The sequence below is a fragment of the Zosterops lateralis genome (assembly GCF_965231275.1).
Source record: "Zosterops lateralis genome assembly, chromosome: 2".
Lineage (NCBI taxonomy): Eukaryota > Metazoa > Chordata > Aves > Passeriformes > Zosteropidae > Zosterops > Zosterops lateralis.
The window spans coordinates 58,179,199-58,323,377 of record NC_139763.1 but is presented as its reverse complement, the minus strand read 5'-3'; the positions used below and the strand labels follow the sequence as shown (position 1 = coordinate 58,323,377).

General features: G+C 36.0%; 1 protein-coding gene across 2 annotated transcripts; it reads left to right on the top strand.

Annotated features, from left to right (window-relative positions):
- The first annotated feature begins 56,571 nt into the window (after positions 1–56,571).
- Positions 56,572–140,479, top strand: PCDH17 (protocadherin 17). Of its 2 annotated transcripts, XM_083855558.1 has the most exons (5): positions 56,572–59,758; positions 83,600–83,658; positions 83,827–83,999; positions 130,579–130,653; positions 138,598–140,479. In XM_083855558.1, the coding sequence occupies exons 1-5, from the start codon at positions 57,131–57,133 to the stop codon at positions 139,278–139,280; spliced, it is 3,618 nt and encodes a 1,205-aa protein (XP_083711684.1). In that variant the 5' UTR covers positions 56,572–57,130; the 3' UTR covers positions 139,281–140,479. The 2 variants fall into 2 exon arrangements, with proteins under 2 accessions (XP_083711684.1, XP_083711685.1); XM_083855559.1 differs by lacking the exon at positions 130,579–130,653.
- The last annotated feature ends 3,700 nt before the right edge of the window (positions 140,480–144,179 follow it).

Genomic DNA, 144,179 nt, shown 5'->3' with positions numbered 1-144,179 from the left:
CAGATCCAACAAAATATTTATGCTTTCAACTTCTAACTGCTAACATTAGATGGTAATAGCTTTCACAGCAGGTAAGCTCATAAATCATTTGTTGTATCTAAGCCTAAGGCTGTTGCATGCTAATCCAATGATTTTAAAAGTAAGGTTTACTGAACGTATTTACAAATTTTAAAAATATAGTTAAAAGTATCAAAATAATACACGCTGAAGGAATTATGCTTGTTCCTGCTTGAGAAGTGATAGCTTTGGGGAGAGCCAACAGCAGTCCTCCCTTTCATATAAAGAAGGTAATGAAGAGGATAGAGCCAGGCTCTTCAGAGCTATATGGGAGAGGAGGACAAGAGCGAATAGGTATAATTTGGAACAAGAGAGGTTCAGGCTGCAAGTCAGGAAAAGCTTTTTCATGATGAGACAGTCAAGTGGGGACACATTGTCCAAAGAAATCATGTTCCATTCTTGGAGATCTTCAAGGCTCAGCCACACAAAGTTTTGAGTAACCTCGTCTGATCTCAGAGCTGATCCTGCTACAAGCACAAGGTTGAAATAAATGGCATCTTGAGGCCCCTTCCAAATTCAATCACATGATCTCATGAAAACATTCTCACTACTTCAGTGTGCAATTGCTGCCTCATTTTATCTAGGAAATATGCTAATGCTATCTTTCATATTTCATGAAGGCATGTAGCTATGCATGTTTGCCCCAACTAAGGTGTCTCATTTATTCATTTTTAGGTAGAGTGAAGTAGAGTGAAGAAGAGTGAAGCTCCAGATTGAAATATGTTCCACATTCATGTGAAGGAACACAAGATTGCAGGAAAAAATTGGCTTATATTGCTGATAATATCAATGTTAGTGTCTAAGTAATCTCCCTCTGAATATGGAGGGAAGCTCCTAAACCATTGAAAAGGAAAGACCCCTAAATGGGCTCAGGTTAGTAAGCAGGAGTTTTCTGGAATATTTTCCTACACATGGCCATTTAAAATACACCTAACCTGCACATTAGAAGAGCCAATTTAATTTCTGCAAGTTGACAACTTGGATTTTATGTGGTATAAATTTCAAAAAATGTAGAAAGAGTAACAATTTCAAACAATGGTTTTGTCATGTCACTATGGCCAATAGCTGGTGCCATGAATAAAACATAGGTATTTTATGACTATAATAACTGAAAAGTGGACATAAATATTCTGAATCAGCTATAAACCTACCAAGATGATTTTCTGATATTGATATTTTTTTCTCCTGTATTGATGCATTTATAAGCTAAGTCAGTCAGTAAGTACTCTCAGAATGTGCAACAGCTCTTTAGGAGCCATTAAAGCAGATTGAACTAATGACCCATGGATAATCAAAGTGTCTCATTCACTTAATGATGGATCCTTCATTCTAGTTCCTTTGAACATATTGCATTTGATTTTCCTTTTACTAACAAAAGGTGGACATTAATTATCTGAAATACTATAAAACCCCAACTGAAGACCTTTATTATAAAAATACTCTTTTTATTTTGTTTTGACAGTCTTAGAAGATTTTCTTAAAGTAAGAACCATTTTTTTTCCTAATTTGTTTTAAGAACCTGCTTCTTAGTTAATATAGTTCAGTAATAAATACCTGAGTTACAAATTTTATCATATTTTAGTTTACTGTCACCATCATTATTGAAATAGCAACCTCATGTCTGCATTCAAGGCAAAACAGATCCTAGTCGAGGAAGATGTAAGAAAAATAGAGGTGTTTCCTTCAAATCTTGACTTTCAAAAACATTGTTCACTAGCAAAAATATTTGAGAATGGTTGCTGAATAGGATGTTCAGAGGTATTGGTGGAACACCTGATGATAATCAAACAGACATCCGCTCTTCTTCAATGCACTTTGTAAAGCTAATCAACAGCAACTCATCTTCCTGATCAGTCTCATACCAAAGAAAACACAAAAACTCAAGCTCACATAAAATAAAACAAAACAAAAGGAAAAAACAAAACAATACAAAACAAACAAACAATTAAAAAAAAACCCAACATGCACACAAAAAAGCCCAAACAAGCAAAAAAAACCCCACTGCCATAGATCTGAAGAAAAAAAAATACCAAAGGTGGAATGAAATTAAGTTAACAGATGGACAATGAAATATTTGTGACTAATCTTGGATTACACAGAATATTTGTTGCAGAATCAAGGAATCTAAATTTCAAATCCATTGTGTTGCCCAAGCAACCAGCTCTCTGTGGCTAAACAATTGAAACTTACATATCTATGACTCTGTGAAAAGTGTTAAGTGATAGCATCACAATTTTTATCTTAGCTTGGGTTTTTTCCCATTGCTTCCCAGTACAAGGCTGTTAAAAGGAAAAATTAGCATGCAACTAAAGCATTTTAGAAAAATTACGGAGACTGAATATTCAAACTTGTTATCTATCTAAAACCGTAGTTAAACAATGAAGACCATATGGAACAGATCTGGTTCTGACTTTTCTAACTTGTTGCTTTGCCTCCTTCTACTTCACACTTCACATTTAATTTCTTGGAGGATGTGTGGGGGCATTGTTTTGGCAAACTCTCAGCATCTGGAGTCCTTCAGTGAAAGCAATATGATGATTATGTTAATGGTTTCTTCTTCACTTTATGGTTCACTTAGGGTCATTTTTGTATTTGCTAACTTGTTTTTACACTTCTGTGTGTTTTTTGCTGGATTCCATCTCCACTTTACTTCAAAATATACTTACATGATACTTTTAATATATAGGTAGATACTACTTCTTTATGTTTTTAATCCCTTTAATCACTTTTCCACCGAGATACATTTCTGTAATTGACCATGAGTGAATTGTAACCATGGGGTCTGAAGTGCCATCCTGTGATCCATCCCCTTCCATCTCATGCCCATCCCTATGCCAAATCCTGTGTCCATTTCTCAAGACCTCTGCTGTTGTACTAGGACTATATTTCTCTACCTAATGAGATTACCTTAGTACCATAAACAGTTAATTCTGCATAGAATTGTTCCTGCTATCTATAGAAAACAATGGTTTATATACAGACAACAAAAATAAAACAAATTAGCTGCAGACAGTCAATTAGAAAAATTGCTATGGCAGTTAAACCCAAGTACAGCTTAAGTTAGACCTTGTCTTTACTTATTAATAACAGGGTTATCAAATAAGAGCTAATGGTGGGAAAAGTAATAAAGGTACTGTCTAGTGCATTCTCAGTCATCTATTCATTTTACAAAACAAGCCCCTTTTTTAGAGTTTTAAGATCTTTTAAATTTTAAGGAGTTGTCTATATTGCTACATTACTGCTACATTTCATGATTATAATAAAACTTCCCTGCTAAATAACTGGATAATAAATATTCTTTCTCCTACCTCTGTCTAAGCTTATATGATAAAGTTTCTGGATGGATGACACCATGAAATTTTTTGCTTCCTTGTATTACCTCCATATTTTAGATAGGAGACAAACCTATTTTACAATGGGAGATGACGAGTTGTGCTGACCCTTTCCAGATTCTTTCAACAAAGAATCCCAAGTCTTGCTACCCCTACAGTTCAAGAGCAATGAATCTGTTAAGTCTTAAAATTGTGCCACAAAGCCTATCTGTTTATCCAGCTTTTCTCCAAGGGGGTTGGTTAAAGAGCCATAAAAATTTTGCCTATGGCAAATGAATCTGCTTTCCTCAATATCTACAGTATGTCTTACTCTCCCACTTTCCTTGAGGGAAAAATGCAGGAATGCTGTGACATCTGAAGTAGCTTATGTTGTTTTCTAAAGAAATTGTCAAGACTTTGTAATATAACCAGTTTAGATGACATATTTGCTTAACAAAGAAAAAGAAATTAAAAAGCAAGCAGGTTGTGGTTTTGTATTGTTAAATTTCTGATCATTATCACTGAATGAAAATTTATTTTAGTATTTATGCTCAAATTATTCAAATCTTTCACTGAACAACAATTTGTTTTAATGGAAATAAAAAGAGTACCTTTTTCTTGCAACAGTTGTTTGTCTGCTTTAAGGATTGTTAAATATTCATTTTACACCAGAAAGTTTCTAAGTATGATTCACTTCCCTAAGTGTTGAGAAAAACTGGGAACTTCAGTCCCAGTTCAAAAATCATGTGTGTGTCCTATATTAACCAGCTAATACAGGAGAGATATCTTTCTCTGTTAATACCATGCAAAACAGAACAGTTTAAAAAAGTGGAGATAAGAACATAGCCTGCAGGAGCAGCATCCTTGTATCCCATCTGAATATAAACACATTCATCAGTTTTTATTTCAGTTCTTATAGTAGGCTGGTTATTATATTAAACATCAAGACTTATGCATGAATTCCAAATTCCTGCAGATAGAAGATAAGAAGTCAAACAAGTTCCTATGGAGATCTGTTGGATGCTGCTGAATTATGACAAAATTCTTTTATTGGGGTACTCAACTGTTGATTTTTTTAACTTGGACGTTAAAAATTTCAAACAGGATTAAGCATGAATAATACTGTAGTTAATGGGAATTATACTGCAAAAAGCTGTATTTTCTCTTTCCTTCATGCAGGGAGAATAGAGATCTCCATACTTCTGGGTTTTTGTATCTCTGTTTTCTTGAGAATGAGCCTCAAGTCACAACTTGAACTTTACACACAAATATTTTTTTTTATTCCTGAAACTTGAAAAATAATAATACTGTACCTTTATCCATGATCCCTAAATGGAAATTACTAACTGATTTGCCTAAAAGGGACACCTAGTAATTTTTTTATTGCAGCCAAGTTATTTTAGAATTCAAGGTTTCAAAGGACAAGTATCATTTTAAAAGAAAAAAAGCTCACAGACTTCCCGCAAAAAGATTTTTATTTGCCAGCTGTACAGGCTACTACAACAAGTGCCTAAACCTGAAAAAAATAAAATATTTTGCAGCATTTCAGAGCTTTTATTCTATGATTGTAAAATATCTGGGAAGTTTGCCAGATTCAGTCAAAAGAAGAGCACAGCATTTTCTCATCACTAATAACAATGACCTGAAGTCACGTTGAAGATTGTAAGGTCAATTTCCCTCTTAAATTGAAAAAAGAAAATAGGAGAACAGATGTGGGTAGTTGCTTCTGTATTTATAAATTGCATGACAGCTGGGTTAGGCTATATCATCTCCAGTTTCTATGCAGTTAAGGTGTTTTCATTGGATCATTCATACTAATCAGATAGAAGTGTTAAGGTGTATTTTTAAGCTACTACATAACATAGAAAAAGCCTCCAACTTCATAGTGTACATTCAAAATTGGACATTTTTCTTCATTAAATATGTTCAGGTAAATTTACCATATTTCGTGTACAATTTCAAAGAGAATTTTCTGAATTTGAATGATTGGTTCTGAATCGATACTGTATAAAAACATGTGATGATAAAATGAGTACATTCTAAATAAAAGTAAAGATGCATAAAGTGTGAATTATGTAATACCAAAGATTTGTTTATTTGCTGTGTTTGCGTTTGTAGGTTTTTGTTTTGTTGGTTTTTTTTTTTGGGCAGCAGGTTTGGGTTTTTTTAATATTTTTTGGTTGGTTGCTTGCTTGCTTTGTTTTGAGTTTTTTCATAGTTTAAAATAGCAGAAACAGTAGCTGTGCAACCAACACCCTAATAAAATAATTTCATCATTCAGGAGCATATAATGCACAAAAAAGTTCTCGTTCTGCCATGTTTCACATATTAAGCTGTCCATTTTATCAGGTCCATAGTTTCTTATTACCGACTCATTATGTCTATCTGCTGAAAAACTTGCACATGATATACACCAATATTTTTGGCTACTATATCTTTATATTACATTTACATTAAAATGCCAACCATCTGCTTGTGGTTGACAGCATCTAAGCAAATCTTTCCTTTAAATCCCAGCATTTTATTTCACCCTTATTAGGTGAAGCATGTAAATCACATTTCACTGCTTTATACTCTGCAATCCATTTTGTCTAACCTACACATTTTAACATCAGATATAATAACCTGTTGAGCCTAGACCTACAAGAACAAAATGGAACCTCCTGAGCATAGTTTATCTGAACAGTCTTATATGTCTGTTACAGAATGAGACACATCTTTGATCATGCCTTCCGACTCCCTGACATAAGGAAAGACTAGGTGAATAGTTAGACTTAAAAGATTAACTTCTAACACTTGTATTAGAGTACCAAGCATAAGCTTAGAAGTGAAGTCTCAATTAACTAAGACTAAGAGATAAAACAGTTTTCTAATCTTTAGTCAAGCTTTTGATGCATAGTTTCTCTAACCTATGGGATGTATACATCAAATATTTCAGAAAAGTATTTTGGTGAATACGGTAAAGAACTTTTAATAGCTAAAAAACAACAGACACATTGATGGCTCACAGACATCTTGTTGTCCACCAGAATCTCCAGTCCTCAACAGAACTGCTTTCCAGTAGGTCAACCCAAACAGAGGGTTTGGTGGCTCAAAAGTGAGCCATTTTGTTTCGGAAGTGGCAAAGAGAAAAATAAGATAAATAGAATGAATTAGTTTTAGTATAGTCTCCTCTCTTCCCGAGTTTCAGAAAAATCAGTAAGATAATTTAAAGCAGCCCTAAGGCAGCTTAAACTTGTGCAATCAGCCTTTACACAGCAGATTGTCCAAACTCTCCCTGTCCCCAACAATATAATAAGGGCCACACTTACAAGTGGGTGACCTGCTTCTGAATGACAACTGAAATGCTTAGAATAGATAGAAAATAATAAGATAAACAGATAAGAAAAAATGAATACTTTTCACATTATTCCTCACATCCTTTATAAGGTCTTTTTTTCCAAGAATGAGTGGTAGTTTATTACGAACAGTGGACGTAGGAGAGGACTCCCATGCCACTGACAGATCAAAGTCCCCAGGTGCAGCACCATGTGCGCATAGCTCTTGAGCCCAACAGGGGTGATAGTTTTGCTCCCTCACTCCATTTCAGTAGCTGGAGCCCCTACAGGAGGTGAAAGGAACAAGAGATGTCTGGGTCTCTTGACAGGATTAGCAGCAGCATTTCCTCCTCCCGCAGCCCTGCCAGCCTCCCAGCTGTGCTGCATTGGCTCAGTGTTCCTATTAGGGCCCCTGGGCACTACAGTAAATAGTGAGCATTAAGAGATATAACATGCAGCAAAGTCTAACAGTGTTCATGCGTCACTAATTACCATAATGAGAAACTTGCGGCACATCAGCCAAGAAGAATTTGCATTGATTGGGTTTTTTTTTCCCTCTTCTTCAGCTAGAATAGGAAGAATTCCCTTGGATCCCCACTTGACCTTGAGGGCTTCTTCTTTTCTCCTCTTTCTGTCCGTAGATATTCCTTGGCGGTGCATGTAAGGCGGATAAATAAACACAGATTTAACCCCAGAAATTTTTTGGTTTTTAATTGGCCTTCCTACTGAGAGTGTATATGTAAATTCTTGTTGTGACCAAAGAAAATAAATGTTCAAATTTCATCTGATCTCGGTTGGCACAGGCATATTGAAGAGGAACTGCTGTTTTCACATTGCTCCTAATTCACTGTAAGGCCCTGCTGCATGTTAACGATTGATCTTAGACACTTCTGCTGTTGAATACATACAGTGATTCATGAAGTATGGATTCCACTACAACAGGGTTAATATTAGAATAACTTGAAGAGTAAATGTTCATGAAATACTATTAGCTAGAGCAACTTATTAACAACAGGGTGTTTTGTTATAACCTGTCTTCTGTGATGATTCTATATGTTTACTGGAGAAAAGGCAACAAAAACAGTTTCTGGAGCACAAGATATGATACTGAAAGGCCTCCCAGGCCATTGATTCCTATCCTCTGTTCTATCAGGCATTTTCTGTTTCCTATAATCCATTCAAAAATGTATTAAGCTCCGCTTTAAAGCTACTTAAATTGTTTCCCTCTTTTACTCTTATTGGAAGGCAGTTCCAGACAGGTGGAAGGTGGCTAGACAATGGTATTGATCTCTAAATTCCCCGGAAATTCTATTTATAAAATGTTAAGCATTTTGTTAAGGATTTCCAAGTGGATGTTTCTGATGGCTCAATATATAACAATTGTTCTGCTGATAACAATCCTCTGCGTGTTTCATTTATAATGATCCATTTTATTTTCCTTGTAATAATAGCATATTGCCATTTCATGCAGCTGTTACATGCACTTTATGAATGTTCCACTGCCTTTTTTTAACATAATTGACTCAGTCCTTTGAGTTGCCAGGCACCTGATCTCTGATTCCAGTGAGAGAGCCTTAAGCAATACCCTAAGGTAAGCCCTGTACCCAAGGACCTTGTTTCAGGTATACACACTGCTTTCTTCTAGTCAGGTATTTTACACAGATTCATACAGACTTGTTCGGATGGAAAGGGAATTCTGGAGATCATCTAGGTCAGCTTCCCTGCTAAAGCAGGTTGCATGGGATTGTGTCCAGGCTGGTTTTGAATATGTCCAGAAGAGCTGAATCCACAACCACTCTGGGCGGCACGTTCAATGTGGACATGTCTGTCTCTCTCACAGTAAAAAAACTTTTCTTTATATTTAGATGACACTTCCGGTGTCTCAGTTTGTGCCTGTTGCCCCTTGTCCTGTCACTGGACACCATTGAAAAGAATTTGGTTCAGTCTTCTTGATGTCTGCCTGAAAGACATTTATATGCATTGATAGACTCCTTCTCAGCTGCCTCTTCTCCAGGCTCTTTGCCGCAGTTCCTTTTCTTGGACTGGGGGGCACAGAACTGGACACCGCACTCCAGGTGAGGCTTCGCCAGGGCTGAGTAGAAGGGCAGGATGACTTCCCTTGATCTGCTGGCCATGCTCTTCCTAATGCAGCCCAAAAAATATTGGCCTTTTTGGCCACCTGTGTACACTGCTGGCTCACAGACATCTTGTTGTCCACCAGGACCCCAGTCCTTCTTCACAGAAGGAGGTCAGCCCGCAGCCTTTACTGGTGCCTGGGGTTGCTTTTAACCAGGTGCAGGACCCTGAATTTGCTTTTGATGCACTTGGCTGGGCTTCTCTCCAGCCTGTCCAGGTCCCACTGAAAGGCAGAAAAGCCTTGAGGTGTCTCAGCCACTCCCCCTAGTTCTGTATCATCTGCAAACTTGCTGAGGGTGCACTCTGTCCCTTCATCCAAGTTTTTGATGAACAAGTAGAACAAGACTGGAACCAGTACTGAATGCTGAGGAACACTGGTAGCTACAGGCCCCCAGCTAGACTCCATGTCACTGACTACAGCCTCCCTGAGACCTACCATTCAGCCAGTTCTCAATCCCCCTCACTTCTCTACTCTTCTTTTTTTCTACATGTTTATAGATGATATCTGGAATGAGTTGTTCCATCACCTTACCAGGCATGGAGGTGAGGCTGACAGGCCTTTCTGCACATCCTGCTCACTGCCCTAAAGGATCTCAAATTCTACCATTTCATCATCACTCCATATAAAGCTTTGCTTGAGCTTCATATTCCCCCAGCAACCTGTCCTTGATGGGGAGATTAAGATCCCACACAGCACCTGTCCTCAAAGCTCCTCTATTACCTGGAGAAGGAAGTTGTAATCAAAGTATTTCAGTAACCTTCTGGATTGCTATGCCTGGCTGTGTTCCCTACAATAGATATTTAGGCTGGTTGGAGTTCCTCATTCAGACCAGGAATTGTGATGCTCCTATTTATCTATAGAGGGGCTCTTCTGCTCAGTCTTTCTGGTCATATGGGCTGTAGCAGACCCCCATTATAATATCACCTCTCCCCCCTCTCCCTTTCATCCCAATCCATAAGCTCTCAGTCAGTTAGTTCCTCATCCATTCCCAGGTAGAGCTCCATGCATTCCAGCTGGACATTGACATAGAGGGCAACACCCTTTTCCTGCCAATCATTCCTAAAGAGCCTGTATTGTTCCATTCCAGCACTTCAGTTGTAGGAGCCACATACCATGTCTCCATGATGACAATAAAATCATAGGCCTGCAGGCATGCTCTGTGCACAAGTCTGATAAACACAAGGTCTCATTATAGTATTTCAAAGATCATCATATTTGGTTTAACCATATCTTTAACAATTATAGCACATTTTAAATAGTTTTACTCTCAACTAAAAGGTCCACATTCTGGTTTCCATTATCTTGGTTTAAATGTAGATTAAAAAGTGAAAAATAAATTATTCTAGATTGTTTAAAGAAAAGTAAAACTTAGCTCTGCTTTTTTAATGGACCTGAATATAAAAATGTAAATGCCATGTATGGTAGCAGTCTATTTAAACTTCCTATAGTCACACTTGCTGTCATGACTCATTTGACTGCTCATCAATTCTGAAGTGTGGTTACAACGATGGCATGTAATCAACTCAGGTCTCCACTGCATCATCCCCATGAAAGTAGGTTCTTACTGATGTCCTTCTTCTTAGCTTTAAGGATCCAAACTGATCCAGCATTTGGTCTGGACTCATATTTGAAGGGAGAAATTCTCTTACACACACATTTTTTTAACAGAAAACAAACGTTAAGAATGCAATTGGGAAACAACTAAACCTACATATCAAACTTCTGTATGTGTTCTGCATGTCACTGGTAGATAGAATACATGATTATTTTGACTGTTCCCTTTCTGTATCTCTTTGACACTCCTACCATTACCTGATATTAAATGAAAACCTGACCCCTTTGAAGTTAATGGAAAAAAACCTTCCAACTTTTAATGTGAGTTATTATCTTTCAGTAAGGTTACTGCATGGATTGAATCTTTGTGCTACCAGCAAGTCCCTTGACTTGAAAAAAACTCTGAAAACATGTAGATGGTCCTTTTATTATATCGTGCTGAAGGATGTGAACATTTTACTTTGATAAATAGCCTTAAAAATAACAGCTAGTAATATACTTCATTGTGAGATCATTCATAGAGTACAAATTAGTTTTTGTACTGTGAAGCACCTTTGGATCTTTGGATGAAAGATGATGTGTTTTAAACATGAATAATTTAAATTATTCTCTCCATGGAATTTTTAAGAATAAAAAAGGTGAGCAATACAGTATAATTAATAAACTAATAAAAATTAAAAATACTTAATAATGTACAATTTATCTTTCTCAATGGAAACCAATATTATGCTTAGATTATAGTCAAGATAATATTATTAGCAGAATAACTGAGTTAAATTAATCATGACTGAAAATCTGATTATCACAAGGGATCATGCTGCTACCATAGACTTCACAAACCTTTACTTTTATCTTCTTATTACAACACCAAATTTCTCCCTCTGTGCAGAGGGTGTACAGGATTTTCAGTTTTCAGTATCTTCAGACTGCTTCTTTGATATTCTAATGCACATCTTGTGAATGACGGGCCTCAAATAAATTTTTTCTTACAAAGAAGAGACTACAGACAAGGACAACTGTTTTTAATAATATTATTTACAAGGTGATAATATGCAATTTGTTAGTTGTCAAAACAGCAGGAATTATGTTCTCATTCTATGTTAAATATAATTAGCTAATATTTTCCAAAGGGTATGCAGAAAGAAGACATGTCTCATATTTTTAACTTTGTTGCAAATTTCATTGTTTGCCTTTATTTGTTCTTGCTCTAATAATGTGGAAATTTAAGTTATGGTTCCAGTATGCTCAAAATAAATCCATTTTAAAGAAGCTGGATTTCCTCAGCCCTTCAATGCTTTAAATGCCTTTTAAACAGGCATTCATGTTTAATGTATGTTCATACCATAAAGATCTTTAAAGGAAATAATTATTAATTAGATAATGTATAATGAAGTATTACATGAATTTTCTTCTGGGAGTGTAAAAAAAACCAACCAAAACCACCCCCTCCCCCCCCCCAAAAAAAAAAAAAAAAAAAAAAAAACCACCAGCAAAAACCACTTCTAGCCTTGTATCTTTTAAAGTACTTTTTTCCTCAAATAAATTATATCTAATACACTATAGATGTATTTCTTCTGGCTAATTAAAACACTTTCCAGATTATTTAGTTGGGACTAATGCATTGCTTTGATGGTCTTGCTTAATGGAAAGGGGCTCTACAACTCTCTTGTAAAAATAAGCCCTACCCTAAAGAGTTTACAGTAAAATGATGAGAAAGGTGCATGAAATAAAAAAAAAAAAAAAACAGAAAAAGAAGAACAAAATAACAGCCTGGTGACATGCAATATATTGTAGTATAGAAAAGTTGTAGGTACAATTTGTAGTAGTCAGACTAGATCTGCTCTTCTAACTGCATCCACCCCAGGGAGGAAAGCTTGGCAGCAAGCCTCAGAAATAGTCTCCTCTAGGGCAGATTAGCTGTATTTGCATGAGCAGTTCTTGGCTTTCGATCCTTTCTGGGCCCAGCATAGTTTATACTAAGGGTCTATTTTTAAATAAAGGGAAAGAGAGGGAGTGTGCATATAAATATATATTTATATTTTTGTTGATCTGACTGTGTCAATGTGTATGTGTGTATATATGTAATTATTGATTTGAGGTTTGAGGAAAGAAGAAGTTTAAATGAATATGTCAGAAATAATGAGAGAATTCTGGTTTGGCCCACCTGAATGCTTTTTTACAGCATGAAAATATGGCCATGTACCACATATTTTGAGGCAATGATAAAGGACATGGGATTGCAGGAAGTTCCCCAGACTGGTAGACAATAATGGACTGGGCAGGGCAGAGGGACCAAAACCCCTCTAATCTGTAAAGTCTACAAAAACATTTGCTGAGGTGTGCAATCCAATGAAACACTATTGGATTTAATTAAGGAAAGAAGTGCTTGTGTCAGAAGAGAACTTGGGAACAAATATTCTTAAACCACAGGCAGTCAGTACACTAAGACCAAAACTGAGCAGGAGAAACAAATTACCTCATACTTAAATGACACTAATGAATGACAAGAAAGCCACTGGAATCAAACATTTCTATAAGGATCTATAGTAGGCTAATTAATACAAAATAAATATAAAAAGGTCAAGTCCTTTTTTAATATGAGTAGAATTTGGCTCACCTAGATTCAAATATATAATAAACCTAAATTACCTTTTTCTTCTTAGAATTTTAAAACGTGATTTAAGAGGTTGAATATAGAATCTCTTTGGAGACTCTTTCATTCCCAGTGGGAGACACTGTCTCTGGAGAAGCCTGTTTTGCTGTACTAACTATGGAAAAACCTAAGGCAATTCCAGTCTTAATAATTAGGTCCTTGATTTTAAACATCTATAGATGATCAGGTATCTAAGTGAGGTGATTATGTGCTGTAACCCTCACTCTTGCTTCTCTTTATATCTCAGAGGTAACCATGCCAATTGCAATTCGTAGCAAGGACAGGTGTTTCAGGGGGGAAAAAATGAACAAAACTCACCCCATCGACCAAAAAATCCCACACCAGAGTCAGTAGGTGAGGCAGGAACCAAGAAGGAAATGGAAGAATGGAGTCCTGTGACTTCTATCCAAGCAAGAGAGATCCCACCTGTTAGGCATATATTTTTCTGATTACAGACCACGTGGGAATGCAAAACAATAAAGGGATCTCACCACATCAGCTGCTGAGATACAGCCAATATTTACCCAACATTATGAGAACCATGGGGGCAGTAAGTGTGCTAAGGGGAAATCTGATATGGCAGTTTAAAGGCCAGGACATAGACCTGAAAACCTGATCTTGTTGGTTTTTTATGAATTTTACATTAGATCTCAAAGATGTGAATGCTGAAGCAGTCCAAGGAAAAGAAGCTAAAAGACTGGCTTGTCCTCACAGTGCCCAGGCAAGAAAAATAAAGCAATTGTAAGTAGGTAGTAGAAATATGAATGCATGCCTAGTGCATGCCCAAGTCTCCTCTCCTTTACTTTTCTTTTGTTCTTATGATGTTTCTATTCTTGAGCACAAAATACAAAAGAGGCTCATTGGTAAGGAACTCCCAAATTCATCACCTAACTCCTTCTTTTCCAAGAGACAGGGTTAAAGGTCCTCTATGCTAACATGGCAGAGGAATTTTCTTGGACAAGTGATTTAACCAATAGGATACAGTGCAGAAGAATTTACATCTGTGATCTCTGCCAACCTAAATAATACTTGTAAATCTTGCATATCCTTTTTGCCCAGCACAAGCAATCTAGTGAGTCTCCCTGGCATGTGTAGTAACAGGATATTAAATTTAAAAAGTAATTTATCCTGAATGGAGAAAACTTCCAGGTCTGCCATCCTGCCTTTTTCTTAGACTGAAACATCTCAGTTTTGCCAAGTTTGTTTTCTAGATTCTTAACTACCTTTAAAAATCTTAATTTCAGTTTCTTCATGCTTGTTTTGTGTTTTCTCTCTTACAACTTTCAAAAGTAAAGAAATTCATATTTGTAGACTGCTTAGACACTCAAACAAGAACCTAGATACAAAAGGTAAAAATCTAAATGCCATATATTTCCAACATGCCTCTCTTTGCATTTATGAAAACACAGAGCATAATAAAAAACTAGCACACAGAGCTTTCTAGAAAACCTTTTACTGCCTAAAATAATAACAAAGTTGTTTCATCATGTTACAAATATTACTCAAATGTTTCTGTCAAGGTCAGATTCTGGCGAGTGTCATTTTCTATTTGCTACATGAAGTACTATGTGTTCAAGTTACTGTGCAGCTACCCCAGGGCTTGCAGAGTTGTTCCATGTAACTCTTCAGAACTATTTTGTCTAACATTTTTATCTACATTTGTTGTTCCTTTGTTCTGGCTCTGCCTGTCTTTCTTCTAATTATCCATTTCAATTTATGTTGGCCCATTCTCATTCTAAGTAAGTTCAAGGTGCTTAAAGATGCATAAGTTAATACCTGTTTAAAGTACACTGGAGAGACTCAAAGCTACACAATCATTGTGTATATGATCCACTGTGCAATGAAGGCAGGCAGAAGAGTATATAATTTATAAATGAGATTCCAAGGAGTGTATCCCAAACGGATGTTAAAGAATACAAAGCATGTCTATGAAAACAAATAAACAAACAAACTGAAAACCCCAACAAGACTTTTTTTGTTTTAGGTTGTCTGTATATAGTGACTCACAGTTCCACTCTGGGGTGAAACTTATCTGCATTTCCAAGGTTGAAGGTCAGCTTAAAAGCTTTTACATAATACAGTATTTTACTATTATGTCCTCATATGGGAGAAACCTTGTAATGAAAAAGCTACTTTATGCTATTTGGTGGAATCCAGGAAAAAATACAAAGTTATGCATCCCTGTCTTTTACTTTTTCAGTAAAGTAACAGTTTTGTGACACCAAAGCTTCCAGCTTTCTGTATGTTTCACAAACTTTTCTGTTACAACCTGTGAGTTGAATTTTTCACTTCTGATGATATTGTGATCACAAAGACACTGTCTGATACTAATATAAAATAGCTGATGCATTGCCTGTATTTTACCATTCAATTGCCATTTATTTTATCATTTCAAAGACAATGTTTAAAACACAAGAAAGCATTAGGAGCCCTACATAGAGATAGAACTCTAATCTTAACGAGGTATAATCCTTTTACAGCTGTTATTATTTTAATCTTCTGTAAAGAAACGCCAGTGAACCTGGCTGCTGCCCAGGTCGCCTGTCTTTGACAATGGCCAAGGATGACAATTTTCTGGAGAATGCACTGACACTCTGCTGAGGCTTGATGTGCTTCTGAATGTGGGACACTGCAAAGCTAAAGTGGGAGCAAAGGTCATGGATTAAAATGAATTAAGCAAACGTGGATTAAGAAAGATCAATGTGCACGGACACAGACTCATCAGGCTCTGTTTAGATAATCTGCTTGCCCCAACTAACATTTTCTTCCAATGTTACAGCTGAAGAAAATGTACTTGAAGCTCACTCTTGTCAGCTCCTGAGAAACTATCAGTAAACCAGGCAGACAAGATAGTACCCTGAAATGTAAAACTCCGCCAAGGACTGATATTGACCCTGATCCTCAGATACTAAAGTACTGTGACTGAAAAGACAGGTCTGAAATCCCAGATGACAAAACCATCAGGTCAGTGGCTCTGGTTCAGTCAGTGTATTACTGAGGAAGAACAGAGAGAGGCAACAAATGATACTGCACTAAACTGTGGAAAAGGGCATTCTCCAATGCTATCCTTTATTAGTGATGACAGAAATGTTGGCAGAAGAAACCTGTCATTTCAGAGGAAATAGCTTGTAGAAACATATAATCCTACAAACTGATCAGAGATAATTCTCAGGGTCATAAAAGCTGTGGGAAAAAGTTGAAATGAGTAAAGTTCCCATAAGCCACACGGTGACTAAGGACATGAAAAGTGTGAAGAGAAGAATTAGGATATTTACTGACTAAGAGAAGTCTCATAAGGAATTGGATCTGTCAGTCAGTAGGAAAAAACCCTATGTCCCAACTCATGTGTATAGGATTGACATTTCCTGCACTGAGATCTACTTTTTATTGGCATATACTCCACTAGCTTGCAAAGTTAAAAAAACAAAAATGCAAAATCTAGTAAAGATCTGAAATGAAAATGTGGTAGACATCATACTATAGGAACCACCTCAGAAGTGACATGTGTGGAACATCTCAGTCAGTATGACCTCATAAGACCTCAGATCCTAACCTCAAACCACTTCTGCTTCCTTAAATGACACCTAGAGAATGATCATTCTATATAATAACGAATTTGTCCTTTATAGACTGCTAGAATTGAAAGTGACTTGCTTATTTCTAAAAACTCACCCATTCTTAAAAGAATAAGAAACGTCATGATTTATGTTTGCCTCACACTCAACTTGGTTTTGTATATTTTCAGGGACAGGAAAAAGAAAAAAAAAAAGAAAAATGAAAAGGAAAAAAAAAAAAAACCAAAAAACCAAAAACTTAGTTAATTTTTTTTCTTCTTTTTTTTTTTTTTTTTTTTTCTTCTTTCTCTTTCTCCCTTTTTCTGATATCCAGTGAAAGACACAGGAAATAATTAATGCTATGCTGGACCTGAATTCAGTCCAATGTAGCTGCCATAAAACAGGAGATCATATCAGGACAAGGATTCACCATGTCCAGCATCCTTCCTTCAACAGTCATGAGTATGAGGGACTGGCATGCCTAGAGTGTCCTTTCTCCTGGCATGCACTTGCAGCAGTAAGAGCCCCAGGGACTACCTGAGATGAAGGCTCCAGACTTCTGTGTTCAATAGAGAAAATGGGGCTGACCACAGTCCTTTTAAGATTCTAATTACACTGTTGGCTCCTGAAACATCTTACAGCAATGAGTTCCACAATTTAATTACAGGCGTGATATGACAAAGTACTTCCTTTGTTTATTCCAAAACTACTGCATGGAACTTGCATTGAGGGCTCTCTAGATTTTGCATTGTGAGGAATAATGAACAGCTGAATAGTTTACCACACAACTGACATAAAGACTAAATTATCATTCTTCAAACAACTTTAATTATTTGGTTTCTCATCAGGATCGCTAAGAACAGAATACTCTCAAAAATGTACATCAACACATGGAAAATGTATTTGTGCGAAAATCACAGTACCTTGAAAGGAGAGAGGGAGAGAAATTATAGCAGCTATTTGTTCATGGGTTCATGGCTTGGGACGTTTTTTTGTTTTATATTGACTAAGAAAGCCTTGCTTCTAACCATTTGTACAGGCAAATTTTAAATTATTTAGTTGTGGGAATATTCTAAGAGATACCCATTTTTAAAGAGTATTCTGTTACTGTAATGGTAAAATAATTCCCAAAAGTACAAAGTTCATAACATATATGATTAAAATTCCTTTTGCAATTTGCATAATGCCTTATTCACTCCTTGATATTTAAGGGCACTTATGGAGGAAATGTAAGTGTTATTACAGTGAGTGACATGCCATATGGCAAGTAGGATCAGCTGCAGCTTCACACTGTTGTCATTTTTCCCTCTGTACTACAGTTCTGTATGATGTAATGTTTTTTCTGTGGTTGTTCAGCAGTCTACCATTTAAGCCTGCCATAGTATAAAATGCCATTTTAAGGAGTTGCAGCTGAACTTGATGACCATAAGTCTGCATTTATTTCACAGCTGTCTATCACACTGTCATCCCACAGGTGTACTCCAACTTTACAATTTTCCTGGGCCTCATCTTGTGATGTAAGAAAACTGTATTATGCAAGATGAAGAAATGGCAGCCAAAAAAGTAAATGCTGCTAAATGTCATTTTACAATACAACTTGGGTATGCAAATGCAAGTAACCTTAGAGGATGATAATATTTGCACTTTCAGCTAAATATGATACGCAAATGATAGCAGAAAGGCCAGATTCTGAAAAGTAAAAGTCCTCTCCAGGCTACAAGTAAGAAATATAAATAAGTTATTTGGGGATGGAGTCAGGGGGAGGGGGCAGTGTCCATTAAAATAGGAAAAATTTGGGCATTTTCTGTGCTTCTGATCAACTGTCATCAATGAAAATCTGGGAAATTAGAGTTCATCTGGAAGTTATTTTTTGACTTAAGTATTCCAGCTCTTTAAATGCAGTCCTGCTGCTCCACTTGCAAAGAGTAAGAAAATAAGCAATGTAGAATGTCTAGGCAAAAAAAGGGAAGAAAATTTATTAAATATTAATTTAAAATTTAAGTATAATCACACATTTAAGGAAACACTTGAGTGTTTCTTCAAAGTTCAAACAACTATGAAGAACATTCTCTCTTTATTTCACTACACTTTGCCTCACACTTCCTCTTTGCTCCTCAACATGCCATGCCTGTTTTTCTGTCTGCAAGTCAACTGCAGTGTGGTGATCTAAGATTCCATTTCAAGGTCAAAAGTTGCTGTATGTCTACATGAAACACCTCTTTGATTCATTTAGGCTGCTGACATACACAGGTACTGGGAGGAAGACAACAAAAAAAAATAATAATTAAGGAGTTTTATTTTTTTTTCAGTGGGATGTGCCACTGGTAAAAAAAATAAGATATTTTCAAATCTCAGCTTGAATTTTAAATCTCCATTAGAAAAATAGGTTTCTTTTATGAATCAATCAGGAAATCTGTAAAGGTCAACAACTAACAAATGCTTCAATAACAAAGTGTTTAAAAAACACTTATCTGATTTTGAACGGTAGTGTTAATAGAAATATTTTCAGTGTGCAATCATTGAGAATTACAACCCAGTGTTATTTCTAAGTCAAATAAGACTTTGACATTTTGAAAAATAAAGACTGGGTAAATGTGAAGATAATGAAAGTTAAACTCGAATGTAAAGGAAAGGGTAAAATTAAAATACAAATATACTTTAAATAAATCACCATAACTTGTTCATAATTTTGGAGTATATGTCATTATAGTTGAATACATTTAACCCCATATTCTCACTTAATATTACTTTTGGTGCCAGTACTGAGTCACAATAAAACTAATGCCTTGCTATTCTTAAACTAATTGAAAGTAGATATGGCCTGATAGTTTTGGTAAATTCTTCCCTGAATAATAATTTTTAAACTGTAACAAGAAAACATGGCTTTATAGACAAAATAATAGAAAATATTGAAATTGGCTTAGAGCTGCAATTGAAGTTACTTGTTTCCTATCAAGGCCTTTACTCCTTGCTTTACCTTGTTTGGTTTTATCAACTGGAAGACACAAAAGTATATTAGTAATAAAAATATCTGCAACAAGGAAAGTTAAAAATCCTACTCCCTCATTAATATGTGTATTTCATGTCTTATATAATCTACTTTAAGTACTGATTTGCCAGATATTTTCTGACTCTTGGTAAACAACTAGAAAGGACAGCCAAAAAATCTTAAAATATATATCTTTATTTTTCTATGCAAACAACGATTATTATTATTAGAATCTTTCTTGACAATAGTGTGGTTTCTCTAATTAATTACCCATAATAAATTTCACTGATGTGAAACAAACACCTAAAGCCTATTCTTTTTTTTTGACTTGGAAATCTGGGTCTTTTAAAGAAAAAGTTTGTTAGAGAAAACAGCATTCAGTTAAAAATCTGTTAATTTTTTGCAGTTATAGCCACTTGCTTCTTTTATATGCTTTCATATTAATTTCCTATTGAAGGATTTGCATTTAAATAGCAACAGCTGCAAGATTTATGGCTTAAATACTGGCAAAAATATAATAGAAAGGTATAGAAATGTCTATTGCAATTGCATGATGTTGGCTTAAAACAGTACTTTCCTCTCAAAGATTTTAAGTCTACTGGTGAGCTTACTTGATATTTATACAGGAAACAAAAACAATTCCTCTTTATAAACTTCACTTTCATATTTATACCAGCTGCAGATACTGTCCAAGCTGAGACAGATGACCATAATTCTTTTGTTCACTCTGATTTGATTCAGTTAAATTTAAGTAAATTGGCAAACAAGGAAAGAGAGAGCTGTAGAATGAAAAAAAAAGTAAAAGTGATTCTAAAGAAAAGAGAGTTATAAAGTGGTGATGGCAGGTTACTGAAAAAAAAATACAGTGATATCGCAGAAAACTTTCTATTTTTCATTTTGTTTCAATTCTTTCAAAGCTAGTTTCTTTTTTTTTCAATGATCATTAATAAACAGGTCTCATGTTACAATTTCTATTGAAAATTGATTGTACCAAGAACATAACTTTTCTAGTAATTTTCTACCAATGAGCAGTTTCTTAAAACTATTCTTGCTTTTCATCCAGCTTTTGAGTAATTTACTTTTGCATAATTTCCACATTTTCTTAGTATTCACTGAATTGCTGGAAATACATGTATGGTCACTTAACAACAATTATACCTGTAAAATTACACTCCTCAATGTCTACAAAAGTTTAACAAGTTTGGAATGAGAACTTTAATGAATAATTTCTTCCAACAGTAATTATGGCAAACACAATAAATAGCAACAATTTAACGCAGACAAACATTGCTATTACTGTATTTTTTGATGAGCAGTGGAAAGAGTAAAATCAGAAAATAAATCAGTAAATATGAACAGCTGATGCAAAACAGAATGGGAGATAAATAGGTTAATTCAAAAAATATCATGGTGGATATGGGAAAGACTTCATTGCATAAAAAATACTTCTAATTATTGATAATACTAACTAGATTAAGCAGTAGAACATTCAAAGAGATATATGACAGTCATACGGCATCATCTGAGGGTTGATGTGCATGGACAAAGAAAAAGAGAAGCTTCTGCTCATATTTTTCAGCTACAGATGATCCTCTACAACTTTTGGGGCTTGTAAAGAAATAAAATAATAAAACGTACAAGAAAAAAAGTAAAATATTTATCACTGATGTGACAAAACTTTACAAAGAAGGCATCATATTCCAGACAGCTTTTTTAAAACTTGTATTAATTCAACATTACTTAGAATTAAAAGCTGTTCTAAATTAAGAATTCCTTATAATAACAGAACAAATGTTTTTATCATCTAGAATTCTTTTTCATAGAAGATTTTATAATAAATGGGAAAGACATTTAAGCAGGCTGAAAAATTATTAAGTTAATGGTAGTTTTTTACATTTTGTATCACAAAAGAAAAAAGTTGAAATTTTCTTCTTTAAAAACGACTTCATGTCATGTGTGTAGTTTCTGTTTATTAATAGTATTTTTTCAGTGCACAATCCTAAGCGTAAAACTCATGTGTAAAACTCATGTGTAAAACATATTGCATAAATTCTCATGTTCAACTATCATGATTGATCTTACCATTACCTCCAGTTGTAGAAATGCCAATAATTGAAACTCAATTTTTTGCTGCTAGTTTGCCTTTCAAAAGATCAAGCTATTAAAATTCTATCTTTCTAAAAGAGAACTAGTTCTTTGCAGTGAAAAGATTAAGGAACCTGTTACTCCATCTGTAACAGTATTTAGATTCTACAGCAAAGAAATCTAACAAATCTGGGCAAACTGCTCAAACAGCTGACAGAGTGAACCACTGAAATGGCTCAGACTCCAGGGTTTGAAATTCTCCTTTGGCTGCATATTGTCTCAACATGCCATAGAGAAATGCAGAGCTCCACTCTCTCAGGGCCTATGTTGGGATAAGAAGTAAATAAATGTTCTTTAGAGCACTCTTCATCTCAGGAATTTTGTGCAACTCGTAAGCAATTCAAAACAGATACGCCACAAAAACTGAATATTAGATTAAATATTTTATGACTTCATAAGACAGAGAGGATAAAAATAAGACATCATTCTTTAATAGGATTCCTTAATACACTTTCTGAAAAGATGTATTCTTCGTTTTTCCAAATAATGCAGAGTAGAAAGTACTTTGGACCAGAGTATGTTTCTGCATCCAAATGTCTAGAATGTTCTGTTGTGGGGTGAGAAATCCCAGACAATTCCATACACAGTGTTGGTATCTAATGTTCAGCACTAACTGTACACACCTGTGTAATGCGTCAATTTACCCAGGATGGTACTAGGGTATACTGTCTCTTCTTGACTGAGCATCTAAAAGGATTTTGCATGAAAAACTTCTTACTTCTGGATGAAAACAACAATCACAAGGAAGTTCAGCCCTGATCTCAGTGTCATTGTGGTCAGTGATAAACAACCAGAGTATGCACACCTTCAACTACTCAAAAAACCCGTGAAGTAGATTCACATGAATTTAAAGAATTGTGAATATGGGCTAAGGCACTTAGTGCCTTGTATCACTGTGTGTATTTAAATTCTTCCCCCTTTTTGATATTAAGTTTCTCCTTGCTTTCTCCAAGCAGATGCATGTTTCAGACTGGTAATCTGTGAAAAAAAGATCAGGGCCAGAACTCAATGAGGAAAACTAATAGAAAAATGCACAGCAAAAACAACAGACCATCAGTTTAATTAGTTATCCTCTTGTTGTAATGTAATCTGATGTCCAAAGAGTAACTGTAGAAATATTACTTCTTTATATATCTAAATAATAACGTAAAAGATCATTAAAAAATCTATTAGTGGCATTCTATTATGTCTTATAATTGAAGTAGTTATTACTCTACAATACATCTATTGTGTTGTAGACATTAAGCAAACACTAGCAAAAACAGAGAAATTTCATTGGAATGGAACCGCATTATAGGCTGGAGGGGTTTTCTTATTTGTTTCTAGGGGGGTCATTTGTTTGTTTGTTTTAGGGGTTTTTTTATTATTATTTATTTATTTTCAGGGAATCTTTTAGTCTAATCACAACAATGACTAAGTTTAAAATTCTTACTGGCCCTGAAAAATGTCACAAGAATTTTCCAGTGAAAATTTCTTACCACTTTATCCCCCAGCACCAGACCCCAGCAGCCTTGCTCTCAATTTTGGTGACATACTGCTGCACTAAAACTCCACCAACCTCTAAAAAAAAAAAAATCCCACTGCTGACCTCAGCTACAACTTTTCAGTATACCAGTTTCCTCTCATGCATTTCACCTACCACAGGTACCTTTTCTCTGCTGGAGCTTCTTTCCCAGCACACAGTCTTCTTCAATTTACCCTCACAGGGACTTCTTTCCATACTGTAATCTTCATGTAGCCAGGGAATACATCAATGTTGATAAAATGTTTTGGATGCACTGGTTGGTTCCAAGTGTGACATTCGTGATCCCATCTCTGCTGGCCTTCCTTACATGTTCTTTGTAGTTTAAAATGTAATGATCATTTTTCCACTTCCTCCTCCCCAGTTTTCTACCACATGATATGAATTAGTGTCCATTAGTGGTGCTGAAGTTACCTTTAGATAAAAAAGTGTCTTTTTTTATTAAATAAGTTTCAGCTGCAGCACAGACCAAAGTATGTGTTCATCCATTGAAATGGACTCATTAGCTTCACAGGATTGTTTAAATGTGCAAATTATATTAATTACTGCATAAAAACTTTTGGTCAGGTTGTACCTAAAAATCATCAACCATAGAAATTTCAGCTGTGACAGTAAAATAATATATTCAGTTCAAGGGACTGTTTTAGTTCCATATTGCCTTTCTGGCTAACAAATACTGCTGTACCATTCTTAGATGTTTTGCTCACAGAAATATTTCAGAAATTTAGCATTAGCAGCTTCTTTACTTCTCTTGTCTCCCCTGAGAAAAAGTTGTCAGAGAAGAGCATTTGGTAAAGAAGCACTTTCCAATATCTTTCCAGTGTTTTTTTTACACTAAGAAGAGAAAGGTTGGTGAAACAATAGCTGTTCTTTTGTCACTGAGAACAGAGAAAAGTTTTTTTTCATTCTTTCAATGATATACAGAAGACCATTGAAATTTGAAGATTGGAGATGTGATTCTCTGTCCTCTAATGTGAAGAAGACAAGAGAGGTCTGAAACCAGAGTGAAATTCCCAAGTGCAGACACATGAATAATTAAATAACAAGCTGTTTAGAGAATACTGAAGAAGAGACACTCAGGAAAAAAAAAAAAAAAAAAAAAAAAAGGTAAAGAGAAAAGAGAAAAAATTAGGTTTTATTTTTTATTACAACAGTTAAAGAAAAATGTTCACAGAATCACAGAAATCAGTACAAAACAAATCCCCAAATGCTTTTAAATACAAAAATATTAATTTTTATTGTGGGTTTACCTTGGTTGGGTGCCAGGTGCCCACACAACCATATTCTGTCTTCCTCTCCTCAGCAGGATGGGGAAGAAAATAAGAAGAAAAATCCCACAGGTTGAGATGAATACAAGATTATTCACCTATTACCATCTCAGCCAACACAGATTTTACTTGAGGAAGTTTACTTTATTGCCAATTAAAAAGACTCATTTACTCAGAAACAAAAGTAAACCAATCCCCTCCATTCCAGTATTCTTTTTTTCCAGGTTCAAACTTCCTTCTTCATTCCTGACTATTGGACCTCCTCCTCAGGCTGAGCAGTGCAGGAGAGTGGGGAATGGTGGGGTGCGATCAGCCCACAGCACCTCCTGTGTGTCATTCCTTTCTCCTCCTGCTTTTCTCCTGCTGTAGTGTGGCTCTCCAGCAGTTTCAGATTTCTCCAGAACACATCCACTTGCTCTGGCATGGAGTCCTCCATTTGCTATAAGGTGGATCTTCTTTTCCCTGTGGTCCTCCATGGGCTGCAGGGGCCGAGCTGCCTCACCATGGTCTTCACCAGGGGCTGCAGGGGAGTGTCAGCTCCAGTAGCTGGAGCAGCACCTTCTCCTCCTTCTGCACGGACCTGGCTATCTGCAGCATTGTTCCTCTTACATGTGCTCACTCCTCTCTCACATGGCTGCTGTGCAACACTTTTTACCCTTTCTTAAGCACGTTTTCCCCAAGGTGCCACAGACCCTTTGGCTGCAGTGCCCTGCGTGGGTGGGTTGGAGCCACCTGGATCCATCTGTGTCTGGCCTGGGGCAGCCCTGGGCACTCCTGACAGAGGTCTCTGGAGCCCCCACTGCCTGTGCCTGGACGCCAAATACTCTAAAGCAATTTTGGTTTAATTTGGTTTAGATATGAAGCAAAGCAAATAAATCTTAATATTTTCTCCCCCTGTATGTTGTGATTGCGAAACCTAATCAATTTAATTAAACAAGACATTTTCTGAGAAATTCTATTGATTTGGATGAACTCCCATTTCTCGATGAAATACTATTCTTATAAAAAGCAGCCAATTATTAGTAATGTATTATGCCAACATCTGCAGGCTAACTAAGCTTCCTTAATGACAGAAAAGGGTTATAAAACAATCTGCCACAAAAAAAAAAAAAATTAAATTGAAGTCAATACCAGAATTTTCATACTAATTGTATTATTTAAATGCAATTGAGAAAGACACTGTGCTGGTTTTAGCTGGAGCATTTAACTTCCTTCACAGTGGCTGGTATGGGGTTATGTTTGCATTTGTGCTGAACATGGGGTTGATAATATAGAGATGTTTTGGTTATTGCTCAGCAGGGCTTGCACAGAGCCAAGGCATTTTCTGCTGTTTGTACTGCCAGGCTGGCAAGAGGGCTGGGTGTGTATGGGAGATTAGGAGGGGACACAGACAGGACAGGTGACCCAAACTGACCAAAGGGACATTCCAGACCACATGGCATCATGCTCAGTATGGTGGCCTGTAGTATGTTCAGAGATTACATCCTACCTAATACATAAAATTACTCATGAAAGTAGACAAGAATCTTTTTTCTACTGTTCAGAGAGCCAAGTGCTAGGTTGACCATTTTGATGATGTTGCCAGAGGAAGGCAAAAATGAGAAATGCCTTGGATTTGGGGTTCTGAAAACAGTAACTGGGCTTTGGGTTCAACAGTATTTCCCACTGTGTCCCGTGTCTCAGTAAATGACATCCTCATGCACAGCCCTTGACAAGGCACATGGAGAACTGGGTCCTGTGACTCTCTCTAAGTGCTTGCCTTTAAAGAAGAGAGGATAAGAGGCTCTTTGACTTTAAAAAAAATTAAAATAACAATAGTACATATTATAATTAATAATGATCACTTTCTAAATACCTTACAGCTTCAAAGCACTATGAAACCATCAAGTAATTAATGTTTACTTACTGCAATTAACATAATTTAATATGCAAAGATGCTCAAACAACAGAGGAGCTTTAGAACACACAAGTTAAGTCCCTGAGCCCACCTGAGAAGCTGCAGAACTTTGTACAATCCTTGATGTGTTATGGAAGCTGACTGTCCAACAGCAGAAGAGTACACTAGTGGAATAAATAATTTGGAATAAAATACAGTCTCAAATGCAATCCAGGCTTTTAGATTATTTGACCCCCTTCTCCAGAGGGTCAAACAAAATCACACACCTTGATGTTCAAGCTACTCATGCTACTAATAGATAGGAAAGACTTGACCAAACAGACAGAGATTTTTTTTTCCTTGTAAGCAGCATTTTATTGCTAATTGATTCTTAACAGCTTATTCACAGTATGATTCTGCATTTTTATACACTTAGAAGTTCCATTGACTTAAACAGGGGTAGTGAGTGCACAAGGAATGGAGAATAGGGCCTTTGAAGTTCAGTATCATTATTTAGATTTTAGGCATGCCTGGAGACAGCACTCTAGATTAATAAAATGCTTTGCTTCAATTAGATCTGTGTCTCCTGCATCCCTCCCCAATTCCCTCTGCCCTTGTTTAACATACTCCCTTATCCCTTCCCATTATCCAGACAGGTGCTCTCTGCTACCAAAGTGTTGCAAGTTTCACGGAAAAGATTCAGCGTGGGGAGGCACAATATACATATTGGTTTCTTGGCTCTGATGTATGAAAGGAGAATGTATGAGTCTGTATATGAGTCTGATTTGTTCTCCCTGAATATTTTGTTTCACAGATTTTTTAAAATATCCCTGAAAAAAAAAATCTTAAAAGATCTTTTAAACAGACATGTTCACTTCTCTGTATTGCAAGCACATTTTCACTATCTAGCACAGAAAATGTAAATCAAAGGAGCATTACTTCTAGCTGATTAATTCTCAAGGAGAGGGAAGACAATATAAAGAAAAAAATATATATTCTTTAGTATATACGAAGTCAGATTTATGCCATGATTTTCCCTCATTTTCCACTATATTAAGTCCCCTTATTTCAGATTTCTTTGAAAGAGACTTAGGAGCATAATGGCCACTGAAAACTGACACATTCTGCAAAGTGGGGCCAGAAAATTATAAGTTTCACATTGAGTTCAATGGGAAAGTCATAAGGCCCTGCTCCTTCTCCCTTGGGGTATTTTCCTGTTTTATTGTCAGGACTATAATGGGCAATCAGTTCCTGAAATGGTGCCCTGCTGTCTAGATGAAGCATTTATAGGGTTTTAAGCAGTCCATTTGAACACTGCAGAATAAAAAAAAAAAACTCAGCCCTTGTAAGTTCAGATTTTAGGGCCCTGATCCTGCACTGAACCATCAGCAAACCTCCTGCCCACTTGGCATTCAGAGCAGGATAAGGGTCTTGATTTGCACATTTTCTTCTGCAATTCAGACCTTTATTTATCATATCTGGAAACAACACTACAAATAAAAATGGTTCTAAAATCCAAGTGTCTGTCCGTTTTAAAAGTAAACTTCTCTAGATTTATGCACATATATTTACATAGTAATCCTCTGAATGGAGAAACAGCTCCTAATGAATTAGGGGATTACTTACAAAAATATATATCACAGATGTTTTCCATGCAGAAACATTAAAAAAAAAAAAAAAAAAAAAAAAAAAAGAAGTTTAAAACTCAAAGTAAAGAAGTCTTTTTAAGTGCCTAACTTACCAGCCAGATCCAAAAACAAATTAGAACTTATGGGCCAAATTCAATATAAGATTTAGGCCTAAAATGGAACTAAGAGATTTTAGGGATCACTTAAGGTTACTCTAAATTAGGATTTAGAAGCCCAAACTTGACTACAGCTCAGATCATTATCTAGGTCATCTCTTTTCAGCACTTGTTAATCCTTACAATATCTAAATCTATAAAATGCCTTCCTGTGAGGCTTAAAGTTTACAACTGCTAAAAGTGGCCATACTTGTTCAGCCCTGGCTACTGAAGATATATGCCCATTGCCCAGATAAAGTCCAGGCTTAATCAGGGGATAGTAAGTCAGTGAGCTATCTATTTCTCCAAAAAAGTCTGAAAATACTGCTATGTTGGGTGTTTTTTACATCTGCTTAATGCTCAGAACTGTTCTTTACAGAAGCTGAAGGCCTGCTGCAAGCCCTGAGCCACCATTAGGCACAAATTTTACAGTGGCCACAGGAAAGAGGATATTCCACTTGCTTGCAGATGTAGGACTTCCATGAAGCAAGAGCCAGGGTATTAGAACAAATAGAAAGTTTATGAGTAACTCACTCCTAGTTTTTAGCTGGAAGAGTTATAGATGATTTTTTTCAGGTCTTTATTCCTAAAACTATTGTCCTCATAACCAAATGGCTTAGGCAATACATTTCTATTCTCACATAGAGAAATAATATAATTTCTGTCCTACTTGAAGGACAGCCAGAGAACACTTTCTATGGTCCTTTCTGGTTACTATGGCTTAATTTCAAGAGCTAAAGCAAACATTTTTCAGCAACTGCCCTCACCAAGTTGTTGATGGTGTCTCAGGTGGTCACAGAGCTTAGCAATTTAGGCCATTTGTATGAAGGAGGCATCAATTGCTTCAAGATTTAAAAATCTCCTTAGTAGACCAATGGTTTAACTGCCAGCCTACAGTTCAAAAGACAGGAAGTACAATTTATCACTTTCCAAAATCATTCCCTTTGGTGTCTATTCCCTCATGGTCAGTAGGTTCTCAAAATCAGCATCTCACTCTTTTCATCTAAATTCTTTAACATCAGAACAAGAATTAAATCATGGGAACTAGCTACTTACTCTCAGCTGAGTGACATATATCTGACTTACCATACCTTTTTCATTCTGGGCTCAATTAACCTTGTCTCACATAAAATAAAACAGAAGCATGACAGCATGAACAGAACACAATTTTCTGTGAAGACTGTTTTTTTTGGGTTTTTTTTTTAAGATACATTGAAAGACTGAGGACATATCTCCATAGATAAAGATGCATATGGCAACAGATTTCAAATTTTACCTGTCTGGCTATAAGCTGACTTCAGTTCCAAGGCTGAGTGGTAGTATTAACACGGCACCAAGACCAAGTCAACCAGGAATCAGGAGACTCCTGAGAAAAAAGACTGTTGGCAACTTTGCAGTTTTGGAAGGTTTGAGACTGTTTCAGACACTCCCTCAGCCTCAATGAATAGTTCTATTCAGTAGCAGGTGATTATCCTTAAGAGCAGGACCTATACACACAGAAAGAGCTAGTAGAGACACCCTACTGTGAGTGGTTTTTTGGCAAGCCTCACCAGAGATTTTGGCAGCCTCTCTTCCTCTAAAGTGCTACTGTGCTTTTGCATGACTGCATTCTTCATGCAAACAAATACATGCTAACCCTAAGAACATGAAGAACTGATAATAATTATTGTTTTCACTGCTGGATAGCAGAGAACAACTGCAACAATGAGAAATACCATGCTTTCTGAATTTTTTTTTTTTTTTTAGAAAATATATCTATTTCCTTAAGCTTAAGTAATAAAATCCAGTTATCTGACAACACATTTCAATTGTGTTTTCATTATATCCATGTACATTTTGAAATGGATTACAATTTTTAATTAAGGCCCCATGTGGTTATCTGAAAAGAGTAATTAGTAGCCTCCAAAAAAAGTTTTGTTAATGCTTATGAAATAATGTATTAGACAATTTTAGAACAAAATAAACTGAAATGTGAAATGTCTTATCACATTTGAGCCCCAAAAAAATGTGTTTTTTGTTCAATATTTTCTACTCCATGCCATGTTTGACAAAATATTTTCAATAGATATACATTCATATAATTTCAATCCTGGAAAATATTTACTTGCTTGGGTTGAAAATATTTCTTTATAGTATTTCTAGTAATTACTTAACCTAGCTTGCTCTGGACTATTAGTGAAGTTTTAATTCTGGGAAGAAGCAAAAAAATGAGTACCACAAAAATTATGATGAAGAAAAGACATGAAAGAAAAAGAAATGTAAACAGAGACATAAAAGGGCAATGGGTTTTACAAATTAATTAGGAGCAACACACCAGGTTGGATGGGGCTTTGAGCAACTGGCCTAGGGGAATGTGTCCCTGGCCACGGCAGGGGAGTTGGAACCAGATTAACTTGAAGGTCCCTTCTATTCCAAATGATTATATGATTCTATGATCATCTAGTCACAAGTTAGCAGTGAAAACTATTTCCAAGTTTTGTAGCAATGCTCTATCATTTGCATGCAACAAAATACACAGTCTAAAAAAATCACTTAGGGTAGGGTGTCTGCCTGACTTCAACCAGTGTTAACAGTTGTTGAGGTGGGAATAAGCAGGGTTTTATTGCTTGCCCACTTGCCTACAGGCTGCAGCGCTTTGAAACATATTCCCTTTTTGAACCTTGTTGTTCCGAATCAGGGAACAATAAGAATTGTTCACAAGAGGAAAAGTCTCCTACCTCTAAAAAAGATAAAATGTTCATGGCAAGATGACTCCAAAGAATGTCTCTGAGACACTGACAATTTGGTCTGGCCTGAAGGCTTTGCTCTGTTGAACAAACACAATTCATTCTGTCTTGTGAGGAATGCCACAGTGAGTATGCAGGGAGCAGTGAAGTTTCTGCTAGGTAAACCAAGAGATTCTATCTCCTAGAGTTCTGGGTTGTGATACAGGAACAGTTAAGGCTGCCAAAAATGCATGTGTTAATGACTAGTCTAACTTTCAAGATCTCAGCCGCAAATGACTCACTTCGTGCATGACAGTAGTTCCTAACCTCCTGATACTGGCTTGATGTTAGACAGACTAGAGACCTATTGGAGAGAAATGTTATTGTGGAGCTCTGAATTATGCATATTCTAGATGCACCAAAGCTGACAAGCCTGTGTAGGTGGAAGATGTCACTCCTGCTGGCTGTGTCTTCATTACTGAAATTCAAACATTAGCTCTTTTGACTCCAAGTTTTTTGTTTACAAATGAATAATGAGAAGTCTAATTTGATAATTAATTCTTACTCCAGGTATTTTTAACTGTCTTTTGTTTACTTGTAGTTGGTATACAGTGGTTTTCTGGTCTAAGGGCCAAGGGAGAAGGATACACAAACAATGACAGAAGACCTAACCACTATTTATGTTAATTTTGGGTGGTTTTCTCCTACATGGAATCAGCACATATGTGTTTACTTTTTATTACAGTTTTCAATTATTTGGGCCAGCAGATGGAAAGCAAAGGAGGATAGTGATAATTTCTATCAGTGGTTCTCTTCTTATCTCTTTGCCTCTTGCACATGATCTGTGGTTTTTGTCTTCACAATCTACACATCAAATATTTATATTCCTACTTCTTTTTACCCTAAGTAAGGAAATCAATTGGTATTTCCATAGGAAATTCTACTTCTTCAAGAAAAGAATCTCAAGACTCCAAGTCATCTGCTTCTCAGAAAAAAAGAATCCTGCAAAGTGGCTTAGAATATAAGAATATTTTCAGCATTTTGTAGAATTTAAATACAAATTAAAATGTCAGACTTAGGTGTCCTTGTATGGAGACATTACTATTTTTATCTGTTTCTACTGTTTCTACTGAAGTAGTTTTACCTGATACATAGTAGGGTTGTAATTGCTTCATGAGGGAGTGTTGTTCCATGATGGACTATAACAGATAGTTTTTTTTTGTTTTGTTTTGTTTTTTTGGGGTTTTTTTTGCATCTGATTTAGCTCTAATTTTACTGCCCTCTAAAATAATGACACTGAACTTGATAAAACTATTTTTCATCCTCCTTCAACACTGTACTTATCCACGATATTCTATTTTTCTCAGATCACAATCTTCCATTGAACTGGTGACCCCTCATAATGCTGCTTATGATATTTGTATCAAGGTTCTCAATGGATTACCAATAAATCTCCATCAGTGATGTTCCTGGATCTTAATACTTTTCCTTCCTTTTTTCTAAAGCATGAATCCCTGTTGTTTTGATTCACAGAAGTATTTTCAGACAATGATTCAAATTGCAGACAAGATTGTCTTGAGGAAGAAACCCTCTTCAGATGTGCAAACAGGTGGCAGCTCTACTATACCACTGCCTGGATGTCACTGAGATACTTTGTTTATTTAGTTTTACCTGACACAAATTTAGCAGCTTATGAACGGAAGAAAATATAACTATTTCTTTTAATTTCTTGTTTTAAATAAAAGTTACAAACCCAGTAGCAGCTCATGAACAATATTTGTAAATTTAATGACGATAATAGTTTGATGGAAGACTTAGGGAATAGAAGATATGTCTACATTAGGAAGCAGTATAGTGCAATAGGGATCAATCTGTGGAGTAAAACCATTAATTAAAGCAATCTGCAGTACAAACATTTTAGATGGAGTACTTTAGAAAAGCTGCAGACTTGTCTTACTTGCACCCCCCTGAAGTGCAGGGGTGTGTTACTATAGCACAATTCTTTACCTGCCTTCTATGTACCCCATATAAGAGATTAAAATGATTCCTCATCCATCTCTTTAATAATTACAAAGACTGGTAAAAATATAGGGTGAAACATCTTCCTAGAGATAAAGTGTTGTACTATGTACTGACTTTGACATGTAATGAGAGATATCAAAGTAAATCTATGTCTAAGAACTCTTCATTTTTTACCAAAGATATACCAGCAACACCCACAACTCTTACAACATCCTGAAAAAGAATTGTCTTTGGATTTGTGTTACCTACTTATACAAGTTAGAAGCCCTAACATATCACCCAGTTTTATATAAATTTGAATTTTGAATGTTTTTTATTTGACATCTTTCATATAATTACTAACTTGTTTAAATATCACTGTGCTATTGCCTGAGGTAAATGCTGTAGAAAATCACTATATTCAATGTTATTGTCTTACAGTTTCATCCCCTCTGTCAAACTGAGAACTTCTGTTAATTCTGCAGGAGAATTTTTATTTCATTTTCTTGTTCATTCCTAACGTGGATGAATAAATTGCTAGCTATCCACTTACAGATATAGAATATTTCCTGTGTCAGTTAGCCAAGCTTAAAATGGATCTGTGCACTTTTGTCATTGTCACAGAAAGTTTTTTTTTTTCCCCACTGCACAATAATGAAATGTAGAAAAAATACACATTAACTTTTTTCAAAAATTTATTTAAATGATTGATAGTCAAATCAACTGCTGTTCATTCTAAGGCAGGTTCTCAAACTTAATACAAGCTAACTTTAGGAAAGAATGGGGCACATACTTAAATCAGACTTTTTCTTCAGAAGAGCTTGGAGTGAATTCGAAAGGTGGGCGCCAAGCAAGAGTTCTGCACTCACATACATCAGCTGTGGAAGAATACAGCACAGCGCTTGAAGTACTCAATAGCAGGGGGAACCGGGCACTGACTTCCCCACCCAATTTACATTAAAGTGCCATTAGATAAAAAAGTTATGGTGACAGCAAGGGTGTGGACCAGAATGCAAATCTGACTCTTCTCTACTCAGTACAGTGCCTTACAGAATAGAAGATTTAGGTTTTATTCCAAATCTCCAGCTGTTGTGGCAATTGCTCTAAACAATGAGCTACTCATTTGACAGACAGACTCCTAGGTGAGGGTCCAGCCTCATGCAGGCAGCGAAGTGTGTCTTAGAGTTGCCTTCTCAAATTGGATTGGAAAGTGTTTAGACATCTATTTTTGCAATTTCAAGTTAACTGATCTTGAAATCTCTCTGTTGAATACTCCAATATTTATATATTCTATTCTTAGGTGTCTAATTCAGCAAAATACAGTTCCTGGGATAATATATACTAGCATACAAGCTTTCCTTTGGAGCTTATTCTTAGGCTACAACTGCTGCTATGGGTATCTGTGTGGGGAAGTTTTGTACCAGTGACATTTGCAAATCTGATATCACTTAGGAGGTGACTAACATTTCCACTGGTAATATCCCCCTTATAACTAAGCTCTTGCCGGAGGCCATGCATATTAACACCAAACTTCTCACAGCATTAAGCTGGTAGGTGTCTTGATAATTAGATTAAAATTTCATAAAACAGAGACTACTCAGCGTGCTTCACAGCAGAGCCTGAAACACATTCTGAGTATTTCAGATGTAGTGGAATATCTACAAGAACTTTGGCAGGACCCCAGATCAGCCAAATCTTTGAGGAGGACCAGTCGAGATCTTTCTGATAGAGTGACCTCTCTGAAAGAAACTGAAAATACAGACTTCATCAGTTCTTTCAACTAAGATAGCTAAATTTTTGGACAGAAAGACTCAAAATTACTAGGATGATTAAAAAAAAAAAAAGTTCACTTAATAATTCACCTATAAACTAAACCATTTTCCCCCACTTTACTTCCTCCATGATCTTAAAGGTAGGTCCTTGCTTCTACACTTTATTTCAGTCATTCTGGAAGCTTCCCAGCGGGAGCAAATCCAGAGTCCTCTGTAGTTAGTAGGGACACTGCTTCTGTCATCCCTGAAGCTTCTAACAATGTTTTCAGTGTTCCTTACCTGCAGGATACCATTCATTGTTGTACCTTTCACTGCCTCCTACTTCTCTCTCACCCTTGGCAAACCCCTGCACTTCCTATCTCTGTGCTTGCTCAGAATGTTCTCCAGAAAGAAATTCAAAATCCCCTACAGAGATCCACATGGCCCAGTCATTTTGAAGGAACAGAAATTTTGAAGGAACAAATAATTTTGAAAAGTGAATTAATAGAAAATAAAGAGAAAAAAAAAAAAGTAAAAGAAAATTCTAAATTCTGAAGAATTTACAATTGTTACCCTTACTCTACAAAAATGATCTAAACAAGGCAAGTAAATATCTAGGGCATCCCATCTCCTCATGGCCCTCTTACACAGCATCTGCTAGTTCAAGGTGCTGGTAGTTTTGCATCTCAGGCCTATCACCCAATACACCCTTAGACTGCAGACCAAGGACAGCATCTAATGCTGCAATACTGCAGCAGTAATCAAGGGCTGCAATATTCATTTGTAAAACTACTCCTCTCTTAAAAAGGGTGCCCAGAGTCCTAAAGTGGCTAAAGGAAGATTGACTCCATGGGTTCAGAAACTGTTGGAGACACAAACTAAACAAAGTTCAATATTTCAACCTATATTCAAACCAGGGGCTTTTTGTTTCTTGGTTTGCTAGCTTACTTGTTTTTACAAGTTTAGTTCTGCCAACAGCAGTTACAGGACTGGTTTTATAAAGCGAGTTCAACAACATTGATTTCATATAGGTATTATGTAATCTCATAGGAGAAATGAGGAAAAAAATTCTATGCAGAAATGTTTATTCATTGGTATTCATCTCTTAAAACTCTCTGTACTCTGTGATAATATGACCTTTGTATTTTCTATTGACCACCAAACTCCTATTCAATATAATACTTTATTTAAGTATTAATGTATTAAGGCATATAAGTATACTGTATGTTAACTTTTTTTTCATTTGTTTCTTAACTTATACTAAAGGGTTTAGATTTGGGGGAAAAAAGTGAAACATGTCCTTGAAAACTTGTAACTAGATCTTTATAAATATTACAAAAACAATAATTTTGCATCAGTATGGTGAACAAGTAGCAAAGTGCCTGAAGAATATAAATTGAATGTTCTCTAGAAGAATTGGTAAAGGTTAAAATTCATCATTTTAACTGATAGGCTTTCTTTGGGAAATAACTGATGCAGTGAATACAAAATGCTATGATAATTTTGTGTTTCTCCTCAGTGTTGGTTTTTTTTTTTTTTTTTTTTTTTTGCCTTGAAAAACAATATCTCTTCAATAATAAAGCACAGATTTTTTTTTTTCATTCATTCTAGACCTAAAGTTTCCTACAGTGCTTGTCTTAATACACAGCTGATAGGGTTTTTTTTTTTGTTTGTTTTTTTTTTTTTTTTTTTTTTTTTTGTTTTTTTTTGTTTTTTTTTGTTTTGTTTTTTTTTTTTTGTTTTTTTTTGTTTTTTTGTTTTTTTGTTGTTTTGTTTTGTTTTGTTTTGTTTTTTTTTGTTTTGTTTTGTTTTTTACTTTAAATTGAATATTTTTATCTGAATGGAGTCAACTCTTCTATCCAGGAAAAGAGAAGTTGCATTCCTATAGGAAATACACAGTGATTCAGATCATTTTAGGAAAAAATTTAACCTAGTCGTGGTATGAAGACTGGTTGCTAAATACCACATTTACTACCACAGTTTCCATAGTGATTTTCAGACTGTAGCAGGCTGGAGGCTAAACTAGAAAAACAGGCATAAATACAATTTATGCTAGAAATAACAACAGTTTTTAGGAGCATCTCTTTGTCCCAGGTACTGCACTAATGCCAGTAACAGATAACTTTTCAGAGTCCTACCATACACTAAGTGAAGCAGAAAGGTACTGCCATCTTTCTATAGTTAGAAAATTGAGTTACAAAGAAATTGAAAGACATTTCTTTCACAGTCATATAGGAAGACTGCTACAGAAATGAAGCCTGATCTGTTGAGTTTCAGACCAGGTTATAAAGAAGACTTCAATTTTCCACTGAGTAAATGTAACTATTGCTCAAACTGCAGATTAACCTCCTGTGCTGATAGCAAGAAGGAGCAGACTTCCATGTAGATCTGGTATGAATTTGTGGAGATTAGCTAGTTCCAAGTAATATTATTTCTTTCTATCATGTCAATACTTCTGCCCTAAAAAGAGTCTCAGTGCTTTTTATATTTGGGGTCTGAAACAGGATTTTAATTGCTTTGGCAATTTAAAACTTATGAGTATGATTAGACTGTGGCAAAACAGGGACACACAAGTCCAGATTTGTATTTGGCATTGCTGGCAATCAGATTGTCACTGGTTCAAACATTTCCAAACTTTCTCTGTGAGATATTAATTGTCCACTCTGAGTTTCAGGCAGGCTGTCATCTTCAGGAACAAGCTCTATGGCAGACAGACCCTGTAGCTTGTCACTGAGCACCATTTTGGAAGGCTAAGAAAAGAGCTACAGATACATGCACTCAAGTCCCATGTTCAGAAATTGCACTGTGCCACTGCAGGTTAGGGGCTTTCTTAATTCACTGTCAGACAGACAAATCTCTCTAAAAGTTCACCACAAAAGGAACAGTGACTCTGAGTACGTAAGTGTGTGAAGTTCACTCCTAATCTTTACATAAGCTAAGAATTATTCCTACTCCTTTTATATCTTTCTCTCTTTTTTTTTTTTTTTTTTTTCTCCTTTTCTTTCTGCAGGCTGTTCAGATAAGGATTTTCATTGTCATTGTTCCCACTCTACTCTGAATAAGTGGAGCGTATGAAAAAGCCAAAATCACAAAAGGACTCACAAATACTGATGCCACCACTGGACTTGAATTTAAAGTTATCTCACAAGGACACTGTTAACATTTATCCTCCTCTCTGTTGGCCAACAAATTAAAATATTACTTGAATTCTCAGATCAGTTTCTGCAAGAGCGTTTCATTTTGATTGATATCCTCTATTAATATCAGTGATGCTAGTTAGCTTTAAGACACCCCAAAGGGCAGTCAGCTAGTTAAAACTCCACGTGAACCTCATGCCAGCTGTTTAGCCCCTTGAAAGTTTTGCTGAGCACTGGCAGAAGACCTTATCAATCATTACAATTAAGTGCCTTCAGACTGTCCCTTCTAAGGGAAGTCAGCTGAAGTACCATCTGCTATTTTGCTTTCAAAACTCATTGGTCTCCTCTAAGCCAGCCGTTTCACTTTTGAAATTACATTTCTTTTTCAGGAGACTGATGGGGTGATGAAGAAAACTTTTTGTTTTAATAATCAGCAGTTTCTATGATGTGACATAATTTTTGCAGTGCTCAGGGCCTTTTACAAATCAAAAGGAATCCAACTAAAACAGTAATTAATGTCAAATGACTAGTCACATACGGTCGTATTTAATTAAAAAGTTCTAATCTTTGATTAAAACTCCTCACACGTTCTTGTGACTGCAAACTGTTGTCTAAAAAGAGAAAGTAATTGGGTACGTAATCTATTGTGTCTTCTAACTGACACCTGCTAATTGTCTCAGCAGCAAATGGCAACAATTTAATCTAGGAAGTCAAAAAGTTTATCTTACATGTTCAACAGATTTTTTTTCTGTATTATATTCCTTTACTGCATTAGAAAGATCCCTTCCTAAGTGATTGTTATCCCTCTAAGAATTTTCTGCTCTCTAACAACATGATTTCCTATAGTAAATTCAAAAGATATTTACTGGACCATTTTTTTAATGTGTAGCTAATGTTTTAAATGCTATTAATACTAATTTTTTTTTTCTAAATATTGACTTATCTGAACAGTGGATGCCACAAACAGGTTTCTATACTCATAGCTTACAGGGAAAAAAACAGGAGGAGTAAGCCACAAAAATTATCTCCACAGGAATTCTGGAATTCAGAATTTCAGCTGGTGAAAATCTAGCAGCTATAGCCACATTCAGCAGTATAGTGAAGGGCCTTGCCCCTTTGCCTCATCCCCTTGGGGTCTTAGCTTCAGTACCAGCATTACAAAGAATGCCATTAAGACCTAAGTGCCTCAGAGGAAAGAAAATTTTTTACTAGCTTCTACCCTTTTTTGGTTTTACTCATCAGTGCAGAGTCTAACTGTGATTTAGCAAAAATTATAGCCACTATTATGTCTGTGTTTACTGTTGAGGTGCTCTTTCTTTCAAGGTTTATGGTTAATCTGCTAGATACTTTTTTTTTCTTTCTATCTTCTATGGCACGATCATTTGTTGTCTGCAGTTTTTCTGAACTAAAATTGTAACACTCCAAATATATTGGAGTGAAATTCCCAACAAGTGCTTTGTCTGCTTTATGTCTTATTTTACCAATATTTTAAAAAGCCCTTTGGCATGTTGCATGAAGAATTCTCAGGGAAGAATACCATCACTGTCTTTTGACAGCTCATGTTTCAAAGCCACATGTAATCCACAGAGCCAAGTGGTAGGTGAAGTGTGTCTGCAAATATATTTTGGTTCTGATGGCTTCAGACACCTGTGAGCTGTGACACTTCCAGTCAAAACTACCCACTTGGGCACAGTCATTTTCAACTTTCTTGCAACCCCAAACACATCTGGACCCACCCCAGTATCAGGCACTGGGATGATGCCACTAATACTATTCAGAGTAGAGTGGGAACAAAAGGACCATTGCTACCCAAGTGGTGGTGGTGAAGGTGTCCATGTGGAGTGACCTGAAAGTATCTTCTAACTGAGTTGAGTTCTACAGAGAATTCAAGTCTTCTGAACAGAATCTATCCTTTTTCATCTATGAATTTACAAAGAAAGGAAAGAACTGCTTTCACTGCTGTACAGTCAGAGAAACTATAGCATAGCAAACAAAAAACACCTATCCAAGATCACAGTCCTAATCAGTAGTAGATCCAACAAAATAAACTTTTGTCATCTGATTTCCATATTCCTTCTCTACAGCCAAAATATAAAAATAGCTGTCTACGAATACACATGAATGTATAGAGACAGATAACAATACAGATGATCTAGAAAGCTTTGTGACATTTTCTACTGTAAGTTGGCTGCAGCATGTCAATAGAATACTAAACAAACACAGCAGGAGTCTTGACTATATATATATATATATATATATATATGATTTTTTTACATAATTAACTTTTGAATATCTGAATTTGGGCTCCTTGGCCAAATCATCTCCTCTGACTTAGCTACAGTATCTGTTCCTGCCTGCTTCATGCCTTCATTATCTCTTACCTGCTGTGACCTCTTGACCACTGTAACCTTCTTCTCTCTAATCTCCCTCCTCCAGTCCACTCCAAACACTGCAGCCAAGGTTATCTTTCTTGTTCTTGACTCTGATCATGTCGAGTCCTCTCTCAGTCTCGCAGGTGGTTTTCTGTCTCATTACTCTACAAGATGAAATTTCTCCTCCGCAATTTTGAGGCTTTGCAAGAGTCTGCCTTAGTCTACCAGTGGACTCAGTCCTTACTCTCTCCTGGCTCTGATACAGTCCTGCTTACTGTATCACTTACATATCTCATGCATGACTTCCTTCTTCTATTCCCAAAACTGTTTACAGTGCCTAAAATATCCTCTCTGCTCTAACCTGCCAACCAACTTAACACTCCTCTTTCATGTTTCTTTGCATATTGTGTGTAAATTTGTTTATGAGTGCTCTGGAGCAAGAGGCTGGTTTTTGAAAATACAAGGTGTTTGTGAAGTTGCAGGTATAACAATGAAGTTGACAAAATAATTATGAACTTTACTTCATCATCTTGCATCACACTGTGAATATATATACAAAGTAGCACTTAAATATATTCATACTAAGTGAATGACAGAAATGTCTCCAATTCTCTTCTTCTCCAGATTTATATTGCAGCAAAGGAAAGGAATAGTGGTTATATGTGCGAGTCAGCTATAACTGACAAATTTGATTCCTTCACCACATTGCCTTTCCTTTGAAGGCTGACCACAACCAGCTAATATGTATTTAAACCACAGCCTGGACTTTATGGTGGAGTAAAGTATACTTTTGATTCTCATTAAGATGTAACCCCTGAAAAAATTATACGAGCTCTGTGACTTTCTTACAAGAGCCTTGACCAACAGTTTGTTTTGAAATAAATATGCTGCCTTTCAACAAAAGAGCTCCTACTGATTTCTCTCCTCCTAAAAAAAGACCAAAAAACCCAAAAAAAAAAACCCCAAAAAACCAGACACAACAGAACCTTTCATTCCTAGGAGCGTCCTCAGGCAAGGGGCATTTCAGCTTGGTTATCATACAAATCTTCTCCATAATTCAGCTATTAAGCAACAAGATTTTATAATCTATTGTCAGTTAAATTAATGTTTGTAAATCTTTACTGCTGATGGTATTAAAATACCAGAAGCATCTAAGGACAACCGCTATCAGTTTTATTGATAGAAGCAGTGGGAAATGGAAAGAAAAACTTGCAGCAGCAAATCAGTAACTCTTTCTGAACCAAATGCAATGTATGTGATACATTTATTTTAGCATAGTTGTGAAATGAACTAATAAAAGAAATAACGAAAACAAACAAACAAACAAAAAAACCCAACCTTGGTCACACAAGATTTGCATCTTGATATGTAATTAACTTGATTAATTAGAAGTATGCTTCTCAAACTGTAATATATAGACAAGTGAGAAAAATAAATAAATAAATAAATAAATATCTGTATCTGATGCTACTGTGGGAAAACAATTCCCCTTTCCAATTTATCAAAATAATTTGAACAGCAAAAGAGATATAAATGTGACATTATAAACTGATATAGGAATTAATCTGATTGAGAGCTCAACATGCAAGACTGGTCACTAGCTGCTTAAACTCAGACACGCTTTCACATTTGTGACACATACTCCACACATCTGGAGACACATGCCAACTGCTTACCTATCTGCTCTAACAGTGTTGGTAGAAGATTTTTTTCATTATTCTTTCTTTGAAATATACTAACAATGCTAGAAATATTGACACCTATAATGAAAACATGTTAAATTCAACCACACCTGTAAATATCAGGTGTAATTGCGCTGGTTTTAGTAAAAATGTACCAGAGACTCTACTCCCACTTTGTGGTGCTAGTGAGTTAGTGTTGTTAATGACTAAATCTAAATATTTTGATTGTAAGTACTACACTTGAAATAAGAAATTAAAATTCAAATTTCACTGAAACAGACTATGTTTTCTTTTTCAGTATATCTCTGAACTTAATAAAAACAGAATTTTAGTGTGGCCGATATATTTACATACTTAATTTTAAGTAATTTACATTACCTTTTAATAGGACTTTTTTTTAGTGCCTGGTATGATAGAAATCTTACAAATTATTAACTCCAAACTAAAGTAATTGGTGTGCTCACCTATATAAAGATTTAAAAAATCACCCTTTTTTTGAGTACCAATGTGTACTTTTGCTGCTTCTGTCATGAATGGCAAAATTCTTTACAAAGGCAGGCAAACAGGAAGGAAGGAAGGAAGGAAGGAAGGAAGGAAGGAAGGAAGGAAGGAAGGAAGGAAGGAAGGAAGGAAGGAAGGAAGGAAGGAAGGAAGGAGCTTCATTTAGGATATGAAAGGAGTCAAGCACTGTTGTTTAGCCCATGGATCTGTTTCCTTGTTGCTGTGGAACACATAGCTTTCCATTTAACATTCCAATTTTCTCCCTGTATGATTTTCAGTGCTGTGACATTTAGAAGGGATGACAAAATCTCAATACTTGTTTATTCCATAGGTCAATATTCCAAATAGTTTTCTTGATACATTAGAAATGTTAGCTACATTACTGTTAATATTGACACCTGATATTTACTCCACAGAAGGAAAAAAAAAAGGTAATGTTTTTATCATCTCTTTCTTCCTAATTAATTGCATAAATATGCTTAGTACTGGAAAGGACCTGTTAAACCCAATGAGAATTTGTTCTGTTCAGAAAGGTAAGTGTGCTAGGCCTTGGTTATACTATGGCCAACTATGAAGTGATTAATTAATTTAAAATTCATACCATTTATGTACAACACTAAGTCCCCCAACATATTGGTATTTGCTAATTCTGTATATTAACCATCTTTGTTCTCTTTATGTGATAAGGTATGAACACTAATTATTGCCATTTTTCTTCTTTGGTCCATGGACTGAAAGGACAACATGTGTTAGAATCTACCAGAGAGCACCCACAGCTTCAGCTCTATGTGGTCTTCTCCACACACAGGTTTTTTGATACACATTCATCACTGTAGGATGACAACATCTAATACTAGTGCACCAAGCACTACAAATAAATCTACTTTAATTTTGTTCTGGCATCCTTGCTTGAAAGAGAAGTGTGTGACCTGCTTCATCTTTAAAAATTAAAATTACCTACATACAAATTTTGTATATATTTTCATTAGAGCAAGATAAGTAAAGAAAAAAGCCTTGCAACTGAAGCAGAAACTTGCTGAGGAATAAAATGGTCATTGTTTCTTGTGGGATTTCATTCCACTTATCAAGACTGTGCACCAAAGATGTCTGCCTCTCCAGATAAACTATATTTATGTCAGACTTTTCTAACGAGGCAAAACCCCAAAACTGTCAACCAGTTGTCACAAAGGACTTGGTCTTTTTGATACCCTTAATGCCTTAAGTTTTAGCTTTCATGTTTTTCAGATTCTGTGCTGCCTAGGGGTGTAGTTCTGAGCCTCATATTAAGTGCTAGTAAACTCCCTTCATAGAGTAGGTAGACAAAACAAATCCTTTTCCTGCTGAAGACCAAGGACAACTTTCAGGCCCAAAAGCACAAAGGAAGGTGGACTGAAGGGCGAAACAAGAAGGATGAGACCTCACAACCTGAAGCTGTAATTGAACAATTAAACCCCAATATGCAAATGGACCAAAACTTAGAAGTGTAAGACCTCGTGACCCATTGTCCATTTTGTGACCATTCTTAGTTTGCCTTGGGTGCAGTCCTGGTCAGGCTCTTGCCCTGCCCAAGGTGTATCCTAAAGGCCTTTCAGTAAATACCTACTTTATTCTGTAGCTCTGTCCAGTCTCTGCTTCATGTCAGCCATCCTAAGGCATCACCCTGAGTCATTACGTACCTTCAAATAAGGGCGAGATGTTGAACTCGACTGGTGCACTCTGAGACAGGCTTTGTGCCCTCAGACATCAGGTGGCAGCGAGCATTACAGAGGGGCTGCACTGCAGTAACCTGGCAGAGTTTCCCAGGTAGCGAGGGTGTGTTTACAGCACTGCATCAATGAGGATATAACTGATCCTGGATCATCATTCACCATAGCCAAATGGTGTGTTTTGTACCTTGGAGATGCTTACATACCCTTAGTTTGTCTTTTCAAATAAGTTTTTAATTAAAAAAGTAAATTTTACTTATTCAGTAAAGCTCTAAAGAATGATCCTCCAAAAAGCATTTCATTTAGGTTTGATACAAGTTACTGCATGTTAAATGGAACTAGCTATTAAGAAATACAGAGTAAAAAAAAATGATAAAAAGCCTAATCAAATAGTCCCTACATCTAAATAAATTTATTTAAAATAACTATGCCATTTTAGTAACATTACTGACTCATCAGCTCTAAATTAAATACCTGTAGTGTAAAAAAAATCTTACCTTAAAATATTACCCCTCCCAACATAGTAGACCCTCCTCTATGCACCACAGTGGACACACTTAGCGGAACAGGCAAATGGCAGAAGTTAGCCCTTTAAATATTTAACACCTCTGCACATTAAATAAAACTGTCTGCAACATATATTTTGTAGTGATTTATTTGCAATTCAGATGTTATCTCTAGATGTATGTAGAACTGCTAAGTCTGCTAACAAATTTAGAAATTATAATAAAACAGAAAATTGTAGCAATTCATTTATGTTAATTTACTGACACTAAATTCCTCAGGGTAGCAGCCATGAATACACTTTCTTATATAAAACTAAACCTGTTTTGGTACCTAACACATTAATGACAGAAATACTAGCTGAAATTTATACTTGCATAGATTTCTTTCTTTGTTTGTCTTACTTTATTTTTTGCATAGTTTATCCAATATATGCACTCTTTTAAAGAGTAAAAAATTATTTTATGTACTCATTGTTAAGATGTCTTAAAGGACCTAATTTCCAGGACATGGACACTTCACAATTCTAAAAAATCAAGCCTATTTAAATATGTCTTTCATAAAGATAGAAAAAATCACTAAGTGCTTTTAGTGGTCTCAAGGATACAGTATTTCATATTTTAATTTTAGGATCTGTTTTTGTTTTTGCAGCAGGTTATAGGAGTTTTTAAATGTTAATTTTGCACCTTGGTTATTACATTCTGTTCTGGCTTTTTTATAGCACTGGCTTCTGACTAATCACTTATGACAAGATTGTAAGACAACAGTTTGCCTGCAGAAAGGGGGATGTATAGCAGCACTATCCCAGGAGCAAACAGAGAAGGGAATTATGACTTTTAGAAACATTTCCTCTCTTGCTTACCCCTGGCTCTAAGGGGGGGCACAAACCCCTACTGCTCTGTGCTGGCAGCCAACTGTCAGTTCAGCTTATCTCAGATGGCCAATGTGTTGAGGGGATGAAGCCAAAGTCCTGCATGGCCTTGAGCACCAGCTGCCAATGCCCCATCAGGACAGGGACCAGTGGCCCCTCACAGGCTGCTGTCATCACTCTCCAGCTTTTGCTGTGACCTGAAGTCACACTAGCCCATGCCAGGAAGCAAGCCCTCAAGTCTCCCTTATTTTCCTGCACACTGGGGATAAGAGTATATGACAATCCTATTTGGTGATTATGCCACTGAAACAAGTATAGAGACCTCAATCTGGTAGTCAAACAAGGCAAAAGAATCATCTCCTACCCGTTACCCAGTTGTAGATATACTGCACACACTGGGAAAGAACCTCATTTTGTAATTTCTAAGAGCAAATTCCTCATAGGTGGGCCCCTCCCTGGATTCTCTCTTGCCATCAGATGAAAGGGAGCTTCGTACAAATAAATGGCTTGTGCTGCACCTACAGACGTGTCAAACTTTGAAAACCTCATGCTCTAGACAGCCTTGCCTTGCTGCTAATTGGTATGTTTTTCTTTAAAAAGTGAAGATTCTAACCTTTTACTTGACAGATATGTGGGCAAAATGCCACACAACATTTTGAAAGCTTACCTATAGTCTGCTGTTTACAAGTCTTGTTTATGTTGGAGCTCACACAGGAGTATACAAATGAAAAGGGTTAGCAGGAACAAAACTGGATGGCCGGTTTCAAATGGATGTGTAAGCTGGCAAAGAAAGGTTTTCAGCTACATAAAGTCTAAAGATGTTGCTCCCTATTAAAAGGTATACAAATGTAACACTTGACTCAACAGATTTGTTTATTATCACAATTTATTCCTAGTTGTGTCCCTGAACTTTTGGGATAAGGCAGTTTCATTACCTGTTTTAGGTTGGTTTGTTTTACTTTAGGTTTTGGTTTTTTCCTTGTAATCTTCTGAAATTGCAGCTAGGAGAGAGTAAATGGGATTCCATCTCTCTGAGAGATTTAGCAACAGAATTGTTTACAGAGTTGCAATCAGTCATGTTTAAAGTAGCGATACTAACTGCATAACTAAATAAGGGAATACTTTGGAAACAAAAGGATTGCATAACAGGTAAATTTAGCTTGTAGAATCTTTACTATCCAATGTATAAGAAATTTCAAACACCCTTAGGAGTGTTTGAAATTTTGTCAGGGGGTGCAAAATGCTAGGTTAGAAAAACTAAAATGAAAAAAAAAAAAAAAAAAAGGAAATAACTAATTACCAGTAATCTGGATTAATTCTTTTGTTGTTGTTGCTGTTACTGGTTTTGTTTCCAGTATGAACCTTATCTCCTGCAAATTTATACACATAGATTACCTGGCACTTACAGTTCAGGCTTACTCTCTTCAGGAAACTAGAACTTGATTTCTAGCTGCACTTGGAATTCAAAAGTTTCAAAGATGGTATCTGCATCCCATCTGGGGAGTAACTTAGAATATGGAAGAAGTGAATTTCTGTGGATAAGGATTACCTAGTACTTTACATGTGAATTATTCTGGAGTCTTCCTCAATGTTCTGCTACCAATACTGGAAAGTGGCAGCATCAGCTCTGAAAACACTGGTCTTCCTTCACACGAAAATTCCTGACATGTCTGACTTATGTTACAGTTTTCAACCTCTACATAGTGCTTTGTGAGGAGAAAGTCATGCATTGAACTTTACCACACTTCCTTGGCTATAACCAGTAAACATTACCTGCAAAGCAGTTATAATACTGAAATTAAAATACTGAAAGCAATTGTAATACTGAAATACTATAAGAGTGAAAAGATTTAGTGACATGCTATATCAAGATTTCAGTGAATTCCCACACATTATTTACTGTTAATAATATTAATATAATGATATTCTTAGGGATCTTCCTACATAAGAAGCATGAGAAACATCCAGTAGCTTTCTTAGATGGTCTTGAGTCAGTAATTTTGTTTGATATATCATTTGTTCTAATGAAGAGAAGGAAAATATTTGTTCCATACCAAATCTCACTGAGAATTAAAGACAACTAGGTAAGGTATTTGTCTTACAGGTCTTCCAGCACATGATTTTGCCCTTAAACAACCCTCATGAAATATATTTATCAAGACTTTCGTTATAGTCTCCATTTTCTTTGATTTTCTTAGTCTTTCATGTCATCAGATATGTCTAGAAATGTTACTTTAACAACAAAGGCCTATAGTGACAGAACAAGGAGGAATGGCCTTAAAACAAAAGAGGGTAGGTTCAGATTAGGTATCAGGAAAAAAAATCTTTACTGTGAGGGTTAATGAGGCACTGGTACAGGTGGCCCTGAGAACTTGCTGATTTCCCAGTCCTGGAAGCAACCAAGGCCAGGCTGGATGGGATTCTGAGCCCCTGATCTAGTGAAAGGTGTCTGTGCCCATGGCAGGGGTGCTGGGACTAGATAATTTTAAGGCCCCTTTCAGCCAAAATCATTCTGTGATTCTATGATTTTGACTTCTCCAACTTTATCCCCTATCAGTACTTCTATCTGCAAAATATAAATCATTTAGCCAGACCTTTGAGCTTGATCTGTTTCTACTTTTTCCTAAAATCTAGCACTACCAGCACTCCCAAGAAAGTTTTAAATCTCAAAGATAAGATTCTATCCAAAACAAAGCTTGATAAAACATCCAAAGTTAGAATAGAAAATGTGCAGATGAACATCCACTGGCTCATGTTGATGCAAGACACCGGATATTCTTGTCCATGCATGGTCCCAGCCAGGCAGCTCTGCAGGTTTGCGGATTATGCATAGTCCACTCCCCAAGCCCAAGAGAGTATTTTCTTTCCTTCCCCTGTGAGACTTATACAGTAGTTCTGTTCCCTGCTTTTCTCAGCATTTATTCGAGTTTCTTCTCACTCTTGATCTGTTTTTTTCCCTCCTTCTTTTTTATCCTGCATTTCCATAAATTTCTTTATTTGATGATTCCCAAGGAAGGCACAATATTTTCAGAGCACCCTAAACCAAAGGGGAACAAGACAATGAAAACCTGCCCTGTCCAGCCACATAACCTTTAAAAGACATAGGTAACATTAATCATTAACAATAACTGCAATCAAATTAATTCCATCTACTAAACAAAATATTTCATAAAAATTAATTATGTTTGTAAATTTCTAAACAAATATTTAAATCATTATATTAATGACAGGCCTATGTGCTCTAATCTCTCACAAACTTGTCACAAACAATTCACAAAACAGATTTTCATCAGCAAAGTACTTCATTATTCAGTGAAGCAAGGCATATTGTTGATCTCTATATGGTTTGATGTAATTTACTGTGCAAACAAAAATTGTCAGGTTTAAGAAAAATCCTTACAATATTTGCTTCAGAAAAGTTTTAAGGTGCTTCAGAGAATATTCTTTATTTGAAAATGAAGATATTTTCTTTTCTTTTTTACAAGATCTAGTGTCTATATTTACAGTATATTCCTATCTCACTGGTACTGGCAGTGTGTGCATTATGTTAACAGGCCAACTCATACAATCACGTTACTATGCCACATCCTAACTTCTGCACTGGCATCATGTTATAATCAAACGGCTAAAGTGTTTTATTTTAAAATGCTTTAGTTTTTTTTAAAGGAGGCTACGCAAGTGGAAACACCAGACCCCTTGACCATTATCTGAGCGTCTCTGTCTCTTCATCATTCCGTCCAGCTACTCTGTGAGCTACTGGACAATTTCAGTCAAATTTGCAAGTGGTTTAAAGGTGGTTTTAGTTTAAATTTCATTTCAGTGAGTGTGTAACATAAATCGATACCCTGAGAGAAGTAAAGGTAGCTGTTGTACCTTTCCAGGCAGCTGCTGCCTGGCCCAGCAGCATGTCCCTCTCAGCCAGCCACTCATAGCTGCAGGGCAACCATCAGACACAGGAGGAATCTGGTAGTAGTGGCAGAGGGAAAATTAAAAGACACACCTGTAGGAAACCAGTTTTCAGTATTTCAATTGCTCTTAAAGAAATTGCATTGTAAAAAAACCCCAACTCATTAAGAAAAGTTAGTCTGTTTGAAATATGGTGAGTTTTATCTCAATGTGCCCTGTTCTCACTGCAATAGAAAACTGAAAAATATTTCTGTACACTGAACTAAATAATCATTAAATAATGTGGCTGAAAACAGGCATAAGAATACAGATCCTAAGAACTTTACATCTGGCCTAAAAGCCACCCTTTCTGTAAGCCCAGTGAATGTGTATGTTTGTTTGTGTTTCCAAAACGACACAGGTACAACTGTAACCATAATATTCCCAGCTATATAAAAGCCACAGGTAGTAGTGAGAATTTCAGACTTAGTTCCTAATCACTATTTCCGCTTGCCTGAACCCTTTAAACAGCCCTGTGTCCTGCTTCAGCAATCTTTTCCTACTTCTCTCTCTTTCTTGGGTCCTATCCTCCCATTAGCCCACTAACATCATTTGCAGACACTTATCCTCTCTTGCCTTTACCTACTGCCCTGTTATTTTGTATTCCCTTTCTCAGCAATTCTCTCTTCTACATGTCTTGCTGGTGTGACCTCACAATTAAATTGACATGAAACTGCTTACATACAGAGCAGCAAAAGGGGTTTAATCTGTTGTTCTGTTACAACTTTGAAACAATACTAACAAACAGAAAGAATGTCCTTTTAGTCAAAGCAAGTTGTACTACTTTGAAACTATGGGATGAATCAAAACAGTGGAATGGCTACTATTGATTTCATTGAGTTTCTGGACAGTACTTCTCTTACATTTCTCTAGATGCCATACAATTTCTATTTTTAATCGCTATTTTAATGCATTTTATACTACTGTTACAAAAAATAAATCTTGCCACACCACAATTCGTTGATCACCCTTTCAATCTTTTTGAAAGAGAAACAGATTTTGTACATTTTAATCCTCAGACATGGTAACTGATCTTAATGACTGCATGTTTTTATCAATTCATTTACCTCATTTTCAGATTATGCAAGAATGCTTGATGACTACCATTTAGTTAGTTGGTTTCTGCTCTTTAAGAATATCATCGCTGACACCTTATACACACCCACATCTCATCATTGTTACTAAAAAGAAGTTGACCTGAGGAAATGCCTTCATCTGCTAGGAGTATTAGAGTACAGAAATGTAATTTTTCTGCAATACGTTTTGGTTTATAGCTATGGCTAAATAATAGGCTGGACAGTTGTGTCATGGCTTTCCCACACAGGTAAAGCACATGTTTGTTTATTAGAAGGTAATGAATTGTCTTATATATGGATTCTTTGTTCCTCAAATTTGCTCCTTGGCCTAATTTTACTTCTTTCTATTGTTCTCAAGCTGATTGGATTTGGGCTTTCCCAATGATACATTTTAGGCTAAAATAACTTAAATACTGAACCTTCACATTTAATTATATTGATCTTTTCCTTGCCTCCCAATTTTCTTTTAGTTGTTTAAGGATATTTGTTCTGAGACTTCTGTGCTATGCTTAAGCACATTCCACACCAAGACAAAAAATTTTCATTTTCATACTTCTGATTGAGGATATTTCTTATTTATTTTCCTTTTTTTTTTTTTTTTTTTTTTTAAAGAATAAAGGTTTACCTGTCTTTACTAAAGATAGAATAATAAAGTAATATATTTCATCATGATATATATTTCACAAAAAAAGACTGTTATGTTTTCAATAAATCCATTTTAAAAATGTTTGGAGATCTATCCTGTTACTACTTGTTATTTTGGTTAACATCAGACTGTAGCTTCCAATAAACAAACCCTTGAAGTACTGAAAAGTAGTTTTCCAAAGCATAATTTAACTCCATACATAGTTAATTATTAGGGCTGTTATACTGGACTTTGCTCTTCTGTTGAGCTTCTCCTATACAGAGTGTTTAATGTGCTTTTCTTCATTTGGTAGATAGTGCAAATCTTCTATATGTGTATTTCTATTATTAAGGATTTGTGTTTTTTCTATGTATTAGCCTCTCCACAGTCCAGCTTTCTCTCCAAGCTATTAAAAAGCACTTTTCTTTTTGTTTTCTTTTTTGTTTATTTTTTCAGCAATAAATACAAACTATATATTCAACATATAGTGACATGGCACAACATATAGGTATTATTTGCATTCTTTTGCCTTACCATCATACACTTCATTTCTAACTCTTCTTTGTGAAAAAATACAATTTCTGATGAATGAATATGAAATGATTATCCTAGTCTAAGCTATCAAATATGTAATGTGTGCTAAAAAATTGACAAAAAGGTATTATAGATATACTGTAAAATCATCAAACTAATAAAATATTCATTACTTGCACAGGTGGATTAAAATCAATAAATGCCATTTTGTTGTTATAAACTGTCTCATGCAACAAACATCAGCCTGACAGAAGCATATATTCATATGCAGGCAGGACTTTTTAATGTGTATTTTTCCAGTTAGGCATCTAAGTCTCTACTGGGTTTAAGAGACACAATTTGTAAAGATGCCAAGATAGCATGATTTCCAAGAAATCATTAGAAATGATTAATAATCAGCCATACCTGAGAATGAGTATTAAAATGCAGCTCTGGTGAACTTAACACCACAACACCAAAGTGACTGGTAGAGCAAGCAGTTTCATTCATCATTATCACCTGGCACTCAGTCAGAGGTTTGAAGAACCAGTGCTTGTGTTTCAGATTTTATTTTTCCTCTAAGTATTCCATGCATGTCGTTTGTATCAATGGATTGTTGTAAGCTGCAAGATGTTTGATAAAAAAGACAGATTTTACAAGCAAAGACTCCAGTTACTTGTATAAAGGGTTATATAGTTTTTTCCCTTAATTCAGAGTCCTGAGTACTTGTTTTACAAACTGCAGAGTGCTCTAAATATATTGAATTCATTGTGGAGTCAGAGTATTTATTGTGTAATGCTGAGTCATATAAAAAAAAAAGTACTCACTAGGCTGGAGAAAAAAAAGTGATGAAGGCACCAGCCTCCTCCTCAAAAAAAAAAAGAAAAAATCATCCTGGGTTTCGAGGCTGTTTCTTAAACTAAACATGAGAAACATTGTCAGAAATATATTACATATTCTATACCACCATAATACAAACCTTTTGTTGTTGTTGTTGTTCTTGCTGATGCTTTCATGCTCTGAAAAGAAACTAGTGTTACCACATGTGCACACACTTAGGCACAGTGTATAGCCCACAGTATGTATGTACATATATCTATACCCATATATATATATACACCCATATATATACACACACACCCCGCAGGATGCACGCACATGGGATATACCCCACATGCAGCAGTATCCCTGGCACGCTAGAGGGAGCCATTACCTAATTGCAATGACCCTTTTTTCCCCCTCAATTAGCAGAACGGGCGTGGAAAGATCTCTGGATATCCTGAGACATCCTGAAGGTTTGGCATAAGCTGCAGAATAAGGAGAGTAAAGCACACGACTCAACTTTCAGTCAAATGAGGTCCGCGGATAGCTTAGGGGCTTACGCTGGTGTTTGTTCCACTTTTAATACTGCGCTGCTTTTATAGAGAACTTCTCCAAATACGTGACTTAGCCGAATACGCCAAATTCCCTCAGCCAATCTGAAGCCCTCACGCAGAAAGCAAAGCCCATTTTGTAAACATATCCTTTATTTCATCTGTCCGTCGCTCTCACACGGAAAGTTGGCTCGGCCGAGACCAGTGGTTTTGTGCTGCCACTGATGTACGTGTAGTTTATTTATACATCGCATTTCAACTGGGCACTATTAGCTCTGTAACGGTTACCAGCAGACTCGCCCCGCACGGCAAACTACCCGCTCCACAGCTACAAAGAGCTCCTCAGGACGGCAAGATGGGTCTGGAAAGAACACTTATTTGAATATATAAATCTATAAGACCTTTTCCAAGTCAAATTATATTTGTGGACATAGTAACTCCGGGCTGACGGTTATCCTGTTGAGCAAGGCGAATGAGGAGCTGCCTTCACTGGCTCTTTTAAGAGACGCTCCTAAAATAATTTAGGAGCGTCTTGTAAGTGCTCTAGAGTTTATTTTTTTTCCCTTTTTCTTTTTGTATTTTTTTTTTCTTTTTTCTCCTTTCCCCCTAAACGATTCTTGCTACTTACACGCTTGTCACAAATGGCAGCTTCATTTCCGTGCGCGCGGGTGGGGAGCGGCCCTCCGGCAATCCGGGCGCGCACCTTTCAGCCTCAGCTCCCCCCGCCCCGGCCGGAGCCTCCCTCGGCGCGGGGGGCGGGCGCTGCCCCGGCCCCTCACGGCGCGGCCGCCCCCGCCCCGCTCCCCGCGGGCCGGGGATCCGCTCCCGCCTCGGGCACTGCCCCTCGGGGAGGGCGAGACCCGCCCGGGGCGGCTCCCGCAGGGCCGGGGCGGAGGTGGCGGGGGGTGTCCCCCCATCCACACCCTTCCCCTCCCGCCGCGCGTCCCCGAGCCGGCGGTCACTGGGGGACCGCTGAGTCCAGTCCTCGCCTTCGCTTTGGGCGAGTTCGGGGGCGTCGCGTCCCCCCTGCTTCCCCATTCCCCACCCGTCCAGGCGGCGGACTCGTTACGGCGTCTCGGAGATAAATAAATAACGGGGGCGGGGGTGAGGGGGCGGCGGGGGCCGGGCGCGCGCCGCTGCGGTGCGCGAGCGGCCAGACACCGCAGCCCGCGCTCGCGGCCGGCGCGCCCCGCGTCCCCCTCCGGCCCGATCTAATCAATGACACCCAGCGCCCGCCGCGGCCCCGCCCCCCGCCCGCCCGGCCGCCCGCCTCCTCCCATTGGCCGCGCCGCGCCGGGGCCGGCCGCCGCCGCCGCCACCGATTGGCTGGCGGGGAATCCGTATCAATGTTTAAGCCGCGGCGTGAGGTGAATAGAGGCAGTCGGCGAGCGGCGCTGGGCGAGCGCGGCGCGGCGCTGGGCCCCGCCAGTGCTGCAGTGAGGGAGGCCAGGAGGGGGGGAGAGAGAGAGAGAGAGAGCGAGCCAGAGCGCGGCTCCAACTGTTGAATTTTCCCTGAATTCTCCACTTACCTGCGGGCGGCTGGTGCAATGGATCTGGTTTATCGGGGATCGGCGTTGGCTCCGCGTGCTGCCCGGCTAAGACTGGAGACCGTCTGTTTGCGAGGGGCCACCCACCAATGAGGCACAGAATACTTGTTTTTTCTTCTTTTGCATTTGAAAGCCTCCCTGCCATACGTTGCAGAATTAACTGTGTACTTTGGGTCCGGACTCAAATAAAGGAGAAAAAAACAGTGCAGAACTGAGACTCGGAACTAGATCTGTGAGCTATGTGTTGGAAACCTATGTTTTTATTGCCTTTTTTTTTTTTTTTTTCCTTTTAATGTGAAAGATCTCTGATTTGTTTCACACATAACACTGAGGAAAGGTGGTTAAAAACACTCAGCAAAGCAGGAGACAGACGCGCCTCTGTGCCAGTGAGTGGATAACAGCCTTGTTTTCCTGATCCTCAGTCTCCCGGAGAAAGAGGTATAGTAAAAGTGTAGCTGGATCCCACACCCCCACCTTCCACCTTCTCTTTTTTTTTTTTTTTTTTTTTTTTTTTTTTTTTTTTTTTTTTTTGTCTTCTTTCTTCCCTCCTCCCTCTCCAAAATATAAATCTGATTAATTTTTTTCCCCTGTCTATAGAGTGAGTCAGAGAAGCGTTAGGAAGAAGCTGCAACTAATGTCTGTGAAGGGAGGAACATGAGGCGATAGTGAATGTGATTTGTTCCGCTGGATCTGACTCATCCAAGCAGATTGAAACACCTGCATTTCTGGGTTTGCCATTCATTTATTTCAGGTTGTTAAAAGAACCTGAAATGAAATTTTGCTACCCTTCCCCAGTGTTTCCCTACCCACCATACCGCTAGGAAAGGTGTATATGGGAGAGGGGAGCGCATCTGGCGTTGCTGCCGCTCTTCTCCCCTGTACCGAGATGCTGAGAGAGCCTGGTAAAGCTTTGAGAGGACTGCAAAAAATGCATCACACTGATCGCGGAACTGCATAGATTTTAATATAAGCGGATTAATCGATTAGAAGATCTCCCACTTTATTCATCGGCAGGATTGTTTTTCCTCTTCTTCTCCCCTCCCCTAAATGAAGAGGACTAGGCGGCAGTGTCATTGGAAGGAGACGCTGAATAGAAAGAAAAGAGAGGCACTTGATAGCGCAGCCCTGTGAATACAGAGACTGTTTCCCTTTTAGCGAGAGACTAAGAAAGAGAGTGTGTGTGTGTGTGTGTGTGTGTGTGTGTGTGTGTGTGGTGGCTTTTCTTTCTTCCCCCTCCTTCCCACCCCCGCTCTTGGTTTTTTTTTTTTTTTTTTTTTTTTTTTTTTTTTTTTTTTTTTTTTTTTTTTTTTAATCTATGCGTCCAGCCATGGGTTGCCTGTTGCTTTCCTCTCGGCTGGAGAGAAAAGCAAACTGGAATTAAACTGCATGGAGAAAAGTGCAGCTCCTCAGACACGCATAGGCACACACGCATAGATACACGGAGAGAAAGGATGTGGTGGTGGCGGCGGCTGCTGGCCTGTCTTAAAGAAACCCAAGTGTGCTGCTGATTGAGCACGGTCTGAGCTTTCCCTCAAAATATATATTTACTGGGAGTGATGAAGGTCAACTGGTGGGTTTCTTAATTTTTTCACCCCAAAAGGACGGATGGGAGGCTGGTAGTAGAGGGAGAGAAAGGAAGCTATAAATCAGAACACTAGTTTTTGCTGGGGGGGTGGTTTGGGTTTGGGGTTTTGTTTGGCTGGAATTTTTTTAATGTGTTTTGTTTTCCCTTCTTGCCCTGCAATCCTCATCCCCTCTCCCTGTGATTCGGGAAGGAAACAGTGACCCAGGGTGTACGAGACAGAGAGGGGGGAAATACCGACGGCAGCGAGATGCAGCTCTCCGCCGCAAGCAATGCAAGATTAGATCTCTAAATGCAGCAAAACACTCCCTGAAAACCAACAACCCCGCGGTGCAATCAGACATTTCACTGCCGCTCACTGCACACGAAGAGGGCTTCAACAACAAGCCGAGACTTTTTTTTTTTCCCTTCTGTCTCTCTCCTACCCCTCCACTCCATCAGTCGCATCACAAGCGATGACTAGCAAATAAGATTTTTAACCTCTGCTATAGACCTGTGACCACCCCCTTTTCTTATGTATATATGAATACACTTATTTAAAAATATTTCTGATCGTTTTTAGAAAAACAACCACTGCCGCCGGTTTTTTATTATTATTATTATTTTTTATTATTCTTTGTACGTCTGCGGGGATTCAAGGATCGGGAACACGTTGCCTGCCCGGAGGAGAAGATCTTTTGCAAATTTTCTGATTTTTGAAACCCTCCCACTGCCGAAGTTGGACAGACGGAGTAACTGCGAGGGGACTGCAAGCACGGCGAGCTCTTGCTGAAAGGCTGCTCCCTCCCCTCCCCCTGACCCCCCCGCCCCGATTGCTCCCTCCCTCTGAGCTACATGGTCTATTTGCTGCCTCTCATCCTGTGTCTCTGCAGATGTTTTAGAGCAACAGGTTCAGGAACTTGAAATATAGGGGTGGGGAAAGAGAAGGGGAAAAAAAAAAAAAAATCAAAACCAAAAAGGAAGGGAAAAAGAGCCGTGAGAGGAGGAAGAACAACCCCGACGCAGGAGGCAAAGAAGACGGGGACAACCCTGGTCGTCGCTGCTGCTCCTGCCACCCCCACCCCTGTTCGGGGATGTACCTTTCCATTTGTTGCTTCTTCTTCTGCTGGGCTCCCGCCCTGTCCCTGAAGAACCTGAATTACTCGGTGCCGGAGGAGCAGGGAGCGGGCACGGTCATCGGGAACATCGGGCGCGATGCGCGGCTGGCGGCGGGCGCGGCGGGAGGCGGGATGCTGCCCCCGGAGCGTGGCGTTCCCGGTGGCGGCCCCGGCGGCGGCCGCGGCCCCAAGTCCACCTTTCGGGTGCTGGAGAATTCAGCCCCGCACCTCCTGGACGTGGACGGGGAGAGCGGGCTGCTCTACACCAAGCAGCGCATTGACCGTGAGGCGCTGTGCCGGCGCAGCGCCAAGTGCCAGCTGTCCCTCGAGGTGTTTGCCAATGACCAGGAGATCTGCATGATCAAAGTGGAGATTCAGGACCTGAACGACAACGCGCCATCGTTCCCCTCTGACCAAGTGGACATGGACATCTCCGAAAATGCTGCGCCAGGCACCCGCTTCCCCCTCACCAGCGCCCATGACCCAGACGCTGGGGACAATGGTCTGCGCACCTACCTGCTCACTCGTGATGACTACGGCCTCTTCTCCCTTGATGTGAAGTCCCGTGGTGATGGCACAAAGTTTCCGGAGCTGGTCATCCAGAAGCCATTAGACCGTGAGGAGCAGAGTCACCACACCCTGGTGCTGACGGCATTGGATGGCGGTGACCCACCACGCTCAGGCACAGTGCAGATCAATGTGCGCCTCATTGACTCCAACGACAACAGCCCCATCTTTGAGGCAGCCTCCTATGTGGTAGAGCTGCCAGAGAATGCACCACTAGGCACGGCAGTCATCGACCTCAATGCCACTGATGCCGATGAGGGTACCAATGGAGAGGTGCTTTACTCCTTCAGCGGCTACGCACCTGAGCGTGTCCGTGACCTGTTTAGCATTGACCCGCAGAGTGGCCTCATCCGTGTCAAGGGCAACCTGGACTATGAGGAGAGCGGCCTCATTGAGATTGATGTCCAAGCTCGGGACCTGGGGCCCAATCCCATCCCTGCTCACTGCAAGGTCACTGTCCGCCTCATCGACCGCAATGACAATGCTCCCACCATTGGCTTTGTCTCCGTTCGCCAGGGAGCTTTGAGTGAGGCTGCCCCGCCAGGCACCGTCATTGCCCTGGTGCGTGTCACCGACCGTGACTCGGGCAAGAATGGGCAGCTGCAGTGCCGGGTGCTGGGCAGTGGCGGTGGGCCTGGTGCCGTTCCTTTCACCCTGGAGGAGAACTATGACAACTTCTACACCGTGGTCACTGACCGACCCCTGGACCGTGAGACACAGGATGAGTACAATGTGACCATTGTGGCACGTGATGGGGGCAATCCCCCGCTTAATTCTACCAAGTCGTTTTCTGTCCGGATCCTTGACGAGAACGACAACCCACCCCGCTTCAGCAAGAATCTTTATGTGTTACAGGTGCCTGAGAACAACATCCCTGGAGAGTACCTGGGCTCAGTCTTGGCCCAGGATCCTGACTTGGGCCAAAATGGGACGGTGTCTTACTCCATTCTGCCTGGGCATGTGGGAGATGTCTCCATCTACACCTATGTCTCTGTCAACCCCACAAATGGTGCTATTTATGCCCTGAGGAGCTTCAATTATGAGCAGACAAAGCACTTTGAGTTCCGTGTGCTGGCCAAAGACTCGGGTTCACCCCACCGTGAAAGCAATGCCACGGTGCGTGTCACTGTGCTCGACGTCAACGATAACGCGCCCCTCATCGTCCTGCCTGCCCTTATCAATGACACTGCTGAGCTGCAGGTGCCACGTAATGCTGGGGTGGGCTACCCCGTGGGCACCGTCCGCGCCCTGGACAGTGACTTTGGGGAGAGCGGGCGCCTCACGTATGAGATTGTGGAAGGCAATGAGGAGCACCTCTTTGAGATGGACCCCACTAGCGGTGAGATACGCACCTTGCACCCCTACTGGGAGGAACTCAGCCCTGTGGCTGAACTGGTGGTAAAAGTCAGTGACCATGGCAAGCCCAGCCTCTCTGCTGTGGCCAAGCTCATAGTCAGGGCCTTGGCAGGGCCCCTGCCTGAGGCTGGCGAGCCGCAGGTGAACGGCGAGCAGCATCGGCGGCCACACTGGGACTTGTCGCTGCCGCTGATTGTGACGCTGAGCACTGTCTCCATCATCTTGCTGGCTGCCATGATAACTATTGCTGTGAAGTGCAAACGAGAGAACAAGGAGATACGCACCTATAATTGTCGCATTGCCGAGTATAGCCACCCTCAGCTGGGAGGAGGGGGAGGCAGTGGCGGGGGAGGAGGAGGCAGTGGCAGTGGAGGGGGCAAGGGCAAGAAGAAGAAGATCAGCAAGAATGACATTATGCTGGTGCCCAGTGAGGGCGAGGACAGCCGGGGTCCCCTCAATGTCATGAACGTGGTGAGCAGCCCATCCCTGGCCACCTCACCCATGTACTTTGATTACCAGACCCGCCTGCCCCTCAGCTCTCCCAGGTCTGAGGTGATGTACCTGAAGCCCGCCTCCAACAACCTGACTGTACCCCAGGGACATGTGGGCTGCCACACCAGCTTCACAGGGCAAGGGACAAACGCCAGCGAGGCTCCCCCGAGCCGGATGTCCATAATTCAGGTAGGAGACTTTTAGAATACCCTGGACCTCACTTTAGACACTGGTTTAACTTTCCCTTTTGTCTGCAGTGCAATCTGCTGTAAGGCACCACTGAAGGGACCAACACAAGTCACTAAAGAGAGGTGGACTTAATGAAAGTTGAACCAGACCACGTCTGATGGGTCTGGTTCTGCTGTCACATTGATGTTTCCCATGTGATTCAAAAGAAAATGCCCAGTGAAACACGAACAGTTATGGCAGTGCCAAAGAGGTGCATATGAGAGTGTGGGCGGTCACTTGGTCCATTTGAGGCACGCTGGGCTATTTTCCCAGGAGACTGTCAGACAGAGGTGGGCACTTCCACAGGTTTCACTTCTCTTTGGTTTGGGGTGGAGAAGAGGGAGGGCATTTCTAAAGTGGGCATACCACCTGCAGTAACTAACAGGACAGGGAAGAAACTGCACACTGAGGACATCTATTGCAGCAGTGTATTATAGCCCTCCAATCTTGTATATAAATATGATCTATCATTCCAGGAAACATGTCTTAAATTTTTTAATTTCCTTCTTCAGAGTATATATCCATAAATACATTTTTTTGACAGTATCATTGGGGCCCCATTGCCTCCTCCTCTCCCCATAAACAACTAAATTTTCAGTGCTGAAAATTCTGCTTAGTCAAATAGAAAGAAAATGTATGTGGTGATTCCCTCTTACCTCCAAATGTTAACCAAACTCACATCCTGTCATAAACCAGCAAAACAACTAGTCAGATTTCCAGTAGCCTGAGTCAACATTGATGATTGCTTTATAATAAAAGACTTACACACTCTGTCTTCTACCAAAGCTCATTTAGAAATCATAGCTGGGCTGCATTCTACTGCCAATTATATCTGCACTGTCCTCTACTGACTTTTGTGAATGTGAGAAATGGCAGAATTTGGACTATTGGATATAGGGTGCTAATCAAAGAAGAACTTAATTTTTAGCAGATAGATTGAAGTCCAGACTCAGAAGATTTATTTCAGAGCAGTGAACTTGCAGAGTGAAGGTGAGGGCAGAAATTGGCTCCAGTTGATTTAATTTAAAGTATTACTTCATGATTAATGCAGCTTAATGTTCAAACACTACAGGTATGTTCCAAAGCGATTTTTAACATTCGGATTGAAAGCAGGCTCTGGATAATGACTATTAAATACATTTGAAATGTCATATCTGTTTTATCCTGTGGTTCTCCTGATATGCTGTTCTGAGTCATAGGGGAATGAGCTGAGTGTATCAGAAGTGACACAGACTCATTTCGTGTATGCAGCTAGTGGGAAAGAAGTTGCACCTTAGTCACTTGATGTACCTAAAGAAGATTCATAATACCTTGGAGTTACCATGCCCTGTGATCTGTGAACACCAAATGTTCTACTTGCCAGCTGTATCTAATATTTTAAACTGAATAGAAATGGCCAAAAGTAATTGGCAGTTTAAAGAACCAAAATTCAAGTAACCGATGACCTGGAAATGGAACATTTATAACTGAGAAAAAAAGAAAGAACAACAAAAGAAAAAAAAAAAAAAAAAAAAGGCTGCCTGTACAAGGTCACTGTAAGCTAATCCTCAAGCGACTATTGAGTTGTGTCACAGAAACAATTTCATTTTATGCCTATCATGAATTTGTGTTGCTATCAATTAGGTGAGTGGAGCAATACTTAAAATCTGAAATTGATTTTAACAAAAAGTGACACTTTAGGAAAGAGTTTAGGTTAGGGCACAACCAGAGATAATTTGATTTATTATTCATGCTTTAAAAAACAAATAACCTTCCATGACACTTGTTTAAGTAATGTCAACTTTTTTTTTACTGTAAAATGGAGTTGTCAGAAAGTTAAAAAAACCCTACTCCATATTTTTTTCCTACTGACAAGTGTAATAGTTACTAAAAGACAGAAAATTATACTTTCCTACCACCATGTAATGTCTCTATAAAGCAATTAATTAATGTATTGATGCTACTGAATAGTAAAGTTTCAATTGTAGTGTAAAATCCCTATGGAAAATATGACTCCTTCTTTTTTACAGTGTTCACTGTATAAAATCAATCATGATTTTTTTTTCCCTGAAATCTATATAAAGCTAAAAGAGGAATTTCCTCCCTTAAAAAGTGTGTTGTGGTTTCTATAAGAGTTTTCATTATGACAACTATGGAAAATGTTAACTGAAACTCCTCACAACATATACTGGTATATCTAATGGTGGTCTTGTTTTCCTTCATTATCTACACAGACTGCTTTGGAGGTTTGTATGGTCCACTCAGTAGATTAGAAAACATTCAGTTTTACCTAGAGTACAACTTGTTCAAACATACTTATTGATACTATATTTTGTAGCTGTATTGGCAAAACAGACACGGTAAGAAAGACTGTAGTTGGTTTCTATTTAAAAAAGGCTCAGATTTAAAGTAGCTAGAGGGGAAAATTGATCCTCTTCACTGTACTTTTGCATTACTAAAATACATTTTGTATTCTCCATCTCCACATCCCTGGAGTAAATTTTATATAAAATTTGCATTTAGAATGTAGGCACTACTTTATGTCTGGTCCTGTGCTTCTGCCTCATGTAAAATTTAAACTGCAGACATAAGGAGAAATAGTAAAGGATCAGCCCTCTCTCTGGATCTACTATATCTTTAATCACTCCAAGAAACCCGTGTCTGCATATGTGAATTACCCAGGTAGGAATCAAAGGTGTAGGCAATGGAAAAAAAAATTAAAGAAGAAGAAGAAACAAAATCCAGCTGTCTTATCATCTCTCTTAGTGAATCAATCCAGTAAAGCAGTTTTCTTCAGCACCTCAGTAAGGGGAAGGTAAACAATTGTGTAAGGGTTCTCTAACAAATGCTCCCATTAGTTTTTAAAGATATGTTTTTGAAATATGATAATCCCACACTATGTAATTCATACAATGGAACTGCATTTCTTCATTATCATTTTCTTGGCAACTCTTTAATGGCATAATTCTCTTTAAAACTTTATATATATATATATATATATATTTATTTATTATATATCTATGGATATGTATATACATGCTAAATATTATATTATTACTTAGTACATCCTATTGATTCTATAAATATTTAATAGCAAATAAATAATTTCTTTCTCAGTGAGATCCAAATTTTCTCACTCTTATTAGGAGTGCATTTTTTTTTCCTTTTGCTTACTAGTAAGACCTAGTGAAGCCAATGGGCCTTATGGTTCTCTTATTTCTCATGAATAGTATTTTACTCTACAGGTAGCCCAATTTACATCAACATATACCTGTGGAGTAAAGTGTTACTTAGTGGCTAGGGGTTTCAGACTGACTCAAAAGGACCAGCAGTTGAATGAAATACTTCCTGATATGGGTAAGAGTGATATAGTCTTGCCTCTCTTTAAGTGACTTCTGTTACACACTAATCACACAATCTGACAGCTTGTGTATTTGCTAACTACTTTGTGGCATCCACCTATGTACCACAGTTGCACTTGTTACTTTTATATGAATCAATGAACTTCTTCAGTACCATAAAAATTAAATAATTTAAATGTGCTTACAGACATATATGTATGAAATGTTGGATTGACAGATGAGGATGCTGTACACATTCAGCTTTTATTCAGCTTACACATTCAGGTGCAAGAGTCTTGCAGGTTCTTAGGCCCTCTGAAAACTGACCATTTGTGATTTGATGTGCACCTGAGATTGATGTGTATTAAGAACAGTGTTTAGTAACACACTGGGAAGTTACACATCTACACTTCAGCATGTTTCATTGTTCTTAACTTCAGCAGTCATTTTCTAAAGATACTTTGGAAATAGTGCTTTCAAACAAAAATATGTTAAAAATATTTAAATATAGGGCAGTGCTGTACAATTGTCATTGCTAGGGTCAAAATTCCATGTGACCTTTGAATCACTTAAGATCCAAACTATTATTTTTTATTGGAGAGAAGGAAAGCAGGAGAAAATGGAAACTGACATGGCTGAAAAAAGATTTCTGTTCTCTCTAGCCCCTAAAGATTACTGGGAAAATTTGGTTCATCTCATTCTGGTGACCTACTCACCTGACTAAGAGAAACAGAATTTTGTTTTATTTTGAAGTCCAGACATCAGAAAAAAGGAAAAAAAAAAGTACAAATGTACACATGTGTATCTCTCCTACCAAAATTCTGAGTTAGTCAGATTTCCTGTGTATAAGTCATAACTACTTCTTGCAGATTTCCAATAGGTAAGAGTGGATGGATAAAGGAAAACAAATAGTTTCTTTACATAAGTAGGTTCCAGAAGTAGGTTCCTCAAAATGATGTATCAGTAGTGTAGAAAACCATCTGCAATATGCAAGTAGTGTTAATCATCCTAGAGATTATTTATTGCTGTACTTGTGGTGCAATAATTATAATTGGGGAGTTTTACAAATGTATCAGGAATAAGGTGGGTGTGAATAAAAAAAGAGGTGGTCACAGCTTTTGTTAAACAACATCTAAAAATGAATGACTGTTCTGAAAGAAGCTCTCAAGCTGGGAATTGCTGTATCTGCTGTACCAGGCACTCCCACAGCATTCCAAGATAAAGTGCAGATCATTCTTAATACTTCAGACACCTGATGTTTATGATGTGTCGATAGATTAATGTCGAGTCCCAGTGCAGCTTCATCGCCAGGTGTGTAGTAGTACCTAAGAAGGTAGAGTCTTCAAGGGAATTAAAAAAACCCACCCCATGAACCATATTAATGCTGCTGCTCTGTCTTTAAATATGTTATTTCATACTTTGAGAAACTTCTGCTCAGAAATTTCAAGATTATAAAAAGAAATCTGCAGCTGCTGCGTATAAGGAGAAGCAGCTTTCATCACAGAAGTTGCACTCATCCTCAGTGATTTAAATTCCTATTTGAAAACAGAAGTGTATATATATATATTTAATATCTCCTACCTCAATGGAGGAGTGTTATTCTCTGTTCTTACTAGAACTAGTACAAGGTAACATTTTGCATCAAGAGGATACTAGAGCAGTTCTAAACATTTGCAATTTGCAGATCTGTACTCTGTATATTCTAAAGATTCATAGATGCATATTCTAGGGCTGTTATCTAAAGACACTAAGTGGTGAGATGCAACTCTTAAACTACCTGCCTAGGTATTATTACTGTAGCTTTAACAGTGTTTTCAAGGCTAGATGTCTTGCAAAATAACTTCTCTGAATGCTTGCATTGTGCAAATACAGTCTGGAGTTTTGTGTACAGTCTGTTGTGTGTTACAATGTTCTGCAGCTTTAGTTTCATTCACTGGATGAAGTCCATCCTAGAGTTGACTATGCAAGAATTTCAGGACAAAACCTTTCCTATGCTTCCATGAAGTTTTATTTAATTTTTTTTGTCAAGATGCACTGCATAGTATAGTGACACAAAACACACACATTTCAGGACAAGATCTGGCAACACACCACTCTGCACTGAAAGAGACAGAGGAAGCAGAATCAAACTCCTTTTTTTTGTGTTGCATCTGATCTGATCTTGATCTTGAGTTCCCTGCTGATGATATTTATAGCACTATTATTTTAAAAGAATCATTCTTGATATACATTTCCATTTGAAATCTGAAGAACTTTCCAAAATTAAGAGCTGTAATAAAGAACAATTAAAAAAATAGAGAGAAAGCAATTTAGGAGTCTAAAGTGGGATATACATATTATGAAACGGTCTTTTCAGAACAGAAATTCTTGTTAACAAAACATTAAGAATAATAATATCTCTGCAGAACTTACTGTTTTATAAAAGACGTTAAATAAATTATGCAAGGTTGACTGTCACAGCTCTCAACTGCTCTTAAAGTTGTCTGAGCTTTCTACATCTTTGTGTTCTCTACCTAAACTTAGATGGAAAGATACCTGCAAATTTGTGATTACCAGTACAATTTCAATGACTGATCAATCATTTGAAGAGTTATCTTTAACAACATATTTTCTCGAGTTTCTATTAACCTTCCTCATGTTGATGAAAAGGCCTGTTCTTACTCATAATTCAATCAATAGCATAAATTTGACTTCGTAAATTATTTTAGTTGTTCAAGAGTGAATTGTGACTAAGACCTCTATGGAATGTAGCTACGAGTAGTGTGATTGGGCCCTTAATTTTGAAGTTTGAGGTTTTTGTGATTTTTTTTTTTCTTACAGCATCTATACAAACAATTAAGGAAAGTGGAATTTAGATGTTTTTCCAACTATGATGTGAATTGTAACACAGAATCACAGAATGGTTTAGGTTGGGCGGTACTTTTAGGTTGATGAAGTCCGATGGTCAACCCAGCATAATTCCTCATAAGTCACAACATCTGGATGCAAACCAGCTGGGATTTTATATATATATACATATATATATATATATATATATATATATATATATATATATAAAAGAGAGGGGTTTTTGTCTTTCTTCCCCAGCATTTTTTTCTTTCTCTTCACTACCTTCCTCCCCAGGAAGCATTAACCTACCATATTTATATATATGTTTCTAAATATCATGGCTAATTTTTCTTTCTTTCGTTGTTTCTAGAAAAGTTAAAAATGTCAAGTTAAATTAGTTTTAGGTTTTGCCATGCAAGGCACTTACTCTGCATACAAAAAATGGATGTATGTGAGTTGTTTTTTGATTTGGCTTATTTTTCTTCTGAAGAAAACATATGTGTTGCATGGCAGAATTCTTCAGATACTTCTTCAAGCCATGGCAGTACCTGCATGTATGAAGAAAAAGACATTTTGACACTAGTATTAATGTTTTCCTATAGCTAAAAAATTCAGTGATGAGAACTTAAACAAGGATTTGTTGATCAGAGCAGAAATACAGCTCTGTTTTTATCTGTAAAATATAGAAGCAATCCTCTGATGCCAAAAGGTCAGTGTAGAGCAGTTGGGACAAATTTTTGCAGCAGATAGCCTGAAAGCTTTATGCTTTCAATTGTATGGCTACTTCAGCTGTAAGAGAAGTGGTAAAATTAATGCTAAAGGGTTCAAAAATACAGGAAACAAGTAAAACTCTCAGGGGACTGCAGGCTCTTGCCTTAATAGAAAAAAGAGGAAAAAGAAAAGAAATAGAAAAAAGGTACTAGGAAGAGAGTGGCGAAATGACTAGGGAAAAAGGTTCCTTGAGTTTAAGTGTTTTATTTGTTAAGTTTTTAAGGGGATGATCAAGGATATTAACAAGTCACTGGTTTTGTTGACGAGATGAAACAGAGTAATGTGCAGCTGCCATAATTCTTAGCCAGGGTGCATTCTAAGCCCTACTAATCTATTTGTCATAATGCAACCTTTGTTTTTCAGTCTGCTGTAGACTTTTTTTTTTTTTTTTTTTTTTTTTTTTTTTTTAAACAGAAGAATGTTCTGGATTAATTACTGGAAATCCTATAAGAAAGAAAAAAAATAAATTAAGTATTTTAGATAAAATACTTAACTACTACATCCAAGAACAAGCAAATTCTTATGAATGTCCCTGTTAATTAGGATATTAGACAGTGCTTTAAATAACCTTCTTGAGCAGTAATATATTTTCTGGGTAAATCCCAAAGGCTGCTGATACATTTCCTTCTTAATAAGGTCACACAAGAACCATCTCTTTCTCCTGCTCGTTTGCTTCCACATAGGTAGTGGTATTACCTGCACAGAAAGGATAACAGAACAATTCATCGCTTCTTGACATGAGATCTCTTTTTTTTTTGTCCTCAAAACTGAGGAGTCCCTCTACCTATAAAGACAAAACTGCATAGTTTCAGCCAAATATTAGTGCTATTTGTACAGGGTAACAGCATGAAGATCAATTTGTATCTCACTTTGGTTCACTGAGGGAATGTCTCCTTTTCCAATCCTCAAGACAATCAGTCCCATACTGGTCTATTTTCAGTATAATAAGGTATAAGCAGTCTAGGCCTGTTAAGTCCTTCAAATTAAGATATTTTATTTTAGCCATGGGCCTTTCTACTGGCTTTGTGGCATATGTATCAGACCAGAGTTTCTCATGTTCATAAAATATTTTAACCCATAACAAAAAAAGTTCCTAATCTCATCCTCTTCCCTGCTGAGTGTTTTTGTGTTACAGTCTCTGTGGCCTGCCAAAGAACTCCAAAGGGGAAAGGAAAAGTCTTGTCATGAGATGCAAATGCATAATTTCAGCTGTGTGGGTGAGACCTCTAATCGATGCATTGTCGGTTCTTGCAGTGATAGACTTGCAGAGTCGTTTCCAGAGAGGGGTTCAGACCATCTCCTGATCTGGGCACCACATGTGTGTAGTGCCTGGGCTAGTTCTAGTGACACTGTGATTACTTGTATTTCCAGCCCTTGCCCTGGAACACTTCCAGGCAGTTTTATTATATTGAAATGGCTCTTACAGTTCATTGAGCATCCAGCATAATACTGTTGAATGTGATTGGTGCATGAGCATATATTTATTAAAACAAAAAAAAATCAGGCAGTTAAACTGCATAATTATGGGAAAACGAATAATAACAATAAAAGGCCATTTAAGTTAACAAGCTTTGTGATCAAAGAATAAATACAGGTTAGATAAATGAGACTCTAGATGTAGCTAATCTACATAAATAAGCTCCAGTCTGATTAGAGGATAGGAATATATTAAAATAATCTTAAAGTATTTTAAAAGTATTTTACTTTAGTACTTTTATAATTTCTAGTTTAATTTCATCATATTTTTAACACTTTCTCTCCATAAAAAGAGCTAAGTGATAAACTAATTTTACATGCTATTATTATTTTGATTAGCAATGTTTACAGTGCAAAAAAAGTCTAAACTAACACAAGTAAACAAAAGTAACATCATAAGTTTTCATTCTGGTTTGACTGTGTTGTGTGCCAGAAACATAAAGCATTTTTTAATGTCTTAATTTTAATTTTTTTATGTGGCAATGTTTTTTGATTGATTTTTAATTAAAGAAAAACATTAAAGGGAACATTTAAAGGACGATTTCTTGTTTACTGTCTTTATCAGCAGAGAGCAGCCTTTGTAGTGTTTGAAAGCTGGTGCATTAAAAATCAATTTCAAGTCTTCAAAGCTGTAAACTCTTGCTTGCTTTGTAGATATATACTGTTTTTAAAATCATTGGAAGCACAGTTGACAATTGAATTAAAACAAAAGGTAAATAATGGTTTCATGAACATTTGAAGGATTTTAATGTATTTTTAATAATAGCTACTGGATTTTTTTATAGCGACAGACATGTGAACAACAATTTGTAGCTTTTAAATGCATAATTTGTTCCTAAAGACAGATTTTTGTATTCTTTTATTAAGAGAATTTTGTTTTAAACTTCTCTTTGTGTTATTCTGTTGTTTTTAGTGAATACCATGATTCAGACACAGAACATGTCAGTCAGTTTCTTACTATATTTCTGTCTCGCTCTCTGCTGATTGCTAAGCAACCACTTATGATTGTTTAGCTACGAATCTGTATTAAAAAAAAAAAGGTAAGCTGAAGTGGGCTAAACAAATGTTCATTAATTCTTAATGAAAATATTTTAATTCTATAAAAATTTCAAAGTAACAAAGAAAAGAACATTGTTTTAATGATGTACCACAGATTCAATACTTGAGTGACTACCAGCAGAGTAAAAAATGCTCTTTTTGTGTAAATCTAGAAAAAAGCACGTCTTAGTCAGTGCATAAGTAATATTGAGACCTGTGGAAATATACATATATATGTATAATTAAATTATTATTTCTTTCAGGGCAGGATCCTTAAAACACTTAATCAGTGATCATTTTAATTTAGGTCAATAGAACCATAAAATTAAATAGGTCATTTACAAGTGTGGGGTTGCTGATGTCCCTAAGCATGTGCAGAATTCATCCCAGAATCTGCTAGTCTGTGTTACCTGGACTGCTCCCTGTTGCTTCTCTCCTTTGCTTTAAGAACACTGCAAAGCTGCAAAAGCTGTTAATTTCACTTAGCCTCCAACTACATTTTCTCATATTGTGTTGAGATAGTCCTGATGTCTTGCTTTCTTGCAGAGACTTGAGTAATTTGATATGCAGATTTGAAGATCATAAAAACAATCCTGCTTTGATGATCATGAGCCAGATTATCCAACCACAGCTGTAAAGTACCATGTGTGTTCTTTTTGTGATCTCTTCATCGTTTCAGTGGATCAAATGACAATAAGAATATAGTGGAATTTAGAGTGCTTGGGAAATAATGAAATTAAAAGCCTTTTTAAAATGACAACCACGAAGCCTTAGAAACTATTCTATTTCTAGGCTATGGGCCAGATAATGTAACTCTGTGTACGCATGCATATGTGGATATACACAGAAAAGAGAGCAGAATGGAATCAAAAGAACCATCTAGATGGATAAAAGGCATTATTAATAAGAAATGTGCATCTAATTTTTTCTTTTTTATATTGTGTATGATCTGTACAGAGCTGTGTAGCAGCATTTTGGAAGATGCTGTCAACCTGAACCTTTTGCTGCAAACTAGAAAGCATCAAGTTTAGAGACAAATGATGTTGTCTTTTTTTTTCCTGAGGTAAGAATATTGGTAAGGAAGGACCTCATTTTCCACTTCATGATGAAATCCTGCTATCAAAGTTCAGGATTGAGAGTGATGATTAAAAGGAAGTATAATTCATGCAACATGTGAAAAGAAACAGCACTTAACTGATTCCATGAACTTCATTAATTATTAAAAAACACACAATAATTTGCATCTCATGGCTCCAAGGCAAGAAGTATATCAGTCAACTTTGTGGCTGTTGGGTGAAAAGGAGGTAAAAACAAGATGTTGTCTGTTATTTATTTCAATATAAGTTGTCATTTTGTTTCAATCTGTACATGTATTTTATCTAATTAAACCACATGTAGCTTCTATTCAAGTGTAACAGGCAATAGTATTGCAAGGGGCAAGAAACAAGTGTGTCAATTTATTTTGTTATTTATTCATTGGCCACCATATACGTGATCTTTCCCAAAAGTATACCTGTCATTATTGCAACGATGTGATGTAACAAAATAATAATTCCTTCAAACATGATGATACAACTAATTTTAAGTACTTTCCTGGGCTCATTTATTTCAAACAGCCTTCCAGAATTTTGAAGAGAACTTTAACTTCAGTTCATTTAATACATGTGTAGACCACAGATAGTCTTTCTTTCATTCCCTGATACTGGCAATTTAGGAAGCTTAGGAATGAGTATCTGGATTTCCAGATTTTTATCTGCTCATAAAGCAATAGGAAGCTGTTTCTATTAAACAAATGTAAGCTTCAGGAACTTTTGTTAGCAGTGGCAAAAATATTTAGATAACTTGCTTGCAGTCGTACTGGTCTTGCTGATACCTGTGGACGAAGAAATAGGCACACATGCCAAATAGCCATGGGAGGAGAAGACTTTTTTAAGGGAAAGTTTTTGTTCCGATTTAAGTTTTAGGTTTTTGATAGTGTTTTATAATAAAGACAATTACATAGTAATTTGGGTTAGAATGCATGCCCAGTTCCCCATCTCAAAACCCAATTTGTTACTACCTGTGGCTATTTCTATTAAAAAAGAAACATAATTACTCTGAGTCTCAGCAGTCTAAGAGTAAATTTTTGCAATTACAATACTTCCCTTGGGCAGATATATGAAAATGGCAGATTAATTCCTGCCAGTCTATTTCTTACACATTCTTCAGGTTCCTGGTAGCTTGGACCATCATTATATTGGCGCTGTTTATTATCCTGTGGCTAAGGTTAAAGAAGGAATGCTCCAATAAACCTTCAGGACTAGGTTGCTATACCACTGCCTTGCAAAGTCTTTGTGCTGAAATGTGATCCACAGCATCCTAGAAGCATGATACTAATTTTGTTTTCATGGAAAGTGAATGATTTTGCTGTTGATTTTAGCATAGTTTAGAAGAGTATTTTGTATTTTATTGCTTTATGCTTCAAAAGATTTACATAAAAACACCAAAAAACCTCAAGTTTAATCATTCTTAGGAATTTATCAAGGCATTAATAAAACTTCATGTGAACTGAAAAGTGTGATAGTTCCTTAATATGTTATAGCTTTTGTTTTATTCCAAATAGCATAAACCCCAGTAAACTAAGATGGCCCTGAAATTATGTAAAGGAACAAATTCCCATTGAAATAATTCATCTTCTCTTGGGTTTTTCCCCCTTAAAACAAGTTTTGAGGGCGAATGAGTAAATGAATTGCATGCTAAGGCTGTGATCCTGGAGATCATTCTCTGCAGCTAAGCACCTAACTCCATGTTGAATTCCAGTAAAGTTGGAAGTTGATGTGGCTTCATGTGGGCTCATGATCTACCTGCAGGGAGCAGCATTAGTCTGTGTTACACATGGTCTAGTTTGACTATCCAGGAAGAGCAGTATGAACAATCCCAAGTTATTTTTTTGATTTTGCATGAACTTTTGTTTGAAATTTCTTGCACCACACCTGGAATGCTTTCTTTTCTTTTCCTGCTTTGAAAGAGGTTTCCACATACACCAACTTCTGAATGTCAGCTTGGGGACTTCTGTGATGTGGACATTATTTAGAGAAGGTTTCATTAGCTATTTTCTTTGACAGATCATAAATAAAATTTTAAAAAGTAAAATATATATGCATCCTTCAGTTGATGTTCAATGCATTCCACTTTGGAAAAAAACTGCTCACATACTGGATGAGTATCCTGTTAATTAGCTAGAGAGGAAGTCCATAATTAAATCCCTGTGTTCTAGCAAACCCCTCAGTCAAATATTAGCATTCATGTTCAGTCACTCAATCCCTGGTGAAACCTGCAGCAGTGTCCTAGATATTGACAAACCAACACTGCTTTGGAACAGAAGATGACTTTATCTAATTCTAGAATCTTTGCAGAGACAATATCTTATGTGAATCTTCTTAATTTTACAGAAAGATCTGGTTTCAGAGTCTTGATTTGGCACGTCATAATGAGAAGGGCAATCCAGAACATTTTTTCCCAGTCTTTTAATAATTTACAGGTCAAAGTTGGCTTTTAAGTTCTTATAAAATTAGAGATTACCTGTGGCAATTCTTAGTTAAGTGGGTGTTTTGTCCTAGATGAGGTGATCCTGCAGAGAGGGGTAGCTATTTTTTCTTTTGCTTGTTTTGAATCAATTTAATATTGTCATATCAGAAGACATTGTAGTAGGTTAACATTGAAGTGACAGAGTTGTAGATGCATGCACACAGGCCTATATAAGAACAGCCTTATTTTTTTCTGTCCAAGTCTACTTGACCACTGCTACTATACTTGTGGTGTAATGGTGTGTTCAATCAAACTTTCCATTTTATGAGGTACCTCATCATAGACACATGACTGTTATGACTTTAAAATATATTTAGGGACAGAACCTCTTGCTAAATTTGTGTAAGCCTAAATAATTTATCTTATGTCACAAATAATAAATCAACTCATCACCATTTTACAGTTGAAAATCTACTTGCGTGGCCGTGTGAGTTTGTGAGTAAAGCTTGATGATCTACTATTCTGTCATAAATTCAGCCATTATTTTTGAAACATATTTAGTGCTTTCCTAGTGCTTAGAGGAAATAATTATGTGAAGGTATTTCTATGAAAGTAGGGCTTTGTATCTTGTCACAAAATGTTTAGAGAATACCTTATTGAGTATTTTTAACAAAAAGTTGAAATAAAGATTTGCATGACCTAAATAAGAAATTAGACAGAAACTTATAATGTAAGTTTTAAAATCTGATTTTCTTCTCAATTCCTAGGGAATTCGGGGTTTTTCTGGTGCAGGATTTTAGAAAGAGAATGGGGATAAGGTGGGAGCTTTAAAGAAAAGGAGATGATCTAGATTTACCCCTTTTTTCTGATTGCCACCTAGGAAGAAAGCTTCAGTGTTCCTCTTTCTGTGTGTTTTCTGTGTAAGGCAGTGTGGCTTCAGAACCAAATCCTGCTTCATCTTTGTTGTTAATTTCTTTCACCCTGTAGGGAAGAAACACAGACCTGGAGTTTCATGCCGTATACAGTGTTTGCTGCCCAGCTAATCACCTTTCCCTGTCACTGCCATTACAAACCTGTTCAAATACAACTTTCTTCAGCATACAACATATGTATCTGTGGGAATGTAGCACGCTGTGTAAAGGCTCGCTTAGCCAGTAATTGAAGTAAGCAGACTGATCCAAGGGCTATTGAAACCAGTTTGAAAACACCCATTGATTTCACTGGACCTCAGGTCATGGCTTGTGGGAGTTTTATTGTTGCCTTTAGTGAGAGTATGGGTTGGACAGAAAAAGGTAAACATACTGGATAGATGTTAACACAAAGTTAACAGATTTTAAAATATCCACTGTCTCTGTTTTCTCCTTACTAAATATGATAAGTACAAAACAGATTAACAGTGTTAAAAGGCCATAATTTGTTCTCTTTCTCCACCATCCAGTACTGCAGTGTTTGTAAGCTTTTATCTGTTCAGAAAACATTTGGATTATCTTGCTCTTAGAAACAGGAAATAAGCAGTGGTAAGAATAAGACAAATTTCACTGACTGGCTTCACTGGGAAAGCTTGCTAAGTAAGAGCTTTCAGATGTGTCTCAAAATTCAAAAGCAAAAAAGCAGGAGACCAAAATAGCACTGCAAAATGTGAAAGAAAGAAAGAGAGAAAGAAAGGGAGAAAGAAAGGGAGAAAGGGAGAAAGGGAGAAAGGGAGAGAGAGAGAGAGAGAGAGAAAGAAAGAAAGAAAGAAAGAAAGAAAGAGAGAAAGAGAGAGAGAGAGAAAGAAAGAAAGAAAGAAAGAAAGAAAGAAAGAAAGAAAGAAAGAAAGAAAGAAAGAAAGAAAGAAAGAAAGAAAGAAACTTTTGTTCTCATGCAGACAAAAACAGTTCTAAACATTTTTAAATTCTAAACAAATACTTTGATCGTATCCTTACCTTGCAAGGCACTATTTTAAAAGCTTTTTTCTTTGATTTAAGTTTTCCTCTAGTTTCTAGACTTCGTATTTAAAATGAAAAATTAAAAAAAACCGACACAACAAAACAACAACCTACAAGTGCTGTCAATGACACACTCCTACATGTATTGTTATTTTGAGTTCGTGGTACAATATTCTTGAATATGAATAAGCTGAATATTGCGTTAAGTGCAGATTTCATTCTAGTTAGCTAATTGTAATTGAGTCTGTTATGCAGTAAACATAGTATCTGTTATGAATACTAAGGTAGACTCAACATGGTGGGAGCCACAGATAAAAGAAGCATTAAAGCGTTTCAAATTCAATCATTAGGTTTCATTGCACCCATCTGCTACCAGAAAATATAATGGGCAGCTTGATTCATTGACCCTTAACTGTCATTTTTGAAACATATTTTTTTTAAATCCAAATTTTCAAGTCAAACCTAGAGAGGTAATTTTATAAGAGAATACCCAGTATATTTTAATGCAATTGCTTTTTTCTTTTTATTTTGTTATAATATAATCAGGTTTAACAGTCTGTTGTATATTCTGCTAATCCAGTAAAAGTAGTTATTTCACATTGAACATGGTTAAAAGCAACTAATGTTCAACTTCATTACGACTTCTATTAAATAGAAGGTTTGCTGAATTTGTGCTATTTTTTTAATGTGTGAACTAATACCTCCTATTAATTATTTCCGGGTGTTTCTGTTACACTAGAATTATACTTACATGTTTCATTTCCACAAAGATTATACAGCACAGCACAAGGGCTAAAAGCAGATTGAAACCGTGGAGTGCTTTGTATTTTGTTTCCAAAATAGGTTTTATCTCTTTCCTTTTATGTTCTGAAAGAGGTATTATATTTTTTTTTTCCAGAGGAATGTAAAGTGCATACTTCTCTTAGCAGTTCTATATGTGTGGCACACAAGTAGACTGTCTCATAAAATAGCAGCTTTACTTAGTGAAAGCAGGAAACAAGGTGATAAATGAGGATAATTTAATGTTTTCTCAGCAATGGCAAACTATTACACTATAAGGCCATCTGAAATTTTTTAATGGGAAAAAAAGTGGTTACATGTATTTCTTTTCATAACAGGATACAATTCCTGAAATATTTATGTAATACAGAGACAGATGTATGTAACTTAACCTTATAATCCCATTTCACAGCTTTCCCAAATACTAGGAAGCTCAATAAATGGGAAGCCGATTATATTGGCACTGTAACTCTATTAATAGGATTCGGATTTGCCTTATTGACAAGCCAGTACTGTTAATATGATCCAGTATATTAAATTGACAGGAAAACTGGAGCGATAGAATGTATCTATATCCTAATTGACAGGGAAGCTCTTTCAAAAGGTTCTTAATGTGGTTTTTATTGACAGAGTAGCTTCAGTAAGTACATATCATTGGTGAGCAGTGTAAATATATTGGATGCAACTATACTAGCAGATTCAGGTGTAGTTATTGTTTTGTCTTCCCATACTTCCACCTTTACTTTGCTATAAGTTGTATGAAGCTCTCTTGTAGGACCTTTGCAAATACCTCACACAGCACCAGTCTAACTGCGCCACTCACAGACGTTTGACAAGTTGGGAATTATCTAAAATGTGTTCATCATTTTAAATGAATAGCAGCAGTGCAGAGCAATGCAAAAGTGTGTCGTGATTTCATTATGTTTATTTATTGACGCTGTGATAACATTATTGTACTTGCAGCTTGAGCTCTTTATGTGGTGCAATGTTTGGCACTTCTCACAACATTCTTATCTTGCATCTTCTCCAAAAAGTAGTTCATGTTACAATTCCTTTTTCCTAGTCACATTTGACAACTTTCCACATGCTAATTTCATTACATTTCATGTTTCTCTAGTGCAAAATAAAATAAGGCTCAGAAACATGAAATCATACTGAAAAAAGTCCAGCAATTTGAGTTTGGTCCAGAAAATCTTGATTCCCTTTTCAGCAGGAGAAAGTTTTGGGTTCAGCTTTTACAGTTTTTCATTGTCACATTTTTCTTAGAGGGAGACAAGTCTGACCTTAAACGCACATCCTGCACTGGTAGAGGAGCTGAAGGCTTCTGTTGAGCTGACTTCCCTGCCGACAGAGTCAAGCTTGTTTCTGAAATGCTTAAATCTTTTATTTCATATCAAAAAATCAGATCAGGGTCTGGTCTCACCTCATCTTTTGAATGTCATCCAGGTCTACTTTTTTTACCAAGATCACTTAAAATTATGTCACCCTGTAGTGACCTTTTTAGCTTCTTCAGTTTTCTGACTTGGTGCAATCACCAGTGAGATGAGAGAACCTTGTCTGGGCCTTGTGATTTCTAATCCTAGCACTGTGTTAAATTCCCACAGTCCAGGCTTCTACCATCTTTAGTGTCATGTACATTGCAGAATAAACTAATGTAAAATTTTAACAAAGAGTTAATTTCATTAAACCAGTACCACAAACAACTGAAATAATCTACAATGCCTTTACTATGACACCTTAACCAATGAATCAACAATAATTTGTTTTGGTAACAAATGTGGTACTTGCTAAGAGAAAACAATCCATGGATTAGGCATTCATAAAGGGAGACCTGCATTCCTTTGCTTATAGGAAAGGATGGTAGTGTCTGTCCTCAGAGCTCTATTTTTCAGAAGTCACTGTGCAATTGACTGAAGAGCTCAGGACCTGTTCCTCTCACAGTTTTGCTTTTCTCATTCAAGAGGAAAATAAAACACAAGCCACCAACCAACACTTTAATAAAGAGTACAGTAAGCGTCGTGAATGATATTGCCTTGTGCATTTGATTGTTTTTACTGCTCTGTGTTTTCAATGTGCTTTTGAAGAATGCTATGTATGTCAGAAATTCACATAAACACACTGTAAGACTTTTAACACCAAAATACACATCTTGCAGCAAGTGTGAAATTTCCCAAATATGTACATGTCATATAAATTATATCTCAAAAGCTTTTTCAAAGGGATGAGAGTGGAGAGCACAAAGTAGGATAATATTTTTAAAAATAGCCTATTTAATTTTGTCCTTGAAAAAAGTAGAATAACTTATGAGAAGTTTATGGCCAGTTTTTGGGTTTGTTGTTGTTTGTTTTATCATCAGGGATAATGAATTTTCTCAATGAAGTAAATCTTGTGGAACCAAAAAACTACTATTTCAGGCTGAGTATACACACTCACTGGTAGTCTTATACTGAGAAGTCTTTGTGAAAAATTGTACTGTGTTGAACCCACACTGCTCCAAACAAAATGAAGACAATTGTCTGCTCTTTCAAAACTCAATTTGGCAGAATGCAATTCTTTTGCCTCCAGAAGAGATTGCCATTATATAACATCTTTGTTTCATGGGGGAAGGGTGACTACTTTGAATTCAGCTTTTCAAGAAAAGGCACAGAAGATGCTTGAATTAGATATTAAGTGGCAGTCTGATAAAGGTGAGAGATGTTTCATTTCATTTTTGCATTTAATGTTTAATTAAAAAGAAGTTAGAGTCAGCAAAGACATTTTGCTTTATTATAGTTCTAGGTATGAACACCTACATAAAATGGAGCTGCATTAAATCATTTCAGAAAATGTGATACTTCTTGTAATTCTGAGAAAAAATTATGAATATTCTAGTCGTCTAATATTCATAAATCTGATTAATGTCTAAGACTTTTTTTTGTATTTTAGAGTACATCTTTCCTTTATATGACAATTATTTCTAGGCATAATTTGTCAAGAATACTTAAATACTGAATTTCTCTCTCTGTCTCTGTCTCTTTCTTTCTCAATTCCTCTTTTTCTTTGTAGACATTTATTTATTTATTTATTTTAGAAAGACCTGTTGAATTGCACACCTGTTTTTTTTGGGGTTTTTTTTTTATTTTCTCTAATTTTATTCAAAGAGTATGGAATACACCAAATATTGCTAGAAATCTTCAAAATTCTGAGAGAAAAAATGTTTTTATTTAAAAGTTAAGAGAAAGAGAATAATCATGAAGAACATCTAATTTTTAAAAAACAGCATGCTTTTTGCAGGAATTCTTGAAAGCAGAAGCAGAAGTAGTCTACTGTTCTCTTACTGACCAATAGCAGAATTTTTGAAATCTGATTAATATGATGCTGTAATTCTAAACCTGAATTTAAAAAAAAAAAAAAAAAAGTGTGTGCAGACCCACAACAGAACTTCTTTGTATTTGTAAAATTAGCATAATATTTCAAAAAAAATTAAACACATATACCTTGTGAACATGAATTTATGAAAAGAAAGAAAAAAGGATAAGAGATTAATATAGCCCATTGCTAAAAATATTCTCCATAATTCATTGTGTAATACTTGGCCCAGACTGCTTCAGACTGTTTCCAGTGGTGAGGTTTTTACTTTATTTTTTTCTTTCTTATGAGTTTATTTAAGGTTAATGGACCCTATGAAGAATTTGTTTCTCATACTCTGTTCTTGGCTATAATTTTTCATTTTCCTTTCCCTAAATTAAACTTTTGGAAACCATAGCCATTCCAGAATTAATTAGCAGAAACTTAACTGTTGACTTTCAAACTTTGAATGATTTTATTTCTGAGTCTATAAAATTTAGTATTCCAAATACACCTTTTGAGAGCTATACTTGGCAACAATTTTAGTTTATCTAGGTCCTTGTGTGGTCATAATATACAAGTCCTGACAGGTGCAATAAACTGAATAGTTTTGTAGACAGTTGATGGCACTTGAAAAGATGTGTTGTTCATGCTAATACTGGCCAGTTAATGATTTTCAAAGTCCCATTATTGAACTTTAGCAATTATATAGTTGCATTTGAAATTCCATACCAGTAAATCCAATCAGCTCAGGTTGCCCAGGGAAGTTCTGGGTGCCCCATCTCTGGAGGTGTTTAACACCAAGCTGGATGGGTCTTTGAGCAACCTGAGCTGGTGGAAGGTATACCTACCCATGATAGGGAGAGAATACGTGGAACTAGATGATATTTAAGGTCTCTTCCAACCCAAACCATTCTATGATACTATGAAAAGTATATTTTGCACATGTTTAATTTGCCTCTTCTTTCATTTTCCTTCTCAATTAACTGAAGTAAAAGGTAACAAAATCAAACTCTATGATATTTTCTGAAAGAAAGTAACCCTTTCTTTTAAAATGTTTACAGCTTTTGAAAGGTTCCTTTGCATTACAACCTCTTTTTAAATGGCTTTTTATAATGAGCTTCAACTTCTGAGAAAGCTGTATCAAATGTGTGTACAGAAATTCTGACATTTTTCCCCAACATTACACTAATGACAGGGTTCCTAAAATTTCATTTTTCATCTAAAGTCACATACTAGATAGGTAGAAGAAAGTATTTGTAAAGGTCTGTTGTGGCAACTGTCAGAAAAGAATATCTGCTGAATGGTTTAACAGCATACTCTCATTGGAAATGAGCTGGCTCCACTAATCTGTGAAAATGAGCCCTAAAACCAGAACCACATCTCTAAGGTGACTTTGGACAGTTGACATCATAGACTTTAATTTTCTGGTAAGAGTGGACATTTCTGCTTTTGTTTTAATTTTAGATAACATTTGTCCTGCTACTGGAGAATCTGTGCTGTGATAGCTGCTGGTGACCTAATTGATACTCCATCTCTCAGTCTTGAATCACAGAGATAGAAAACATTTCTTTTACAGTTTAACTCTGATGACTTTTAGAGACAGATTGTTCCTGGAGTTTTTTTTTGGAGGGAGGGTGAGAACGAGGGTGGAGTTTGTTTTATTTTGTTCTACAGGAAATTAATGATGCTGGCATTTGAATAATTTTTGGTTAATTATAAGGAGACTGAAATTCCAGGAAATTCACTTCTGACATGATGCATCTTACTTATCCTTGGCTATTGCACTGGACATCTTGCTGGTTGTCAAGATTCCTCTATGCTAATAATACTCCCCAGGAGTATTATGTACCTAATGCTAGATGACCAAATGGGATATTTTGTATTTCTCAAAGGCACATTGAGGAGTCTTGGCTGATTATCTAGTGTAGCTGACTAGATTTTTGGTGGTTTTCTGCAGGTGAACTGCAACCTACCTTAAAACTGGAAGTCCAGAGTTTTAGTGATTTTGTTGTCCTAGAAAAGTCTGTATATCCGGAGAAGAACAAGAGGTTTTTTAGACTTTTAGTATTCATTTATTAGAGTTACAGCTATGCAATGTAAAGAGGTATGATTAATGCATGAGCCGGAATGTGTACTATCACTTCCATAGATGTTAAAGTGCAAAAATTTTAAGTATATGACCTCTCACTTCAACTGGGATTTAAAAAAAAAAAAAGATTTTAAGGGAGTTAGACATGTTAGACATTCCTCTCTCTCTCTCATTGATTGTGAAGCATGATGTTTACATTTCAAAAATTTCTCCAAACTGCCAAGCCTTAACATTAAATACTTTTTTAATTATCACAATTTTTAATAGGTATTTTCATACATGAAACAGTTCTCCCTTTGCTGCCTGTATCAGAGTGCTGTTACAGCTCAACACAGGCATCATACCTTCATAATTCATAGAAGAAGGACTAATGCTTTTAGAGCAGAAAGAACAGTATTCAACTAGCTCTGTGTCTGTATATCATCAGCAAGTACTTACATTTGTTCTTTTGTAATAATGACTTTCTGTAACATGGCACTCAATTAATTGTATTGCTGCAAAATAGAGTATGAAGGTAATTGGTCAAAATATTATCTAGTTAAAGGTCTTCAATGATTACCGTAAATGAAGAATTTCTCAGCAGCTGTGGTCATATCTTCTATTTTAAAATCTGTGTATTGGCTCATCCAGGTTGTGTGAAAAGCTTTTTTGCTATGAAAAAGCAGAGACAAAAAGTATTACCGGTTCTTACAGTGATCTAGTTTACAGTTAAGTTCTTAGCACCATCAAAAAGGAGGAGTTATTTCCAGGGCAAAAGTGTGACTCTTTTAATGGCAGAGAATTGATGAAAAGGCAGTTTATAGCAGGCATTTTGACTGTCAATATCATGAAAAATGGAAATGTTGATTCTGGTAGCAGCTGTGTTTAGAAGGAGACAGATGTCTTACGTAAGTAAAAGCATAAGGTCAGTTTTCCTGGATATCTCTATTTGAGATATTAGACATAGAAAAGAGACATGAGTTCTGCAGTTGTAAAGGTTTATTAAGGTTGATAAGTACTGGGTTCTGTAAGTGCCATAATGATTGTATATGAGTGTATATGTATCAGATAGGTTTGCTGCACAAAAGAGAGATAATAACTTAAAACTCATGAGAAGAAAAGAAACAGCAGAATTATATCTGCTTCCAAAATAAGATATGCTGCATTTGAGAGATACACATAAGAATGCTGAAATATACCTTCTTTTTTGTTGTTTTCAATGTTTGTTTTTCTAACTTGATACATAGTGAATGTGAAGATGAACTTTTATTCTAATTGCATCTATTAAGCTAAGATGGATGTGAACATAATATATGTTATAATCTTATTTTTTGAACTAAAGGATTTAGAAACTAGAAGAAAGTGCGGTGTACATTGATCTACATGCTGAAAGGAAGATGTTTCTATATTTTCCATCCCTTCTCTAAAATACAAAAGACATCCATGGTATACGAAAACATCTATTTCACAAGTCCCTTGGGAGTAACAGGTGTCTGCCGGATTTCTGTTGTAAACAGCAGTGACTTAAATTTTGGATAAAACTTTTTGCCTCTTTTCCAGTCTCAAATATTCCAACCATACAAGAAGTAGCAAATATTTCTAATTACCTCCTATGAATCAAACCAAAACAAAGATAAAAAAATGGTGTGGGGGGTGACAGGGAAACCCAAATACCCAAGATCCCAGTCACTTGTGCAAGCACTTGCTGTATGACATTAAACCTTTGGCCCTCGGCTTCATTAATTGAGCGGTGCCTGTGTTGGGGATACTGATCCGCTGGATGCTGCTGCTGCTGCGGGAGCCAGTGCTGCTGCGGAGCAGAGTGGTGTGATGTGAAGTGATGCAGAAAACAGTAGAAGCTCTGTCGCTAGGTCAGCTGCAAGAAGAAGTGACGTGCCTGAATGTACAGTATGTGGAGTTTTCTGAATGATGCAGTCTCTCTCTCTCCCAAAGAACTTCAGCTAATGATACAAGGGGAATTCAGTTCCCTTTGGCAGGACTCCATGTTGGTCTGGATCCTTTTAATACTTCTGCTTCTACAGTTACTTGGCTCATGCTGCTAAATATATACATGACAGACTTAAAGTATCTTCTTTTAAAACCTACTTGTCAACAGTGATCATTTAATGTTCTTGTTTGCATGTGTGGTTCTCGTTCTGACATTGCTATTAATACTGATGAAAATTAAAGAGAGAAAATCCAAATATTTTCATACTTGCATTTTTCCAGTAGCATCTGAGAAACCCCACAGCTAATCAGCCATAAATTTTCTTGATTTTTTGTTTATTTTTTTCAATTCAAGTGTAATATAGCAGTATACAAAACTCTATTACAGCAGTAAGAGCTTCAGAATCCCAGTAGATGATGTAATTATGATTAAAAATTAGTATTATTGAATAATTCACTTTTTTAATATGCAAGAGTAATTTTTTTCTCTCATTTTCAATAACCATCAGTCTTAATATCTATCTAATGAAAAAACATAAACAGTGTCATCTGTCAGGTTACTAACAGAGAATGCCACTTATTGGAGCCTCATTGTTTACTTTAGCAGGTAATTTGTGGACCGGAATCATTTAATTGTTCTGAGCACATAATTACATGGCAGCATTTTCCAATTTAATTAAAATGTACAAATCTGAAGATTAAGGGAATTTTTGAATTATTAATCATTTCTCCTCTAGGAAATCTTGTTGCTCTGCAGGAGATTTGTCCAGTGTACAACTATACGTATTTTTTTCCTTCTCTTTCACAGACAGACAATTTTCCCGCAGAGCCCAATTACATGGGCAGCAGGCAGCAGTTTGTTCAAAGGTAAGGCCTATTAAATAACTTTCTTGGCTTCCCCATTTGCATTCTTGTCAAAATTGCTTTGCCAGAGAGTACGATTCAACTTAGAACAAGTAAATACAACAGTCTCTCTCTTTTTTTTTTTTTTTTTTTTTTTTTTTTTTTTTTTTTTTTTTTTAATATGTATTTCAGTAGCTCCACGTTCAAGGATCCAGAAAGAGCCAGCTTGAGGGACAGCGGGCATGGGGACAGTGATCAGGCTGACAGTGACCAAGACACTAACAAAGGCTCCTGCTGTGACATGTCTGTTAGGGAGGCACTCAAGATGAAAACTACTTCAACTAAAAGCCAGCCACTTGAACAAGGTGAGTGAAGCCTACAATGCCTACAAAAGGGTAAAGTTTAAAATGTCATTATCAACCTATTAGTATTGCAGTTGTGGGTTATCAGGGAGGAATAGCCCACTGATAATATTTTCAGAGAAAACAGTAAATCATGTCTCTAGCCCAGAGCAAAGAACACAGTATCTTTCAGAATGAACATGAAATGAAACCACAAGTGTCCAAAGCAGATTAAAATAAAAATTACACAAAAAAGAGAAAAAAGAATCAGTACTTTTGAAAATGATTAGAATATACTCTATCTCCGCTGCCATTGCCTGTGATATATTATATACAATCCTTCTGTCAAAGCGTGATTTGGAAATTCAAACTAGACATGACTGCAGCAGATAAAAGAACACTAGTGATTTACATTCCTCATGTAGTTTGGAGAAGAGGAAAAGAAAATGTTCCTCATAAAAGGCAAGAGTAAAAATGAATCAGAAGATGTTTTCATTTCATGGATACATTTTCCTGTTTGTCATGTTGATTTCACAATTAAGAGTAGTGTGAGAAGTGTCAAATACTAATACAATCTTATTTTCAATATTCTTTCATTCACATCCCGTGAAGGTAGCAAAGATTAAGAGTGTCTGTGAAGCAGCTTAAATGACTTAGATCAGGACAATGACAATGTTCTCTGCCAACAATCATTCTGACAAACAAGCATATTTATTTCCTCAAACTGTGTCCAATTAATTTTTTTCCAGATGAGTTTTATCTCATTAGAAGGTCTTTTGTTTCAAAAGATACACTTTTTTTTTTTTTAAGAGAATCAGACAGAAAACATTACAGCATTCTATGCTTTTATGTTTTGCTTCTACACTCTAAGCAACAAAGAAGTGCATCACTGAATGATTTTTAAATGTTTTGTATGTTTCCCATTATTTTACTTTGTAGTGGGGAGGTTGTTTCAGTGTTAAAGGTAGTTAGGAAATTATTAAATCGGTCAGCTTTAATAAGAAGTTATGTTTGTAATTAAGCAGAAATATATGATAAGCTTTTTATTAGTTGTTGATTAGTTGGACCTGGTTTTTCGCCTCTTATCTTAGTCTGATGTGTAGTACAGTCATCAGAAAATACATGTTCAACTTCATTTTTCTGATTATGTTGAGATTGCAGTATAATTTTTGCAGCGCAGAATATTTAGAATGCTGCAGTATAATTTATTCTGTATACATTTGGAGGTTGACCTCATATGTGACCTTATTTTCCAAGTAATAAATGCCAGAAAGATTATTTTTTCCTGACCTTTTGCCACAGCAACTCTCTGCGTATAATTGGACATTGATCTGTATAAAGATGCAGTGCAGGATTTTTTTTTTTTAAAGAAGCTATTTGAGCATGTGTCTTCTTCTCTCAGGTTTGTGTGACACAAAGACAAAAATTCTGGATTGCCATCTATCAAGTATAGCCAAAAAAGAGCTTTAAAATTTTTAAGGTTTCACTAGGAAACTATTTAGTGCCCAGATTAAAAATGTGTGTTTTCTTAGAAAAGGACTGTAAGGCCAATGTTCATAATACTGTAGTTTGTCCAGCAGCATCAAACCCGATTCTGGTCAAAATATTTGCAATCTGGTAGGCACATTAAGCCAACTATTCCTGCTGTTTATTTTCATTATAATGCAAAGAGTTGCAGGTATATGTTTGTCATTACACCTAGGTGAGCTGCCCTATTTATCAAGAAAATTTATCCCAATTGCTCAGATGAATTCTTCATGTTCTTATTAAACATATATTGGATTGTGGACGTTAAGTATTGTCAGGCACTGAAATAAAGTAGTGGCTGTTTGTGTGGATTTCTTTACTGAAGAAAATAAAATAATGGGGATAGAGAGACAAAATATTTTTTTCTCTTTTTTCTTCTTTTCTTTTTTCTTTTTTTGTTCTTTTCTTTTTTCCTTTTTTCTTCTTTACTTTTTTTTTTTTCCTTTTTTATTTTTTTTTGTTCCCCCCAAAATATAATTACAAATAGTAACGGTATAAATTTATTTACTTGTATCAACTCTTCTGTCTCTAGTGCGTTATAATAAAATCATTGTCATATTATGAAAACAGAACCTCCATCGAGCACCCTATGGGATTTCTGGTCATTGTAGTAACAAATGTGGTGCTATGTGGTGTTCCCAATGAAATCAATGATTACTTGTCATTGAGCGTAGTATGATTTGGGTTCTTAGCCCAAAGTAATATTTCTCTTTTGAAAGAAGATAAATAAAATTGCTTTCTCTAGTCATAAGTCAAGTTGAAGGAGGGTAAGAAATATGATATATGTGATTAGGATAGAAAAAGAATTTAATTTTTCTTTAGAGAAAAATTGTTTTCTGGGAAAAGGAGATGGAAAGCTTGCTAGAAACAATTGTCTCCAGCGATGCCTGAAGCAATATCAGAAGTTATGGTTCTGTCATCATTCTAGTTGTATGCGGGGATGGGAATTCACTATTTTGGAGCCAAGTTCTAGGCTTGATTATTGTTTTTTAAAGATATTTAAAATACTTTAGCATCTAGTATTAGGATAGCACTAATAAATAAATCTTATGAAATTATTGAAAATTTGTCTGGATTATCTGTGAACTCAGGATCTTGACATGAGAATCCTAATTTAAAAGTGTGTTAAGTTTAAGTTTGATATATTCTTATTGTAATTCCGAACACTATTGCCATGCATCCAATTCTGCCTATGGCAGTAATAAGAATTCTAGTTGTACCAGTAATTTGACTACAGTTTTGATCAACTCTAGCCCAGATAGTTGGAAATTAAAAGGCCATAATGAGATAAAAAGTGTTTTGGTAGCACTACAGCAATTGTGCTTCTCTCAGTAACAGAGAAGCAGCAAATTTTACGAAAAATTTTTGTAGACAAGATGTCTTCTGATTACAGCATGAGATGGGAAGCAATCAAGCTTCCTTTATGATTTTCATTAAAAAATAAAACAGTGAATGATAGGGCCTGTTAGTTTACCATTGAAATACTTGATCTCAAGGAAAATATATCCAGATAGCAAATTTTGTCTGGTAGTGATTTTAAACATTTTCACAAATAAAAAAGAAAATGCAAATTAGATATAATTTATTTCATAATTAATGAAATGCTTATGGAATGGCCTTAATAGAAGAAAAGTAGAAAAAGCACCCAAGCTGTAAAAAATTATTATGAAAGTGAAGTCTTACAATAAGCACATGCCATTTTAGTTATCTCAGCCTTATGCTCTCTTGCTGCAATAACCAAGCCACTTTCTGCATAAGAATATTTAGCTGTCTCTTAAGATTACTTATACTATCTTAATCAGCTGTCTTACTAAACAGCTTCTTGTATATGCCTGCTACTCTTTTAATAGAATGGTTTTGGATAAATTTGTTTTGTTTACCTGTCTTTTTTTCCACTTCTGTTGCTGATACTTTAAACCCTATCACTAGTTTGGACAGTTTGAGATCACCCTACTTAGAAGTCTTACAAGAATTAATTGTTTTGAACACATCTGTCAACCTATTTATTTCACTTGAAGTTTTAGCATGTAATATTCACTTTTTGCATTTAAATAACAGAGTAAGTGGGGTTTTTTGGGTTTTTTTTAAGTATGGTTTAAGAATAACAGCAATAAACTGTATTTCTTTAAAAGGTATCCAAAGCTGAAAATTATATCATAACCCATAAAACATAAACAATATTATCTACGAGGGAGCAGTAAAACAGCAAGATGTTAATTTTATACTTAGTGAATCCTGCGTATGTTTACTTTATAATCAGTAAAAAATACCAAGTTATGGACTTTTCTGCAGTTACTCATTAATTATTGTCTTTGTTAGATTTTCCCAGGAATTTTTAGTTTCTTTTTCCTTTTTTTTTTTTTTGTTTTGTTTTGTTTTGTTTTGTTGTTTTTGTTTTTGGTGTTTTTTTGTTTGTTTGTTTGTTTTTGTTTTTGGGTTTTTTTTGTTTTTGTTTTGTCTGTGTTTTCTTGTTTCAGTGTAAATCTACACTTTCATGTCTTTGTCAAAAAAAATCTTTGAGGGATTAAATATCTCCAAATTCAGTAGCTTTGTTAAATTTAATTTTTGCTTTATCACTGTGTTGCACCTTTCTCTCAAGATAGTTTCTGGCCATTTACACCTGCATCCCATAGAAGATCCATTTCTGCATATGCTGTTGCTTGATTAATAATAATGTGGATCCTGAGAATAAAGAAAAAAAAACAGAGACAACTGCTTGGAGGAAGGATAAAATGAAACTCTTCAGTTTCTTTCAGTAGTTGTCAGAGTCTCCTCTAGGACTAAGTCTGCTCATCAGGCTTCTCTGCTAAACAGCACCATTTTAGTCTAAGGTATTGTTACTAGTATAAAAAGAATTTAATGTATCTGCATTGAAACAGTGACACTAAGTGTAATTTGAAAATATAGTAGCTCTTTTTTCCTCACAACAAAAACACATTTGCGTCACGACTGATGCAGTTCTGCATGTAAGTCTTAGGAATAAAAATTATATCAGTTCTAGAGACTCTCTATGAACACTCTTACCCCTTGTGTTTGCCCACTGAACATGTTCACATAATATGTCTGTAGTAACTTGTTCATTTGAAGTCTTCATTTCTAAACAAGACTGATCTGAGAAATCAAGTATCCTGCATTATCCATCTGCAGCAGAGCAGAAATTGCAAAAATTTTTACCAAGATTTTTCTGGACTATCCATTAATTTTCTTGGCATAAACTTGCTGGAGTCTTTTGGATAATTAAAATCCATTCTGTTTAACTGAGTTAGAATCAGTCTAGACTGATAAGTGCAGAAAGTTCATCAAGTACATTTCTGCTGTTTGACATCATCACCAATGCTTTCCATGCCATTGGGGATGATGAGTTCTTTTATGAATACACCAGCTTAATGAGATAATAGGAAAAGAAGGTTGTGGAGAGATGGCCTCTTCTGAGAAACTGATGGAGGCTGGGAGTCACCAGGAACAGACACAACTTGTGAAATCTTTTGTTCGATGATGCTTCCTCCCATAGGTATTTTCCCCTGGACAGAACATCACATTCTCTCTGTGCTCAGAATAGCTGTCAGACTGCCCTTCTTGCTCTGACACCACTTTAGAATCTTTATGTCCAGCACTATCATCCTATCTAACTTGCTTACTTCTAACATGGTCAGGTAAGATGCTAACTTGCTGTTTACTTGCACACAGTCTCCATTTTTCAATTTCATCTGATTAATTCTTTTCCAGGAAAGCTATAAGAGCTACTTAATTGTATTGAGAGTCTCTTTCCTTTTCTTGGTATGTCTCAATAGTAGAATATGTTTCTAGAACTGTAAATTCTGAAAGTTGTTAGGTGAAGTCCACACAAAATGAGATTTTGAGTCTCGGGTTTTCTGCTTCTGTTTGTTCTTTTCCTATCTATTTTCTCATCTTTTATTTTTTTGGTTCTGTGTTTTATGCAAGCACATGTATGATCCTAGATGAGGACTAGCATAGGTCAAAGAAAACTCATCTACTCTGTAACTGTTTCTGATTGATCAAATTTATTATCAACAAGCTGGAGATATTTAATTTTGGCCTTATTCTAATAACAAGACATTAAGATTAAAATGTAGGTAGAAGTGCAGAGTTTTATGAGGAATAATACCATTCTTTGATATCTACTCTGGTGTGTATAGCAAGTTCAATATGACATTGGAGTCACTGACATTACTTCTTTCCTTTTTTTCTGCTGTGGGTACATTGTTCAGTGAAACAGTACTTCTAAATGTTTGAGAATTAGCAGCATTGTTATTGGTCTCAAACTCCTTATAAGTCCTTGTGAAAGGTGATATTGAAACTTCAATTGGAATTAAACTTTTAAAGTGATGTATTTCACTTTTAGTCAGAGGAAACTAATAGAAGTTTCAAATCTTCTAAGTGTCTTGATCTCAAGCATTTAAAGATGATCTAGGTAAGACTTTTGAAAGATTTTGTTACCTGGGCTGAGCTAGACTGTGCAAATCTTCAATAGCTCCCTGTTTTTGAGAGCTCAGCACTATATTCTGCCTTCTAACCAAAGTTAATGAGCTAGAGAGAAAAATACAGGTCAGTTGCCTTTGCTGTACAGATGATTGTCAGCTTTTCTCATGTTAATCCTAGTCATCTATGACATATCTTTTGCTGTATAATGTCTACAGCAAATTACATGATGGATTTAGACAAAGTAAAGAAAACTCTCATATTTGCCAACTTTGTTCACTCAGAGTATTATCTTGATTATCTCTCATGGTTTACATTATATTTTCAGGCAAACTCCTAGTCTGGAAGTCAATTAAGTTCATCTTTTAGATTTCAGCTATTTTTATGGCAAGTCCAGATTTGTGATTAAAGCCGTGTGACTGCTTCAAAGCAGAGTCCAGTTTGGTGCTTCCTGGTTAGAGATGAGAGGGCTCCCAGGCACAGATTCACCATAGCGTGCTCTTCTCAGAAGTACAGAAGCAACTTTGGTTTTCAAGCAATGCTATCCAGGTAAGGAAGGAGAAGTTTGAGGAAGCAGATGTTTGTCCTAAAAGAACAGAAAAGTCAGAAAAGGAAGTGAAGTGGCATTCTAACAGAGAAGGGATAGATTCACTTAATGCCTCATGATTTCTCTGCCTCTATTGATACAAAATAGAAAAGTAGTGCAAACATTCTGGCAGCTGAAGTGACAGTGAATACAGTTTGAATCAGATTGCCTTAGCCTGTTATTGCTGCCTGTTATTGCCCATTATCCTGCATTTCAACTGGCACTGTGTTCTGCCAAACCAGGTTTTTAATCAGGTGCGTGTTTCAGCACCTGGCAAAATATTGCCATCATATATCTGGTAGCTGTGAAATTTTGTGAACAGCATATCCCACAATTAATGTATTTAGCCAAAGATTAGAGGGGGAAAATTTCTATAACTGACTTTCAAAACATACAGAAAGAGCTTTCTCCATCAGTACACACAAACATATCACTGTGACCCAAAGGGAATGCAGCCATTCAGTGCAACTTCATCTATGCACCATTTGGTGTGTCGTGCTACATTTTTAGGTAATTTCATTTCTCCTCCACATTATTTCTATTTATTTTATAATTAAAAATTACTTCAGTGATTGAAAATTAGATGTATTTTTGACTTGTTTTGTTTTCTTTGAATGCTCCACTATTGAATCAATTTAGATACGCCCTTACTAACGTCTGAAAAGTTCATGACTGCACCAATAAAGATATTCATGAATTTCAGAAAAATTTTCTTTGATGAGCTTATTTGCAAATTAATTCATACCATGCACTTCAAGATCACAAGTCTATTACCATAAGTCTCGTATCTGAGATTCTAATATTTGGGTGCTGTAGCTGTTGGTGCTCATCTCTTTCTGCTTTACTTCAGAGGCAACAAAGCAGAATATCCCTCCCCTGTCACTAGTGGAAATCTCATTACATCCTTTCTGTACTTTCTGTTTTGACACTGCCTTTCCTGGGGCTGAGCACAGTTATTGTACTGCAGTTTGTTCTTGTAAGGCTTAGAATCCATAAGTTATCTTTTCACTTTATTCCCACCAGAAGAGCAAGAGAAGGATTTGTAGTTCTCAGTAAGATGAGGTCCTTCTATGTCAAAATCATTATCTTCAGCCAACATTTCTTCTTTTCAAATTCTTTTTATAAATTGAAAGAAAAGTGGGGGCATAGAAAGATCAACAACTTTTGAAACAAGGAAATCAGAAAATAGAGAGTTTTCTTAGTATCTTCTTATGCATTTCACTGGGTGATAAATGGATGTTCTCAACTTGTGCTTACTTTAGTTAATGAATATTTTAGGGCATATATTCATATATTGGTTGAATACTTAATATCAAGAAAACTATTGTAACAGGACTAGAAAGTCTGTTCCTGAGTCTTGTTCTGTGTCTGAAAACATCCTTAAATGGTGAACTTACAGGTTTCTTTTGATTAAGCTTACACAGAATTGGAGTTTAAAAAACCCCATTTATGTGAGGGTATGTGTGTTTATTCACTTATATAGAGAAGACAATTAAAATAAATGCATCATCTCTCTTCCTCATTTTAAATCGTTGTTTTATGATTTATGTATCTCCTCTTATTATTGTATCTCCTCTTATTATGTATCTCTCGGCAGAAAATACTGATCTGATAAACAGCAAGAGTAGAAAAGATTTTTAAAAATCCCGTTGCATATTACAGCCACATTCTTTTTTCCAAAAAGAAGCAATGTTCTGGGGATGGAGTTACCATAAAGCTGATACATATTAGTTGAAATCTGAATGATTGTATTTATCAATAGTTCTATGTCCAGCTGGGGAAGACAAAAGAGAAGTGTCTTAAATAAGAGACAGGAGTTAATTATTCCGTTCAGCAACCCTTCAGCTGGCGTACTACTAATTGTATTTTGTTCTTCTGGAACAAAAAGTATCTCCTAAAGTCTATGCACACTAATAGAGACTATCCTTTTCATGGCCCTTTTTCTGTTTACATACTACTTTTCTCCTATGCCGTGGTTTCCAGAGGGAGAAATGCGGTTTAATTTAATTTGGGCCAGAGTTGCAGCATGCTCTAATTAGTGATACATCCACAGTACACAGTTTGTGGGCATATTTTAGAGATAGATCTGGAAGAATTCAAAATCAAAAAAGAGGTATAATAACAGCAGAAAATAGAGGTTTGTGAAACATTGCCTGTAGGTGAAGTTTGAAGAAAAAGGTGTTTGTTTAGAATGTCTGTGTGTTTAAATGAGCAAGTACTGGGGTGAAAGCAGAATAAAAGTTTTTGTGTATATAAAGTTGTTATAAATAGGATGGTGCTTGCTTTTTCTTTTCTTTTTTTTGTTTAATTTTCTGGGAGAAGTGTTTAAATTGTATTTGAGAGAGAACTTTACTATAAAGATGTATAGGCACTGAAGCAGGCTACCCCTGTAAGTTAAAAAATAATCTTTCCTGGAGATTTTTAAAACAGGTTAAATACACATTTGTCAGTGATAATCTAGATTTATTTTAAACTATTCAGGGCTGCAGGATCCATTCTAGTCCTGCTTTTTGTGGTGCCAAATTTAAATATGAGTATGTATTACACTGTCTAATCCTGAGTAAAACATATTGAAAGAGAATATTTGCTCTGATCCGTTACCCAGCCTCTTCTCTGTGAACATCATCTTGAAGAGCTCACCATGGTAGAGAATTGCAGGGAATGTGGATTATGTGGTGCCTCCCAACAATAATACGCCACATGTAACATGTTCCTGAGTCAGAGACAGAGCTGCAGAATGAACAGAACTTAGGGAAACTTTGTCTAGTTTCTGTACTTTGGTGATACACAATGCCATGTATCAGCCTCTGTGTACCTACTGCGCAATCTGATCTCCAGAATGCCAGAACAGCTGCTTTCTATTCCCTGCTGCTGCTTTCTCCTATTCCAGCTGCTGCACTCAAATAACCTCCCTTCCCCAAGTGGGCTTCATATGGTTTGAAAGGGACTTAATGTACCTCAGTGCATAGGGAACTTTTGATGCATATTTCATCATGTTTCAGTTCTTTCTACAGGGAACACTGCATGTATAACAGATGTTCCCTGACTACTACCCTTTCCTGAAGGTGACATGCCCTTTTTTGTGTTTCATCTCTAATGTATATAGAGCTGGTAATGCCTGTGTGGTACTAAAAAATACTGCTCTATGGCTGCCCCTGTGCTGCATGCCAAACTATATTTAATTCCATCTGCTTCCCTCTGCAGCACGAAATGGAGAACAGCATATGCCCAGTATAACCAAGTCACATTATGGCGCATATAATACCCCTTTATTTAAGACAAGTATAGGTATTTTTTAAATTTAGGACCCTGTTCCTCCAGTTTTTTAATACATAAATTGTTTCATATAAATTAGTGGGGATATTAATATAATTACATACCAAAAAGCAAGATCTATTATTATTATTAATAATAATAATAATAGTAATTTTTGCAATATTAATAATATTGTTTATATAGTGTGTGTCTATATATGTCCACATACATACTCATAAATACAAAAATAAGATATCATTAACTGATATCCCTGAAAACTTAATTTTGTAATCTAAATAAACCTATACCTTAACATTATAGAAAATTTAATGCTTTCTAACATTTTATGCTTGCTTGGTTTAAAACTGCAACTATGAGAAAAATTCACAAATCTATTTACACAAAGCACTCAATTTTCACCATAAAAGTTGTTTTGGAAAGAATAATAATTCTGAGGCAAAAGCTGTCAGATTAAAATAGAGTATATAATTGAAAAGCAGTACTTTGCAAATAAAGTTTTTAAATATCTATTTAATAATGTATAGCACTATCTGACCCAATTTGAACAAATGAATACAGTTCTTATATAAAAAGTGCAGTTTAGGTCACTCATTGACAAGATCTCTAGGCAGCTACAGAGCCCAAACAACCTTTCAAGGTCCAAACCAAATATAAAAAAAACCCAGAAACAGAACTGTGCCTGTTCCGACCCTGTGGAGAGAGTATTACAGCACATCTGTAATCTTCATGGCCCTGGGAAGTGTATATGGGATCTGTATGTGCTGCTGAATATGATTATTCCTACACTCTGTGGAGTTTTCCTACACTTTATGGAATATTTCTGCATTTCATGTCTCTGATTAGTTTTAACAAGTCATATTTCTTTTCAACATTGCTAATTTTACTTGAAGCAAGGATTCTGTCCCTTATCCTTATGGTACTTTTTTGCTGTAAAAAAAGTTCACATAAATTGCTTCTTCTTGAGAGGAATTTCATGGAGTAGAGCAGGATAGAGAAAAAAGGCTACACTAAATACTGAAGATACTGCTGTGACAAAACCTTTAAGCTCAGCTAAATTTGCCAGTGTTCTGTGGCTACTTTTTTTGCTTCTCAGGAGTACCAGAGCACATAAATAACCAGGGCATTTTGATGAACTGGACCATAAAAATTATTTAAAAAAATCAAATTCACGCACAAAAAACCAAACAAAAAATCAAACCAATCAACCAAACAACAAACCAAAAACCAGAAAAAAAATCAACAAAAAATAAAATCCCCAAACAAAGCAAAAAACCAAATCTTGTGTCATTCATGTTTGCAATAAATAAATAAGTCAGCTAGTTTGAACTTCCAAAATAAAACTTCCCTCAAAATTTTCTTTCTTCATTATACTAATTGTCAAAATAAAATCCCACAAAGTGTTTTAGCCTGTGACATATAAAATTGTGAATTATACTTATTGATACCTTTTGTTTATACAAAAACATCAACAAGATGTGTTTTTATTACATTTAAAGTCTGCTTATTCATTCTTCTTTATTAATGCATATTTTCATTCCTTTTTTTAAAATTTTATATTTTTTATTTTCTGTGCATTCACGTTTTTTTCCTACTATGTGGAGAATAACAGAAATGTGTTGCTAAAATTTTGGCACAAGAAGAGAGCCTATCAAACACAGGTTGAACAGTTACCAATTAGTGTGAACTCACCTTCCTTTTGTTATTGAGAAATCCTACCCCAATCACTAATTCAGCATTATTTTGTAGTGATTTCAGAAGATGTGCAACCTTCATAAGTATGGCAAAATCAATCAGTATTTAGAGCCTCAAAATAAGCCAGTATTTAAAGCCTGAGCATTTCATCGCTACTTAGAACGTAAAGATTACTTTGAATTCTTTACAGACGTATATTCAAACATCAGTAGAAGCTCAGATTTATTGTAAACTTATTAAAAGTCTTTTTCTGATATGCAGAAGTCTGGAAAGACAGAGTGAGAGTTAGAGGAAGAAAAAGAAAAAAAAATATCTTAGAAGTTAAGGCTGTGGGAACATACTGTGTAACGTGGAGGAGAAAAGAAAACCAAACTAGCAATCAAAACACATTCAGATTTCTGAGGAAGTAAGAAACTCTTAGAGGTAGTGTTATTTGGTAAAATTTAATTCTCAGCCAAAAGTGATAAAAAAATGTATTTTCCTAGTGACAAGCTACATTTAAATATTTCTAAACTAGAAATATTTCATATCAGACAGGTGCTTGCTTTTGTGCAGAAGTTCATCAAGGTCAGCCGACCTGTACCACTTGCCCATATTGAATCAACACAGTATGCTCTTTTTTTGTTTTGTTATCAATCTACAAAACATAAATTTGTATTTTTAATCCAATGACAGGTAATATGATTCTTTTGCATAAGCCTTTGTATTAAAAAAGAAAAGTTTTCACAAAACTTAGATGCTATTTTTCCTTTAGATGGTTGAACATAATACTCTGGAAAATAGGCGGAAAATAGGGAAATGATAAGTTTACGATAGCTAAAAGTACTTCTCAAAATCTTAATGAAACCCAGGATATTCTAGTTACTGGCATCTTCATTTAGACTGAATTTAACATTTTCAAAATAGATTTGAAAGTAAGACACGGATTTTCTTCTAGATATTTAGTTCTCTATAAATACAACAAGATGGAAAGACCTAAAGGGTTTGTTAGTTAGAAAAAAAAAAAAAAAAAAAAATTATTTCCAAACCTCTACATTTTTAACCCTGTTGAAGGAAAGAACAGCCACATGTTCTCAGGAACCTTGTCCTTATCATTTCATCTATTATCTCACCTACATCTGAGCTAGTTGCCCTAATTCTTTATAGTTAATGAATTAGACTCTCTAGAATTACTGAGGAGAGTGAAGTACTAATAGAGTATGATTCTTTTGATCTGTTTAAGATGAATCACATCCTCTTTACTGTCAGTAAAAGATGACTGATATAAATAACTGCATATATCTAAATCTATGAAAGAAGAATTTACTTTCAGGTTTTGAGGGAATGAGCTTTCTGCAAACTGACTATTGTTTATTTATTACCAGTTTTGGGCTTCTTTGTTATTTGTGTCATAGGTGTTAATTGTTCCAGCCCAAGTTTATTCTGGAGACATCATCATGAATTTATTTAGCAAATATTTCCCATTTCATCAGTCATGCTATAGAGGTGTTGAATCTCTCTTCTATGGCAGAAATTTGATGTCTGTTTTGATGGCTATTGTTCCCTCTTCCACGTATTTGCAGATGGGAATTCTTTTTTCCCTCACAAAATTAGGCGACTGTGTAAGGTGCATTATTTTTTATGTTTTACTTAAATATTTATCTACTTGGCTTTTGATTTGTATTCCTATGGCCAAATTGATAGTGCCAGAAGCAATGGAGTATAGTGTGTTGGAGGTTTAAAATTAGAATCTGAGATCAACCTTTTAAAAAGCTCTATGTGCTGAAATACTTTACTGAAATGACTCACAAGAGAAGAAAGGCATGGTCTTGGATTATATGGACTTCTTAAAATCAAAATAAGTTAACCTATTTATCTGGCTGCTGGAAGTATTTTAATTTAAGTTAATTAACTATCAAGGGATGAATAAATATATTAATTTAAGGATTAATCTCTGTGTAAAATATCTGTACCTTACATAACATTAATCTTCAGTAAATTTTTATCAATTGGTGAATGGAAGTAATTCATGAACTTGTTAATCCTAGCTCCTTATAACATCTAAGACATACTTGTATGTTCATTAAATAGCAATGGAATAGCTGTTAATCCCCAGCAAATACATTTAAGAATCAACTGGCATTTCATAAACATACAGTAGCAATCCTATTAAATCTAAGTAAATATTTGTTTAAGATACTTCAAGTCTATCCCATTTTATTACACCCACTGTAGGCTGTGCCACTGTGATGGCAAGGTGAGGTTTATCTGCATGAGAACCCCTGCCACTCTCCTCTCAACTCCATCATCAGAGCCAGCTGCTGGAGGTGTTGCACATGCTGGCACAAAGAGGTCTCCTTCCAACCTTTCTGCACTGTACCCCTGAAAGAGAAAAACTAAACCAAATATATATTCATATAACTATGTGAATGTCAGAGTTTTTCTGCCAAATAGCTGTGAGGAGCAGGGTTGTCATATTTCTTCACACTCTAGATGACATATCTTTGCCAGCAATGCTTCACAATATAGATCTGGTCTCACAAGTTGCTATTCAGCATCAGTGTCATTGACAGAGAACAGTCTGCTTTCTTGCAAGGCTCACACAGAGAAAGACTGAACTGCATTTTTGGCAAATTGAACACTGTTGTCAGAAATATGTTACACACCTTCTCATGTGCAGATTAACCCTAATAACAACTTTTTAACTCTGTAAATGTTTTCAGAAAGTAAATCTTCTATGTTGCACATCACTCAAATAATTATGAATGTCTTCTGCTTTTGTGTTTGTTCTTTCAGCTTTGTTAGCATGAAAACATGTAGCAGAGTAACCATCTTATCTGGATTATTTTTCTCTCTCTCCCCTTTTCATTAGGAAATTTGAGTACTTTCTTCTGGTGGTTCAGTTTTGCTATTTTTTTACCCACAATAAAATATTTGTTTGATTGGTTTCTTCAATATTTAATTTTACAAAGGATGAGAAAATAGAGAAGGAGTTTATAAAGAAAAAAAAAAATCCCCCCCTCCTCATTTTAAGCTAAAAACATAGTGATTTCTTGTGAAAATATTAATTAGACAGTCTTAAATTACTACAGATTATTATTTCAGAAATTATGGGAAATGTAATTTAGATTAAGGGCCCATATAATAATTTATGCTTTGGTATTTACAGCTAAATTTGTAGTTCACAAAATATTCTAAGTTTATCTATTTTGCAGAAGAGGAAAGCAAAAGTATTTATTATTGAAAATAGTGTAAAAATTTCTTCAATTTACATTCTTACACAACTTTTAATATCTCTATACCTCGCCTTGTATCAATAGAGCTAATATGGGCCAATTTAATCCCTTAATATTCTTTCTGATTTGGGCTTTAGATCCCTCAGCTTTTTGAAAGTTAACTATTTTTTTTTTATTTACTAGCATTAGAAAATTTCACTCTGAGAAAGGTAAGAATTCAATATTATGATTATTCTATTCCTGGAAAAAATAGAAGAGATTTTGAAAAGAAACGACTTTAAGTTTAAAGCAGTAACTTAGTAATAATATTGGACATATTAAAAATGTTGAAGAGGTAGAAAAATTTTCTATTGGACATATGAATTTTTTAACTGTATTCTTTCTGTGACTTCTCATAATTCAAGTCTCATTTTTCTTTTTCTATCTCACCATTCCTATGTAGATTGTAAAAATGTAGCTAGTCTGGAGCAGTCATGCTGATAGCTACATATGCATTTGATTTTATGAAACTAAATTCTTAATAAGGAATTCTTTTAATTTTTTGGTGCAGATAATTTAATATCTTTTATTAAACTGAACTAAGCTAGTACTTAAAAATAGCTCTCTGACATTCAGAATAATGGATATGAAAGCAAAAGTAATAAAAATTGCTGGGAAGGTGCAGTGCAAGCACTGATTCAGCAACTACCACACTGATTTAAACATTTTCTTTGGTACATAAGATATTAATCTGTAGGAGTTTAAAAGCATATGAGAACAGCCCTGTCTAGAAAGGGTTGAGACATGGAAGTTATACATGGAGTGACAGACCCTGACTCATTGTGCAGTCTAGGGCAACTGTACTATATGCATGCCCTTCACTTACAGCAGCTAAAGGTAATTCAATCAGCCACCCAAATGCCACATCTGAGTCACCTTGTGAAATTTCCTGTTACTCCAGCATTTGCACAAAGACTTCAGGACAATTACAGCAATTGTGCAAATTAAGGATCTAAAGAAAAGGATTCCAGAAAATAAAAAAAAAGATATCTTTTGTCAAATCTGTGAGGATTTTTGTTCAGTGACTTTGTGTAAGTGTGTTATGGACCCTTAGTTTGTCCTGCAGAACAATCTCTACAACTTTGGTGTGTGTACAAACACACTGCTTTTGATTGAAATCTGCCGCCTGATAATTTCACTGGCAGTGCCTAGTTCTTGCTTTAGGAGAAACAGTAAATAATTGTTTCCTATTAGTCTTCTCAGTGACAATCACGATTCAAAAATCTTTTCATATTTTCCCTTTGTTGTGTCTTCTTCAAGCTGAAAAATCTTAGTCTATTTAATCTCTTCTCTTATGAAAGCCTTTTCATAACTTTGATCATCTTTGCTGCTCTTTTTTGTCTTTTCAGTTCTATTATATTCTTTTGAACATGGCATGAGCAGATCTGAATACAGAAGTCTAGACACAGCAGCTATGGATTAAAAGAGTAATGTTTCGTGGTTTAATCTCTATTCTTTTCCAAAATACCGTCTTATTCTAACTGTCTTGATGAATTATGAACTGACATCTTCATTTAACTGTCCAGACTAATGCAGAGATCAGTTTTAGAAAGCCTTGCTTGTGTATTGAGAGTTGTTATTCTTTTCCATCATGTATATTACATGCATTTGTTGACACTGAATCTCATGTGCCATTTTACTGTAGTCATTCAATTGCATGACATCTATCTGCAGCTCTTCACAGTCTCAGATTTTACTACTCACTTTTGTTTGGTACTAAAGCTAATTTAAGTGATAGTGTTACAATTCTCCAATTTCATATTTGGATTCCATATGGTCTGCTGATTTGTTAGTAGTCATTTTACCCTATTAATCTTTTCATTCCAGGCAGTTTTAATGACTCGTTTCTATCCCAAAATATCTGCATTGTAGGAATCACCCTGAGTTCCTTTTCAAAATTTTTATATATATATTTTTGGGAGTGAGTACTTGTGACCTTATCTTCTTTCAGCAGTCTGTGTATGTGGTTAGCCTCATTGATCCTCTGACAGACTTTAATTTTTTCTGTTTTTTTAAATAAAAATTCTCATTAATTTCTGTGTCATGAACAAACGTTTTTCATACTTCCCTACAATATTGCAACATTTTATGTGTTTAATTTCATACTTTTTTCTCATCCTAATTTACTCACAATTTCGCCATTTTTAAAAAAGTATCTTTTTACTCTTAATGGCCTTCTTTAGTCTGCTGTTTCACCAAGCTGGCTACTTTTTTGTCCTTTAAAAGCATTTTTGATAAGTGGTATACTGTTTCTCTGAACTCCTAATATAGTATCTTTAGGCAGTCTGTCATGCTATCTGCAAGGATTTAGTCTTTTAACCATCCTCTTCAATTTCCTTTCAAAAAGCTTTGTTGTGTTCAGCTAGTTCCTTTTTTTTTTTTTTTTTTTGTTTTGTTTTGTTTTGTTTAGTTAAATGATATTGTAGCCCTTTTTTATTTTTTCCCCTTTTTCTCTTTTCTGTAGACATTACATTTGAGAGCTTATTGGCCAGCATTACAGTATAACTTATAGTCACTTTTTTCCACTCGGCCTGTTGAATGCTAAAAAGTAAATCAAGTAAGCACTGTTTATTCTCTCCTGAGCTCTTTGGCTAGTTTTTGTAAGTGCAATATACTTCATCATTCTTAGATAATTTGTATCTTGGAACTGTAATTATGCTGTGTTACACTATTTTCTCTCTTTTACCTTTGCGAGGTATCTTTGACATCGCATTCTTCTCTTAGAACCAGCTGCTGGAGCTCTTATCTTTTAAACTTAAAAAAAAAAAAAAGTGTAGAATCAAGTAAATACTTGATTTTGGTCTGGCTACTAATTTTTGTGTGCCCTGTTCAATTAGGATTTTTTTTTACTGAAGTTCTTCTTTGCTATTCCCTCTCCCTCTCTCCCATCAACTTTTGCTCTATCCTATTTTCTTTTCCTTTTTCATTTTACAGTTTGTGACTTCACTCTAGTTGACAAGTTATCTGAGATTACATGCTTTTCTATACCTGTCACTTGTCTTCAATCTAAAAAACATTATCATAGACAATTCAAATGTCACCAGCCTTTTTCTTCTGCTGGTTTGCATAATACCTAGTCTATTTGAATGTGTTCCATTCATTGCAAACATTCCCTTGGTTGCTATTTAAAATATACCCTTCTCTTATCAATTTTCAACCCAAAAGAGTATATGAGCTTTAGCATCTAAAATTCAGAAAGCAGAAATAGCATCCTGCAGAAATGTGGAAATGGTACAGAAATGTGATGTCATTTTCAGTTCTTTCTTAGGCCATTACAGTAAGACAGAAAAGAAAAAAAGAAGACACATTTATTCCAAATCAATTAAAGAGAAATCCTTAGCTGTCTCTTTTTCATCTTGAATTTTTTCTTTTGCTTGTGATTCAATTGACTCAAGTCTGCCTCTTCATAATGAATTTTTATGAGAGGGAGACTTGATAGTTGTACCTGTAACTAATGTTTAAGTAAAATTCAATGTTGCACTTCCTTTTTACTGGAAAAAACACCCACACCTTATACTGGTTGTCTCTGATGACTGCCACCAATTCCCTATTTTCAGCTCCTTCTGGTTTTTATTCTCACTCTTCCTGGGAGTTTTGGAAACTAAGAAAAACCTTTTTAAGAACATGTACAGACAATGTCCATTTTTCCTTGGTATACTAGTAATATCCCATATCAAAGGCAACAATTATATTTTTATTGTTCCCTTGTAACACAATTTTCCAAATGCCTATTTTAGGCTTGTACCTTACTCTTCTGTCATTTTGACTTTTCTCACCCTTGGAAAAACATTTTTAGAGATCTTTCACACCCTATTGTTGCAGAATTCCATTAGGAATGCAAACATCCATTATTTTTATCATTTTCCCTCAAATTATCACAAATCTTAATGTTTTTTATATTTTTCTAGAGTGAGGCAGCTGTGAAAACTTGTCCAAATTAACATTACAGCTGGATGAGTCAAATAATTTTGGAGCTATTTAATTTTTATCTTAATTTAGGCTTAAAGTACAGTCAGTCACTTTGCCTGAACTTAAATCCAAAGTGAATCTGAAGTGTCAAAGTAAATAAGAGTAAAGAGAATCAGGGCATTTTAGATCTGGATAAGAATTAGGAAAAAAAAAAGTAATGAAAAGAGTAAGAGTATAATAAGAAGAGTATAAGAATATCGACTTAGTGGTTTGATGCAATTGAGCAAATCTTCTTTGTCTGTTTAACTGATAAGGATTAATTTTTCAGAGTGTTTCAGTACTGCCTCAGACAGAAGTAGGTATGCTTTTGCATGCTCTGGTGTTCACTATGGCGGTTTTTCATCGAAGTAATGTCATAAGATTCTTTTCCACCTGATGTCCAAACCTCTTTTATGGACTGCAGTGGGACCTGTTTGGATTGCTGTAGCTCCTGCCTAGGCTGCCATGGCTTTGTGGGGATTGCTACAGCTTCTTGGGGGAGTCTGGTAAACACAAGGTCATTATACATGAAAGAAGCATGTTGGTAATGCATCCTCATTCACCCACTGCTCAGATCCTATCAGGTAGCATCCTCAGACTCTTTGTGCAATTAACCATGGCACTCCAATGTCAGGGGTTCTCTGACCATGAAACTGAGCTCAACAGCCTGGCCACAGGCACAACTTGTAGTCTTTTTTACCCTGCAGTACAGAAAAGTCACCTCCCTGTGTAATCACCAACAGTCCATTTCACAGAATTTCTGTAAAGGTTCAAGGTAAAATCCAAGAAGAACATTATCCTAAGAAGAAGGATCACACAGCCATGAATCCTGGCTATGCTGAATTCTGAATCATGTCCATAACATGAGACTTGAATCAGGCCAAAGGTGTGCTCAGCACTACTTCAGCTGCATGGAAATTGTAGGTAGGTTTGTTACACTAAATAGACAGTTTTCTGCTGTGCTGATTTACAGTTATTAAGCCACATGCAGCCAAAGGATCCATAGAAAAGGAATCAACATTTTGAGCTCCGCTGAGTGTCACTCATATTCTCAGACAAGAATAGGAGTCTTGCAGTTTATCTAAGGGGCTTAACGTTCTTTTCTCTGATTCTCATTCAATTACAGTATATATTTATTTAAAATTCCTTCATCTGGAAGCTTAGGAAAAGATAATTTCTTTCCATTTCAGTTTTACAAAGAGGTTACAGTAACAGCTGAAACTTGTGGAATATTTGACCCAGACATGTCCCATTAATAGCTTGCTTGCTGATTCAAACGAGCGATGCCATCCATGCTGTATTCAGGATTTCCTTACTGAAAAGAACAAAACAGGTCTGAATGTAAAGTTATGGTACAGTGCTCTGTCAGGTTGAACAGCTCAAAGGTAGACAAGGATACCTGCAACTCTGTTCAGCTGAGCTTGAATTCCACCCTGATGCATGCTGAGAGTTAGCATTATATGCTTTACTCTCAGCGGTGACTGCCAGCCGTGTAACTCTTCAAGCATATCCTGCCATTTGCTCTATCCAGCAGAGATGGGTTTCATTCCAAAAGAGCTCTTCCAAATACTTCAAGGAATAGTGTGCAAGGAGGGTGAGTTTGGGCAAATAATAATAGTTAAAAAATGACAGTATTAAAAAAGACAGTGTTAAATGAAGGGAAACAAAATCCATCCTGTTTCCTTGTGAAAAGTGTTAGGATGTAAAAAAAAAATAAATAAACTGAAGTAATATTTCTTGTGAAAAGACAATTAGAGATACAGGACATTAATTTTGTTAAGTACAGTATGCTGAAGTCGATAGGATTCAGATCTTACCTAAACCTTAATCACAATTCCAGATGTCTCTTGTAGCCAGTGAGAGCCAACTACCTCAATCATTTAGATATCAATGTAAGACTCATTTGTGCTCAATTGTCTACTGGGACAGTGTCCTGGATGGGACCCTACAACTCTATGGAGTAATTTTTATCTCATTGCACCTTGATTTTCATTGGAAGAGTGGGAATTAGGTATGTGGATGGCAGGAGGCATGGTGTATCCCAGCAGATTCACACCATGCAAGTTTGATGTAGCCATGGAGGTGTTAATGAGAGGCTTGATTTTCCAACCTGCAGCTAACAGATGTGGCTGCTTTCATTTACTTCATTGAAGCTTCTGTTTTTTGGGGTTTTTTTTAACTTTAGTTATTATTCTTTGATTGCTTCCTCAGTGTAGGAGAATCTGACTGGAGCCCCTATTTATTTCTTGTGATGTGTCTTTTCTATCAAATGGCAGACATCAACTGAGAACATTTTATTTCTAGTCTTGAGAGCTTCACACTCATGAGAGTGGCCTAGAGGGACACAGCTGTCTTATTGTGCACTGAACAGAGAATTATCCTGGGATGCATCCTGCTCAGCAAAGCCTTTAATATTATGGCCAGGTTCTTGAACTGGCACTGAAAATAAATGGAGAACTGATGGAAAATATCAGTTGTCGATATGACAGGTTGAGGTGGCTTATCCTCTTAAACAATTAAATTTTTGTGTTCTGTGCATATTATGCTTGCATCCCTGCCTGTTTTCTGCTAAGTACAACAGTATGAGCAAGACAAGATTATCACATTGATGATTGCTATCCAATCTGACATTAAAAAAAGGACAATGCATATTGAGATAAAAACAAAGAATTTCAATTTCTTTCCCTGTATATCTGATGAGATCTTGAGACTTTGTAGTATTTGAGTAAGGATAGCGTATATAATTTAAGGAAACAGAAAATATTCCTAACATACAGATATTCAGAATATTCTTTTTTCCTCCAGCATCACATCCTTCTTCAGATGGCTGAACTTTAATCAGCTGTTCTTTACCCTTTAGATTTTGTGACAGTTTTGTGACAACACTGCTTCAAAAGATGTAAGTCTGGGGCACATGAGTGTGTGGCCCAGAGCAGCTCCACTTACACAGTCTTTGTAATGCATGTAGCAAGCTTGCAACTTGTCCCAGGAAGGATCATTCCTAGGAAGGCATTAATGTGTTCAGAAGAAGGAAGTTTCTAACATTAAAAGGAGCAATAAAAATAGAAGTGACTGTCCATAAGTATTAGCTCCTGATGAGCAAGGATGTCTCAGTCTGTCCAACATTAGAAAGCTACTTTCACAATTTTATCTAGTTTAAATCAGTTAAACCATCCTGGTTCCATACAGTACATTCTCCATTCTCTAGGTGAAAATTTTAAAGGATAGAGGACTTGTGATCCTTCAGCAAGTTGGTTCAGGAAGGTGAACTGATTTTTTTTTTTTTTAATATGTTCTTTTATGCACTTGAACCTACTCATTGTAAAATTGAAACAAGGTAGAAACAAAGAGTAGATTCCAGGCAGTAATGATCTGGCTTAGTTTTACATATTGTGGAACCACAGCCTAAAGAAAGTAGAAGCTTGCTTCAGTTGGAAGGTAGGTCTTCACTTGGAATGTTTCCTAGCTCAAAAAATTGTGAATCCACATTACAAAACTGCTTAAAGCAAAACAAAAAGATGACAAATGCCATTGGGCTTTTTGCCATATCTGAATAAAAATATTACTTTCGAGCAAATGAAGAAGTAGGCAGTCACTTTAGCCTGTTGCAGGGTAAACAGCTTTCTGAAACTAGGCATGCCTTGACACAGAGATTTTTATGTGTTTTTCCACAGATGCTGCAACAGGAAAAAAAAAAAAGATAAATGTCTTCTTATGTCTTCTAAAATAATCACAACCTTTGAATAATAATTTCTGCTACATATAGACAAGATGTTGCAAGATAATCTCCAACTAAATACATCATCTGTAATTTTGGTTTTTTATTTTCTTCATGTAAACTACTTGTTTAGCACACAAAATGAATGAATGTTCATTCCGCATATGCAAAAAGCATAGGCCTTAAAGTTTAAGCAGCAGGTTAGATTTTCAAGTTACCAAGCCCAGATATACAGCAAGATAGAAACTTTCATTGCATAAAGGATGAGATATAAAACTCTTAATATGAACGCATATGTATTACTTTGCGTTAAAATATATATATTTTATTTATAAAATATATTTACAGATAAGATCTTAGAAATTCCACTCTTATTCATTATGTTGTGATTTATGTTTGTTTTACAGACCTAACCAGATTACAAGTCCCATTTTGCTAATATACACCCAATACTTCATCATTCTGTGCTGACAAAGTAGTGCAGATTTCTGCTGTTTTTATTCTTTTTAGAGTAATGACTTTCTATTCTGCCATTTAAAATTATTAGAGGGATATCAAACAATAATGCATTTTTCTTGCAAACTGTAAGTGTCTACTTGAAACAATTAATTTCCCAGCAGAAAATTCAGACTTATACTATACAGAAACAAATTTTAAAAATTTTAAGGATTTCTAAATCTATAAAAGTCGTATTTTACAAATTAAATACACATGCCATTTCAATATGCTTAGTCATATGTCTTAAAAATCCCAAGTTCATAAAAGCAAAATTATTTTTATTTAAGTACCCTAGATTAAGTAAGTAGACATTCTACTCGTAAGGCTTGAAGTTTCTAAACATCTGTAGTACTAGAGGAGATACATTATGAAAGAATTAAAAATGCAAATCTACTTTAGGAGGAATTTCTAGTTCCAGTAGGGTGCAAGATGGAAATCTTCTCCTTAACAGAACAAAAAGAAAAAAAAAAATCAGGCATGAGAACTGCCAGTACTTACATGTGTTTAAATTCTTACCACATCTCCAGTTGATTGACATCTTCAATAAGCTGTTAATGACCCACTCCATTTGCTTTAAATGAGCCTTAGATTTTTAGATCTGGTGATTTTTGTAGAATGTTGAATTAAGTAGATTTAATTGCCTTTTTTTTTTCGGTTTTTGTTTTCGTTTTAGTAATTCATCATTCAAAGGAATAGTACGCTTTTCCATCTTAATAAAGTTTCTCCATAACCTTTCCTTTGATTTGAGTCCTAGATGCAAAACTGAGCACCAGCCATAATGAAACAGTATTCTTCCCTGAACTAGTCTGTGTGTATTAGGTAGCACTTATTCATAAAAAAGAGAGCCTTTCTCATGCTCGCTTTCAGTGTTTTAAAGTAGTAATTTAGCAGCTGTCTTGGAAAGAGCTGTGAGCATGTTGGAAATCAAAGATGACTCTGGTTCTGTTCATGAGATGGGTTGGTACTGAATTTTTATTAGCATATTTTCTTTCCTTCTACTTTGATACTTTCAGTCCTTGGGCCTCAGAGCTGAGAAATATAGATTGTAGCTATCATGCCAGATAAGGAAAACAACGCAAGTGATGATGCAAAATGTATTTTCTCTGACAGTAAACAAGCAGAGACTGGCTTGTATAACACAAGTTTTTTACCATCTGATTGTGATGGGCTTATTCTCACCACAGTGATACCTGCTGTGGAGCAGTGTTATATTTAGTTGCATTGTAATAGCACTTCTTTCAACAAGTGAATTGCATATCGTAGAGATGTGGTTGCACAGGCGACCATGGCTATTAGTACACAATCAGCATTTTATATTCAGACATGAAAATCTGTATTGGTGCCAGACACTATCTAACCTGTGATTGTGGTAGAGGAAATTATTGGTGAGAGGGCTGGTAAGGGAGGAGCTGGATATCAAGCTTCCATTGAATGTAAGACTTTCTTGCAGCAAAACAAATAGAACCCTAACTGTCCCCAGCAGGATTAAATAAAAACTTAGAAGGCATGATAATTATTGAGCTCTCCTACTTTCATTCATGTTGGACATTTATATGGGCAGAACTTCACTATACAAAATCTGAACTCAGTCCTCTGATGCAGACTTGCACACCAGTCAGCTTTCCACAAGTGCTTAGCTAGCTCACTTCTGCACAAGGTGGAGGGTGTACAACTGCAGTTGTTACATATACATGATGGAGGATGGAAGTCCATGTGAACTGGAGGAGAGGACACTCCCTGTGCCTCTCTGGATAAATTCTGCAGTCTGTACCTTCCTTCAGAAGGAGGATAGCTGAAGACTGCACCTTGGAGAAAAGGGATTATGCCATTAGCCAAGTTAAAATGAAATACAATATCCATTTTGAAGTAGTCACCGGGCTCTCTGCGACCTCATCCCTGCAAGACAGCAGCTAATCAGAGTTATCTGGTGGGGTGGTGTTATGTCCCCTCACATGGAATTCCTATCTGCTCAAAAATGACATATGATCTTTCATCCATCTTTATGTCTCCAATAGGCATAAAATCTGTTGGGGGAGTAGAAGAAGGGCAGAAGGAGAAGTAGACTAACCTTTGCAGCTCGATTACAGAGAGAACAATTTGTTTTTGTAATTAGAGCTCAGCAGTGGTCTCTGTTTCACTGATACTCAGCTCGGTGTAAACAGAACTCAATTTTGACAACTGTTTAGCTCACGGCACAGTTTTAAAGTATTAAAGGATAATGGAAGACTTATTAGATTAGCTTTTGCCATGATCTTTTAGTGTCCCAGATAATTATTATTTGTGATACAGCTGAATGGTTTAGGCTTGTGTTATTATTATGCATGCATTTCTGCATAATACTTTATCTGCTATTGATGGGCACTAAAATATGTATTAAGAAGTATACATTTAGTCAGATTGAACAGATATTAGTGGTATTTTCAAGTGGATCAAATTGTTCTTTTTGTGATTTTTGGTTTTGTTTCCATCAAATAAAGTTCTTAGTTCCTGAATTTTATTTTTGAAAAACCTATACAGTTATCTTCATCATTATTTTTTTTCACATTTGTGTGACTTTTATCACAATCCTTTGATCCAATCATGATATTATATTTCTCCCCCAGCATTTTAACATTTCCTCTGTTTCCTTTGTTTTGGTTTTACATAACTTTTTCTTACAGTATCACTTTTTCTATCTTTCTAATTTAGTATTTTAAATCATTCCTCATAGTCACATACTGGTTTTCACCTTGTTATTTGACTTTTCTTCTAACTACCTTTTAATCAGGGTATGTTGTTATGTTGTTTCTACCTCTGATCTTATAATTAGCATTTTTCCATTTGATCACCTTTTGTCTCATTTTGCATAAGGTATGTATTTTTAATCTTTTCACCATTTTTTCCCTACACAGTTTTTGTTTGTTTGTTTTTCTTTTTTTTTTCTTTTTTTTTTTTTTTTTTTTTTTCTAACCTCATTTCATTAGTTTGACTCCCTATCCTGGTTTTGGCTTGGAAAGAGTTCATTATCTTCCTGGTAGCTGGTGAAATGCTGTGTTTTGTTTCTAATAAGAGAATAATGTTGATAACACATTAATTGATGTTTTTAGTTTTTGCTAAGTCATGCTCACCCAAAATCAAGGACTTTTCAGCTTCTCCCGAAGGAGAAGGGATACAAGAAGCCAGGCAAGGGCACAGCCAGGACAGGTGACCCAAATTGGCCGTGGGGATATTCCATACTCTGTGGCAGAATACTCAGCACATAAACTGTGGGGAAAGATGGCCGGGGGCTGCTTCTTGGGAACTGGCTGGGCATCGTTCATTGAGTGGTGGGAAGTTGCATTACGCATCAATTTATTTTCATTTTTTGACCCATTAAACTGCTTTTAGCTCAATCCACTTGTTTTCTCACTTTTTTTTCCCCCAATTCTCCCCATCATCCTGCTACAATGGGGAGTGACTGAGCAAAGCTGAGTAGTGATTAGTTGCCGTGTGGGGTTAAACCACGACACTCCCTTCTGATGAGAAACATTGCTTCTAATCTTTTTTCTATTTCCAGTAAGTATTTTGCTTTGTCCTTGTTTACAGACATGTGATTTTCTTTTTTTAGAAGTCGAAGTTTGCAACTTCTTGGCAGTTCAGTTTAGATTAGGGCAATACTCTTGAAGGTGATTACATGATCACCCAGGAAACAGCCTAAATTGCTGAAATACAAGAGTTCAAAAAAAATAAATTCTATAATGTTTTCACATTTGAATAATAGCATTCTCTCTTAAGGCTCTCAGGAAAGCAAGTCTATGTCAACGACTAAGTGGGTGCATTTAACAAGACATGAGAACTAGTCCATGAGTGAAATGTTGCATTTTCATCTCAGTGTCCAAATGAACATTGGTGGCTCACGTTATGAAAGCATGAAGAGTGCTTAGGGCAAAGACAGCTCTGTCAAGGTTAATGGCCACAAATCCTTCCTGCCCTGATCAACTTTTAGTGTTTTGGTTGTTTTGTTTTGTTTTTGGTTTGGTTCGGTTCGGTTTTTTCACTGATTACTTCTTAAATTTACTTTTCAAAACAAGAGTCCAACAAGAAAAAAGAGCAACAGTAACTGCACTCTGTGATCCACCTCATTCTTTATCTTTATATAATAATCTTCATGCTGTGTTCATTCCAGTGTGCTGCCATCCAACTGGATGGTTTGTTGCTAGTTTTGTTCATGTTAGTTATTTAATTCTCATGATTAGTATTCTTGTTTGTTCTTGCAAAATGGAGTAACTTAAAAGCATCCAGGCCCTTCAGCCATATTTTCAATTTGGAAGTGGAAGTCATGTGTCTATTTTTGACGAAATCATGCTTATCAAGTGGGCATAGAGCAAAAGAGGAGTTTGCTATAATTAATGTGTAGTAGGAAAAAAGGGATTATATCTATATATATATGCACACCTAGCACATATGCTGTCAAGTTATCATGAAAAGAGCAGGTAGTTCTCTGAAAGTCAAACTTTTCCTACACTGCTTTTATTATGTATTATATATTTCTGTTCATTCTGTTGATACTCATCACAGCAGTCTCTGAGTACCTCCCAGCAGTGTATTAAGCTCTTGACTTGAGTTCTCTCATTTTCTCTCTGGAAGGAGAAAACAGCTGAGTGTACCATTAAATTAATGCATTTTTGGTACCCTATGTCCCAAAGGACCCAATTCTTGTTAAAATTCGTAGTTCTGGTTGAACAATGGCATGTCATACAGAGAACTGAAGACTGGAGTGAGAGCCTACCACTTGCTCCTTGGCTGAGACAGTTTTGTAGCCAAGGCTGTTTAGGTTGTTGTTTGTGACAACTTCATACTAATAAAGAACATAAAAGTTAAAATACATGACATATGTAGTCAGAGAATCATAGAATGGTGTGGGTAAGAAGGGACATTTATAGATTGTCTAGTCTAATCTCTCTAACAAAAGCAGGGCTCAACACCTTCATTGTGAAAAAATTCTTCCTTGTATCTAATCGGAACATATATTCTTTCTGTTTAAAACCATTGGATTTGGTTCTGTCACCACAGGCCCTGGTAAAAAGTGTTTCTCCATCTCTTTTATAAACCCCTATGTGAATACTGATAGGCTGCTGTAAGGTGTAACAGACCCAGCTCTCTCAGCCTGTTCCTCACAGAAAAGGTGCTCTAGCCCCCTGACTTTTTTTTGGCCCATCTCTAAGCCCCCTCTAACAGGTCCATGTCTTCCTTGTGCAGAGAATAACAGAGCTGGAAACCGCACTCCAGGTGGGGGTCTCATGAGAGTGGCACAGACAGACAGAATCCTCTCCCTTGCCCTGCTGGCCACAAGCTACTAGGATGCAGCCCAGGACACCACTTTCATCCACCAGAAACTCTGAGTCCTCTGAGCAGGGCTGTTCTCAGTCCATGCATCTCCGAGTATTTTATGCATTTCATTTGACTTCTTTGAAGTTCATGAGATTAAATATTCTTTTTCCTAAGTTTTGTTTGCCAGTGGGGAGGAAAAAAATAAAAGCTTACTTAAATAGTGTTTGAATATCTATATTAAGAATTTAAACTAAAATTCTCTCTGATAGAGCCTCTCTTTGTCCACAGACTAGGAGGTAGGGAGCATAAAAAGAGCAATTTCTCAATTTACATGTCTAAGCAAGGTAGCCCTCCCAGAACACAGATTATTTTAGTCTGTATCCTGGTAGAATTTCAGCCCAGGAGACTAGAATATAGTTGTGAGAGTTTCACAATACCTTTGTGAATCTTTTAAGACCATTTGCTCTGCTGAACTAGTAAATATACCTTCATAAGCTGATGTTTTCCAAGTACCTCCCTGGTGAAGGTAGCATCATTTTCCTGAGAAAAAACTGTCGGCTAATGCAAGCTATTCGCTTTTCAGTCCATATTGTGTGAATTACATCAGGTAATATACATCACATATGATCTAATGATGATATTTAGGTAAGACCTGAAGGTACACTGATAATTATGCTGTTCACAAGTGTGAACCTTCAGGTATGATGGTGGTGTGCAGAAAATCTCTACCATAAACCATAGAAAAGTCTTGTCAGTCCCATACAAAAGAGCTCTTTGTGTTTGTACTAAAGGTGCTGCTACATTTTTTTTTTTCTCTCTCTTTCGCATTTTTCTTCCCTTCCCACTCCCCAATTAATCTAATAAACATCATTAAATTTCAGTCTGGATGGATTAATTCCAAGAATCCCAATTTTCTAGGCGTGCATGAGGGCACTTTAAGTTTCAGCACACTCCATGGCAGGTAGTTCTAAGCAGATTTCCAGGGTAATTTTGTGATATGCAGGATGCAGGATGTCTTTGAGTTTCTTCCCACATACTTCTGCTCCAGTCTTCCTCTTCTGTTTTGATTCCTTTGCTGGGGGCAGATGAGGACGATGTGGAACAACAAGAGTTTTCTGCAACTTCGATAATTTAAAAGTGCAACTATCAAGATAGGCCTTTAATGTATACTGAAGAACTCCTTCATGAAGATAATATTTTTTTCTCAAAGTAATATTTTGCATTACAAAAGAATTTTTCTGTTTTGTATGCACATATTTATGGCTAACTTGACTGGGCACATTACAAAAGCTATCCATGTAATCTTTCATTATTAAAGCAGCTTCTAGCATTAAATAACTGTAAAAAAAGATATCAAATGCTTTTTCTTACCTTTTGAAAAAGGGGCATTTGAAATTGGAGTTTAGTTTTGCTTGGCCATTTTTGGGGGGTTTGGTCTTTTGTTCTTTGGGGTCACTTTTTAAGCTGTTAACTTTCTCCCTTGGAAGACAAACTAGCCATCTTTCAGAGAAATAAAGGAAAATTAAGTAATTTCATAATCTGTAGCTTTCCTAAATGTGATTTTATCCCTCAAAAAGATACTAAAGTTTCAGATTTCTTTAAAATTCATATTGAGTTAAGAGACATCCTTTTATTAATTTTTGTCAAACTTACATTACTAGGTATGCTATTATTCAATGCAGAATTACTCTTTTACTTTAAAACAACAGTTTAGAAGCTGCAGGTTTGCGACCCTCTTAAAGAATAAATGTTTCATAGATAAGCTAGGAATTTGCATATGTCTTCTGTGCTAATTTTTTACTATTCATCATGTCTTATGAGAAAAATGAAAGCAAACAATATTTTTCCTTCAGCAGCAGTCATCAGATTATGTAGTGTCTCAGTAACAAAGGGTAGTACCTCATCCATATTGTATATAATACATTAAATATGGAGTGCAAATAAATGTAAAAAATTTATGCAGCAGATAGGCTGAAAAACGTTAAAATCAACACTTTTACACAACATCCAGAATATATGGAAAATACGCAATAGTTTTCTGCAGTACCAAGAATATAGAGCTAAATCAGTGACAGTTCGAATAAAATCCCCAAGTTGTCCAGTCCTCAGTTTTCGAACAGGAGCAGTTACACATTACTAAACCCAGAGGGAAAACTTTTACCTTTACCAGACTTGCTAGGATTCATCTCATATAACCTCATTCACCATTGAAGGAATAATTCCAATTACAGTATTTATGTGAACCTGAAGATAGAACCCCCTAATTACAGTAGGTTGTACATTCAATTACATTCACTATGTTTTGTTTACATGTACCACATAAAATGAAATCCATTCTATTTCTGCATAGCATTGTTTTTTGTAATTTGTATCTTCTTTTTTTTTGTTTGTGTGAACTGAAGATTTCCTAGAATTTTAGTGGTTTTTCCAAAGTTAGCCTCAACTAGTTCAAACATTTTTTTTATTCCAGATGAATTAGAATCCTTTATTTATCATAATAAGAATATCCTTTGGAAATTAAGGGTGAAACAGCATCTTGTACTTGCTCCTCTGCATGGAGGAACCCTTATTTTTTTAGTGGACATTTTCAATATCCGGCAGTATAATATTGTGCCATCTCTTTTAGGCTAGATGTCCAGTTCTAATTACTGAAATGAAATATTTGTAAAATAAAGAATACTTATCATGGAGCCATGACTACTTTTGAGATACAGTTATGTCCAATAAAAAGAAATGTGAACTTGGAAAAAGAACACATATACACAGACATATGCTGAAAGACTACAAACCTTTACACAGAATATCTTCAAAAGGTCTGGAAGTATTTTTTGTTATCACAGACTACTGATCTCAGTCAAATTCCTTCAACATTATCTGAACAAACTCTGCTTTCCTGTTAAATGTGCTAGGTAACCAATAAAAGCTTTATAAACATGTGCATTTTCCAGACTTACTTTCAGGTGCTTCCATATGTTATGAGAGCATATTCAAGATCATGATAGAAATGTATACAAATTAGATGAGAAGCCAAAGGAAAAAAAGGAAAAGAATGAAACATCTGCAGTGCATCAATGGGAAAAAATGTTTAAGCTGCCTGTTATTAACTGCTCAACCTGTTTTATGCTGGATTTCTGCATAATTATGTTACAGAGGAGGAGACAAAACAGATGTTGGATAAAGATTGAAAATAAGAAAATGAGACTGTTAGAAAAAAAATAGTTGTGGTTGCTCACAGCTAGACATTTTTTGGCAAGACTTTTAGACAGCAATCTATTTCTCAAATTCATTGCCCATTTCTGCAAGATTAATGTAAAACAAAATGTTTCTTTTTAAGTCTGATCAGTTGAACAATTATACAGCTCCAATAATCCCCAAGTCAGTCTTTCAAGAAAGCTGCTGAATGTTTCCTCAAGCAGTTTCATAAATTAGATTAAATGAATATCATATCAGGTCAGAAACCCTATAAGCTCATTTCATGGGAAGTTGTTGATAGCTTATGTAATTAGCTGCTTTTTTCATCCTTTGCAAATATCCAAATAATCCATACAAGATACACTTTTCACAATCTTTACAGAATAAATGCCATCAAACTGTACTTGTATGTTTTCTATGTTTCTCACACTTGTGTCATGTTTTAAAGCCAACAGAACTATAATATTTTAAGACTGCCTCAATTTTATTTTTTTTCTCCGCTTAGTTGATATTTTCTGGCACCAGGTCTGAATGCATTAAGAAATTTCTGAATAGAGCTATCTAAAAAAGGGGCTGAAACTACATGTTGGCACTACACTAAATCATTTCCCTCACTGCTCCACTGTACACTCTGTTTTACCCTCATTATCTACCTGAGTGAGAGTTATTCCTAAATACATTCTTGCAGTGGCCCTTGACTAGGAGAATAGTGTGCTTTATTGCAACTGCTACCACACTTTTACAGACATGGCTATTCACAGGATTAAGATAAAATCAAAGACCATTTTGGAAGAGGGATTCAGATGTGAAATTAATCCTTTCTCCAAAGTTTACTTTTCTTCTTGTTAACTGAAAATATTTGATTTTTCAAGCATTCCCAACTTTGCTTTCCTTTGCTATCCTCACCCTACGCACCATCACAAGTAGACTTCAGTCTGTTGATCTGCTTCTTTCAGGTGAACAAATACTTCATCTGTTAGGCATCTTCTCTTGTGATCCAGAATTTACATGTGAGATCATAAAGATGTGTAAGGTTTGTTTTTTGAAAAGTTGCAGCTTAAAAAAATCACATATCAGAGCTCGATAGACAGTTATTCTTGAAGACCTTACAAATAGTTTGGTGAAGAAACTGCATATTTGTATTAATTTTGCATTTAAAACATTCAGACATAAAAAACCTGTTCAAAATGATACCACCATCTTTGTTTTGGTCCTGATAGAGGTCTAAAAGAAAGCATGCTATTTGAAAGAAGTACAGATGTATAAAAAAATACCCGTGTATAAAAAACCCCGTGTTACTTTGGGTGTGCTGTGTGTACGCTCCTTCTCTAAATACATTCTTATTAAAGATTGCAAGTGAATAGTTGTAGTTTGATGTTATGTTTAAAATGCCAGCTACATCATTAGCACCAATCTCTGCAGGAATGCGTGGTTCACGGGTACTACTGGTAGGTTGATGGATCTGTCTGTAGAATCAGAACAAATCTTCCTCATGATTCATTTTTTGCCACAGATAAGCTATAAAACAAAGACAGCAGATTGATGGAGTTTTAGTTTTTCTGCTCTTGTTTTAAATAGTAGATGTAGAACAGGTTCTTCTATTTTATAGCCTGAAGCTGAACTGTCAACATAAAAGATGTACGGACTTAATACCTGAGAGCAGGGCAGAAGAATGACTTCCCACTTTTTTTAAGAACAGATTAAACCCTGAACAATATACCTCATTACTACCTAGTCTAAATTTATTGAAAAGGCAGTTTTTGCTAAAGCATGAAATATTTTGTCTTGTTATTACCTACTTTATTGAAAGACACAAATTTCAGCAGAGAATGAGAAAGTTTTTCATTTACAGCCTGCCTGTTCATGCTGGGAGAAATTCTATACCTGACCAAAACCATAAAGCTTGAAACAGTATAACTGCTTTTTGCTTATGTGAGTGAATGTGACTGACTCTCATTTGGTGTCGTGTAGCTGCAGTCAATACACAATTATGAGTTTATTAAATTTGTACTTCATGAGGGAAACCCCCAGAATTCATTAAAATATTCAAACTAAAATACCCAAAGGTTATAAACATTCAGGGTTTTGTTCATATTTGGAGATTAATTCTATGGTTTATTTTTAGTTCTGGATTTTTTTTTTCAATGAAAAAATAAAATTTTAGTGACTTCAGAAAACCATATGCCAGCTCTCTAAATAGCATTGATAGAACATTTACACATTTTGCAGAAGAAACAGAATAAGAGAAGCATGGGCAGAAAAAAACAGAAGATCAAGATGAGAAACAAAAGTCTGAAGAATAAAATATAAATATATAAAAGTAGTTATTAATAACATATTTCTTTTACATATTTGGCAAAAGCTTATATTTCACTAAAGCAAATGTACTTTTCAGAAGGTATTTCTCCTGTTCATCACCACAGATATCCAAATTTATTCCTAAAAGGAGATCCTCTAGATGTGCATAGGATAAAAAGTCCTACTATGTTCATTTCAACTCACCTCCTTTTGACTAAAACTCTGGATGTGTGGAACAACTTCAGTTAGAAGTTAGCCAGAGTCCACTTTTGGGCATCTTTTAAAATTCACCACATTTTTCTTTCTCACCAAGAAGAATTAATTCCTTATTTGAGATTATGGAAGCAATTACAGCTCTGTAATTTTTCTATATATTTATGACAGAACGAATGTTGGTAAAAACAGTCTACAAGTTAAAATGTGCTGAAATGTCTTGTGTAGAACTTGACAAATAGCATTTTATTTTCTACTTTTGTTTAATATCAGTTGGGGAAAAAAATCCAAAACAATCAAACAAAGCTATATCTAACACAGCTGAACTTAACCAGCACCATTTAAATAACATAAAAATTTAGTTTAAAATGTTTTATGAGGCAGTCTATAAGATTTTTATGATCACAGATTCCTTTTTGATTTTATTTTAGTTATAATAGGGTGTTGCCTTTAGAAAAAGCAGCTATATACCCCCATTCCCTTTACTGCATGCTTGCCATCACATATTATGCACATACTTGTAAATTTTTGCTTGTGCTTTGAATTTTTTTTATATTGACCCATTGACAAATTTTCCATTTTAAAAGATTTTTTTTTTTACTCATTTGGAAAATTACATGCTTAAATCTGCTATGTTTAAAGATTATTGGCCTGAAAATTTATTTTAATAAATTTGCCTTCCTTGTGTGAACTGATCTGGATGCTACTTAATTAAAGTTGTATCCAATAAGTCACATTTATTGTTGGCTGGAAGTCTATAATATAGTTCATGCTGAAGGATGGAATTGTTTCTTAGCACTAGTATTTCTTCAGATTTCTTGGTTTTTTTCTTCCCCCTAATATTTATATTTTGCTCTGATAGACATATTTTGGCCTCTTGTGGTTAATTTTTGTCCTATTATCTCTTGAAACTTCTTTCTTGTCCTTTGCTCCAAGTGTTGAGTACAAAACCTAATCTCTGGTTTTTTTAAAGTAGTACTAGGAGATTTTTTTTTCTTATGGAAGGGATAGAAATTTTTAAGTGAATTGAATTAGTTCTTTCCTGACTTGTGTAGGATGATATGTTTTTCATTAATCATGTGTGAGTGTGTTGTTATGTGATGTAACACAGCTGGGCACAACAAGCTGGAGCATGTCTTCCAAGAAATTTCAAGACGGCTTTCTTGAAAACTGCTGTGAAAAAAATAGCACATTTTTGTAGCAAGAGTGATTAATCAAAATAGAACTTTCCCTAACACAGAAACAAAAAGAAACTAATTGAATGCCACTTCTGCAGCTCTGCTCATAATCACTGACAAAATTCTTTACAAATTCTTTTGTTACAGAAGACTGTATTTAGGGTAGGGAACCAAGTATTTTCAAGTATTTCTGCCAAAAGATGATAACCCACATCTATATTTAGGTTTTTGGAGTGCCAATGTGATCCATATTCATACAGCTAAATTAGGTGTTTACACCATCTAAGTTAGAGATTTAGATCAATCGTAAATATGTACATTAACATGCACATAATGTTGATTCTCTCCATATGCTGGAGTGGGAAGTTGATCGTCTATCTCACACATGGACACCTTCCTTGGAGGCATGCAAGAGTCAGTCTCGTGCTATGTCCCTCTGACATTCCTTGCTAAGGTGTAAATGTAAACAACACAGAGCAGTACTGCACATCAAGTGGAAGTGTCTGAGTTAGTTCAGTGTCAGAGTCAACCTGGACATTTTAGTGAATTGTCTCAGGATAATCTGATAATAAATGAGTTTCTTCAGAATAATCAGGATAGGCTGCTTCTCCATGAGCAGTCATTTAAACATATTTTACATTGATTTGCTTAGAAAGCCGTATTTGAAAAACTTGGCCAATAAGTAGTTAATGGTACCATTAATGATCTCCTAAGTCTGTTCCAGATATTCAAGGGAAGACAGAAATCCTATGTAGGGAAATAAGTCTTTCAACAACAGTTATGGAAAGAATAACTTGACTTTTTTAAGATATATTTTTAGGGTTTTTTAGTAATAAATCCGTGAAATTACATCATGTGTCTGCACATTTCCCTGATTATCCATAACTTCTGAACCAGCATCTATCCAAGGATACAGGATTTAAAAGTAAGTTTCCACAAATTTTGTGGATATAGACAGCTGTAATGGACAATATAAGTTTTCAATATCAGTGGAAAACTGATGTCACAGATTATTAGGTGCTGAAGACTCTTGACTGAAGAGAGTCATTAAAAATGCCTCAGTTACTTAAAAATCTTCAAGCAGACTGTGCCTTCCAAGACATACTAGTCAATACAAAAGTTTTCAGAAAAGAAGCTTTAATTAGTTCATGGCACAGTGTGTTATTTGTGACCATGTTATCTTTGTATGCAGTGCAACAGAAACCAGTCTAGTGAACAGAACCAAGCACAGGGACACTGACAGCCCCTTGGAGCAGCTCAAGGAGGACAGAACTCTCATGAATAGGAATATTAGTGGGACAAAATCATAGAATCAGGGAATCATATAATAGCTTGTGCTGGAAGAGACCTTAAAGATCCATCTACTTTCAACCTCGCTGCCATAGACAGAGAAAACTTGCACTAGGCCAGGTTGCTCAAAGCTCCAGCCAAGCTTGCAAAAAATATTGCAAATTTTGAAAAAGTTTAATTTTGCTTTGGTGATGGATGGAAAGTGAAAAGATGTGGGGCACTAAGATTTGTTCAGTTGGTCAGTGCATGGTGTTAATAATGCAAAGGTTTTGGATTCAATTGCTGTACGGGCCATTCACTTCAGAGTTGGACTTAAAGATCCTTGTGGGTCCCTTCCAATGCAGAATATTCTATTAAATCTGTAATTGTCAGTGAAATGGCTCTCGAAAATCAAGGGCAAGCAAACTGAGGCTCTTGCAAGGCTGGAAAGACATTTGATTTGCATATATTGAAAGAATTGAATGCAGGGGGCTATTGTCTCTCTCTTTCCCTTCTCGTAAAAACAGAACATTTCTATTTAGAGGAATAAATTAGAGATACTAATAGCACCTCAGCTTCTCCTATTCTGATTCCAGGTCCACTTTACTGAATGATGGATTCTGCACCCTTCTGGGAGGTCTCCATAAGAAGGAGATAAATGAAAGGGTCTCCATAAAAGGGAGATAAATACAAAGGGAAATAAATAAAAAATAAATAAAGATCTCTATAAAAGGGATGATGCAAACACAGCATGTGTTGAGACTGCTACAGATATTTTGCTTTGTGCATAAGAGATAAACTATTGGTTCTTGGTATGATTACTAATTACTCACAATTGTCACCAGTTGTATTCATGGAACAGGATACACTTTTATCATAGAAAAAGATCACAGTATATGTTCTTTCTGATGCCTTACAGCATCTTAATACATTATCCTCTTTCTTGTGATTCTTTACCTTCTTTCTCTCAAATATCTCTAAAGCTTCTGGGTAAGAGAAAGCATTTTAACAGATGTCCTTGCACTCTGAAAGGAATTTATTATGGATTTAGAATTGTATTCACACTTCTTACAATCACCTCTTTTCACCTCTTCATGGAGTGATTTCATCCAGGTTGTTGTAACTGCACTTGATCGCAGCATAGGAGGTTAACAGGTGCAAAATTAGTCTTATACCTTTTGTTCTGCCAGGATAGTCTTGAAAGCTTTACTCATACTTTCAATTTTAACATGGCTTTTTTTCTACTTTTATAAGTATTTTTTATAATTGTCAGTAGAGTAATTAAGTCATACATTCCTCAACAAATATATGACAATGTAGGTATTGTAGAAAAAGCTCTGTCTTTATGATATAAATCCAACAACATCCTTGTGAACATTACTTTTTATTTATATGAAAGTGATCTCTTGCAAAATGTCAGTGAGATACAATAGATTGCCTTTGGTCTTTAACTATTTCAGACTCATATACTCCCAATCCACTAGTCTATTTTGCCAGAATCTGTTCCACAATTCCACACCAATAGATATATGGAAGTGACATAATAATTAAAAAAAAAAAATCATTTAATTATCTTGCAAAATTCTTGTTAATTCAAAATTCAGTTAAATATCTTGCAAGGTTGAACTTTCGCAGATAAAATTATAGTCTAGGCTAATAGCAACTTTTCTGTCAGAATTATATGCCCTAGTTCATGCAGATGATACATTCGTCTTTGATTTTAATTATGCATGGTCTCACTGAAAATGAGGGAAGTTGTATATTCTTTACAAAAGCCTTTAGAAACTGAAAGATTAAAGTTTATGCTGTAAACAGTTGAACAACAAATTCAATGGAACTTACCTTAGTTCCTAGGGTAAGAAATTTGACAGAATTTACCCTGACCACCTAGCACACCTGAAGACTTTGAAAGGAGACACAGAATAGATTTTTTAAATAATTTTGTCCTTTTTTTTCCCCAAATACTTGATTTTTCCCATAGTTTTGGTGGGTGGAGAGAGGCTTTAGCCAGGCAAAAAGAATCTTAAATTGAGGTGTGATATAGCACCCAGGCTGTTTCAACATTTTAAGATAATCACATGGCATGAGTTAAGGATTTTATCTATATTACAAATCTGTTCTCAGAAGGCTTTACATTCCCCATTGCAGCCTTTGATAATTCAATTAGCCTCTCAAAAAGTTGAGAGTAGCTGATAAATTCACTTTAATTTTAAATCAAGTACCCCAGCAGGTTTCTCTTAATATCCTTGCTTCTCAGGGAGCTTAGCTCTAGACCTCCCAAACACAACTTTCTGCAAGGAATATGAGGTCCTTTGGAGAAGATTAAAAGAACTGTCTCTACCAACGTAGCTTCTCACTGTTAATAAAGCTGCTTCAGATCATGGCAGAGATCTCATTCACTCAGATGGCTGTCCATCTAGTTTAATTTATTTTAATTGGCAGCCTTAGGTCCCTCCTTGGAACAGATTCCTTGGATATGATGAATTATCCCATGAACAGAGAATGTCATTACACAAGCTGAATTTAACCCTTCTCTTTAAACATTATCTTTTGGGATTTCCAAATCCTATTGGCAGACACTGATTGCTGAATAATAAGTAGGAGGGGATTAGCTAGAGTTGGCTGAGTCTTTGGAGACTGCTGGACAAAAAAATCAGTTCTGTCTACTTCTAGTAAATGAATAAAGAATATGTTGCATGCAAAAAATGAACAACAGGATTTAGTGTGGTAAATAGATGTATGTCCCTGCAGAAATCAGATAGCAAAGCAGAGAGAAAATTCCTGATCAGAAAATGCTGCTTTACTACTCACAAACAGTTGGCCTTAAAAGGCAGGTTGTCATTGACCTTCTGTACTGGATTACAGTTTTGCTAGAAGGAAGACTTGAATTTTAGATGTATTCATCCATGTCATCAAAGATGCATGTTGTCATCACAGTTAGAGCAGGCTAACTGGGACACTGAAAGCTTATAGAAAATGCTTTATTTTCCTCTCCGAAGTCAGGAAATAAAAAGTGACTGAAATATACATATCCCTCTCTGTGTGAAATGTTTTATCCTGTATTTTTACCCCTTTTTGATTTCCTTTTTGAAATTTAATAGGCAATTACATTCCAGAACAACATTTGCTGATTGTTTTAGAAAACAGATTTTCACAGTAAGCAAAGTAAATATATTATTTTAGATATGTTTTTTTCAAAGAAAGATTTCAAACAAATTAATTTCTAATGAATTAGTCATAGGAAACTTTAGGGAAGATGGTTTACATAAACATTTAAATTTAACATATTATTCTTTCTCTTCTTTTTGGTCTTGAAAATCAGACTTACATAAGACCTTTTTATTCAGAGTGTTTAGCCTAACAAAGAATTTCCCTTTATTTTCCCATACTAGTTTTACCTTTTTTTTTTTTATATATATATATATGTATTTTTAATAACCCTTAGACGCCAAAAAACCACATTGTCTAACCCTGAAAATATATACACTGGCATATTCTATCCCAATGTATCTTGTGAATATTAGCCTTTCTTCTCTGACTAGTAAAAGCCCAGAAAAACCTCTTGAAGTGAAGGTGCAATAAACAGCAAATGAACTTGTTGAAGACAGTTTGTAACATCAAGCTGGAATTGAATTTATTTGTATATCAAGAAGACCAATAGGATGCAGTCTCTAAATCTACGATGGATGATCAAATCTATGATCTGTGGTGAAATTTCATGAGATCATTTGATAATGCAGATCCAGTTACAGGATTACCATCATTGGTTTTCCACTTGATTATGTTTAAAGAAAAATTAACTGCTAAATAAGTGTATCAGTTTTTCAGAGGACTGTGACTAGTATTTTATGAAAAAATTGTTGACAGTTGTTTATCCTCATAGTCTGACTCTCTGAGAAATACCAACTTAGCATTTTTGAATCAAAAAGCACATGCCAAATTTTAACTGAGAATTTATTTAAAGAAGGAATATTTGGGCCGATTTTGAAAGCAACAGATTTAATGAATGAAAGATCTCAGTCCTACCAGCCTTTAAAATAAAAATTTTGAGATCAGATTTCTGAGAATGAAATCAGCGACTGGTGGGAATTTCAAATATGCTGCTCTATCTCAATAGATATGCTGCAAGGTGTCCAGTACTCTGCTGTGTTCAGGTTTCAGCTAGATCTGCAAAGCAAGGTGTGGCTGGACAGAAGATTTGGCTCTGCCCCCAGATTCCTTCAGGAGACAAGATGATGTTCTGGTTAAGCTGGCAACAGGCTGGCTTGCTCTGGAGACAAAGTAGAGTTGCTCATCTGATCTGGATTTCTTTTGCTAAATCTCTGGAATAAAAATAAAATAAAATGCCACTTTACACCACGGCAAATATCTTGTTTTTGTAATTGTGAAAGAATCTATACATCAGCAAAATCACTCCCTGCTATGCTTCTGATACGAATTTGGAGTCAGGGCTGCAGCTGTGTGAGGGTTCTGGATCAGCTACAATTTTCCTCAATGAAGAACATCAGATCCCAATGTGTTCCTTCAGGCTTTCAAAATGCATCAGTTTGTCACAAGTTTTAATTCTTAAAAAAAAATAGTAGTAGCTTAATATAAGCATGATAGTACAGTGTAAGGGAAGAAGGAAATTTGTTTGCTCTTTCCTGAAAACAGCCCAGTGGAAAAATACCATCAAACTTCATCTGACAAATATTCTGTGGATTTCCCAGAAGTTATATGTGTCTGGTATCACTTAGCTATTAGTTTGCAAAGGGACTATTTTCTTACCAATGGTAGAACAATGTGCATTAAGAGCACATTGTGGAAAAGAGCACATTGCTGAGTTAAACACCTCAATCCCACCTACATTAGTTTAGGAAATATTGGGCTCTTAGACTCAAAGCAGGTAATTTTCTGAGTGCTGAAAAGTTTAACTCAGCTTATAAGAAAAGGTAGACTAATTGATATATATCCCTAACACATATGTAGATAACTTCAGGACATCATATCCATGCATGTGAAGATAGGTAGACCTACCTATGAATTGTTCTAGGTCTGGAGAGTTTCAGTGGCATTCTAAATTCTTCTCTGAATCCATCTCTCTTCATTCTCTTCAGAGACGACATAAGAATTCTAGCCTAATTTGAATTGTCAAATATTAGGTTATGTGGCTTTCTCTGTTTCTTGATTGAAATTATTCTTTTTTATAGATACTCTGTCACTGATGAAACTAATATTCAACATCTGAATCTACATCCGGTGGGGCTTTTATTCAGTCCCTTGACTGACAAGAACTCTCCCTTCAACAGGAGTTTAAATGGAAACTCTCTCTGGTTTGCTTCCTCTTTCATGATAATAAAACTTTAACAGGAGAGGTGAAAAACCTATGGCCTGTCTTCCTACTCCCTAGGGTTTAGTGCACATGGTAGGAGGAGGTCAGGCTCTTCAGAAGATCTCAGCTGTACGAATAGCTTTACTCTGAGTCCTAAATAGACTTAGGCAGGTACAGTTGCATTAGGAAAGTCTATGCTTTATCGTCTTGCTCAAAGGAATAAATCTTAGTAGAAGAAGCACCTTGAGGATATTTCATCTTTGCTAGCATGACTAATTTCAGATGTCAAACCAGCAGCTTTTTTTTACTGCCTTTTTTTTTTTTTCTCCCTCTTATTTTACAGGAAGAATTCATTTCTGTGTGTTTTCTCAATTAAAAGCTTTTTTTTTTTTTTTACTTTGCTGGGGAATTTTGAGATGAACATTGACACAAAGGTTAAAGTAACTTCAAAAGGCCTTCAATTTGGTATTAGTTCTGTGTAGCTACCTCCATCTTTCAGAGTATTGCTGTTCTGCATGGTCTGTCTAACCAAAGAACAAGATTTTCCATGCTCTTTGATCTTTTAAAACTATATTGAAATCTGAAATCATGTGTTTTGCCTGAGTCTTGACTGTTGGCAACAGTGACCTGAATAATGTACAAACATGTAGAGTCCCCCTAATGACACTTAAAAAAAAAAAAATAAAAAAAATTACATATCTTCAGAATCATTCCAGCTATGTCTAGCAAATGATTAAAAGCTCTGAAGTCTGATGTGGACAAAAGAAGGGTCATAAACAACCAAGAAAGGAAAAAAAATAAAAGAAGAATAAAAAGAAAAAAGAGTCCCAGCTAAAAGAACCCCGTTTGATTAAAAGACTGTATAAAGTGCAAATGTCTTGCTGAGAACACAATCTCCACTGAAAGTTACACAGCTAAAATATTTTTATTGTAGCCCCAGTACAGAGTTCATTGCATATCTTGACAATAATGCAAAAACAATGCCACCGAAAAAAAATCCTTTCATTTATTTATTTTGCATTACTCATCTAGGTTAGAGGGTTTCTACATAGTAATACTGGGGACAATTAAGTCTGTTTAACACAGAGACAGATGCCAGATGTATGCATGTAACAGTTACAGAGGAAGCATATGCATAGTATCAGCTCTACAAATAGTCAGGCTCCCTAGGCACTCAACAGTTTAGAAGCTAAGGGAGGGAATGTTTTTATGTTATAACATTTTCCCTTGGTGGTAGCAAATTAGCTGCCTTGTATCCATCTTCAGCTGGAACTGCAGAGAGGCACTTGAGAGCTTACAAATAAGTTTAGAGCTCTGCTAGACTGTTTCTTAGGTACCTGAGAAGTGGTGTACATACCATGCCTGAGCACAGGCACCTATGTAACACTTGGGCACAAACCAACAAAAAAAAGTTTGATTCTTTTTCCCATAAGACAAATTTTTCTTACCTTAATTCCTTACAGAATTTGTTCAAGGTCAGGCTAAGTCTAACTTTTAGATGGTGCTTTATTTTTGTCTCCTTGGGAATTAAAGCAATTCTTCTTCTTAAAGAAAAACAAAGTAAAGCTACATTTTTATTAGGAAACCCAGAGGCTGTTTTTGAAGAACCATGAAGTAGATATTGGGGCTCAGATTTCTCTGCTTTCCATTATCTGTGATACTCAGAATGCAAGCTAATAATAACTGTACAGATTTCTTGCCTTTCTTTTCCAATACAAAAAAAAAAAAAAAAAAAAAAAAAAAAAAAAAAAAAAAAAAATAAAAAAAAAAAAAAAAAGCCTGAGAGGAAGGGCACCCATTAAAATGAAGTCATGTTGTAAAACATATATGAAACCATAAATCAAGTAAATATTATAGTGATAAGTTCTTATAATCTAAAAGATTGCTTTAAATACCCTGAGAAAGTTGTCAGTGATCCATATCTAGAATAGATTTTACTGCATTTTATAGCATGTCCTTCCTATTTCTTGGGATGTAGTATTTTCATCATCTCTACAGAGTAAAGATTTTCTTAAAGGATGTCAATAGATGGATGTTAACTGGTTTACTCTGAATCCTTCTGTAGCTTTAAATTTGGCAGCTGTATCTTTTTACTTGCTTTACCAGAGCAGTGTTTAACTTATCTAATGCCTCACTGCTGATTTCCTTTGTAGGGTGTTCAGATAAGTAAGCTGAGGGCACAGCTAAGAAAAATTACCCTGACTGCATCTTACTTGGCAGTGATATTTGTAATTAGCTTTTAAGTCTATCTCCAAGACTAAAATATACTTTTTATAAGAACATGGCTCAGATTAGAAGTTGCTAGACACCAGAAAAAATAGATTCCAATAGCTACCACGCTTAAAAAGGGAAGACATTAGTGAGAAAACAAAGAACGCATAATGACAACATCTTTGGAAATAGTTCCCCAAATTGACAATTTTTCTTAAAGCTATCTTTTTTAAAGCTATGTTTTTTTCACATCAAAGTATTCTGAAATCAGTTCAGAAATTGAAGCCATAACAAATGAAAAGATGACAAGTAAAAAGGTGAGTCTCAGTTGAGCAGCTGAACTGCTGCACATAATGGTAACTAGTAAGAGAGATTTTTTTCTGTATTAGTGGTGTTAATATCTATAATCTCCTCAATCCTTGAAATATAAGAAGGCGATCTGTAACTTAGAGTTCTTGATGAAGGAATTGGGAAAATGAAGGTATGAATATTCTGAAGGTATCTTCAGTAAATGTCTTTCACAAATTAATCCACTGTTCATGGAGAATCTGAAAATGCAGTATTCAATCTGTTTACATGTATAATTCTCTTTGCCAAACTGGTTATATTTAGAGAGCCAGATTTGAAAAAGACATCATTAATTATCCTTTTTGATTGATCTAATTGGAGCACTATCCAGGCAGAAAGTTAAGTAGGATAGCATTATGAAACTTAAATTGCTAAGAGAATGTGGTTCTTCATAAAGTGACACAAGAATAATCCTAATCTTTTAAAGGTGGTAACAACACACCAGCAATCTCCTAAATAATAATCTAAGAGACCCTCTAATCATATGGTAATAAATATGTTACTTAGAATGGGGAAGGCTCTATATGAAACTCTTAAAAATTTCTTTCTTTTATAAGAAGATATTTCTGCATCTCAACATCCAAGTGAGATTTCCTTAAGATGCCTAGACAACCTAATTTTTTTTTTCTGAGAGCAACATCATAAGTGTTCTTCCTCCTATTCTGTCAGATGCATTGTAAACCTTCCATGAAGTCCAAAGTATATGACCCACTTATGACATCAACCTTTTGAAGCAGAGGATGATACCTAATAGGGTTTTCCATCTATCAGTATAAAACCAACATGATCTCATTATGGCTGTTATAGGAGATTTCTAATGTAAATCCAAGGCATACTGGCAGGAATGTGAAGGAAAATACTCTCTTTCACCCAAGTGGCCAGATTTTGAATGATTCAGAATCCATGCAGCCTTTATGAGACTTTGCAAAGGAAAACAGGTAGCATCTGAAGCACTTTATTTCATTGATTTTGTTTTGGACAAAACAAGGCTCCTCCACAGAGGCTGACAAACTTCCGTTCAACAGAATCTACCTACGGTCAGAGTGTAAACAGAGCCATCAAAAGGACATAGATATTTCTTCAGAAAACTGTCGTGTCTCTCTCCTCAATGGCACCCTTCTCAGTCAATATCTGTAAACAAGTTGTCATTTCCAAATTTGAGGCAAGCTTGCAGAGCTTGGTACCTTCTAATTAAAGATTTGTGCACTGATATATTTGGCAACCGGTAAGGAAGGTTCAGTGGTGTAACATATAGCTCATCGCTGGTGACTTGATGGTCTGACAGATGGAAATAGCTCCTTTAAATTATGGAGCTTTTATATTGGTATTTTTAGGAAGTGTCAACAGCATGATTATATTTTCATTAATGTTGTCTTTTCTTCCCAATCATTGCTTTTGTTCATCATAATCACTTGTTACCTCTTGTCTCTAACTGTACAATCTGTTAATATTTGTATAGGCAGGCTCACAATGGTCCTGGTTAATGACTAGATTATAAGCATTGCCACACTACAATATGCAGCATTTACTAAATGCGGCAAATTAGATATGGAAATTATTGATACTATAATTATGACTAGCTCACAATAAAGTTAGTGAAAAGAATGTGAATATCATGCAAATTGTGCAAATTATTACACAAATTCAGTTAGGTTTCAGATTTAAGAGTGATTGCTTTTGTAGATGCTAGTGCTGAAACAATCCCACCGTAATATCTTTGGCACTGCCTTGATCAAGAGTGAAAATGTGCTATATTAAAAATGTACTTTCTAAAAGATCCACGAGGCTGTTCTCTTCTGTTAATTACTGCAGTTTAGTTTTCCTTCTTTCTCAGGAAGTAGCTTGGGGCTCTAAAACAAAGATTTACAGTTTAGAACTATCAATGTGTTGTATTGCTAAAGTTTCCCAGTAGCTTCTCAGCTAAGTGCAGGGCTGGCACAGCTAGCCTTTGTATATTTGCTACCTGCAGCCCTGGGCTAGGAAGACTTATGTGGAATGGGGAAGAGACCAAAATGACTCTTTCATGATTGTTGCATGGTTTTTTCACTGCAAATTAGATTCAGGGCTACCCAACTTATAAGGAAACACTGACTGGGCATCCATTTTCTTCTTTCTCTTCTATTAGAAAGAAATGAGACATACTTTTTCACTAGTTAGACATTTTCAGTTCACTGCCAACTATAAAATTGTGTGCTTGTACCATTGAGAAAAACAGTGAAAAATTTCAAGGTCTGTGAGCTGCGTCTGGGCCGCAAGTAGAAGCTGTTTTTCTGCTGCAAAAGTTTTGATATTGTTGTGAATTTTGGAAGCAGAGCCTATCCCTGTCTGTGACTCACAGGTCTGATTTGCCTCCAGAACAGCAAGGCAGAGGCCAAAGACCCATTGTTGGGATCTGTGGACCAGCCCGCTGTGAGGACGGAAAATTTTCAGGTAACACAAATATTTTCTTTATCTTATATTGTTTTTTTTTTAAAAATATGTGATTGTCATTAAATTGTAAGCATTTAATCAAAGCATACTTCTGTCAGAAATGTTTTAGATTTTCTGTAGTGCTCCCTGTAATCCTGAAATATTCCTCCAACCTTTATTCTCGGGGAAAAATGTGAACTAGAATTAAATCCATAGACTATCATGTTTTTATGGCTTTTAAAGTGTTTTATGTCATAGCAATATAAAAATATATATTTTTTTTATCCTGTGTCTAGAAAACAAGCAAACAGAACCAACTAAACAAAAACCCAACACCACCTGTGGGAATCTGTGTCAGGATTACAGACCTCAGAAACTTCTGTTTATAATATCAGGAGAAAAATATGAGATCCAAGAGGTTTAAAAATGTGGCAGTCCACTCTCATTTTACTGCCAGTCATTTTGCTAATCTGAGCTACATAATTGCTTTGCCTGACTGAAAGGAGCCTTTAGACAGACAAGCCAATATAAATACCCAGATAGGAGACAGCTCTGTTTAATAACAGCAAGAGAAGTATAGAAGTATTTGTTTATCTCTGCTCATTTATGTCAAAATCAATTGTAATTAAACAGAAATCCAAGAACAGAGGTAGTGCTTTAACTGATTGTTCTCAATAGAAATGTCATATAGACCTGGTGTTTAAGACATGCCAAAGCACACATTATTTGTCTCCTGTAATAAATATCTACTTATATCCTTGCTTGTTCTTTAGTAAATGTAATTTCTTGTCTCAATTAAAAACAACAACAACAACAACAACAACAACAAAACTCCACCATTTTATGGAAATTCTGTGAGGTTTTCTGGTCATATTTTAGGAATTACTGAAGTTCTGAAAAGCAGAGTTAATTACATTCTCTGTTAGATATTGCATGGCATTTGTTGTCCATCTGCTTACACATATGTACAGAAAATACAGACCTTTCGTATCTATTTAAGGTATTAAAAATATGAAGCATAACATTATTTTATTAGTTTAAAACAACTATTGGTGTTGGTAGAGGTTTTTTAAATAAAACCAGAGAATGGTTTCTGTTGGAAGGACTCTTAAAGATCATTTAGTTTCATCTGCCCTGTCATGGGCAGGGACAACTTCCCAGCTTCCACTGAACCAGTTTGCTCAAAGCTCCATCCAGCTTGACTTTGGACACTTCCATGAATGGGACAACCTGTTCCAGTGCCTCACCACCCTCAGAGTAAAGGATACTGTGTTTGTGGCTAGACCAGAGAAATGTAGGCTGCAGAGAATATTACACTTTGTTCCATTACTGAGTAAATTCTAAATGGAAATATTTTTGATAATGAACACAAATTCACATCATCAAGGGTGAATGGACTCGACCTCCTAAACGAGTCAGTGTGAACTCTGTGTATGCATTCATAGACGGATCTTTGTCGTGTGAAAAAAGGGTCATCAATGATGTGCTTTATTATTCTCTGTAATGCAATGAAGACTAGAACATTTCAAGAGTGAAGGTATTGTGAAGCTGCATGCTTTGAAAAAGGCAGCATATATTTTGAAATGGATCTTCTGGTTTATTTTTCGTGGGGACCTGTTAGTTGATAGTCATTCCAGCAAATGGAATCAGCCTTTGAAGCATCCCTGCCAATTAAGGCTTATGTTTATCTTCCACATTTATAGAAAGGAATTTTAAAAATAGTCAGTTAGAAGGTGTTTATGCAATAGCAAAAACTAGACATCCCTTGTTGAAAGAGAAAAAAGGGTATCTGAAAGATAGGCTTTCCTAGGACAGTTAAAAATAACAAAAGCTACTGGTATTTTAAAATATTTAGGGTTATTCATGTACTTATGTAAACATATTCTTATTTAGTCTTTATCAATGAACAAATGGCAATAAAAAGTTAGGGTTTTAAATATTTTGTGAGTAAGAATTTCTTAGGAAAGAATGCACTTAAATGACTATCAGTTCAAATCTTATAAATTACAATGATCTGAACTCTATCTGCCTTGTTTAACTCCAAATAAAATTTGATAAAATAATTTACAGATTTTGTGAGGAATAAGATGGCATAGATCTAGCTGTAGGTCTATCTATGTCTATCCAGGCCTGTGTATAGGGGTAATCAGACTTTAAATATACATAGATTAATTTATTTACATAAATATATATAAAAGCATATCTGTATATGTGTATATATATATATTTATAGTTTGATTTCCCATAAATGGAAATCTTGACATTTAGTATTAAATTGTATGGAGTACTTCAATACAGACTATAGTGTTCTTCATCCTATAAGTATACCACATAAAATATTTCTGGAAATGTTTGCATGCTGATGTTTACCTTACATTTGTTTTTCTGCTTTGTATATATGTTTAATTTAAATAATTGGGGGCCAATTTAATTGCAGAAAACATTGTATTTATTGACTTGATTTTTCCACCGTCACTGTTTTAAAAAATAATAATTCTTGAGCTCCTTCTTTGTTATCATTATGCAAATTTCATATAATTAGTGAGTCAAAATAAGATATCTGTTTTAGCCATTGAAAGGAGCCAGCTATCTAAAGCATTAATTAATTAACTTCATAGTGCAATATATTTAGGGTGAAATCAGTACCCATAATTAATTCTATTCACAATATTTATAAAGAAAGTGTAGGAAATTGTAGATATCACAATAAAAGAATCTTTTTCTTTTAGTGTGCTATGGAAGGCAGATGTTAAATATAACTTGTCTGGGAATAGAATAAAACATGTAAGATACGTTTTCTGCTGCACCAAAATACATACCTTGCATTACATTTTATATGTTGCCAATATGACTTTCACCCTACACTATCTTTAAATTTCCATCCAGAATACATTTCCTATCTAAGAGACTGTTGTTTACAGATATTGTTTCCATTTCTTTCTATGCCTGATAATTTAACAGTTCTATTTTAGTGTATGTTCTCCCCTAAGTGCATAAAACACTTCTGACTGTTTACCCAGAGAGTTAGGAAAACCTCTAGGCTGCTTCTGTTTATTGTACACACATGCACTGTTGAGGGTTTATTTTCAACAGGAGGGAGACAAGCACAGAGATAAAGACTGATGGTGCATATCACTCTACCAGCACATCTTGCTGTACAGCACAGCATAGAACCTATTTTACATATATATATTTATATATTTACCTTTAAATTGATTCTATTTTCTCATATGTACTAATTTGGCCCTTGGTGGTGATAGTTCACTTTGTGTTTGTAGTTTCTGCTACTAGTACAAAAATCCCTGTTCGATTTTCTTCACTGTGTGCTAACTGTAGCAGTCAAAATTACAGGCTAATGGTGAGACAAGCAGCTTATAATGTATGATAATCAATACTCAAAATCCGTTCCCTACGATGTGACATAAAAGAGTGAACTGAAAAGACAGAGATTTTCAGGGGTAGAGTACCAAAGCTCATGCAATGCAGGTGGGTTTCAATTCAAGGTCATACCATGGTTTGTTTTTTTCCTTTATGGCTTCATATTTAATTCAGTCACTGCTGCCATGTCCAGGGAACAGAAATGGAAAGTTAGTCAATACATTGAATAGGAATGCAAGTATAAAAATTGCTTTAACAAATCCAGGAAATGAGAAGGGGAAAGAAGATCGAGCATGCAATATGTACATAACATATATATACTATATGATATATATCTCTTTAACTTAGAGATTGCCAGCAAATTTGTAATTTTGTTGGCAGTAATGAATAATCTAAACACTGTGTAAGGCCCCTTCTCATCGCAGGGTGTGTGTTTGCACGTGTGTGAGAGCTAAAAATACAAATCTTCAAACGTAACTTGGCTGCAATAAATTAACCTAATGAGTGTTGAAAATCTCAAAGCTTCGTTTTAAGCACAATACTGAATACCTACTGAATACGTTTACAGTACTTATTTCCACTTACTGAGAACTTCTGTGATCTTTACCTTTCATCTGAGTTCGTTTGTTTCAACCTTAGCTCAGGGAATTTATTTTTTTTTAAAGAAATACAATTCAATCAAGTTTTAGAAAAAGAATCAGGGTCAAAATAGAATTTCCTAGTTCTATTTTATATATATATATATATACACATATATATATACACACACACACATATATATACACATATATGTGTACATATATATACATATATGTATAGGTATATATATATATGTGTATGTATATGTGTTGTCAATGTACATAACAGATAATTTTTTATATATATGAATATTAACTTAATGCATTTTAAAATAATTTGATATAAAAAATATTAAAACCTGAAAGAGTTTTCCTTCTAGAGATGGCCTTTTTGTGGTATAATAAAATAGAATGTAATGTATTTTTGTGTGATAAAGGAAGGAGCAAAGAGGGATCTTGCTTTGATAGAGTAATTGAAAAGAAAGGAGCAGAGAAAAGTTCTGGTCCATTGATTGTACAATTCTGAGCATTTTATGGTAGCTAACATGCAGTAAGGTTGGGTTTTTGTCTTTTGTTATAAAGAAACAAAATTGTTTACAAATGTCTATACAAAGGATAGTTAAGCTTACAAGATAAAAGTTAGTTGTAAAACTGATTAGTTGTTTATGTAAAGTTTTAAAAGTGCCAGAAAGTTTTTGCTTTCAAAATTGTCATCCATTCCAGACAAGAGAAAAATAACTTTAGATATTGTTAGGAAAAATCCTGAAGAAAACACCTGTTTCTCCTATTTCTATAAGTCCACTTTTAAAGTTAGAGGCTGAGCTTGCCACAAATCTACCCTGAAGGATCAGGAAGATGAGGGTGTTTATAAAATTATATTAATTTGGTTTGTTTTGTGGAATTTTATGTTTCTGGGTGAGTTTTGTTGGAGGAGGCAGAGGTGCTTTGGTTGTTTGGAGATTTTTTTTTAGAGAGAGAGAGAGTAGCAGTTTCCCTTGGCTGTTTTAAAGTAGCAGCTGTTTGATGCTGTAGAAGCTCTGCAAAGCTAGATGCAGAAAACTTTAGTGGAGGTGAACTAATGGGTGGAATGAGGTGTATAGCTATGTCCTTCATTTGTATGGCTCCCATTTCATTAAGCAATTGCCACACATATGTTGTCTCTGCAGTTATGCATACCAATGCCATCTCATTCAAGTGAAGTAAAATCAAACATAACAAACTTAAATTTCTCCCTTAAAATCTTTTGAGTTCTGCCACTTTGTTACAGTCCCAAGGTTGGGGTTATTTTACTCCTGCTTTTCATCATGATAATTTTAGTTTTTATTGGCTACTAAAACCAGTGTGTGGATTAGTTTTCCTTGGAGATCAAAGAATGGTTTGGGTCAAAAAGGAGCTTGAAATATCTACCATCAGCAGGAATTTCCATCACATCAGGTTGCTCAAGGTTCTGTTCAATCTGACTTTGAAATTTTCCAGTGATGGGACATCCACAATTTCTCTGGGAAATCTGTTCCAGTGTCTCACTACTCTCATATCAAAGAGCTTCTACCTCATGTACAAATCTATATCTGCTTTCTTTCAGTTTATGCAGCCCAGGACACAACTGACTGGGCTGTGAGCACACACTGCTGGCTCATGTCCAACTTTTCATCCACCAGTATCCCCAGTCCTTCTCAACAGGTCTGCTCTCAATCTGTCCATCTCCCAGTCTGTATTGATACTGGTGCTTTCTCCAACCCAGGTGCAGGACCTTGGACTTGTTGAACTTCATGATGTTCACATGGCCCCCACCTCTCAAGCTTGTCATAGTCCCTTCCCTCCAGAGAACCAGATGCACCAGTCATCTTGTTGTGATCCTAGGGTGCACTCAGTTCCGTGGTCTCTCTCATTAATGCAGATAATAAATAATGTTGGTCCCAGTGGGAACCCTGGAGGGACACCTCTCACTATATTTCCACTTGGACATTGAGCCATTGACTGCAATCATTTGCATGTGACTATCCAGCCACTACTTTATTGATCTGACAGTCCATCATCAAATCCATCAATTTAGCACCAAGGATATTGTGGCCATATCAATATTTGACCATATCAAAGGCCTTACAAAAGAATTTCCCTTATCCACTGATGCATTCACTCCATTGTAGAAAGCCACCAGATTAGTCTGACAATCTGTCCCCAGTGAAGCCTTGTTGTCTGTGTCTAATCACATCCTCGTCTTCCATACATCTTTTTTACTTCTTCCAGGAAGATTTGTTCCGTGATTTTACCAGGTGCACAACTGAGGCTGACTCACCTCTACAAATTTTATGTTTAAAGACTTTATGTAACATCCTTTTCCTAACGGTCAGTTTGTCCTTCTGTCCCTCTACTTAATTCTCTCTTCTTTTTGGTATTTTTTCAGAGTTTACAGCAGACTTAGATTTTAAAGTCTTCAAGGAAGGGAACACATATACAGAATGATACTTTTTGACACAACTGTATCATTAACAAGTACCAGTTCTGAGCAAATTATCCCAGTTTAACATCACTGTGACATAATACAATTTTAGTTTAATTTAAGTCCTATTTATTCATATCTTTTTAGAAATGTGAAAAACTGCTTACACTCTTGGATTCTCATAGATCACCTTTGGTGTTTCTTATGTTTCTGCAGTGCAATGATCCATTAATCAGGTGGTGATATATGATTACTAGGAATTTGTTTTCTAATTTAGAACAATGATAATTGCTTAAATTCTCCCCATCTTTCTTTGTTTTGCTTTTCTGAAGACTTGTTCTTCTGGTCACTGTATGTGTGTTTCATCCTTATTTTTAAAGGTATACCAATAGTTTTTTGTCTAACTGGAATTCCATGTATTTTTTAAAATATTAAATTCCTCAAAAAAATGAGTATTGAACCCATCTGCCCATTTTGTGAAAGAAAAAATATTAATAGTTAAAGATCAATGTATAGTTAACTGAAACCTAGAGATGATAGAAGGATTTATTCTATTTATTATTTTTCATATTTCTGATACTTGGTTAGAGTTGTGAGTACAAGTATAAAACAGGAAATATTGGCCCAAATGTAACCTATTTAATGTAAATGACACACAAGGCAAGGTTTTTAAAACAGAAAGTTTTCTTTAAATTGTAGAACAGATTCCAAAACCTAGGTTCTAAAAGTAGCAAAGGAATGTCATTTAACTATATTCTTTGAAAGAAATAAGGATATAGAAATCCTATCTGAAAATATGATCAGTTCAAATAGTGTGTCACCATTTGTCATTCTTCCAAATTGTATGCATTGAGCAAATCCATTTTCACTTAGTTGCACCAAAACAAAAAAGGGAAAAACTGATTATATGATCCATACTCATGTCTAATAAAATTGCAATATGCACTTTTTGACAAGCTTATATTTAATGCATACTGATGGAAGATTCTAGTTCTCTGTTCTCAGCAGGAAAAGTAGGCTTTTAAAGAAAACCTTTTTATTTTGTGACTGTCACACAACATAACAATTACAAATGAAATGGAGGTGACAAAAAAAGAAAAAAACAGCTTGCTGATTTTTATGAAGTGTTTGTATTACCAGAAAGGCAGTCACTGCTCAGTTATTTGATTTGAAAAATTAATCCTTATAATTCCTTTTGAGTTGCCTAAGTACTGTTCACTCTTTTCTAGTATGAGTTTTACAGAACAAAGCCTAAAAGATTTCTACATCAGATTAGTTTACAGATGAAACTCAATTCCACTGAGAATGAGTCTCTAATGACCCCTTTATACTTCCATTGGGCTGTGTGAATGCTTTAATATGTGGAGAACAGAGTTAAATAAATCTATTGTCTCAACTATCAGGTTTATGCAAACCTTCTGAAATATTTTAATTACAGCTTCTTCTTTTTCTCCATAATTAAGCAACCAGATGTCAAGTAAGCCCAGCACGTGGCGATCATAGCCTATCCATTAGCCTAAATAAATCCACTTATAATTAGAGTTTTTCTCTTTCTCCTTTGTTTTGCAGAACAAGAAGAATGTGTTAACTGCACAGATGAATGCAGAGTACTTGGTCATTCTGACAGGTGTTGGATGCCACAGTTCCCTGCAGCCAGTCAGGCTGAGAATGCAGATTATCGCACAAATCTCTTTGTACCCACAGTTGAAGCTAATGTTGAGACTGAGACATATGAAACTGTGAATCCCACTGGGAAAAAGACTTTTTGTACATTTGGGAAAGACAAGCGAGAGCACACTATTCTCATTGCCAATGTTAAACCTTACTTAAAAGCCAAACGTGCCCTGAGTCCTCTGCTTCAGGAGGTTCCCTCAGCATCGAGCAGCCCAACCAAGACATGCATCGAGCCTTGCACCTCAACAAAAGGACCACTGGATGGTTGTGAAGTGAAATCAGGAGCCTTGGCTGAACCAAGCAGCCAGTACTTGTCAACTGACAGTCAGTATCTATCGCCCAGTAAACAGTCAAAGGACGCTTCCTTCATGGCATCAGATCAGATGGCCAGGGCCTTTGCAGACGTGCACTCCCGAGTGAGCCGAGACTCGAGTGAGATGGACTCTGTTCTGGAGCAGTTAGACCGCTCGGCCCGGGATCTAGGCAGGGAGTCGGTGGATGCCGAGGAGGTTGTGAGAGAAATAGACAAGCTCTTGCAGGACTGTCGGGGAAGCGACCCTGTGGCCATCAGAAAGTGAGGGGGAAAATAAGGACAGGCTGGCAGTTGCGTTCCTCTTCTGGTGATTGAAAGTGAATAAGTAAATAAATAAATTCTCTGGTTGTAACAGAATTACAAGAATGAAGGAAGACCAATGCTGCTTTAAGGCTTTTAGTGAACATCTGAAGTGCCCACAAGTATGTTCTTTTCACTGCTCTTTCTTTTTGACAGATAACACTGGTTTCATTTTGACCAAACTTTCATTAGGACAGAGTCAAGTACACGAAGAACAAAATGAAAGAAGGAAAGACAGTGCCATTTTGACAATCTGATAGGAAGGTGTGAGAAAGATGGAATGGAAATACGTCTGATACTTTAAGACTGTCCTCAATAGCTGATGCTGACTTTACTGTTTACCTATAAACCCCAAGAAAAACAGGGTTGAATAATGCTGATCTGTGGTGAATTTCCAGCAGGCACCACAGGCTTCTACTGAAAGTCCTATAAAGAGTTCTTGTAGTAGTCCAAGTGACACCAAACATTTACATTCATTTGTGGTAAACATTTATGTACAAAGTTATCTGCCACAAATATGAAAAAAGAAAAGAAAAAAAAAAGAACGATAAAACAAAAAAGAACCATTCCAGATCATTATTCAAGAAAACATATCCTCATCATTAATGAAACACTACATATCATATTAAGGTTAAATGTAAAATGATATAGTCCATCTTGTCCTGCACACACATAAAATAACTCACTTGATAAAATAATAAAAAAAAAGATTTTAATATCTATTTAGCGTTTTAGTGTCCAACAAAGCTATAAATAGTTAGTGATAAGTTAAAAAAAAAAAGAAAAGTAAGTGAAATAAAGTTGGGAGAAAAGGAGTTACCTTAAGGGTAATACAGAAAATAAATTAACATTATTAACACTTTTTTATTCATTTGTGGACACTAAAATAGCTCAGGAAAGTGAAAATGTCAGACATCCACAAAAATCACATGGTCATTTAAATGTGCAAATGTAAGAAGATTCAGTGTGTTTACATCAAATGACATATTTTTATTGATTTATTGCAGATTCAGTGCATATGAGCCAAATTGTTGAGTGTATAAGAGCTATATTGTGTATTTTATTAAATTAATATATAGTTGTGTTGCAAAAATATTTGGGCTTATATTGTAAATGGCAAGTGTTGCCTCAGTAGCTGTCGAACTCTATGAGTTTTGTTTTTTCCTGCTTCCTTTTCCCCATGGAATATGGGAAGCAGCGCCTCAGAGCAAAGTCTCTTGTTTAATGTATGGTCTACGAAGTACTGCAGTACATAATCTGTTCAAAATATGTTTGAGTGAGCTGATGGAGCTAACTGAACAGCCTAAAAATACATCCATCAGTCATGGTTATGTGCAAGTCCTTGTAGAAGCTTCTATTGCAAACCTATGTTTAATAACAAAAATGACACCTGAAACAACATCTGAAATTCCTTGGATTTCTTTTTTTCCCAACACATGCAGCCAGCCTGTTCAATGTAGGATATTTGATTGAATTCTTCAGAGATGCCACCATTTTCAAAATTTTGGTATTAAGTTTATAGAGCTGAAAAATATGTCAGTGCCAATGTGGCATGAACAGTATTTTATCTGATTCTTTAGAATGTGCAATAGCTTACTGCAGTTCTAGAGAAATAATGCTTATTCTGGGGGGTGTTTTTAGTCAGGTTTTCACTTGATCTAAATAATATTTGCAGGATAACTTAGAATAACTTGGGATATAGTTTCTACTTTTTATTATTGTTTCCTAAGAGCGTTTTTATTGCATTTGAAAAATTGAAAAGTACTTTCAGATCAAACTTAGAAAAGAACAAATGAACCTCCACAGTACAAGAAGCAGAAGAATAAAATTATTAGCTCAGGATTTGTCCCTTATATACTTCAGATACTCTGCTGGAAATACCACTATGGCACATTATTTAAAAACTATGTATTTGGTTTCTTAAATTTAATCTGTACTGTAAAAACATTTATAAAAGGGGTTGGCAATCTCAAATAACACAAGCCATAATTTTTTTATCAGTTCAAGGAAAAAAGTTGACCCAACAGCCTATTTTGCTTTTGGGTTTGCATTTAAATGGTGATTTTAGCTAGTCAGTCCTACAATGAATTGTCTTTGGGAGACACCAATTCTGACAGTTTTCTTTTAGCTCCTGTTAAAAAATGTCCACAATTACATGCAAAAGGAAGGATCTTGTACATGTCTTATCAAGCTACTCTCCATGTTTTGGACAATTTATGTATCTAAAACGTGGTGTTGTCTGTGTTATATATTTTATTTTCTTTTTTTGGCCAGGAGACCCGAGATTGGTTTTGCTTGATAGCTTGATAGCTTGAAATTCCATAGTGGAGAGGATTCTTATTGTTTGATCCGTCTTTTCTACGTATTTCTGTGGTGCTCACCACTTCAGTGTCTGTGCACCAAGTCTTTAGCTCTGCCAGTGAGATCCATTATTCAGCAAAATCTAAGCCAGTATGTAAATGCAGTCAAGTGATGGAGATTTGTGTATTTTATAAATTATTTTAACACTGAGTAACCAATTGTACAATTCATTGTATGTTTCTGAAGACATAAACCCACAACATTCTGAGAAAGGGCTGTGCCAATGTAAGAGGAATTTACCTTAAGGCTCTCTGTCACTAGTGATTTACTAGCTTTAGCTGTTTAACACATTATCTGTATTTAGTAGTGATTATTTATTTACCACTCTGAGGTAATTCAGAATTCACAACTCACAGCTTTATAGAAGAGTTTAGGAAATCTTGCTTTTATTTAATTTGTCTTTCAACTGCCTTGTTTTGTAGAACTCTGGCATACTGCTTCCCAGTATAAGATTATCCCAGGTTAAAAAAAATAATTCACAATTTAGAATGAATACATAATGAACCAATAAACCAGCAGAGCTTATACAATGTAGTTTTGCTGGTTCAGTCAAAATTAACATGATTGTGTGTGAAGAACGTAGTGCACACAAAAGAATTTGAAGTGTTTTTTCTCCTTGGTATCTCTACTATCACCATTGGAGAAAGAGGCAGCAATGAAAGATACAGTTTACGAGTTATTTCTCTCATTTTTTATACATATGCTTTATAAGACTGAAAGGAAATATCTGTCAAGATTATAAAAGGAAAGTTGGAGTTAAGGGAAGCGAGTAAAGCAACTAATAAATTTGTACTGTACACTGTGAATAGCAAATAAGGCATTCTGTATCTTTTTTAATTAAAACAAGCCAGCAACTGGGAGTTCCTTATACAATTGGCCAATCAAATCAGAACTCAAAATCAGACCTTTCTTTACCCCCCGCTTTTTTTTTTTAATTGGCATATTTATGAGGAAACAGATTCTCCTGAACTGTGATTTGCCACTTAAGCATAGAGGTTTCCCAATCCAAGTTACCCCTAGAAGTCAAACTTTGTTCATAGTGAAGCAAGATACACCATTCAAAGAAGCTTTCATGTTGCTTGCTATCAAATGGAGGGAAAATTGCTGAGGTCAAGGAGGAGCCTGAAGCCTAGCATAACATACACCCACTCATTATTGTTTAATTGCTTTCTTTTGACATCAGGCAGTAGTTATTATTGCATTAGTTTAAATGGGAGTTTTGGCTATCAAGATTTGTTGACTTGAAGTGTAATTGAATGAAATCTGATTAAGGTTTTGACTTCTCTGGCCCAATTGTGATACAGGTTGGCATTCTCATTTATCAGCCCCTGTCTCCCCATATGGCTCAAAGTTGCACCAATGACTGGTGAATGACACAAGAAAACCAAACAAAAGCAGCATACATTGTATGGATTTTCTCAACCGCTATTGTTTAATGGCTGTGTTTAATGTGACCTATCTGGAAAATGAGGACTACGAATAAAAAGCGATTACTAATAGTGGTGTTGCCTGCTTTTGCATTCATTAACACAGAAGAAATGTGTTAAACACTGCATACCACAGGGAGGCTGATGGTAATTACTTTGGAAAAGCAACTTGTGGCAATGCGGCTGTTACAGCTAGTTATCAGTTTGCCAAAAAAATGACAGTTCCTGCTTCATTTATTAGAAATGTGTAACCGTTTTCTCTCAACAGGAAAGTGGAGAAGAGTTTTCATCAAGCTGGGTAGGTTTATCTTTTAAGCAGCTGATGTACTGAAACCCTACAGGCTGTTATTTGCTTACAGAAACATGGAGCTGAATAAAGGATGTTTTGGTTTAGTGCACTGGTGTGGGTTCAGCAGAAACATTATAAATGGGGTGGGGCTGTAAATTCTTAAAGACTGTCAGCCTAGCAGGAGAGATCAAAGCACTGCTTAAGTATACAAGTGGAGAAGGACAACCTGAAGAATGCAAGGAATTGTTTTTGGCTTTTTAACCTTTTTCATTGTGTCTTTCTTAAGAGTGTGAATAATTTTTTTTCATGTTGCTGTAAATAATGTGACATATTGCTGGGTAAAATATTACTAAGTCTGTTTTTTTTGAGTTTGTTGTTATAATTTAGCACTTTCATTAACCTCTTTTGTTTGGTTGGGTTTTGATGTATTTGAGTATTATGATCAATCCCTCAAAATGTCTACTCCTCAATGACATACCAAATAATGTAAAGCCTGTAAACCAGATTTTCTAGGATTTTTTTTTAACTTTTTTAAAAAAAGTAATTTAGAATATAGGCAATGCTTTTGACAGCTAAATAGAATTTCAGTGTGTTCAGAATACTACAGGTATTATAAAGGTGTGTGCTATTCTTGCAGACAGAATTAACTTTTACCCATTGCTTTTTTTTTCAAATCTCCTTGCCAGAAACAAAACCAGCCTGCATGTAGTTAGCTACCCATCTTAGGCACTGAAACCCAACAATGTTATTTCCCCTTTTCCTGCCACGTACATTTGTGTTTCTAAAG

What these genes read in the sequence shown, in the direction of transcription:
- PCDH17 (XM_083855558.1), top strand. Translation starts at nt 57,131, where the DNA reads ATGTACCTTTCCATTTGTTGCTTCTTCTTCTGCTGGGCTCCCGCCCTG. An exon ending in GCCGGATGTCCATAATTCAG is followed by an intron (nt 59,759 to 83,599) that starts GTAGGAGACTTT and finishes TCTCTTTCACAG; the next exon opens with ACAGACAATTTTCCCGCAGA. An exon ending in AAGCCAGCCACTTGAACAAG is followed by an intron (nt 84,000 to 130,578) that starts GTGAGTGAAGCC and finishes ATTTGCCTCCAG; the next exon opens with AACAGCAAGGCAGAGGCCAA.